Genomic DNA, 144179 nt, shown 5'->3' with positions numbered 1-144179 from the left:
TGAAGATTTCATAAAACCTTTCTCTGAAATTCATCCTCCATTGAGTTTGGGGACATAAGGTCGATAAAATATAAACTATACCCTGGAATCCTTGAAAGAAGTATCTTGCTAAAGCATTTGAAAGTTTCAAGGCAAATAGAAATTTCAAATAAGAAAAGGTCTCTCATTCTTATGTGTAAATTATGTCACTTAACCCTCTCTGGCCGTGGGCAGTCCCATTTCATAGATGAGAAAACCATGCACGATGTAAACTCAGAAGGTGCCACAGATCACTGCATTATTCTCCTACGGCTGCCACAACAAAGCGCCACAAATTTAGTGGCTTAAAACAACAGAAATATGGGCCGGCGCCGCGGCTCACTAGGCTAATCCTCCGCCTTGCGGCGCCGGCACACCGGGTTCTAGTCCCGGTCGGGGCTCCAATCCTGTCCCGGTTGCCCCTCTTCCAGGCCAGCTCTCTGCTGTGGCCCGGGAGTGCAGTGGAGGATGGCCCAAGTGCTTGGGCCCTGCACCCCATGGGAGACCAGGAGAAGCACCTGGCTCCTGCCATCGGATCAGCGCGGTGCGCCGGCCGCAGCGCGCTACCGCGGCGGCCATTGGAGGGTGAACCAACGGCAAAGGAAGACCTTTCTCTCTGTTTCTCTCTCACTGTCCACTCTGCCTGTCAAAAATAAAAACAAAACAAAACAACAGAAATATGGCCTCTGACAGTTCTGGAAACCAGAATCTGAAATCAAGGTGTCAGCAAGGTTATTCCTAGAAGCCTGAAGGGAGGACCCTTCTCTGCATCTCTGCTGGTTTCCTGTGACTGTTGGTGATCTTTGGTGTTCCTTGGCTCATGGACATATCAGCCCATTCTCTTCACATGGCCCTCCTCCTTGTGTACCCACATCAGAGCCAGCACAAGCCACTCTGGACCTACAGATGGCTTGAGGACAAGTGCCTCTTCTGTTGTTGTCTTTTCCTGAGAGGAGAGTTTATTTCTAACTTTCCCATCATTTATCTGTTGTCAAGTGGAATGTAGCGGGCATTTGGGAACTCCGAGTCCCTCTGAGTGTTCTGCAGAGAGTGTGTGGGAGGCTGCTCTAGTGCTGTTTGTTTTGCACCATCCCTTTCCCTTTGAGGAGCTGAAACCCTCCTGCGAGTCAGCCACCATCCACTCTCCACAGAGCTTCTGGGACCAGCACCCGGGTGAACACTGCCCTTATAAAGATGCTGCTGATATGGGGAGTGGTGCTCCAGACCCACCTATGGAGAGTGTCTGAATGTTTTTAACATGAAGATTGGGGGACTGCATGGTAAAGAAGTATCTTGGTAAGTCTGGATTGTCCAAACACTGTACATCACAAAGAAAGATTTGGCCCTGGTAGCATAGCAAGTTAAGCCGCTGCCTGGGACACTCAGTCCTGTAGGTGAGTGCTGGTTTGAATCCCAGTTACCCCTCTTCCTATCCAGCTCTCTGCTAATGTGCCCTGGAAGGCACCAGGTAATAACTTAAGTACTTGAGTTCCTGACACCCATGTGGGAAGCTGGGAGGAGTTCCTGGCTCCTGGCTGCATCCTGACCTAGCTCTGGTTGTTACAGCCATTTAGAGAGTCAATCAGTACTGGTGTGTTTCTCTCTCTCTCTCTCTCTCTCTCTCTCTCTCTCTCTCTCTCCCCTTCCAATAAATGAAAGAAAGAAATAAAGGTTGGTTGGTTTGGCTCTTGCTCAGCTCCAGGGAAATAGCAGAAGCCCTTGGACCATCCTTTCTGGTAAGAGTGTCATTGTTCACTGGGAGCCTTGGGCCATCTGGTTCAATCTCATCTCTGGACAGGTTGGAGTAAGGTCAGCCACACTGACAGAAAGTCATGTCTGGGTGACAAACACCTAGGCAAAAACACCCAAAAAATATCCCTGTCACCAAAGCCCAAGTGAGCTTCCCTGTTGGCAATGCTTTGTGTGGATTAATCATTAAACAGTGTCTGTGTATCCCCGCTGGGCGAAAATGACTGGATTGTCCCTTCTGTCCACATTAACCTACATCCTTCCACAATAACAAAGAGTAACTATGACTGTAACAGCTCTGTTGAATTCACTGAGTCCTCCTCATGAATCTCTGAACCTGAGGGTGACCCTGGGGACCCCTGAACACCGGAACTATTATCTAATAACAGCCCATCATTCTGTTGTCCCAACGCACGTTTCCTTCAACATTCAGTTCTGGCCAAAGTTCTGCTGAGCTATCAAATCCATTAGAGTGAATTTGGTGCCTTTCTATGCTCATCCTTGCACTCCCTTGTCCCCTCAATACACTCGCTGGGTGCCGCACATCCTACGTGTTCAATGAGGAACAGATACCACTTGGAAACAGAGCTGCTCCCCCCTGCTCCCTCAGGGCATCAGTGAGCATGGCTGCAAAACCTACAGTGAACCTGGGCTCTCCATCAGCACACAGTGCAGTCTCCTGAGGCTGAGGACAGTATATTCTGCTAGGGTGGCTCCTGCTACAGCCTGCCCCACACTCCTGTGTCTGAGTCGATCTAAACCATTGCGGAGACAGGCATTCCCTCCTCTCTCTCCCCTTTGAAAGATTTATATGTGTGAAAAGCAGAGTGGTGGTGGGGGCGGGGAGATTGTTCATCTGCTGGTTTCCTCCTCAGGTGGCCACAGTGGCCAGCGCTGGTCCAGGCTCCGCAGTTTAGGGGTTTCAAGTCTGAAGAAGGTGCAGAGCCCTCCTGTTAAGGCAGAGAACGCTTTTATCATAGAAAGGACAGCATAGTAGGGGGAAGTAAAGTTTCAGCCCACTTGGACAGCACTTGGTGGGCGGGGTCCCGAAGTGAGGCTTCAGCCTGCCAGGCAGCAGGCAGAGGTCCCATTGAAGCTGCTTGATGGGAGAGGGCTGCAGTAAGGTGGGTGTGAGCCTGTAGAAAGCCTGCTGGCTGTTGTTTATTGAAACTGTTTGTCTACAGTGTGTGGTTTTGTCAGTTTATTGTGGCACTCCTAAAAGTCAGTGTTACAACAGTGGAATACTGGGCGGTGAAATCCCACCAAACTCTAGGGTTAGATATCTGTGCCCAATTTTACCAGGGTTTTGGATTTAACTATCTGTGCACCAGTGGCCTACTAGATCCTAACACAGGCCAAAAGTGGGAAGCCAGAATTCCATCAGGACCTCCCACGGTGGCAGAGGCCCAAGTACTTAAACCATCCTCCACTGCTTCATGGCCAGGATTCAAACCAGCCTTCTGATATAGGATGCCAGTGTTGCAAGCAGTGGCTTGATCAATTGCTCCATAATGCTGGCCCCTTCTTCTCTTCCCTATCTACAACAGATCCCTGACAGCTGATAATGGACAGTATTTGTGTTGGAGCTTCTGCAACCTCTGACACACGTAGTAAAGCTGGGTCATTATAAAAGGACAATCTCCCTGAGCTGAGAGGCTCAGTGGAAGGCAACCCTGGGACTGAGCAACTCCCTGGAAAACAGAAGCTATGACCCTGGAAGACAAGCAGCAGTGACCTCAACAGGGGATTTATTTTACAACTAGAATTTTAATGCACTCCTTCAGGTTGATCAAAAGTCTTAGTCTCAGCAAAAATAAAGCTGGTTGAGTGGTTGAATGGTGGTGAGTATTAGTTTCTCTCCAGTTGTCCAGAGCTAGCACACTCGCAGGGGTTTTTATTTTGTTTGCTTTGAGATAGAATTCAATCTTTTCAGCACATAGTGCCAAGCGGTAATCTCAAAGACAAAATGGCCATTGTGCTCTAAGACAGACAGTGCACACCCTGAACACACAGCGGGGATGGTGCTCTGTCACCAGCAGAAACAGGCTGCTGGCTTTTGATCATACGTCTGTTCATCTGTTTGGGTCATTTCACCCTTGTCAACATCTTCATCAGCAAACTTGTTCAGGGGTTAAAAAAATGGGTAAGTCACTTGATTTCCAACACGCATACCAAGATATGATAATAATTAGTAAATAATAAAGTAATAGCTGATTTCTGGTTTCTCAGCACCAAATAGATGAGAAGAAGATGCAAATTAGACTGGGACGTAGTGATGACAGCACTCAGGAGTCGTCACTGATGACCAAAGTGAGAAGAAACCTATGGAAAGAAGGCAAAGGAGCAAAGCAGGCTTTGGGGCTGGGCCAAGACACTGCCACCTCCCGGGCCCCTGGGGGCAATTCTCGATCAGCCCTTGTCCAACATGAGGGAGCACCAGAATCCCCCTTTGTTAAAGCACAGGGTGCTGGGCCCCATCCCCAGAGTTTTCAGGCTCAGGTCTGGGGTGGGGCCTGGGAATAAGCATTTATAATAAATTCCCATGGAATGATGCTGTTGGTGCTGGTCCAGTGGTGACACTTTGGGAACCACTGGCGTATAGAGATTGTATAGCCCAGAGCACTAGTAGATATTATCAATAATGACCCTGACACTAAGAAAATGTGAAATTTTTCTGGGCTCCTATGTTATGAGGCAGAAGCATACAATGCATTTAAAATAATTGGGTGGGGGGAGTTGGCAGGCATTTGGCCTATCAGTCAGGATGCCAGTGAAGACATCCGTGTCTCATATAGGAGTTCCTGGGTTCAGTTCTCAGCCTGGTTCCCGATTCCAGCTTCCTGCCAATGCAGAGGTGAGAGAGGCAGCAGGTGATGGCTCCAGTAGTTGGCCTTCTAATGCTGTGGGCCTCGTGCTTTAACTTAACTTTCAATCCAGGTTCTTGCCCCTCACAGAGAAAAGAATTACAAGCACATAGGTGCACACAGTGAGTGCAGAGGTTTTATGGTGAGCAAGAAAACACGCACTCATATGCAAGTGAAGGCAACCCTGCCATGAGTGGGCCAGAGGATTTCTCACACAAGAGAGAAAAAGCCTGAATAGCTTTCCCAACCATGGCCACGGGCAAAATGACAGCTCTTCCTCATTCTCAGCCTCTTTGACAAAGTAAGAGGTGGTGCCTTAGCATGTGAGGAGCCATCACGGCATCTTATGGTGCCTCCATGTGGAGTTTAATTTCTGTATAGTCACCATGGTGTCTCCCCCCTTCCTGTTCCCAGATGAGACACAAGTTCATCCTGGGAAGTTTTAGACCGACAGGTGCACAGACACATTGTATTGCAAGGCTAGCAAGAATTCTGGCTCCCTTAGGCCTAACTAGCTGCCTGCCTATTCTCACCATATCATTCCGCATCAGAGATTTCCATCCTTTACTCTAAAGGGAGGCTGAAGGAGAAAGGTCACTCTTCTGAAACTTCTTCACACTGATCATGGTCATAGGCCCTGCCTATCCCAGGAGTGGAAATCCCTGCCCATCTGCTCCAGTGGGTACATCTCAAGAGCTGCGAGATTTCCATCAGTTGCTGCCAGTGGCCATGGTTCCTCTGTAGTCACCAATGCTTTGAAAAGCTGCTGGAATCTCAAATTTGTCAACCAGGATGAGCATAATTGTAAAAGACAGATTGCAGGTGGGATCTCTTAGGAAAGGGAGACCATATTGTTTTTCAAATATCTGTGGGCACTGATACACTTTCCTTGCCCGAATGATAGAACCATTTAGCATGGGCATACAGCCTTGTCATGTTTCTTTCAGTGAGCCTGCTATTGCTAAAGTAAATGTAAAAGATTCCATTAATTACCATGCATGCTCCACCTTGTTCTACCACTGTGTACTCTAGGGCTAGTCCATTGTCCACAACTACTTTAGCTAGTATGTCCACAGATTTGAGTGCTTCCTTTAAAATCTGGCCTGTAGTCGGAGCTAATCTGTCCCAGGCAGTAGATTTTTTTTAAGTGACTTTATGAGGATTAAGAGAATCTTTTTGTTTTATGGTGGAAGAGCTCACCAGGGAGTTTTCCTGCCAATAGCAGCTTCCTGAGTGAATCAGGAGAAAAGGTAGATAACATACATCTACCATAAAGTACAATAGCCTTGTTATGACAAAAGCAAAGATTTTCCTTATCTTCTTGCTTTTTGAAGAAGTATTGGAGGGCTTTAATTGGTTCACAAGAGTAGGCAGACTTGCTCTCTGCATGCATCTATGAAGACTCAACAGTAAAGATTTAATGTTTGACAGATGTACAAAGCTTAAAAGTCCATGTGATTTCATTGAAGTAGGAGTGCTAAGTAGCATCCGGGAATGTCCTTGCCTTTCAGGCTATAATTGGTCAGAAGAGGATCTTTCCTTCCAAATACCTGAGGAACTATTTGTATTAGGGTTCTTCTCCTGAGATGGGTATGGACATGTATTTCATTAATAATTTTCCACTGGGAGGTCTTTGGGAGCATGACTTTATGATTTGAAGTCCATCACAAAATAACATCTTTACTGCAACCTTGTTGCTTAGCCCATGCTATCTCAGGCATGGTGTGGAAAGATTTTTAGTTGCTTCTTCATGCTGAGATATGAGAGCCATGTTAACAACCTCCTCACTCCCTCCCCGCCCCCCCAAAGTAGCAGCCTTTTTTTTTTTTTTTTTTTTTTTTGATGTTCTCTCTGCTAGTGCATTTCCTTGTTGACATGGCCATTTTCCTTTCGGTGTCTCCTGCAGTACGTGGCAGCCTCTTCCAGAGATTTCAATACCACTCAAGGAGAGCTAATATCTCCTTGCCATGTTTAATGGGAGAGGTCTTCGTGGTCAGTAGGCCTCCTTCTCTCCAAATTGCAGCATGTGCGTGTAACACAAGGAAAGCATATTTGGAGCTTGGCTAAATATTAATTCTTTGGCCTTTCGCTCATTCTAAGGATCTAGTTCAAGCAATAAGTTTGGTCTTTTGAGCTGCCTGCACTTCTATCACCTGAGTAGGATCTACTACAGAATAATCTGCCTTTTTAATTCCTTCCTTCATGAAACAGCTGCCATCAATGAAGCACTTGACACCTGGATTTTCCAGAAGTTCATCTTGTAGATCAGGCCTGCTGGACTAGACCTGCTCTGTGGTCTCTGCATGAGAGTGGGGTGACCTATCAATGTCTTTAGATGGCAGGAGAGCAGCTGCTCTGGGGGCTTAGCCTACCTTGACAGTGACCTCAGGTGAATCTAAAGAAGAGCCTGGAATTTAGCAAGTCATCCTCCTGTTACCCACTGCTGTCCTTTATTTCTAGAACTCCTTGCACCTGGTGCAGAGTTTGAACTTCAAGTGGCTGGCCAGAAGTTAGCGTGGTGGTTTCTCCCACCAAGAGCACGCAGGCCCTCCTGCGGCTGCTGAATCTAGTTCTTTAGAAAAGTAGGCCACTGGTTGTGAAAGTGGACCCAATTTCTGAGTGAGCGCCCCCAGAGCTAATCCCTGCTACTCCACTCACAACAGAGTGAGAGCAAGGTTGGCCATCAAGTCCCATATTAATGCAACTCTTTGAAGATGGGGTCCAACATGGGAAGTTAGTAACTGATGAAGTGCCTCCTGCGTGAAGTGAGACACATAGCACCCTTATCTGTGACACCAACAAGCATCTGGAACTCTAGATGTAAGATGCCTGAGCCGTAGAAGCTCCTGAGGCCCTGGGTCCTGTCAGTCCTGGGACAAGGCTCTGAGTGACATGGGACCCATTCCTCCCTCTTCCACTGACTGTCTCTGGTGGAGGCATGGATTGGAGGGCCACTCCTTGCACCATGTCCTGGCTTTGCACACCTGAAACACCCTCCTGTGGGATTTTCAGCCAGACCAGAATGCCTTCTGGGTTGACTCTGAGTTTACCAGGCAAGGTTTAAGCAGCTGTTACCCCACAAGCCTTCTGCTGGACCACTTCCCATGCTTGGATGCCCATTCCTCCTTAGCCCCAAGTCTTTCACTTAACTCCTGAAAATGCTTCTTCTGCCATCCAGCTCAGGGTGTCTGGGTGTCCTATGGCCAATTTCTGAAGGGACTCACTTTGGAGTGAGTTCCTAGAGCATCAGTAGATGACCCAAGTCCTTGGGCCCCTGCCACCCACTCACACAGGAGAGCGGATGAATCTCCTGGCTCCTGGCTTTGACCTGGCCCAGTCCTGGCCATTGCAGCCATTTGAGGGGTGAATCAGTGGATGGAAGACCTCTCTCTCTCTTTCTGTCTCTGCCACTCTCTCTATAACTATGCCTTAATAAATATTTAATAATAATATGATGTTAAACACCAGCAAAGGGGTCAGCATTTGGCCTAGCAGTCCAGACACGGGCTAAGATGCCTGCATCCTCTATCGGAGCAGCTGGTTCCAGTCTCAGCTTCAGTTTCTGACTCCAGCTTCCTGCTGCTTCAGACCCTGGACCAAGAGAGGCAGCAGTGATGTCTCTGCCTCCAGCGAGAGAGACCTGGATTGTGTTCCTGGCTCCTGGCTTCCCTCCCCCCCCCTGCCTTTCAGGAATAATAAAAATGAAATGTTTCTAAAACATGAGAGAAAAGCAAGCAGAAGTCTGTTGACATGTATTCCTGGTGTATACATGGGAGATACCAGAGAATGAGTAACTCTTTAAAGAGGTGGCTTTGACTTCAGATTTAAACACCAGGATATTGAAGAAAGGCCATAGGTGGAGAAGGCCAGGGATATCACCCCCAATAAAGGTGCAGATCCTTATGTAGATTGAAGTCAGTGCCTTCTCCTTTTATAAGAGTGTCTGAGGATTTAGGGTCATTCTTCCCTTTCCTGGTGCAGACTTTAGAGAAAGAATTTTTCTTACAAATGGTAACGTCTGCTCTTGTTCTTAGAGTTTCTCCTACATCTGCAGTTTCTTAAAATAGCAGCTGAAAATAGCACTAATACCAACAAGGCCTAGCTGGAGGTGGCAGGCTCCTGGTCTCACACAGCCACATCCTGGGATACCACATCTTCTGCCTGAAGCTGAGCCCCCACACAAGGCTCTGAGTGCAGGCGGTGGATGCCACCAAGACCCAGTGCCCCGGCCTCCCCGCCTTGCCTTACGGTGTCCTTGCCCTTCACTTATGAGCGCCAATCAACTACTAAAATTACCTCCCTGAATTGAGGAAGTGGTGTAACTGGGTCAGTGTGGACTCAAGGGGCTTCTTTTCAGGGAATGCCAGGCCCAGGGCAGGAAGTAGCTACCACCTGCATGGAGCCCCCAGATTTGCTGAAGTCCATTTTTCCATCATAAAGAATGCAATATTGCTGAACAATCGAGGAAGGCCAGGAGCATTGCCAGCCAACCAGGAGCCTGGACACACAGCCCTCATCCCCCCCAACTTTGAACTGTAGGAGCCACTGCCTTGATTCCCTCCCGGAGCCCAGGAACTGAGCCGTGGCTACCTCCTTGCTTTGTGCATTGCAATGAATGCCTACTTCTCCTACTGTCTGCTGGACAAGGAGACCCGATTAGGTAACTCCTCCAGCTAGTTTTGGGGTTATTCTATATCAAACCCATCATTTATGTTGCTTTTTAAAATATTATTAGACTGAATTATATATATATTTATATATATGTACACATAGAATGGTTACGTCAAAATATTCTTAGAAAATAGAATCAAAAGATAGTTTATTTTAGTGCAAAGAAGTTTTGAAATCCACACACAGTGAGGTCTTCAAAAAATTTGTGGAAAAGGCCTATTATGAAACAATTGAGCATGAATTTACATTTTTTACACCAAAAGAAACAACCTCTTATTCCATGTTCTGCAAAATTTTAAAACATCTTCACACAAATGTATCTGCGTGTAAGCATACATATGTGCAGCATATACGTGTCTGCACGGTCATTTGGTGGAAGTTAGAAATGCAGATCATGCTAGAGAGTGCAGGGCACTATAAGGAGATTTTTGGAAGTGGAAAAGGGGAGGTTCCTTTTCCTGCCCATCACAAAGGGTCATGGCTGACACCTCTGTAATGAAAGGCAAGTCAGCAGGTGTTGCCGTTGAATTCTCTACAATGTTGCAGTGGGTTCCTTTCTGAGAGGAGCAGCGTGGTGGGGGCAAGAGGCGCAGAGTCAACACACAGACCCCGGGAGTCCGGTGAGAGCAGGCTTGAGGCGAACAGCCGGCAAACTCGTTTATTACAGTTGATACAACAGCTTATATAGCCAAGACCAGCCAATCTGGTCAAGGGGTGGTCTATGCTCCAACCAATCACAGCCTGTTGCCAGGCAGTTTCTACAGCCATCCAATCACAGCCTGTCGCCAGGCAGTTTCAAAGCCATTCCTGACTAACTGACGCTCGCTTGCCAGTGGCCACCTTGGCATGGCCTTCTCATTCCACTACAAGCAGGAGGAAAGCATGGCACATTATTTAATCAGTTTTATGTGGCACAGCAGGCATCTGAACGAAGACCCAGAGACACGAGGGCAGCTTTCTGGTTTTCTGCTTAGGGTCAGCTGGTACTGGACAGCAACCACCGCGGGGTAGCCAGCTTCTTGGCTTTGCCACAAGAAACAATCTGGGAGTGAGTGGGAAAATTGTGACTAGCAAGCAGCAAGCGTCTTCTTGAGAAAGTACACACAGCACAGCCCCACGTGGGCTCAGCAGGAGACAAGTGGCCCCATCTCCAAACCGTGTTTACCATTATGTGGGTTGGGGCTGGCGCTGTGGTGTAGTGGGTTAAGCCACCACCTGCAGTGCCAGCATCCCATATGGGTGCCAGTTCAAGACCAGGCTGCTCCACTTCTGATCCAGCTCTCTTCTATGGCCTGGGAAAACAGTGGAAGATGACCCAAGTCCTTGGGCCCCAGCACCCATGTGGGAGATCTGGAAGAAGCTCCTGGCTCCTGGCTTCAGATTCAGCACAGCTCTGGCTGTTGCAGCCATCTGGGGAGTGAACCAGCAGATGGAAGACCTCTCTCTTTCTCTGCTTCTCCTCCTTTCTCTGTGTAACTCTTTCAATAAAATAAATAAATCTTGAAAAAAAAAATCGTGGGTCATTTAATGAAAGGGAGGGTATGTTCCAATAAGGGGGAGGGTTATCCGTGGTTTTCCTGGGAAGTAGGTGATTTCCAGAAATCTGCCCATCCCTTTTTGTTCTTTCAATGGCCCGACATTTCCTGTCGCAGTGGCTGGTGGGGGTGTCTTCAGCATGCTAACGTGTTACCATGAGTGTATTCTGAGCTGTGGATCAGTCTGGATCAGCCTTGCTCCCCTAAACTGGTGTGAGCGAGGGGAACCACGCCCATATCCTATAGGCCCTGAGAGGATAGGAGCCCTAGGTGGCTTAGCTGCACCCTCATCCTCCCCGTCTCACAATGAAGCAAGGGACAGCGGACAGCGGCGTAGAATTGTGCAATTGGACAAAACGGTAAGAGCCGATGACCATGGAGTGAGTGGGCAAACCCAGCAAGGGATTCTTCTTGACCCCTCAGCTCTAGCACCGCCCCCCGACACAGCTGTGGGTGGGGCACGACCCTCTTTCTGGCCAGCTCCCGGACAGACAAGCAGGGGCAGCCTCTCTGATGACTTCCATTTCCATTGAAAAGAGCCCAGAGCGCAGTGGACGGTCAGAAGGAATTTTGCTTGCGAGCCGACTTAAGAGGCCTGCACTTTGGGGTATCTGAGCCCCAACAGGACTTCTGATGTAAGCTTCAGCCCTTTGAAAAATTTCCGGGAGCTGGCATTGTAGCACGGCAGGTTAAACTGCTGCTTGCAATGCCAGCATCCCATATTGGCATGCTGGATGGAGCTACTCTGCTTCCCAGCTGGCTCCCTGCTAATGCATCTGGGAGAGCAGCGGAACATGGTCCAGGTGCTTAGGCCCCTGGAAGCCATAGGTGAGGCCTGGATGGAGTTCCTGGCTCCTGGTTCAGCCTGGCCCAGCTCTGGCTGTTATGGCCATTTGGAGAGTGAACCAATGGATATAAGATCTCTCTCTCTCTCTCTCTCTCTCTCTCTCTCTCTCTCTCTCCCCCTATCTGTCTGCCTTTCAAATAAATACATTTTTAGGAAAGGAAAAAAAGAGAGATGTCCTTACATGACCCCTGCCACGCCCTGCGCCCTGGCATCAGCACTGCTCACCACATTCCCCAGAGGCCCTTCAGGCGCCACCTGTCCTGTCACCTGAGCCCAGGCCGCCAGGCTGACTCTTGTGGGTTCATATTTTAAAAAGTTTTATTAATTATTTATTTGGAGGGAGAGTGGCAGAGAACAAAAGAGAGAAAGGGGGGGGGATATTTCCATCATTTCCATCCAGTTCACTCCCCAAATAGCTGCAACAGCCAGGCTGAAACCAGGAGCCAGAAACTCCATTTGGGTCCCCCACATGGGTGGCAGGGACCTAAGACTGGAGCCATCACCTGCTGCCTTCCTAGGTGCATTAGCAGGGAGCTGGATGAGAGGCCACATGGCCAGGACTCGAACCCTTGCTCTGATATGGGAGGCCAGCGTTGTAAGCTATGGCTTCAGCCCCTGGCCCCTGTTCAAGGCACTTATGCCTTTGTGGCCTCTTCCTTCACAAGAACATATTTAAAATTGTACTTGAATTAAAAATAATTACAGTAACTGTAATGGTATAAAGGTTCATATGATACGAGCTAGATTCATTATTATGTATTCATTGATATTCTATTTCTTGTCTCCTGATTTTAAAATAAATTAAAACTGTTTTGTGACACTAAGAGTCTGAGAATCCTGTACAGCGTGCCTGCAGCTGGAAATGTGCTTTGGGAATCTGAGCAAAGAGCTCTGCTACCCTCTGCAGGCCCTGAGACGCATGTGTCAAACCCAGGGGGCAAAGCCTGCGGTAGAATACTAGCTGATGTCTGTTAAGCATTCCTCATGTGCACCATGCTACACAGTCTGCAAACACATCTCAACGACTTTCTGTCTCCTTTCTGTGAGCTGGGTCTCACGCCCATGGACATCAAGTGAGCAAGAGGTTAGGTCTCATTACCAAGTCTGCCCAAGCCTGCAGAGGCAGCCCAGAGATCTGTGACTGCTGAGCCTGCCCGTCAGTGCAGCCAGGACTGTCACCCTTCTGGGGTGGCTGAGGGCTGCATCTGTTCCTGTCAGCCCCTGAATCCCACTGCCATACCCACACCCTGCCATGCATGGAAAATAAACATCAGTGATCGATACGGGAGTGGTCAGAGAGGATTAGCCTATTGAGCCATGGCGCTGGCAGTACTTTTCTTATTTTAAAGCTGTATGGTATTTACTTGTAAGGCAGAGTTTCAGAGATAGGAGGAGACACAGAGATCTTTCATCCATTGGTTCACTCCTCAAATGGCCATGAGGCTGGGGATGGGCCAGGCCAAAACCAGGAGCCTAGAACTCTGAGTCTCTCACATGGGTTGCAGGGACTCAGGGACTTGGGCCATCTTCCACCGCTTTCCCAGGTGCATTAGCAGGGAGCGGAGCAGCTGGCACGTGAGGGGGCACTCATATGCTGGTATTGAAGGAGGTGGCGTAACCCACTGTGCACAACGCTGGCTCCTGCCCTGTGCATTTAAGCTCCATGAACAGGTGCTCCTTTGTGTCTACAAAGATCCGAGTTTTGTGACATTTCCCCCTTGTGCTTTAGCCTGTTCAGGCTGCCATAACAAAAATCCTATAAACTGGGTGGCCTACAAACACCAAGAGTGGGTTTCTCGCAGCTCTGAGGCCAGCAAGTTGAAGATCAAGGTGCCAGCAGAAGTTGGTGTCTGCTGAGGGCCCAGTGTCTGGTTCATAGGTGGTGCCTTCTTGTGTCCTCACACAGAGAGGGGCCGCTGGGGCTCTCCGGGGTCTCTCTTCCAAGGGCACTCATCCCGTTTAGGAGGGCTCTGCCCTGGTGACCTAATCACCTCCCAGAGGCGCCCCCTCCAGGTACTGTCACCTCACCTCGATGGCAGAATATTTCAATATCTGAATTCAGCGCACAGCACCCCCCACCCAGTGTTCCTATCCATTAGTACTGTGCTGCCACCTGGTGGCAAGGCTGGATCCCCACCTCAGGGGCTCCTTTTTTTTTTTTTTTATATCTTTTATTCTTTTTTTTTTTTATTAAACTTTTATTTAATGAATATAAATTTCCAAAGTACAGCTTATGGGTTACAATGGCTTCCCCCTCCCAAAACTTCCCTCCCACCCGCAACCCTCCCCTTTCCCACTCCCTCTCCCCTTCCATTCACATCACGATTAATTTTCAATTCTCTTTATATACAGAAGATCAGTTTAGTATATATTAGGTAAAGATTTCAACAGTTTGCCCCCATATAGCAACACAAAGTGAAAAAACTACCATTGGAGTACTAGTTATAGCATTAAATAAGAGTGTACAGCACATTAAAGACAGAGATCCTACATAATATTTTTTTTAAAAATTAATTAATTTTCTATGCCATTTCCAATTTAACACCAGGTTTTTTTTTCATTTCCAATTATCTTTATATACAGAAGATCGATTCAGTATATAATTAGTAAAGATCTCATCAGTTTGTACCCACACAGAAACACAAAGTGTAAAAATACTGTTTCAGTACTAGTTATAGCATCACTGCACATTAGACAACATGTTAAGGACAGATCCCACATGGGATGTAAGTACACAGTGACTTCTGTTGCTGACTTAACAATTTGACACTCCTGTTCATGGCATCAGTAATCTCCCTAGGCTCTAGTCATGAGTTGCCAGGGCTATGGAAGCCTTTAGAGTTCGCTGACTTTGATCTTATTCCGATAGGGTCATAGTCAAAGCGGAAGTTCTCTCCTCCCTTCAGAGAAAGGTACCTCCTTCTTTGATGGCCCCGTTCTTTCCATTGGTATCTCACTCACAGAGATCTTTCATTTAGGTCTTCTTCTTCTTTTTTTTTTTTTTTTCTTTTCCATGGTATCTTGGCTTTCCATGCCTACAATACTCTCATGGGCTCTTCAGCCAGATCTGAATGCCTTAAGGACTGATTCTGAGGCCAGAGTGTTGTTTAGGACGTCTGCCATTCTATGAATCTGCTGTGTATCCCACTTCCCATGTTGGATCTTTCTCTCCCTTTTTGATTCTATCAGTTAGTATTAGTAGACACTTGTCTTGTTTGTGTGATCCCTTTGACTCTTAGACCTATCAGAGCCATCAATTGTGAGCTGAAATTGATCACTTGGACTAGTGAGATGGCATTGGTACATGCCACCTTGATGGGATTGTGTTGGAATCCCCTGGTACATTTCTAACTCCACCATTTGCGGCAAGTCCGATTGAGCATGTCCCAAATTGTAATCTCCTCCCTCTCTTTTTCCACTCTTAAATTTAACAGGGATCACTTTTCAGTTAAAATTTAAACACCTAAGAATAATTGTGTGTTAATTACAGAGTTCAACCACTAGTACTAGAACAACAACAACAACAACGACAACAACAAATACTAAAAAGGATAAAGTATTACATTGTACATCTAGAGTCAGGACAAGAGCTGATCAGGGGCTCCTTTTTGCAAATGCTGTGCTGTGAATGTGGCATTCGCTCCTCAAGCCGTGCCCCCACCCAGAGGAAATCCAGATGAAGCCGCAGCCAGCCAGGAAATTCCAACTGCTCAGCTCAGTTCTTTCCCATTTCTGCACCTGGAAGGGACTCTGGGTGGGGGCAGGTGATGATTTGCATTTATATAGAATCCTAGCTTTAAGTTAATTAATCAAAAGGCTAAGCTAGCCTGACCAATCCCTTAGGGAAAGCTGAAAAGCTAAACCCCAGTGAACCTTGTTTGAAATAATGATTTAAGGTTTGTTTACATAATGATTTAAAGGGCGGCAGCATTGCATAAGCACCCCCGTAAGCCTCACAACCTTTCACCTGCGGAAACAGTGTTCCTAAGGGAGAAGGCTCCATTTATTTATTCCAAGGACAGAGTTTTTCTTTCGACTTCTCCTACCTTCCTATTAAAAATGTTCCATGATTAAAAAAGAAAAAAAAAGTCTCCAGTGAAAGAGAAGTATTTTCTGAGGTCGGTGAAGAGACTAGAACCATCCATGAAAGGAAGGGTTGATTGCCCGCCCCACAGGCAGGTGCACCAGGGTGCTGTCAGAGACAGTGGACTCACACCAGGCTGCTGTTGCACCAGCAATCACACTCTGTAGGCACCCTCAGGACACACAAAGTCATCCAGCGGAGAAAAGGCAGAAATTTGATGAAAGGTAGAAAGCAAGACGGTAATGTGTATGGTAAACATTAGGGTTCAGCCTCAACTGTCCATTGAGTAATCAGCTCGGAGCAAGGGCAGAGATGGGGCGGGCAGGGTGTCGAGTTTTCCTATATCTTCTGCAGGTTTGCAATCTTTGTTCAACAAAGATGGTGGATTGATTTTGCCACCCAAAAAAGGATTATAAAAATAAATTCTGACTTTCAGTGACCACATGAAAGCAATTATAGCCAATGAACACCCCAGGAAAAATAAGAGTGGAGAAGCCAGACCCAAAGGCTGGCATTTCCTGCTCAGCTTTGAGTCTTGGATTCTTCGAGGGGAAAGCGGAGATTTTAACACTTACCTGCCACGGTCGCCTGTTATGGGGTGCAGTGGGGGCGGTGTCCCCAGCTGGCTTTGTTCCGAGTTCTTGTTTCAGCATGACAGACACAGCCAAGTGCAAGAATGGGCACAGGTCTTATTTAAAGAGATAATATACAGGGTGCTGGCACTGTGGCACAGCAGGTTAACGCCCTGGCCTGAAGTGCCAGCATCCCATATGGGCGCCGGTTGGAGACTCGGCTGCTCCAATTCCTGTCCAGCTCTCTGCTATGGCCAGGGAAAGCAGTAGAAGATGGCCCAAGTCCTTGGGCCCCTGCACCCATGTGGGAGACTAGGAAGAAGCTCCTGGCTTCTGGCTTTGGATTGGCACAGCTCTGGCCATTGCAGCCATCTGGGGAGTGACCCATCAATGGAAGACCTCTTTCTCTCTCTGCCTCTCCTGTCTCTGTGTAACTCTGACTTTCAAATAAATAAATAAATCTTTTTTTTTTAAAAGAGAGATAATATACATTCAGAAGTGAATGCGGGAACCCTCAAGAGGAAGAAGCACCCTCCACCCCCCCGCCAGGTTCAGTGACCTAATGGAGTGGAACTTGGGTGGGTCAGTATGCGCGAAGCTTTCATGGAGTCTCCAAGTAAAACTCAGCAGACACATGGTCATTATGGTGTCTTGTGCATGCTAGAGGTGGCTCAGGGGCATCATGAGAAAGTGGCCGTGTCCAATCGGCCTGGAAAGAGTGGAGTTTGTTTGCATGAGGGCCACCAACTTTGAGGAGCTGCCCCAGCAGACAGGAATCTCTTCCCTGATGACCTGTCGGCCAGGTGGCTGGGACAATGCTGTCAGCGTCGTGGACAGGACACACACCCAGCTGTGTGCACTCACACAGAGGTGAAGGCACATATGGAAACCACGACCCTTCCTGTTGCCCAGTGCCGACAAAGAGGCAAGTGAGAGGCCAAAGCAGCCTCACAAGGCTGTCCAGAGAAGAGGTGGGAGGGAAAGGGTGCTCCCCCAAAGCAATACTCAGTCCTGGCAACACCCTGCTGAGGAACTGGGTCTTTGAATTCCGGGGGTCAAATGGAGCAGCCATGAGACCCCAGTGCTGCCTCGGCTGTCGTCATACCCCACGCCGTCAGCGCACACTCCAGCGCTCTCACCAAGTGGGAAAAAAGAGAAGGACTTCTATAGTTGGGTGAGGTGGGGGTGTGTCTTTATTAATTTGGCTGCTATAGCAAAAATACTATAGACTAGGTGGCTTCACTCACAAGCATTTATTTCCTCACAGTTCTGGAGCTGGGAGCCCCAGATCAGAGTACCAGCATGGTCGAGTTCCTGGGGAGGGCTCTCTTCCCAGTTTACAGACTTCTCGTCCTCCAGTAGCACACGAGAGACAGGGAAGCAAGGGCTCTCCCATGTCTTCCTATGAGGACCCTGATTCCTTAAGATCTCCTTGTTCCCACTGGTCCTATCTCTTGATACCATCCAGGGAGATCAAGGTTTCAACCTGTGAGTGGGAATGGGGGTACAAGCATGCAGTCTGTAACAGGAAACCCCCGGGGCTGGAATCAGCACTGTGCAGGAAACAAGCTGACCATGCAGAAGCCATTTACACTATCCCTTGCACTCCAAGAAATGTCATCACAGAAACTAGGTTTTGAAGATAATTTCTGCTGGGATTGCCATTGTGGCATAGCAGGTGAAGCTGCTGCCTACAACACCAGCATTCCCTGTGGGCCCTGGTTCAAGTCCCAGCTGCTCCTCTTCTAATCCAGCCACATTCCTCTGCTTTCCCAGGCTATAGTAGAGGGTTCAATCAGAAGTAGAGCACCCAGGACTCAAACTAGCACCCATATGGGATGCAGTACTGTAGGTGGAGGCTTTACCCACTATGCCACGGCGCCAGCCCCTACCGAGTCTTTTAAAATCTCCTTTTATGGAATTAATGACATCCAAGATTGATAAAACATCTGTTTGCATAGATGACAAGTCCACCAGAGGCTAGATGTGTAATAAGACCGCAGTGTGGTGCAGCAGATTAAGTCGCCTCTTGCAATGCTGGTATCCCATACTGGAGTGTTGGTTTGAGTCCTGGCTGCTCCACTTTTGCTCCGACTCCCTGCTGATTACCTGGGAAGGCAGCAGAAAATGGTCCAGTAGCTTGATCATCTGCTGCCTACATGACCTGGATGGAGTTCCTGTTTCCTGCCTTCAGCCTGGACCAGCCCTGGCCATCGCAGCCATTTGGGAAGAGAACTAGGGATGGAATATGTGCCTCTCTCTCTTTCTCTCTCTCTCTCTCCCTCTCTGGCAGGGCTTTAACTCACTGCACCACAGCACTCTCAACTTTCCAATAAATGAATCTTTATTAAACCCAATAATAAAATACTGTGTTTTTAAGGATGAAGTTGATGTTTTTGGCTAAACAATATCCTGATAACTATAAAAACTGCTTTGCCAAGTAGTATGCATATGTAAAGGGTACAGAAATCTTGAGAAACTTACACAAAAATTATCTAATGTTTCTTTTCCAGTATGAACAAAGTGTTTCAAAGGACAAAACTGTACAATTTAGTAAGAGCCACTTTTCAGGAGTAGTATGAAGTTTCTCTATTTGAGGGACTTTGCTCATGTAATGAATCAAAGATTATTGATTGTTTATATCCAGACACAAACGGATAAAAATTCTGCATGAAATCCAATATTTGCCTTCAAAATCCATTAAATGTGCTTGCATCACAGGAGTGTGTGCACAGTGTTCCTTCTGCTCTCTTCTTATAGGACTTGGGATGCCACTCGAGCCAGTACAGATTTGCAGCAGAGTAGGGTTGGATGTGATGAATATCAATTCATGCCACATGCAATTGTGACCACCTCAACTCTAAACTGAATAATTTTCAAAATATTTTTTTCCTGGGAATAGGAAGGGAGCACACTGATAGTCCGGGAAGACACAGTTTAATAAAAGTAGAGATACTGCAGGGTCAAGGAAGAGTAGGGGAAGAAACAGCAGAGGAAATTCTTCCGGAACTAATGATTCACAGTGGACCTGCGTGGAGAGCGTGGGAGCCCAAGTTTGGGACATCAGCGGCAGAATCAACACACCAGCGCTGGAACGCGAGGTGAGCCGAACTTCAATAGCCCACGACACTGGCGGGCAAGCAGAAAGAGGAGACTAGAGGGAACGAGGCTTGAAACTCCATGGGGAAAAGTTCACCAGGCTAACTAGAAGAGAGAGAGAGAAAAAAAAGTGACTGATACGGACACGAGTTTCTCTCTCTCTGCTCACCCCTCAAAGGCTAGCAAGACAAAGAGCAGGCCATTTTGGACATACGTCATAAGCAGGGTGACCTCAGGTCTGCACCGGCCCTGAGCCTAGCAGAAAAACCTGACTCTGGGGGTGTGAAATAACAGGAGATTAGGATCTAACTTGGCAACCCAGTGGGAGACTGCAGGAGAATTGGAGCCCACACCAAGGGCAGCAGAGATTCCCTGTGTGGTCCTTGGGAAAGAGCTTCTGATCTCTGGCTCCTGTGGGTATATCATTCGCCTGCTAACTACCTCCAATTATGTTCAGCTGTGCGGAATTACTTCCCTTTTGAATAAAAAAAATTGAAAGAAAGAAAGAAAGAGAGCGATTTACCACGCCTAACCTGGGAGTGTCACCTTTGACACACCCTCAACCCTGGGGAACCAAACAGAGCTCTCAGGCCACACTCATCTCAAGCCTCTAAGGCTCCACTGAAAGCAGACAGTCAACTTAATATAGAGCCATAGTGTAACAAGAAATAACACCACAGTGAAGAAACCAAATATCTCCAACATGCCAAACAACAAACGCAAAAACCGAGGTAACAAGAACAAGGAAGACATTATGATGCCCCCAAATGAAAAAGACACCCCAACTCAAGATTATGAAGAGGATGAGATGGAAGAAATGCAAAAAGTGGATCTCAAAAAATTGATAAGAATATTAAGAAGTTGGCCGGCGCCGCGGCTCAATAGGCTAATCCTCCGCCTTGCGGCGCCGGCACGCCGGGTTCTGGTCCCGGTCGGGGCACCGATCCTGTCCCGGTTGCCCCTCTTCCTGGCCGGCTCTCTGCTGTGGCCAGGGAGTGCAGTGGAGGATGGCCCAGGTGCTTGGGCCCTGCGCCCGCATGGGAGACCAGGAGAGGCACCTGGCTCCTGGCTTCAGATCAGTGCGGTGCGCTGGCTGCAGCGTGCCTTCTGCGGCGGCCATTGGAGGATGAACCAACGGCAAAAGGAAGACCTTTCTCTCTGTCTCTCTCTCACTGTCCACTCTGCCTGTCAAAAAAAATAAATAAATAAATAATAAAAAAAGAATATTAAGAAGTTCTCAAAAACAAATTCTTGAACTACAGAAATCCTTAATGGACAAGATAGAAAATCTCTCTCGTGAAAATGAAATATTAAGGAGGAATCAAAATGAAATGAAACAACTAGTGGAACAAGAAACTGTGATAGTGACAAGAAATCATAATGAAATGAAGAACTCAACAGATCAAATGACAAACACATTAGAGAGCCTTAAAAACAGAATGGGCGAAGCAGAAGAGAGAATATCAGACTTAGAAGACAGAGAACAGGAAAGGAAACAGGCAAACCAAAGAAAAGAAGAAGAAATTAGAAATCTAAAAAATATTGTCAGGAATCTACAGGATACTATTAAAAAACCCAACATTTGGGTTCTAGGAGTTCCTGAAGGCATGGAGAGGGAGAAAAGATTAGAAGGCATTTTCAGTGAGATACTAGCAGAAAATTTCCCGGTTTGGAGAAGGAAAGAGACATCTTAGTACAGGAAGCTTATAGAACCCCTAATAAACATGACCAAAAGAGATCCTCACCACGACATGTTGTAATCAAACTCACCACAGTGAAACATAAAGAAAAGATCCTAAAATGTGCAAGAGAGTAATGTCAGATTACTCTCAGAGGATCTGCAATTAGACTCACAGCAGACTTCTCATCAGAAACCCTATAAGCTAGAAGGGAATGGTGAGAAATAGCCCAGGTACTAAGAGAGAAAAACTGCCAGCCCAGAATATTATATCCTGCAAAGCTCTCATTTGTGAGTGAAGGTGAAATTAAGACTTTTCATAGCAAACAGAAACTGAAAGAATTTGTTGCCACTCGTCCTGCCCTGCAAAAGATACTTAAAGATGTGTTTCACACAGAAACACAGAAACATGGTGATCAATATGAAAGAAGGTAAAGGAAGGAAACCTCACAGCATAAGATCACAGGAAGCTCAATTTCTCTTTGACATAGAATTAAAATCTGATTCTCTGTTAAATCAATGTGTTAAAGTAATCTATTATGTTCTCTTGATGTCTGGTAAATTCTAATTGTTCAAAAACAGCTGAATTTTTATTAAGAGCTATGGGTTATTTAAATATGTGCTTATTTTCAAAGATTTGAATAATCACCTTGTAACAATGATCAAATTTGGTCTATGTTATGTCATGATTTTAAGGAATCTTATTTCAACCAGATATTTTGGATTTTGATCCTTCTTGGCATTCTTGACAGGCATTCAAAAAATCAAAGTTTCAAACAATCTGGACTCTAAAATTTCCAGTAAATTTTGCACTTTGGTTTTTCCAGTTTGGGCCCAACTGAAAAAATCGAAGGACCTATGTCTCTCATCTTATAGAGACACCAACTAATCAGGCTATTTGGATTATATTAGAAGGACTGTCAAGATGTGACGTGGTACCAAATTTTAAGTTTCTATAATGGAAAATGCTATTAATACAAATGTTTGAGAATTAAAAAGTCTAATGATCTTGTGTTACTAGACATGATAGTTATCTTAATGAGAAAGCCCCAGAGGCCTAAAGGGTTAAATACTTGTAAAATCCTACAGGTGCTTTCAAAAATACTGTGAAGTAAGCAAGTGCCTCTTGTTGGTTGATGAGTTTATAATTTTAAACATGGCGACTTAAAGTTTTTTGTCATCCACAGTTATGTATGATGTGCTGCTCATAAAACTAAAGCGTTGTTGGTTCTGTGTTTAGGTGTCCTCCTATAGGTTCCTATGGACTTTTTCCAGCCACTTCTGTTGTATTCAGTACTTTGGGATGGCTCTGCAAACAGATGAAGCCAATAATGTATTAACAGTACCAACTGAGAGAAAGTATGGTTAACTGAGGTTACTAAAAACAAAAAGCCATTCAAATCAATTGGCAATCTACAAAAAGAGTTAAAGATTTTAAAAGTTATTATTAAAGTTGCTATATTGGTCTATTATGCTATGTTATATGTGTGTACATATTGTATGTCCACATGGGAAAATTTTATTAAGAGTTTTATTTTAAATGGCTTATAGATAAGATTGTCCATAAATTTAAGCTGCTAAAATTAATCAAAGATACATTTTAATTTGTGTGACCTGAATCTGTGTATCATATGTTTTAAACTTGTTGGTAGAAAGAAACTAAAAACATTTTATATGGTTGTGCTTAAGTTTACTGGTTAAACAAACTACACCGTGTTAGATATTTAAGAGGTGTTTCCAAATACATGATTCTTACAATTTATAGAAGGCATTGGACCTTCTGGTAGATGGTTTTTTTTTAAGTTGTTATCTAATGGTTGAAACTATTTGCTAAGTATTCATGTCATATTGCTATTGTCAGCAAGCATTCTAGGACTTGCTCCCTCATTTCTCTATTCTAAGCCCAACTTCTTCTTTCATTTCTCTATTCTCCTCAAGGTAGGAAACTAATTCTATTATAAAGGAATCTGTAGGATGCACAATTTAATCTTTAGACCTTATAAAAGAGATGGCTAACAATTTTCTGTAATAGCGTAGCCAAAATAAGAGCTTAAATAGTGACCTCATAGCTAGATTTACATCGCCATCAGCGAAGTATACAGTAAGTAGAAAAAACCTCCCTTTCAGACCAAAGTGAAAGAAAGTTTTAAAGTGAGAATATAATTTTCCTCATGGGCATTTCCTCATGTCTACCTTAGAAAAACTACTACAGAACATGCCTGTGACTATAGACTTGTAGTTCAGGCCACCGAAGATTAGAGATGGGACTTGGGCACTCCCTTGACTTGCATCCTCTGGTCTGCTTTAATACAAACCAGGAGGAAAAGAAAGCTAGGCATCAGAAGCAATGGGTGGCAGGCCTATTAATGGCTGATCTGTACAGTGATCTGTCCTCAAGGAGACCCAACAGGCCAGTCCACTGCAGTGGCTTTTAATGTGGTAAGCCTGGGCTTCAGCAGAAGTCAGCTTGTGAAGAGCCCTGGCAGCTCTGCCAAGAGCTGGATCACTGGAAATGGACCTGCCCTGGAGTCGAAGGATGCCCAGGTCAGAGCCACAGATCTTATTGGCTCTAAGCTGAAAAGCCCTTCACTCAGCCCAACTTCCAAAGTGACCACTGCAGCTGAGGGGATGGTCAAGTAGGGTCAGCAACATTGCAGGCAGAACTGTAAATTTCTTGTTAGAGATGCCCCCTGCCTTTACCTGGCCAGCTCTCCTCCCAGGCCAGTCAAGTAATGAAAGTCAACAGAGTGCCTTCCCCTAGGAGGTTCACACCTCCCTTAGGATATACCCCATGTGAAGAGATAGATAGGTCTGGGCCTCTTAACTTACAAGGCCTAAAGCCCACCAGATGATTATCAAGCCCCTTCTATCAGGTTCTGTTTGCCTCTCAGTCAGAAAACTTAATTGTAGCTAAGACAGCACCTTTCTTAGCTCCTCTAATAATGACTCTGTCCTTTGTTCTAGGCCCTGTCTAGCACACTTGGGCCTCATTCCTTCGTAATCATAACTTCTACTCTACCACCAATGGCTCTACTCCCAACCTGTGTGTACTGATGGTCCTCTTCCCCACTTAATGCTGTATAATTGTGCAAACCTGGTAAATGCCACTCTTAGGATCATTGGTTACTATCCTCACTCTGTCTTTTATGAACTTGTCTAAATATGATCAGAGTCGGCAAACTTGGAAGGCTTCCATAGCCTTGGCAACTCATGATGAGAGCCTAGGGTGGTAACTGGCGCCATAAACTAGAGTGTCAATATGTTGGGTCAACAACAGGAGTCACTGTGCACTTGCTCCTCATGTGGGATCTCTGTCCTTAATGTGCTGTACATTGTGATGTAATGCTATAACTAGTACTCAAACAGTATGTTTCAGTTTGTGTTTCTATGCGGGTGCAAACTGTTGAAATGTTTATACTAAATTGATCTTCTGTATATAAAGAGAATTGAAAATGAATCTTGATGTGAATGGAAGGGGAGAGGGAGCAGGAGAGGGGATGGTTGCGGGTGGGAGGGAAGTTGTGGGAGGGGGAAGCCATTGTAATCCATAAGCTGTACACTGGAAATTTATATTCATTAAATAAAAGTTAAAAAAAAACAAAATATTTTTTCCTTTTGGGTTGTAGCTGTGTTGGTATCATTTTTTTCATCCTCATAGAACAAAACTCCAAAGTAGAGCACTTCTAGATTCAGGAATGAGTTCCACATACAGGTAAAGGTTCTTTGGAATAATAACCTTCAAATACAATTAATAAATGCTTTTTCATAAAAGATGTCTTGACTGAGTTAGAGGCATGTGTAAATGGGAGTCAAGTTATTCTTAGCTGTCTTCATTAACATTTACTGAATCTGATTGCTTCTCAGCCTTTTGGCTATGATCTAGTGCATTAACATTTACTGAATCTTACAACTTCTGTCCTACATATAGCTGTGTCAATCAATTTTAAAGTAGCTGAGCCTCCAGAAATTGTGTCTTAGATTGGCACAGGTTGATGGTTGTTCCTAAGTAGATCAGTACTTATTAATGGCCTTCCATATCTTGATTCAAGGTACTGAGCATACTCATATTAAACTTCACAGGGAGTACATTATCACCACTGTTTGGATCTGTTTTTAATTCTTTGTAACTTAGAATACGGTCCTCTGGCATGAACCTTGAGAATCATACAATAGTTGAGTTTCATGTAGTTTTAAAATAATCACATTGAGTAAATACAATGAAGAATGGTGACTTAGGATTTTCCAGTTTATTATAAATTGAGTTTATAACAGTTGGCAAAAGAATTGCCATTATACCTTACATACAGGTATTGAAAGTTAAGGTGTTTTTATTGGATTTATATTATATCTATACCTGATATTTTGTATGAAAGCTGTATTGAACCAGAAGAAAAATGCATATTTGTCATAGTATTTGGGGGAGATTTTAAAAAGACATGGTTAAAGGAAAAATGGTTATTTTCATGGTATAATTGATACCAGAAAGTAATTTCAGAGGATAATCCCTGTGGATTCTTTCCTTTATTCCTCTATATGATGCTCTAGGAACTGTACCCTTTAAATAGGCAGCACTCTACCCCTGATAATACACTTAGAGGCACAAGGAGGAGACTTTAGTAGAATTTTTTTTTATCTTTTTGTTTCTATCAGGAATTTCAAGGACAGCATGGGCTTTGGGCACAGCAGTTACGATGCCACTTGGGACACCCACATCCTAAAAGAGCACCTGGATTCAAGTCCCAGCTCAGCTCCTGATTCCAGCCTCCTATTTGTGCACAGCCTGGAGGCAGCAGGTGATGGGTCCCTGCAACCCACTTGGGAAATCAGATCTGAATCAGGCTCCCAGCTTCAGCTTTCCCCAGCCATGTCTGTGTTAAAGAGTAGAGGCATGGACTAGCAGATGGGCAATCTCTTGTCTCTCTGCCTTTAAATAAATAATTTTTAAAAATTTTAGGGCATGCTGTTGTGGTACAGCACATTAAGCCACAGCTTGAAGTGCCACCATCTCATATTGGAGTGCTGGTTCAAGTTCTTGCTATACCTCTTCCTATCCAGCTTCCTACTAATGTGCCTGAGAAGGCAGCAGAAGATGTTTCAAGGATCTGGGGCCCTGCCACCCATGTTGTTAAAGATATAAAACAAAAAAGTTATCACTGCTATGTAGTAAAACATCTTTTTTTTTAACACCATGGTTTTTGTGAGTTTTTTGAAGATTAATATATACATATAAAAACCATGTAGAATTTAGTAAAACACAAATCAGCTTAATACATGTGAGTTATATAGAACTTAAAAAAAAAACAGGAAAAAAAGCTGAGATTACATATGCTGTTCTTTTTTCCAAAATGTGTTATGGATGTGATGTTTTCTTCCCATCTCTGGTTAAGGATTGACATCTCTCATCTCCCCTCTAGGGACCTGTAGCAACAGAGTTCCTAAACCAGAATCAATCAAAAGAGCAAACAAGTACAACAGCAGAAGTAATTTCTTGATCACTTACTCGAGGGAGAAATCTCACTTTTACCTAATCATATACAATTGGACAGTTGAGCAAATCAATAAAAACTCTGTCTCAATATCATGAAATATTTGTGATGAACGCATAAAATTCAGAGATAAAAATCTAGCTGCTGAAAAGATCTGTAAAACTGAAATTGATTTTCACTTATCCATCCTTTCTATATTTATTAAGTTCTCTTAGTCTCATAGCCCACTAACTATATGTGTTAATAAACATAAACTGGCTGGCGCCATGGCTCATTTGGTTAATCCTGCACCTGTAGTGCTGGCATCTCATATGGGCACCAGGTTCTAATCCCAGTTGCTCCTCTTCCAGTCCAGCTCTCTGCTGTGCCCAGGAAGGCAGTGGAGGATGGCCCATGTGCTTGGGCACCTGCACCCGCTTGGGAGGCCATGAGGAAGCACCTGGCTCCTGGCTTCAGATCGGTGTAGCACTGGCCGTGGTGGCCATTTAGGGGGTGAACCAATGGAAGGAAGACATTTCTCTGTCTCTCTCTCACTGTCTAACTCTACCTGTCAAATAAAAAAATATATATATATATATATATATATAAACTGTCTTTTCTGTAAAGTTGCAATTCTACATATTTCTGTAGCCTTTCAAAATTATAGTGGGACACTTTTGAAAAGCAAAGTGTTAACACTCTGGCCTCAGAATCAGCCCTTAAGGCATTTGGATCTGGCTAAAAAGCCCATGAGAGTATTTCAGGCATGGAAAGCCAAGACACTCTGGCAAAAAAATGACCTAAATGAAAGATCTTTGTGAGTGAGATCCCAGTGGAAAGAACAGGTCATCAAAAAAAAAAAAAAAGATACTTTTCTCTGAAGGGAGGAGAGAACTTCCCCTTTGACTATGACCTTGTCTAAATAAGATCAGAGTCAGCGAATTCAAAAGGCCTCCATAGCCTTGGCAACTCATGACGACAGCCTAGGGGGATTACTGATGCCATAAACAAGAGTGTCAATTTGTTAAGTCAACAACAGGAGTCACTGTGCACTTACTCCTCATGTAGGATCTCTGTCCTTAATGGGTTGTACATTGTGAATTAATACTATAACTAGAACTGAAACAGTATTTTACATTTTGTATTTCTGTGTGGGTGCAAACTGTTGAAAGCTTTACTTAATATATGCTAAATTGATCTTCTGTATATAAAGATAATTGAAAATGAATCTTGATGTGAATGGAAGGGGAGAGGGAGCAGGAGATGGGAGAGTTGCAGGCGGGAGGGAAGTTATGGGGGAAAGCCATTGTAAACCATAAGCTGTACTTTGGAAATTTATATTCATTAAATAAAAGTTAAAAAAAAAGATTTTGTTGCACTCACCTATGGAGTTAAGGAGAAATAATACTTTAGTATTTCAAATTTGAGTAAATATTCCTTAAATATTAAGTAATATATGTTAGGGCTTCAAAATTTCTGCAAAAATGTATATTGAGAGGGATGGAGGGAATGAGAAGAACTGAATATGTTCCTAAATCTGTATATATGAAATACATGAAACTTGTATAACTTAAATAAAAAGTTTTTCAAAAATGCAAAAAAAATTATTTTTACATGTTTGAAAGACAGAGTGACAAAAGGGAGAGACAGATGCAGAGAGATCTTCTATCCACTGGTTCATTCCCCAAATGCCCATAACACACAGAGCTGCCCCTGGCTGAAGCCAAGGGCCAGGACCACATCTGAATCTCCTTGGTCTCCCTGGTGGGTGGCAGGGATCTCAAGTACATGAGCCACTATCTGCTGCATCCCAGGTGTATTACAGGAAGCTGGATTGGAAGCAGAATAGTCAGGATGTAATGGGGCACCCTGATGAGATGCTTGTGTCCCAAGCAATGACTTAATCTGCTATGCCAGAACTCCTGTCCCCATACATACAAACAAATTTAACAGATAAAAACACAACGTATTATCAAACTTTTGATGCAAGACCAAGGCATTGACTTCACGGACCTAGAGTTCTGAATATTCTTTCTTATGTGATCTCTGCCTCTTATTTAGAATTTTGTTTCCTTTCTTTAGCGTAGAATAAGAATTTCTGAATATTCTGTGTTCACAATCCTCTTACAGCTTTTCTAACTATATTTTATTTGTCTCATCCAACATTTAGCTAAATGGCATTTTTTTCTTTAGTCAGTTTTCCTGAGTCCTCCAAAACATTCAATGCAGTCTTCTATAGAGATAATCCTCCTTCTTTTTCTATTCTTACTATATCAATCTATATAATAGTTACAATGACAAGCATAAGTGGCATAAGAAGATTTGGGGAAAACACAAGGGTCTCAGTAAGCATCAGTGTAGTTGGTGGGAACAGAAGTGTGTAGAAAAATGGAGAGGCCAGAAGCCACTAGTGATGACCTTGAGTGGGCAACACTACAGGAAAGCATCCAGGAATCTACTGAGTAGGTTAGGAGAAGTCCACCAGTAAGAACAGTTGCTATTGTACTCAACAACATGTTTGAATAAATGTATATGTTTATACCCCAACATAAGAAAGGGCTCTAAATTCTTAGGGTACTAGGAGAGATTCATAGCTGCTACTTTTCCAGTAGGTTTCTAATCCTTATTGTAACATATTAATCATAATAGTTCTCACTACACTCTCATATATAGGTGTTATTCTATGCATTTGACATGGATGAACTCATTTGATCTTTCCAGCCATCCTAGTAGGATATTTCTGAATTATTTGCATTTTACAGATGAGGTACTGAGACACAAAGAAAGTGACTTGCCCAGAGTTACAGAGCCAAGAAATGTTCAGTGGTCAAGTGGGCGTAGAATGCAGCCCATCTTGACTCCACAGCCAGAGTTGTGAACTATTTTATATGGTATTTTTTCTGTTATATCCTCCACCTTCTGGAACTTAGCAAACAAATGATTGATAAATATCTGAATCCCTCCAGCACCAAATGATGCCTTTTCTTACAGAAAAAGGTCGGCTGTTTATTGTCATGGAATATTGTGATGGAGGGGATCTCATGAGAAGGATCAGCAGACAGCGGGGAGTGTTATTTAGTGAAGATCAGGTAAAATCATTTCTAATTTGCTGTTTAATCTATATGTGGAGAGGAAGGATTACATTTAAAATGTCATAAATTTGAAACATGAAACAGTGGATCAATATTCTTGGTAAATTCAGACCAAAACATGTTTGCAGCTGAACTTGAATTCTACCTTTTCTGAGCAATGAGATCTTCTTGAGAAAAGATAGTCTCTTTGGACAGTCTCACTTAGGATGCGTCTGAGATAAATCTTGCTGGCTTAAAAAGCATCTGACTATGGATGCTCCTTAGCCATTTGAAATGTGACATATTTATAGCTTCACTGTTTCCTTTTATCATTTGGCACTCTGTTTTAAAATAGCTATCTTACTCTGCTAGAGAAGATGGAAGATCTTAGCAATGTCTATTTAATTTTAGTGGCTGTTAAGAGAGGAGAAAGGGTGAAGATGGATGGCTTTAGTATCCATTTGCTCTTTGCACAAACACATTTTTCTTCTATACTTCAAGCCTCCTTTGGGACCCATTTGGGCATTGTATTCATGAAGGAGATGTGTGTATGTATGTGTGTGTGTGGTGAGGAATCTGAATTAAGTCCCATGCCGTTGATAGGTGAGGCCATTGCCTCAAGTAGTAGCACAGGTGAGGTGAATAGTTACCATTTTCTCTTGGCAATTTGTGTCTTTTTTCTACTTTACCATCTAAGAGTTTCAGGCCCATATAATTCCTTCATAGAGTTTAAATTGAGTAATTCAGATGTATGAATGATTATAAAGTCAATATCTCTAATCTCCACAAATTTAATTATTATCTTTATGCTCATATACATTATATATTAAATTGTTTACCTGTAGAAACCTTCCTTTTTTCTTTCTAGGTATTCTTTTGCTACATTTTGTAAAAATGCTTTTTAAAATTTATTTACTTTTAAAAAATTTTTTAAAAAGTATTTATTTATTTGAAAGACAGAGTTATAAGGGGAGGTAGAATGAGAGAGGGAGAAAGGTCTTCCATTTGCTAGTTCCCTCCCCAAATGACAGCAACAGCCAGAGCTGGGCCAATCTGAAGCCAGGAGCCAGGAGCTTCTTCTGGGTCTCCCATGCAGGTGCAGGGGTGCAAGGACTTGGGCCATCTTTTACTGCTTTCCCAGGCCATAGCAGACAGCAGGATTGGAAGTGGAGCAGCTGGGACTTGAACTGGCACCCATATGAGATACTGGGCACTGCGGGCAGGGGTTTTAACCTACTGCACCACAGCTCTGACCCCTAAAAATGCTTTTGCGAGGGCTCCAAGATGGTGGAATAGGAAGGGAGTTCACTGATAGTCCAAGAAAAGATAGTTTAGTAAAAGTGGAGATAGTGAATTCTCAGGGAAGAGTTAGGGAAAAAACTGCAGAGGGAACTCTTCTGGAATTAGAGGGACACAGTGGATCTACGTGGAGGACACAGGCACCCATGGCTCAGGAGCCCATCTGCTGAGAATCTTCTCCTTTGCACCAGCGCTGAAAAGAGAGGTGAGGTGAAACCACAGTAGCCTGAGCCACTGACAGAAGGGGCAGTAAGAGCTTAGAGGGAACGAGGCTTGAAACCCCATGGAGGAAAGTACACCAGCCTAACTAGAGGAGAGAAAAAAAAAGGGATGGTACAGACACAATTCTCTCTCCACACGCCTTACAGAGGCACGTGAGGCAATAGAGCAGGCACCATTTTGGAGATACGTAACATCTGCGCCAGCTCTGGGCTGTGCTCGAGTTCAACCAGGCAGAAGAACCTGACTCTGGTTGGGAGTAATAACAGGAGACTAAGACCTAGTGAATGTGTGGAGATTGTGAACTGAGACTGTAAAAAAAAATTGAGGGTGTGTGCGAGAACTCATGGTATGGCAGAGATGTGAGTAGTCTTGGTGTGAGATATCACAAACTTGGTAGCCTTGGCTACCCAGAGAGAAAGATCCTTTGTGTGGTCCTTGGGACAGAGCAGAAGAATATTATAACCACTGGGGCTAGTGCTCAGGCACTGATTGCCATCAAGGAGAAGAGCTCAGCTGAGTGGAATTACTTCCCTTCTGAATAATTAAAAAAAAGTGGGAGAGGAGATTTACAATGCCAAACCTGGGTGTGTCACTTTTGGCACACCCTTTATCATGAAGAACTGAACAGAGCTCTCTGGCCACACCCACCACAAGCCTCTAGAGATTCACCAAAAGCAGACAGTCCGCTTAATCAAGAGTCATAATATAATGAGCCACCACAGGGGAAAAATAAAAGAAGAAACCAAAGAATATCTCCATAATGCCAAACAACAAATGCAAAAACCGAAGAAACAAGAACAAGGAAGACATCAAGATGCTCCCAAATGAACATGACACTCCAATAAAAGATTATGAAGATGATGAGATAGAAGAAATGCAAGATACGGAATTCAAAAAATTTATTCTGAGAACATTTAGAAATTCTCAAAAAAAAAATGCATGAACTACAGAAATCCTTACTGGACAGGATCGAAAATCTCTCTCGTGAAAATGAAATATTAAGGAGGAATCAAAATGAAATGAGGAATTTAGTAGAATATGAAATTGAGATATTGCAGAGAAATCAAAATGAAATGAAGAATTCAATAGAACAAATGACAAACACATTTGAGAGCCTTAAAAACAGAATCAGTGAGGTAGAAGAGAGAATATTGGACTTAGAAGACAGAGCACAGGAAGTAGACAGTCAAACCAAAGAAAAGAAGAAGAAATTAGAAATCTAAAAAAATATTGTTGGGAATCTACAGCATACTATTAAGAAACCCAACATTCGGGTTCTAGAAGTTCCTGAAGGCATGGAGAGAGAAAAAGGATTAGAAGGCCTTTTTAGTGAGATACTAGCAGAAAACTTCCAGGGTTTGGAGAAGGACAGACATCTAAGTACAGGAAGCACATAGAACCCCCAATAAACATGACCAAAAGAGCTCCTCACCATGATAATCAAACTCACCACAGTGAAACATAAAGATAAGATTATAAAATGTGCAAGCGAGAAACATCAGATTACTCTCAGAGGATCTCCAATTAGACTCACAGCAGACTTATCAGAAACCCTACATGCTAGGAGGGAATGGTGAAATATAGCCCAAGTACTAAGAGGAAAAAACTTCCAGCCCAGAATATTATATCCTGCAGAGCTCTCATTTGTGAATGAAGGTGAAATAAGGACCTTTCTTAGCAAACAGAAATTGAAAGAATTTGTCACCACTTGTCCAACCCTGCAAAAGATGCTTAAAGATGTGTTACATACAGAAATACAGCCATCAATACAAAAGAAGGTAAAGTAAGAAAACCTCCCAGTAAAAGATCACAGGAAGTTCAAAACATATATTAGAAATATCTTTAGAAAAATGGCAGGGAAAAGTCACTACTTACCAATAGTCATATTGAATGTAAATGGCCTCAACTCTCCAGTTAGAAGACACAGACTGGCTGAATGGATTAAGAAGCAAAACCCATCTATTTGCTGCTTACAAGAAACACATCTTTCCAACAAAGATGGCTGCAGACTGAAAGTGAAAGGTTGGAAAAAGATATTCCATGCCAAAGAAACCAAAAAAAGCTGGCGTAGCCATCTTAATATCAGACAAAATAAACTTTAACACAAAAACTGTTAAAAGAGACAATGAGGGGCACTATATAATGATTAAGGGATCAATTCTACAGGAAGATGCAACTATTTTAAACGTTTATACACCTAATTATAGGGCACAGGTTTATTTAAAAGATATGTTAAGGAACTTAAAGGGAGACTTAGACTACAATAGTATTGGGGGACTTCAATACTTGATTTTCATCAATAGATCAATAGGATGGGAGATCAACAAGGAAACAGCAGATTTAATGGCCACTATAGACCAAATGGATCTAACAGATATCTAAGGAACTTTTCATCCTACACTTAAAGAATACACATTCTTCTCAGCAGTACATGGAAGCTACTCTAGGATTGATTACATACTAGGCCATAAAGCAACTCTCAACAAATTCAAAAGAATCAAAATCATATCATGCATCTTCTCAGACCACCATGGAATGAAGCTGGAAATTAGCAACTCAGGAATCCATAGGGCATGTGCAAACACATGCAGACTGAACAACATGCTGCTGAATGAACAGTGGGTCATAAGAGAAATCAAAAACTTTCTGGAGGTAAATGAAGATAACACAACATATCAAAACTTATGGGATACAGCAAAAGCAGTGTTAAGAGGAAAGTTTATAGCAATAAGTGCCTATATCAAGAAATTGGAAAGGCACCAAATAAATGAGCTATAAATGCATCACAAGAATCTAGAATAATCTAGACCCAAAACTAGTAGGAGAAGAGAAATAATTAAAATTAGAGAAAAAAATAAACAGAATTGAATTAAAAAAATACAAAATGAAGAGGTTGTTTTTTGAAAAAATGAACAAAATTGATACACCATTGGCCCAACTAACGGGGGCGGGGGGGCACCTGGCTCCTGGCTTTGGATCGGTGTAGCTCCAGCTGTAGTTGCCATTTGGGGGCTGAACCAACGGAAGGAAGACCTTTCTCTCTATCTCTCTCCCTCACTATCTAACTCTATCTGTTAAATAAAAAAATTAAAAAAGTTGCGTTCTATTTTATTAGTTGCTCAAATTATCACTCTGAGAACTTATTTTACTCCACTAAAGTAAGTTCAGACTAGATTTAACACTCCAGAAGTCTTTACTAAGTATTATTTTCATAAAATTGCCATTGCTTCTAATTTAGATTAGAATAAAATTCTAAAGAATTTGCTTTCTCTAATGCCATTACTGCATCTTAAGAAAAGTCAGTGACACCTTCATAAATAGATCACTGAGGCAGTGTTCAAGAAACATCCTTCAGTCAGTGAATGCAAGGAGGTCTACAGTGTGACAGTGCCATGGATGATTAGCAGAGCAGTACATAGCCTGACTTCATTCAGAGTGGCTGTAATCAATTTTGAGATGATGTTGTGGACAAATACGCAATACACAAAATAAAAATCGAAGAATCACAGCATATATTATCCTTAAATTTTATAACCTGTGTTTTATGGGTAACTTTGGTTTTCTGAAAGGCTAGCAGTATTTCAGTTATTTTGATACATTAGTGTGAACTTTGAGTTGGCAGAGGTACCCTAACTAAATACCATTATGTTTGGTACTAAGTGATATACCTTTCAATAAAGTTATTGAAATGCAAAAAAATACGGGTATATGAGAACTCAAACAACTCAAGAGTAAAATGCCTAGCATTTAAGCCACTGGTTAGGATACTGTCTTGCCATATCACCATGCCTGGTGTCAAGTCACAGCTTTGTTCCTAAATCCAGCTTTTTGCTGATGCGTACCCTAGGAGGCAGCAGGTGATAGTTTAAGTAATTGAGTCCCTGCTGCTGATGTGGGAAGTCCGAATGGAGTTCCTGGCTCAGCCTGGCTCAGCCATGGTCACTGTAGGCATTTGGGGAGTTGGTCAGCAGATGGAGGTTTTCTCTGATTCTGTGTCACCTGCTGATTTCCCAATTAAAAAAATAAAGCAAATAATCTAATTTAAAAATAGACAAAAAACCTGAATACACATTTCTTGAAAGAAGACATGAATGACCAACCAGTACACTGAAAAAATTCAGCTTTACTACTAATAATTGAGAAATTCAAATCAAGAAAACAGTGAGTTATCAGTACCCTAGATGAAATGGTTCTTATTAAAAAGGCAAAAGGTAACAAGTGATGGCAAGGATGTGGAAAAAAGGCATCCATAAACACTATTTGCGGGAATGTAAATTAATATAGCCATTTGGAAATCAGATTTTAGGTTCCTGAAAACATCAAAAATAGAACTACAATAGGAGTTTCGTTTCCCACCGGCGTCTCCACCTCGCGGGAGCAGCCCGGGCCACTGGCGGCGCTTCAGCACGCGCGGCTCAATGGCTCGGGGCCCAGCAGCCCGACGCCCTCAACGCCCTCGATGCCCTCGACGCCCTCGACGCCCTCGACGCCCTCACGGCAGCGGCCACTGCGCAGGCCGCCGCGGTCGCCGAGGTGACCCAGGTGCTGTGCGCTGCCGGGGGCACCTTGGAGCAGACAGAGCTGAGATGCCGCTTGCGCCTGGACGCCAACGCCCTGGAGCGGCTGCTGCGGGTGCCTGGGCGCTTCACGGTGTTGGTGCGGCCGGTGCAGACGGCGGGGCGGCGGCAGCTGAGCCAGTGGCGCTGTCAGTGTCCCCGTAGCGCCAAAAAAACGACAAAACAACAAACAAAAAAACGGCGGCTCCTCGGCTCAATAGGCTAATCCTCCACCTGTGGCACCGGCACCCCGGGGTTCTAGTCCCGGCCGCCCCTCTTCCAGTCCAGCTCTCTGCTGTTGCCTGGGAGTGCAGTGGAGGATGGCCCAAGTCTTTGGGCCCTGTGCCTGCATGGGAGACCAGGAGAAGCACCTGGCTCCTGGCTTCGGATCAGTGCTGTGTGCTGGCCCCAGCGGCCACTGGAGGGTGAACCAACGGTAAAGAAAGACCTTTCTCTCTGTCTCTCTCTCACTGTCCACTCTGCCTGTCAAAACAAACAAACAAACAAAAACAACTACCATAGGATCAGCAATCCTAGGTATCTGTTTATACTCAACAAAGTGACATCATTGAGATTTTCACGTCCATATATTGCAGGACTATAGCCAAGATAAGGAATCCAACTAAATGTCTAACAATAGATGGATAAGGGAAATGTATTGGGGGCCCACACTGTGGCATAGCAGATAAAGACTCTGCCTGTGGTGCCAGCATCTCATATGGGTGCTGATTCGAATCCTGGCTGTTCCACTTCTGATCCAGATCTCTGCTATGGCCTGGGAAAGCAGTGGAGGATAGCCCAAGTCTTTGGGCCTCTGCACCTGCATGGGAGACCTGGAAGAAGCTCTTGACTCCTGGTTCAGATCAGTTGAGTTCTGGCCATTATGGCCATTTAGGGAGAGAACCCACAGATGCAAGATCTCTCTCTCTCTCTCTGTCTCTTTCTCTCTCCCCCTCTACCTTTCTGTAACTTTGCCTTCCAAACAAACAAATCTTAAAAAAAAGAAAGAAAATGTGGTGTTTATATACACAATGGACTACTATTCAGCAATTAAAAAAATAAAGCCTTGTTATTTGCAACAACATGATCAGAATTGGAAAATACGTTAAGAGAAAGGCCAGGCCAGAAAGACAAATGAATATAGTAGAACCTCATTAATACATAGAATCTAAAATGTTTAGCTCATAGAAATAAAGAATAGAGTAATGGTTACCAGAGACCTGAGAGAGTAGGTGGAAATGGGAAAGATTATGGTCAGCAAATTAAAATTTAAAGTCAAAGGTTCTGATCATTATGGCATAATGGGGTTAAGCCTCTGCTTGTGACACCCACAGTGGAGTCCAAGCTGCTTGACTTCCAGTCCAGCACCCTTCCATGTGCTTATGAAAGCAATGTAACATGGCCCAAGTACTTGGGCTCCTGCCAACTATGTGAGAGATTTGAAGTTCCTGGTTTTTGGCTTCAGCCTGGCCCAGATCTGGCTGTTGTGGACATTTAGGGAGGGAACAAGGATAGAATATTCTCTCTCTCTCATGCTCTCTCAAATGAATAAGTACATCAGTCTTTTTAAAAATAGTTACAATTAGGAGGAATAAGTTTTAGTGTTCTATTGCCTAGCTGGGTTATTATTGTCAATAATAATATACCATATATTTCAAACTAGCTAGAAGAGAGGACTTTAAATGTTTCACTGCAAAGAAATAATGCTGGTGTCAATGAATGTTTCTTTTTAAAGATTAATTTATTTATTTGAAAGTCAAAGTTACACAGAGAGAGATGAGGCAGAAAGAGATAGAGAGGTCTTCCATCCAATGGTTCACTCTCCAATTGGCCACAACAGCCGGAGCTGTGCTGATCTGAAGCCTGGAGCCAGGAGCTTCTTCCAGGTCTCCCACACGGGTACAGGGGCCCAAGGAGTTGGGCCATCTTCTACTGCTTTCTCAGGCTGTAGCAGAGAGCTGGATCGGAAGTGGAACAGGCGGGTCTCGAACTTGCACCCATATGAGATCCTGGCACTTCAGGCCAGGGTGTTAACCCGCTGCACCACATCGCTGGCCCCAGAGAATGTTATTTACCGTGATGTGATCATTACGTGATATATACATGTATTGAAATATCACATTGTACCCCATGACTCTGTACAACTTTAAAAATATTTCTAGAAGGGCTGGCACTGTGGCATAGCAGGTAAATCTGCCACCTGTCATGCCAGCATTCCATATGGGTGCTGGTTCGAATCCTTGCTGCTCTACTTCCAATCTGGCTCTCTACTATGGTCTAGGAAAGCAAAAGATGGCCCAAATCCTTGGGGCCCAACAATCCATGTGGGAGTCCTAGAATAAGCTCCTAGGTTTGGATCAGCCCAGTTCCTGTCATTGCGACCATCTGGACAGTGAACCAGCATAGGGAAGACCTCTCTCTCTCTCCCTCTCTCTCTCTCTCTGCCTCTCCATAACTCTACCTTTCAAATAAAAAATAAATATATCAAAAAAATATTTTAGGGGCCAGCATGTGAGACTTATTGCTCTCTCTCTCCTTGGAACTTTTCCTTTCAAATAAATATTTTTATATAACTTGAAAAAGCAAAAACATTGAGGCCGGCGCTGTGGCTCACTCAGTTGATTCTCTGCCTGTGGTGCTGGCATCCCATATGGGTGCCAGGTTCTAATCCTGGTTGCTCCTCTTCCAGTTCAGCTCTCTGCTGTGGCCCAGGAGGGAAGTGGAGGATGGCCCAAGTGCTTGGGTTCCTGCACCTGCATGGGAGACCAGGAGGAACCGCCTGGCTCCTGGCTTCAAATCAGCACAGCACCAGCCGTGGTGGCCATTTGGGGAGTGAACCATCAGAGGGAAGACCTTTCTCTCTGTCTCTCTCTCACACTGTCTGTGACTCTACTTGTCAAAATAAAAAAGAAATTAAAAAAAAGAAAAAAACCAAAAACATTTAAAAATATATTTGTACTTATTTGAGAGAGAGGGAGAGGGAGGTCTCCCATTTGCTGGCTTAATCCTCAAAGTTTGCAACAGCCTAGGCTGGGACAGGTAAACTCAGAAGCTCACAACTCATTCTAGGTCACCCACATGGGTGGCAGAGAACTCAATACTTGAGCCATCATCTGCTGCCACCATACTGAGGCTGTGCATTAGCAGAAAGGTAGAATTGAGAGCAGAGCAAGGGCTGAAACCCACGCACCCTGATATGGGAAGTAAACATCTCAATCAGCATAACTGTTCCACCAAATGTCAGCCTCTGCAGCCTCTGAACATTTTTTTAAAAGACACTGATTACCATAGATGCTCCTGAAAGAAAATCTCAGAAATCTCAATCTCTCTCTGTCATTGTCTTAGAGTTTTCTTGTGTGAGTATGTGTACCTGTGTCTTCGTGTATGTGGACAAAAACATGTACTCACATTTTATTGGTTACTCTGTCATGGGTTACTTTTGTTGGGGCATTCAGATTTGAGATAACGGTTTAAAATGGTACATGTTCAATATGCTATGTAATTTTAAGCTTACATTTTGTGTCTTTGAATTTTGACTTAGTTTATCTTTACATATTCATGTGCATATCACCAATTTGGACTGGCATGTCCTTTTTGAAATTAGAAATGAGGTTTATACATCAATGCTGAATATCCCAGACTCATAAAATACTAATACAGCAAGATTAAATAACTAGAATTTTTAAATTTTTATTTATGTATTTTATTTGATAGGCTCCATCCAGTGGTTCACTTTTCCAAATGTCCACAAGAGCCAGAGGTAGGCCAGGCTGAAGCCAGGAAGTTGAAACTCCATCTGGGTTTCTTATGTTGGTTGAGGTACTCAAGTACTTGAGCCATTATTGGCTGCCTTCCAGGATGTGCATTAGTAGGAAGCAGGGTTGGAAGCAGAGGAGCCAACTCTAACCAGGCACTCCAATATGTGATGTGAGCTCTCCACTATGAGATGAGAGTGTCCCAATTGATCTCTTAGCTTTTGTGCAAAATGCTCACCCCATGTAAGTGGATCTTAATGCCAAAGCATAACATCCTTTTCCTATGAAATCCATTTCAAGTTCAATTTCCATTTTTAGTCCTTATATTTTTGTTCTCTCAAAATTCCTGATTCCCAATTCCCTCCATCACATCTTTAATTTCACCCATTGTGGTTGTATTTCTTGCCCAAAGGATAGGTTTGAGAAGCTGAAGCCTTGAGGCAGGGACGCTATCTAATGTGATGATGTGTGTGTGTTTGGAGCATCAGGTTTGTATGGTGGCCAAGTTGTAGAGGGTAATGGATAGACCAGAGTCTAATTAGATGAGGTCTCTTCTGCTTTCTGTCATTGCTACTTCCATGTTGCTTCAAACAGGATCCTCTCTTTACTTTCACACTAGTATAGTCTCTGCACAATAACTAGGGGTAATAAACAGTAGGAATAATAAGTTCCCCTCAATAAGTTTTTCTTCCTCTTCCTACCTTAACCCCCCCAAAAAAACAAAAAATATTCCATACTGAAGCTTACTGTGAGAGGAGGGTAAAAGCTACATTAAGGAAACACTATTATATAGATGCTCTTGACAGTGAATAAGCAAAATCCTAGTCTTTCTGTATGCTGTTTGTGTGCATTCTTATATTTCATGAACACGTGTATGTCTAGAGAGAAACAGATGGAAATGTGTACTTATTCATTTATATCTTATATTGGTTTGTCTACCTGAGGGTTTCAATTCATACAGGACAGTGCTAAAGGATTAAAAAGGTACACACTAAGACACCATATGAGATTCTTAATTTTTTTTATAAATTTTTTTTTGACAGGCAGAGTGGATAGTGAGAGAGAGAGAGAGAGAGAGAAAGGTCTTCCCTTTTACCATTGGTTCACCCTCCAATGGCCGCTGCGGCTGGCGCATTGCGCTGATCCGAAGCCAGGAGCCAGGTGCTTCTCCTGGTCTCCCATGCGGGTGCAGGGCCCAAGCACTTGGGCCATCCTCCACTGCACTCCCGGGCCATAGCAGAGAGCTGGCCTGGAAGAGGGGCAACCGGGATAGAATCCAGCACCCCGACCAGGACTAGAACCCGGTGTGCCAGCGCTGCAAGGCGGAGGATTAGCCTGTTAAGCCACGGCGCCGGCCAATTTTTTTAAAAAAAGATTTATTTATTTATTTGAAAGTCAGAGTTACACAGAGAAGGAGAGGGAGAGGTAGAGAGAGAGATAGAGAAAGGGAGAGGGAGAGGGAGAGAGGTTTTCCATCCGCTGGTTCACTCTCCAATTGTCTGCAACAGCTGGAGCTGCACAGGTCTGGCTGGAGCTTCGCAGATCCGAATCCAGGAGCCAAGAGCTTTTTCTGAGTCTCCCATGTTGGTGGAGGGGCCCAAGGACTTGAGCCATCTTTTACTGCTTTCCCAGGCCACAGCAGAGAGCTGTATCAGACGAGGAGCAGCCGGAACTTGAACTGGTGCCCTTTCATATGGGATGCCGGCACTGGAGGTGGTGGCTTAACCCGCTATACCACAACATTGGTCCCCTTGACTTAGTTTTTAAGCTTAGAACATTTACAGTTACTTTTCAATTTATAAACTTAGATGTCCTCTAAACAGTGCACCTGTAAATCAATTATTAGCTATTTGGAATCTGATGTGTCACCTTCCCTAGAAATGACACTTTCTGTGATCAAAATGTATATTTATGTCTAAAAAGCAATTCACAATTTAAGTACAGCTCCTTACTACTGAAACTGATAAAACAAAAAACAGCCTTTTTGGTTTATATTATTTCAAATACCTGTAGGGTTTGTAGTTGCTCAACTCTAATTGCATCTAATATCCTGCCCCCTATTCCCTCTATCACCTCTCCTCACATTCACCCATCAACAGTTGTTTTTCTTGCCCATGAGGTATAATCAAGTATCTGCACACCTGGGACTGGGGTTCCATCCAGTGTAATGGTGAGTTTGGATTTTGGCACCAGCCTCACATGGTCACAGAGATTCAGAGAGTGAGGAACTCCCACAGGTCTCTTCCTTTATGCTGGGGTCTCTGCTGTCTACCCACTGCTACCTCCTCCTTATTTCAAAAAGTAGTCTCTCCTCTCTTGACTCACTCCAATAGAGTCTCATACACAAGAAATCTGACAGTTTTCCAAGAGGTTGGCTACAACAAAGAATGACAAATATGCCAACAGGAAAAAGCATCCCTCTTACAATACACTCCTCTATAACCAACTCTATCTAAAAGAACTGGAAAGATACTGACAGATGTTACAGTGAAAAGATTTCAAAAGTATCAAAAGATATGCTGTATTGCCATGGAGGCACCTAAGAGTACTTTCACAAATGTTTATCTCTTTCTTGTTCACCTTTTCTGTAGTGTATGTTTGTAAATGTGTGTTTCCAGAAGGATATATGGATATATATTAATTTGTGTGTGTGTGCGTGTGTTTGAACTAAGGGATTTTAGGAGTATATATTTGAGAAGCCAGCGCTGTGGCATAATGGGTAAAGCTGCCACCTAAAGTGCTGGCATCCCATATGGACACTGATTCCAGTCCCAGCTGCTGCACTTCCAATCCAGCTCTCTGCTATGGCCTGGGAAAGCAGTAGAAGATGGTTCAAGTCCTTGGGTCCCTGCACCCACATGGGAGACCCAGAGGAGGCTCCTGGCTTCAGATCAGTGCAGCTCTGGCCATTGCAGCCAATTGAGGAGTGAACCAGAGGATGGAAGACCTCTCTCTCTCTCTCTCTTTCTCTCTTTCTTCTGTCTGTCTGTCTCTGTCTTTCCTTCTCTCTGGGTGTAACTATGACTTTCAAATACATAAACCTTTTTTTAAAAAAAGAGTGTATATGGTTGAACTTGAGGTGTAATTCTGAACTTAATTTTCTTGGGTAAAAAACCTAAAAGTACTCCAGACATAACTGATTGATATTTAAATATTCATGTATATATCACCGTTTGAATTCATTGTGCCATTTTTGTTAGAAATGAGATTTTCTATGTTAGTAATCAATATTTTAGTTTTGAGAGAATTTTTTTCAATCTTATATTTTTCTTGAGTCAAAAGCCTATAGACATAAACTGAATGATCTTTAAATTCCATGAACGTATCACTGTTTGAACTCAATGTTTCATTGTAATTAGAATGAGGTTTTTGGGTCAGTGCCATGGTTCACTTGGTTAATCCCCCACCTGTGGTGCCAGCATCCCATATGGGTGCTGGGTTCTAGTCCTAGTTGCTCCTCATCCAGTCCAGCTCTCTGCTTTGGCCTGGGACAGCAGTGGAAGATGGTCAAAGTGCTTGGGACCCTGCACCCACATGGGAGACCAGGAAAAAGCCCGTGGCTCCTGGCTTCGGATTGGCACAGCACTGGCCATAGCAGCCATTTGGGGGGTGAACCAATGGAAGGAAGACCTTTCTCTTTGACTCTCTCTCTCACTGTCTATAGCTCTACCTGTCAAATAATTAAAAAAAAAAAGAATGAGGCTTTCTACACCAGTAGTTAATATCTTAATCCTGAGAAAATGTGCCTCAAGATTTATGTAAAACTCTTTATTATTACTCTAGTAGCTGATATTTCAATGCACTTGTGTAAATCACTTATTTGAACTTGGAAGGTCTTTTTAAAAATTAATAGTAAGGCTTTATATACCAGTTGTAAACATTTCAGGTCTATGAAAATGGAAGTTTATCCAGAGTGAAGTAAGTTATATTTAATCCCAAGATGTAAAAGTATTTTAGGGTTACATTTATGTCAAATTTAACTATAAGTTATAGGAAACATCCCTTTTATCCTAACTATATTTCATATTCTGAAGTCCCTCCACCACGTCCTTATTTCCATGCATCATTGACTTTTTTGCCCATGGTATATGGTCAAGTAGCTACAGGCCTGAGTCAGGGACTCTCTCCTAAATGATGCTGAGAGGAGGTCCCCAGCCATAGATGTTGGCAGAGCTCTGGATGGAGAGGCACAAATCCAGGTTCCATTAGCCCTGATCACTTCTGCGGAGGGCATAGTGGTTCCCTGACTACTTCTTCCTCCTCTTTGCTCCAAATAGAAATCTCTCCTTTTTCATCCCATTTTAGCAGAGATCCACAAATGAGAAAAATGAGAAACCTGAGTTTCCTGAGGGATTGGTGGCTATCACCTATAAGTGCCAAAGATACTGACTGGAAGAGGCATGCCTTTCACGACTTTTGCTCCACTTCCAATCCAGCTCTCTGATAATATATCTGGGAAAGCAGCAGAAGATGGCTCAAGTGCTTGGGTCCCTGTACCCACATGGAAGACCCGGAAGAAGTCCTGGTTTACTGGGTCAGCCCAGCACCATCCCAGTTGTTGTGGCAATCTGGGTAGTGAACCAGTGACTGGAAAAAAAAATGCCCCTCTTCTCTGTACCTCTGCCTTTTAAATGAAGACAAAAATTCTTTTTTTTTTTTAAAGGAAATAAAACTTTTATCTTCCACTAAGGAGTAGCAAATGCCTGTGAAATCAGCAATGCTTCCAGATGATGTGAACTCTTGGTTATTACCTAAGTCCCTACCAGTGAATGAGGTCTTAAATCTTTTTTAAAAAAGATTATTTTGGCCGGCGCCGCGGCTCACTAGGTAATCTTCCGCCTTGCGGTGCCGGCACACCAGGTTCTAGTCCCGGTCAGGGCGCCGGATTCTGTCCCGGTTGCCCCTCTTCCAGGCCAGCTCTCTGCTGTGGCCAGGGAGTGCAGTGGAGGATGGCCCAAGTGCTTGGGCCCTGCACCCGCATGGGAGACCAGGAGAAGCACCTGGCTCCTGCCATCGGATCAGCGCGGTGCGCTGTGGCCAGCGCGGCCATTGGAGGGTGAACCAATGGTAAAAGGGAAGACCTTTCTCTCTGTCTCTCTCTCGCACTGTCCACTCTGCCTGTCAAAAAATTTAAAAAAAATAAAAAAGAGATTATTTTGTTTATTTGAAAGAGTCATAGAGAGGAGAGACAGTGAGATATTCCAGCTACTCATTCACTCCCCAAATGCCTGCAATGGCTAGGGCTATTCCAGGCAGAAGCCAGAAGCCAGTAACTTCATCTGGATCTGCCATGTGGGTGGCAAAAACTCAAGTAATTTGGCCATCATCTACTTCTTTCTCAGGTGTATTATGAGGAAGCTGTATTGGAATAGGAATAGCTGAGGCTCAAACTGTAAGTCTGATACCAGTGCTGCAACTGGCAGCTCCATCCATTGCACCACAACACCAGTCCCAATGGCTTTTCTACTTTTCAGCATTTTCTTTGAATTCAAATTTACTTTAGGCATGCATCACTCCACTCCACCTAGATTTCCAATTCTCAAGTCTCTCCATCACCTTCCTACCTTCATACAGATTTCACTTTCCTTCATATAACATATAGTCAAACAGCTTCAGGCTGGAGCCATGGGAAACCTCCAAAAGGAGGTTGGGTTTGGGCCACCAGTCTCACATAGTGACGGAGTTCTGGAGGATGAGACACCACCAGATTCCATTAGCTGTGATAGCTCCCCATAGATTTCTTTCTTTCTATGGCTTACTGTAGTATAGACCATAATGAAAAACTTTAGATAGTTTTGTAAGGAATTGGATGCTACTAACAATAACAAACACACTAAGCAGTAAACATCCCATTCGTGATTTCTGCCTGTTTTACTCAATTAGATCTAATAAATATACTTGAATTTATTTACAGATCCTATAGTGAAAAGGTTTAGATAGTGTCAAATAGAGTCTATGTTGCTAAGGATACTCCTCACAGTGAATATTACATATCCTGACCTCTCTTTCTTTTCATGGGTTTTGTCTACATTGTGTGTGTGTCTGTGTGTGTGTTTGCATGTGTGCATGCTGTGAACAGAAGTTTGTGTAAAAATGTGTATCTATTGATGTGTGTACATAAAAGATTTGTACAGATCACTTAAAAAATTTCATGAAGAACGTACATTATATTTTAATTCTATTTTCCGTTAACCATTTCAAGGCCTCAAATATGCATGTCTATATTTACATATATGTACATATGTATACACAAACAAAGGAGGGCATGTCAAAGGTCTGTAGAAGGGGCCAGCACTGTGGCTGACTGGGTTAAAGTCCTGGCCTGAAGTGCTGACATCCCATATGGGCTCTGGTTCTAGTTCTGGCTGCTCCTCTTCCCATACAGCTCTCTGCTATGGCCTGGGAAAGCAGTAGAAGACGGCCCAAGTCCTTGGGCCCCTCCACCCACGTGGGAGACCTGGAAGAAACTTCTGGCTACTTTCTTCAGATTGGTGCAGCTCTAGCCATTATGGCCATCTGGGGAGTGAACCAGTGGATGGAAAACCTCTCTGTCTCTCCCTCTCTCTGTAACTCTGTCTTTCAAATAAATAAAATAAATCTTTTAAAAAAGAGTCTGTAGAAGACATATCCATGATGACTGTATCAAGATGCTCCACTGACTTCTGCCCTACAAGCAACTAAAGGAACTGGTAGATAGCTACATCTTGTGGTGATTGTTCAAAGAACACTAGAATTCAGCAAGGTGGGATCAGAATCCTATAAAGACAGGAAAAATTAATGAAAGAATATGTTGCTGTGGATTCATTCTGAGAGGAGAAGTGTAGTGGGGGCAAGAGGCATGGAATCACCACACAGACCCCGAGAATCGGGACAAAGCAGGCCAGAGGCAAGCAGCCTGCAGACTAGTTTATTTCAGTTGGTACAGCTGCTTATATAGCCAAGGCAGCCAATCCGGTCAAGGGGTGGTTTATGCCATAACCAATCACAACTGTTGCCAGGCAGTATCCAAAGCCATCCAATCACAGCCTGTTGCCAGGCAGGCTCTTCTGCCAGTGGCCATCTTGGCATGGCCTTTTCATTCCATCACATTTCCCCCTATTCGTTTATTTTTGAGCAACGGGAGGCATGATTCTTGGCCATATCATTGTTGACCCTGTTTCCTTGGGGTCTCCGTACGTGGCTGTGCCTATCTTAGGTTATCCCCCAGGGGATCTTACCTGTCTTTGACTAACCAACCCTCAAAATGGGAGACCACAGGAGTGCTTGCTCAGATGGGGTAGAAATGAGGAGCAATGGTAATCAGGAATGGCATGACTGCACGCTGGCTGTGGGCCATTTGAGAGGCTGACGAGAGCTAGTGGAGTATAAAACAGTGGCTAAGGGCAGTTCCTCATGGCAAGATGATAGGATAGGTTTGCCTGCTAAAAAGGAGGACTCTCAGTCTTGTTCAGCTGGTTCTGGTTGACAGTTGCAGGCTTGATGTTTCTGGCTGGTACCCAAATGGGCATGTCCCACATGGTAAATGTCTCATCATTCTCTCCTAGCCTGTAGGGTTTCTGATAAGTCAGCTGTGAGTCTAATTGGAGATCCTGTGAAAGTAATCTGGCATTTCTCTCATGCACATTTTAGAATATTTTCTTTGTGTTACTTCAAAAGTTTGACTACAGTGTTTCCTGGTGAAAGTCTTTTCTGGTCACATCTATTAGGAGTTTTATGTGCTTTCTGTACTTGGCCATCCCTTCATTCTCCAAATTGGGGAAGTTGTATGTAATTTGTTCAATAAAAAGGTCTTCTAATCCATTCTCTCTTTCCACACCTTCCAAAACTGTTAACACCCATATGTTGAGTCCTTTGATAGTATCCCATAAATATCCAACATTGTTTTTATTTTTCTGATTTCTTATTTTTTTTGTCTGACTGTAAAATTTCCAGAGACTTATCTTCTAACTCAGATATTCTTTCTTCTGCTCCACCAAGTCTGGTTAAAGTTTTCCACATTTTTTATTTTATCTATTGAATTCTTAATTTTTAAAATTTCATTTTGATTCCCCTTTAATTTCATGGGAAAATTTTCATTCATACCACATACAGATTACTGTAATTCCTGAATTTGCCTCTGGTGACTTCTAAGTAATCCTATAATCAATTTCTTGAAATTAGTTACTGGCATTTCATTAAACTTTTCATCTTCAGATTCTGGTATTGAAGTGTTTTTTTTTTTGTGTTCCTTTGGGGGGGGGTCATGTAGTCTATTTTTGTTTCTTGAATTTCTGCAATTGTTTTTAAGATTTTTGGAGATATCCAGAGTTTTTTTTCCTCTTGATGGGTTTTATCTTTGGACTATGCCTCTATGGCTTAGTGAAGTCTTTTCTCTTTCAGAGGTGTATGAAGGGTATTACCAGAGAGCTCTGTTCAGTGTTGCAAGGTGAGGGGAATGTCCAAGGTCACAACCAAGTTGGACATGCTAAAAGTTCTCTTTTTTATTATTATAGGTGAGGGCATGATCAGCTCTACTGGTATAGTCTCAGACTGAACTCCTCTCCTCCAAGGCAGCTAATTCCTGGGCGCTATCCCTAGTGGGTGCAGTATTCATCCATGCTGCCACAAGAACCACACAAAGTATCCATGCCATCTTCAATGTGAGCACAGATCTCTCAGCAATGGCCTTCCCAAGGCAATCAGGGAGCCTGGAGTGTGTGGAGCTTCCCACAGCGACTGCCCAGAGACCCAGCCATACCCTGTGCCCTCCTACACAGCCACAGTTTTTCACTCTCCCTGAACACAAGGCTCCCACAGTCATGGGCACCCAGCCCCTTGTCAATTCTCCCAGTCAGACTCAGGACATCTCCTCTCGGGTGGCTACTGGTTGAGTGGACACAAGCTGGTGCAGCAGTTACCTATGTCAAAATGGCACCTACCCTCTCTCAGCTAGTTACAGGATGCCATTGTAAGATGGCCAGAAGGAGAGGGAAACAGGTCCCTTTGTTTTTCTTTGGAATGGTAGGTACACTGTCCCTCACAGGGCTCCAAGCCAGACTCATGCCAGGCTCTACCCACAGCTTTATGGCTCTCACCTCACTGTCCAAAGATGTTGTTGAGGCTCTTGGCTGCTGGGGTTCTGTGTTGTGTCTGTGTGCTGTATGTCCACATCCTCTACTTAGATCTACAGCATCCTTCTAACTTATGTGGAGTTCCCACTGCAGTTTTCTTCTTAACTGTTCCCTGAGATTGCACTCTCTCCACTTTTTTTTTTTTAACTATATTCCCCTTGACTAGAGCAGTAATCTCCATTCCCATTCTACCATCTTGGAATCCCTTGGATGTCTCTTTTAAAATATATGCTTTGGAATGATTTTCTCTCAGGCTATGAAATCCCTTCTCTTTCTCCTAACTGTCTTTTGGAGAGAAGTTAAAAAAATTTGATGAAGTCTAATTTGCCAATTTTTATTTTGCAGATAGTGTTTTTGGGGTTGTGTCCAGAAAACTTTGCTTAATACAGGCCATAGAGTGTTCTCCTGAAATTTAATTGAATTTTAGTTTTACATTTATTTCTCTGTGTTTTGGTATGATGAAATTTACATATTGAAGTTAATTTTCCAATCAACAAACCTCCATTTTTTGAAAATACTACTCTGCATGGCTGATTTCTCTTTTCATCTCTGTTGTCTATTTGTGTAGGTATATACCTTGATTTTTGATTCTTTATTATTCTTTCGATTTTTAATTGATTTTTTTACTTAAGTCTGTCCTATACTGTTTTGCTTATACAAAACTTGTGTTTTGAAAATCAACTCATGTTTGCCCTCCAACTTTGTTCTTTTTTCAAAGTTGTTTGGCTTATGCTAATTCCTTTGTATTTCCACATTAATTTTAGAAACACTTGCCAATTTCTACCAAAATTTTCTTAAAGCCTAATGGAATTTTTGATTGAGATTGCATTGAATTTGTACACTCTTTTGAGGAAGAACTGACATGTTAACTGTATTGACTCTCCCAAACCACGAAGAAGATAAAGCTAGTTTTTGAAGTGTCTATGTATATAAGAATCCCCTCCATTATATACAAGAGAAAAAAACAGATTGAATAATCTCTGCTTTGAATTATTCTTCTGGAGTATTTGATGTTGGTATACTCTGTCATCCAACTGTAAAACAAAGAGCATGTCTCTTTAAAAAATCTTTTCAGTCTGGGACCAAGTTCATTCCATTCTTTCCTCACAATGGTCTCAGGACCACCAGAATCTGTGGTTGCCATGGACATGGAATTTTTGTTCCTTCATTGGCATGTTCGCAGCCAAAGGCATAGGACATGGTGGTAAGGATCTCTGAGCAAGGTCCCCCTATCCTATCCCCTGCCCTCTCATTCTCATGAAAAGAGTGGAGGTGTATAGCTGGAGAAAAGGGAGGGAAGAGAGTGGGGATGGGCTGTGAGTCTTTAGGGCTCATAGATGGGAAGATAGCTTTGAGCCTAGTGGTGAGAAGAGCACTGATTAACATTCTCTCCACTCTGGAGGACCTCCCAAGTCTCCCTTACCCTCTGGGACCAATGAACAACTAAGTCAATATTGGTTAAGTAGCAGTGACCTTGTTGCTGGCAAGGAATTGAGTGAAGATTTGACTTAACAAACTTGGATTTGGGGAAATTAAAACAAGAAAAAATATATATATACATATACATATATATGTATATATATATATATATATATATATATACACACACAAACACACACAAGAAAATATGAAAAAAGGGAAACAGGTATTCCGAAGGATAGTAGGAGAAGAAACTTGAATCAAGGTCTAAAAAAAGTTAGCTTTCTTTTAGGGGAATCTGCAGGAGTACACAAGACTGAGACCTATTGTATCCTGTTGTTTCTAGCCTCTTCTGAGCCTTAGTAAGAAAGAGAAGATTCTTAGAAATCCCACTTTGCCTTGGCTGACCCTAGTTCACATCTAAAGATGTGACTCTACCACATCTCTGTATCACCAGGTTGTAGATTGGGAGCTTGGGGATTTCTACCTCCTTTAGCGATGAGTTGGTATCCACTCAAAGGTATGAAAGTTACAGGTGGCTGTGGCATAGGTCCAAAACTCAAAATCGACATTTATGCCCAAATTAGACTATTATTTAAAAAAAATTTTCTATTACATTTTATTTTTCTCTCCTTGCCAAGAGTTTAGGGGCTTATGGCAAATTGGCTGCCTAAGTATAGTCATCAGTTGTTTTTCCCTGGCAATGTGATTGGAAATGTCTTGTTTTCCAGTGACTTCCACTTTTCTTACATGACACAAAGCCACTGGGTGTAATGTTGAGGGACACATCTCTTTTCTCACACTTCTTTGATTTATTCTGCAGAATATTTCAGGATGGAAATATCACAAGTCACTATGATGATACAGATATTGAGATATAATAGATTTTGTTTCACTTTCTGCATTCTGTGTAGCAACTGGGTGATCTTAAAAATGTCTATTCTGGGGCCAGTGCTGTGGCATAGCAGGTAAAGCTGCTGCTCTGGCATAGCAGGTAAAGACAATGTCTGCAGTGCCAGCATCTCATTTGGGTGCATTTTGAATCCCAGCTGCTCCACTTCCAATCCAGATCCCTGCTAATGGCCTGAGAAAGCAGCCAAGGATGGCCCAAATGCTTGGGCTCCTGAATCCATGTGGGTGATCCAGAAGGTCTTGACTCCTGGCTTCAGATCAGCCCAGCTCCAGCCATTGCAGCTATCTGGGGAGTGAACCAGCAGATGGAAGATCTAACTTGCTCTGTCTCTCTGTTTCTCTCTATAACTGCCTTTCTATGAAATAAAAAAAAAACTTTTAAAAACAACCAATAAGTTTCAAAAATAAATATACTGTAGGTAAACTTACATGTTGTCGAATGTTCAAAAATTTTGTTTTCTTCTTTTGGAACTACAATATCAAGAGCAAATACAGAATGCATGTTCCACATGAGTGATCAAATTACATGGTACTGTAGATTTCCTATCTTTATGGATTCAGTACCTTAGAAATGCTGATCCATACCTAATAAGTTCTATGTAAGATTTTCTAAGTTGAAGGATATGAAAGGTGTCTAAAGACATTGGATATAAAATTCACAAGTGCTTTTACTTTTCTTAGATTTTGGATTGAATTTAACCACATGGCGATATGAAGAGATTCAAAAAGAATCGTCAGTATCGCTGGTTCTCTCAAAAGAAAAATACTAATACGTAAGTGATATTATTCGAATGTACTGAATCTTAAACATAACTTTCAACTTTAGTTAATGTGATAGGCAATCTGTACATTCTTCCCTGCTAAATATAAACTGTATGGAGATGAAATTTGTCAAGCTCACAGAATAAAGACCTTGTTAATCTATGTCTGAAATGTCCTTAAAAACACTAGTTTTGATGGTGTGATAACATGCATGTACCAATCACTTTATGCTTTTCTTATGGGAAATCTGGTTGCCCTACCAGAGGATGATGTATTCTGGAATGATAAGCTAAGTCCAACTCAGGAAATCATTCCACATAGAGGCCACCACAAGGGCTTCAGCTGTCTTGTCTTGATTAACACCTGAAATGTTGTTAATTACTACAGTAAAGGTCATGAATGTGTTTTTATTAGTGACACTGGGGCTTACAACTTAGCATGAAAATGCTAAAACTGTATGAATATTAAAATCTGTGGATCAGATGAATGCTTATACAGATAGCCCCGCCTTTTATAAGCACAATTTAAGAATCTGAATGAGATCTGTAAGTGTATACCAGAGACTTGTCCCTTAGGTGTTCCTATCTGAAGCCAATTGTTTAAGAGAGTTTTTGCCTCCTGAATATTGGAAATATATCCCATTTATTGTATGGATGTTTCATGCCCAAGTATATTGGTGTCCCAAGAAAAAATGATTGGCTGTCCTAGTCTGTCAGCTGGATCTGAGGGGTAACTTGAATATTGACCAGTTCTCTTCCTCTATAGAACCCATCAGGAGATTATATCCAAAAGCTGTACTTTGGAAATTTATATTTATTAAATAAAAGTTAAAAAAAACAACCATTAGGAAAATCTGGTAATCATTCAATGAGGCTGCCTGCATCAAAAACTCATATTGCCCTTTTTGTCAGTATGAACTTTTTCCCTAAGGTGATTTATTGCTGTATCCCCAGCACATCCCTTTGGTATTCTTTTTGAGAGATAGCAGATACCTATAGATATCTTTCTTTTTATAAAGGTCATTTTTTTCCTAAAGACCTATCAGCCATGCTTCAAGGACATCAGAAGATCAGATGAGAACTTGAAAGACTCCTTTCATGGACCCTCAGCCCAGGCAAAAATGATTGGAAAATCCACTATAGTCCTTATTTCTAAACAGTCAAAGAATAACATAATAATCATGTCTGTCTGGTCTTAGAGTTTTGATCTATTGTTCAGAGTCAAAAACTGGTTTGCTAAAGGGACAGATAAATAGCATTTAATATGCTGTTTCTGTAATGTGTTTCTTACATTTTTGTCAGAAAGAGGTTTGTGTTCAAATAAGTCAGGAACCACAGCATATTCTGGTCACCTTCTAGAGATCCAAAGTATTTATAAGAGAAATGTTGTGGGGCTGGTGCTGCTGCACAGTGGGTTAAGTCCACCACCTGCAGCACTAGCATTGCATATGGGTGCCAGTTCAAGTCCCAGCTGCCCCTCTTCTGATCCAGCATTCTTGCTAATGTGCCTGTGAAAGCAGCAGATGGTCCAAGTACTTGGGCCCCTGCATCCATGTGAAGGACCTAGATGAAGCACCTCGCTCCTGGCTTCAGCCCGGCCCAAGCCTGGTTGTTGGGGCCATTTGAGGAGTGAACCAGCACAACTAAGATCTCTCTCTCTCTCTTTTTTAAGTTTGCCTTTCAAATACATAAATAAATCCTTAAAGACAAATGAAATGTGTGCAATCAATTTCTCGAACTTACATAAACGTTGGAAAAGTCAGGTAAAGTATTATGGATAAGAGAATTCAAATCTCATGTCTACTACTTCTAGCTGTGATGGTAGGCAAGTTAGTCACCCTCTCTGAGGCTAATTGCTTTCATATATCAAATGGAGATAATAATACTGTAGACTTCATAAGACTGTGAGAATTGAGGAATTATGATATGTAAAGTATTTGAATAGCACCTGAAATATAAGTGCTCTTATTTTATTTTGTATTAATAATTTCCAAACTACTGTTTCATTATAAACCTTTGGGGGAATGTTGGCTTAATCATAACTGAGTATGACTGAAGGATAGTCACAGGAATAGATGCTGATGTGTTCATTTGAGGCAAGCGTTGCCAAAGGAATTTCCTGTGGAATTTATGAACCATTAATTTCATTTTTGAAATTTGTTAGGCACATGTGCTAGCTGAAAGTTAGTCTGAAGAAAACTTTTCAATGTAAAAAAAGGTTGAAAAGTGAGGTCTCCCACATGGGTTCAGGGGTTCAGGGGCCTTTATACAATGAACTCAGAGAAAAGTAAAAAAGTTATTAATATCATTGTATTAAAGTCACGTTAAATGTAAATGATCTAATACAACAATTAAAGGATAGGGTTAGACAGAAATAATAACAACATTCAACCATATAGTTTCAGCAAAAAACCTACTTCAACTGTAAAGATACTAGTAGAATAACATGAGAGAATGGAGGAAGATATTTCATACTAACACTAACTTTGAAAAAGCAAGAATAGCTGTATTAATTTCAGAAAATGCAGAGTTCACACTAAGGAACTTGTCAACTGTTAACAAGGGACAATAAGTAATGATAAAGCAATGTTTTTTTTTTGCAAGAAAACATAACGATCCTTTTACCCGACACCTCACCCAGAAGATATACAGACAGCCCATAAGCATATCAACAGATGCTCATAGTCATACATTGGTAGAGAACTGCAAATTAACACAATGATAAGATACTAATACGTGTCTATTAGAAGGGCTAAAATCTCAAACACTGAAAATACTAAATACTGGCAAGGATGAGGAGCAGTAGGAACTTTCATTCATTGCTAGGGGGAATGCAAAATTATGCAGCCACTTTTCAGAAGAATTTGACAGTTTCTTGCAAAACCAAAAAATAGTCTTACCATACAACCCAGCAACTACACTCTTAAATATTTACCCAATTGGGTTGAAAGTTATGTCCACATGAAAACATACATACAGATATTTTTAGCGGCTTTTTTCATAATTGCTAAGAATTGGAAGCAACTAACATATCCTTCGATAGAGGAGTGTATAAACAAACCAGTATGTACATAAAATGGCACATTTATCAGCACTAAAAATAAATGAATTGTGTAGCCATGAAAAAAATGTCAACACTATGAATGCATGTGGCTAAGTTAAAGAGGCCAATATGAAAAGGCTACTTACTATATGATTCTAACTATATGACATTCTAGAAAGGTATAGAAACAGGAAAAGTGATCAGTGGGTTGCCAGGCATTGGTGGTGGATGATTAAACAAATGAATCAGTAGGAGACAGGAATCTTTAGGGTAGGGAAATTTATTCTGTTTGATGCTGTAATGATGGACAATGACACCATGCATTTAGCAAAATCCACTGAACTGTGCAAAACAATGAATGAACCCCAAGTATGGGCTTTAGTTAATACATTAATATTAGTTGTAGCAAGTGTATCATAAGAATAATAAAGTGTTAGGAATAGAAGGAACTGTCTGAGACAGAATGAGTATAATTGTATATAAGAACTTTCAGTACTTTAATTTTTCCACAAATTTCCTCTAAAAAATAAGATGCACTAGAAAAAAAGTGCAATAAAAATAATCATTCTGATCTCATGCTCTATTTTCAGTTTATAAAATCTTATAGTTTAGGTAGATGCTGACCTATATTACTGGTTTCAGGCTAACCAAATAGCCACCAGGGACTAATTTTTGCCATTCAAACTGTAATTGTTCCAGCATTTCCCCCACCACTTTATTTGTAACCTACATGAACTTATATCCAGATGGATTCCCCCATCCCTACAGTGTCATATTCCTCTCATTTCCCAAATTTATCTGACATTGACCAGAACAAGACAGAGAATAGAACATAAGGAAGAATGCTTCATCATCACATTGGTGCTTCCCCTTGCTTCCTTCTATTTCTAGTAAATAATTACATTCACAAGGACACACACACACACACACATACACAAGCACATATGGACACACACACCCTCACATACACACACAAGCATATCTGGAGGCAGGCTTACAGGTCTCACTGCCATGATCCTAAACTGTGGCTTTAGTTCCCATCATGTGTCCCTAGGCTTTCTCATGTATGACTTATTCTTTGTTCCCTGAAACTCCTTTCAGGAAAGAGCATCATTTCTCCCAAATCATCCAGTGATATTCATTGTGATATTTTTTCTTTTCACAGGGATGATAATCCATTGACAGACATTTTGGTGGTCCCTAGCCAGAATGTCAATAATAGGTGAGTTTGTTTTCTGTTATCTGCATGGGAAACCATTTTGGAGTCGTTATGACAACACACAACACACAGTTAATTTACAGCCTGTCAGAGTCTGTATGTAACCTGTTTGTGTTTTCTACCTAGATAAAAGAGTTGACCAGGTCAAACAATATGTACTCATGGTGTGATTCTGAACTTTAGAAACAAGAAACCAGAGCCTATCACAATTCAGAACCTAGGCAACTGTCAAAATACCTGTTTGTGAGATGGACAGTGACACAAGGGAGAAGAGAACCCATTTTGGAAGCAAAGACTTGGTAGATGTAGGCAGGGAGCACAGGAGGCCTCAGTGCAAAGAAGAGAGCTAATGTTCCCAGGATTAATCCCTCATGCTCCTGGGCACTGCCACCATGTGAGGCTAATCCACTCAGCCCAAACCCACTATCACATTGGGTGGAACTCTTGCTTCTAGCCTGCAGTGATTCAACCCTATCTATGGGGGCAGGAAAGGTAACCATGATGAGTTTAATCAAGGAGATGGTGAGAGGGGGGCTGATAAAGCAGGAAATCAGATGGGACAAGAGGTATAGGTACTTAGAACTTGAAGAGGTCTAGTAGTAGTTACAGAGAGTGGCTGCACAACAGGTATCAAAAGGAAGTTAGAAGGAGAAAGTCCTTGATTTCCACAGCACAGTGGGATGACAATAGTTTACAATAGCCTATTACATATTTTACAAAGAACTGGAAGAATCTCAACATCTCCAAATATAATGGAATAATAATGAGATGAAAATGCTAATTATCCTGCTTTTGTCAGTTTATGCTATATACATTTTAATTATTACAGTTAGTAAACTTTTTAAAATCTTGATGTATTAAGGTTTATTTTATAGGCCTAGGAATTTAATTTCCAACATATAAAACTTTTTTTCTTTACACAAAAAGGAGATACCTGTTTCCAAATAAATAAATAATTGTGAATTTTTTAGGTTTAAGTAAATTAAAGTTGTTGGTCAATTACAGCTAATTTGAATAAAAAATGAAGTTCATGAATTCATGTGGTATTTGATTATGTGCAGTTTAATCCTTAGCCCTGCTCCAAATGAAGCAGTATCCACTTATGGCGGAGTCAAAAATGAAAGGTTAGATACCTACTTGTACACAGATATATACATATATGTCTAAATTCATATTAAATGTCATTTCCTTCAAAACACTTTCTAAAGTATTGGCAGTGCCAACTTTTGTATGTAACATTTTTTTCTTTTTTTGCTTCAAGTTCTATAAAAGAGGAACAGGTCAGAAGAAACAGACTTGCTCCCATCTTGATGACTAGTAGCCAACATTCTTGGAAAACTATCAGATCACTTGTGCTTGCAACTCTAGTAGAGTATTCATTTGCTAGAGCTACTGTAACATCATATGACAAATTGAGTGTCTTAAACAAATTTATTATGTAACAGATCTAGCGGTTAGAACTCGAAAATGAATTTGTGTGGGTTGCCTTCTTTTGAGGTCTGTAACAATGAATCTGTTCTATGCCTCTCTCCTAGCTATTGCTGGTTGCTTGGTAGTTAGATTCCTTACCCAGGTCTCTGCTCACATCTGTATATGACAGGCTTTCTGTGTGTGCCTGCATTCACATTTTTTTCTTTTTATCGGGACACCAGTCATATTGGAGTAGGAGCTCACTCAATGCCAATAGAACCTCGTCTTAACTGCTTAGTTTCCAGTGAGCCTATTAGCACATCAGCTCACATTGTGAGTTACAAGGCTTAGGATATAATCAATCAAATTTAGGGGACAATATTCATTCTATAACATAAAGCAATTGAGGAGAAATCCTATTTGCAATAAGGAAAAGGTAAAATTGAGCACGGAGAAGAAGAGTCCTTAGCACAGAAAATAAAACTTATAAACCCTAGAAATGTCCCAAATCCTCACCATACCCATAACCCATGCCAGACCCACTATTGGATGAATGAACCTCTGGCTCAGATCTGCAGCTACCTGACCATATCTTATGGACAAGAACCACAAACATGTGTGAAAGCAAGGAGGTGAAGGTGAGACTTGAGTATCCAGAATTTAGGTGAGGTGAGAGTGATGTGTCCCTACAAATTAAAGTTAAGTTGATGTAAATGCCACCACAATGGGCTGTCACTCACTGGGACTAAGTTAATAATAGTTTTAGTTATATCTAGAGCAAGTCTAAGTGCATATAACTAAGAGTTTTATACTTGAAATATGAAGTCTTGTTCCTAATACCATCAACACTGGGTTTAAGTAGTAACTAAAGACTCCCTAGTTTTTCAGTACCTATAACTCTCTGGCCCCAAAACTAAGTTTATGATCTACTAGGTCATACATGAATGAATCAACATCATTAATAAATAAAGATATATTATTTTGCACTAAAGTAACTTGCCTTTTTATTTCATTTCCACAAACTTTAGGAAGGACCCTCAAACCTAAGAGTAAAAATCCATTTGTACCTACAATAACTGTACAGATTTCATCTAAAAACTTAGCTTGAAATCAGCATCCTTTCTGACTGTGTACTTTTGCTTTATAATCTCTTAGCCCAAACCAGGGTACACTGGACTCTGTCACTGTGGAAGACCCTAATGAATGGTAAGTTCAAATTTTTTTTAAAGATTTATTTTCATTCATTTGAAAGACAGAGTTATAAAGAGGTAGAGGCAGAGAGAGAGAGAAGTCTTCCATTCACTGGTCCAACTTTCCAAATGGCTGCAGTGACTGGAACTAGGCCAATCTGAACTAAGGTGCCAGAAGCTTTCTCCAGGTATCCCACATGAGTTCAGGGGTTCTCTGCTGCCTTCTTAAGGTGCACCAGCAAAAAAGCTGGATTGGAAGTGGAGCAGCCAAGACTTCACCCAGCACCTATGTGGGATGCCCAGCACTGCAGACCAGGGTTTTAACCCGCTACACCACAGGTACAGCCCCTGGATGTTCAAATAAATTTTAATATATATATATATATATATATATATATATATATACAAATAAATATATATGTATATGTAATCACACATAGATATTTCTGTCATCACCTGCTGAAACAGTACAATAAAGGATTAAGGATGGGATTAGTAAAATTTACTCTCAGGAATATTCTTAGGAATACAGGGTGTCCTGATACTTTCTAAATCTCACTGTAGGATCTGTGGAGAACTTTCTATTTTCCTGAGATCAAATTATACATAAGATACACTGGTTATGGAAAGCATACCTCTTCCAGTCAGTAGGTTTCTCACTCTTAATTAGTAGTAGACAGTCACTTAGGAAAATGTAAAGTGTCTCCACTTGAATAGTCCAGTGAAGAAAAGCATCCTATTTGGAGCGAAGATGAGAAAGTAGCAGAAAGGCAGCCGTGGGGCCCTCCTAGAAATGATCTGATCTACTGGAACCTGGATGTGTGCCTCACTGTCCATGCTCTGCCATGTGAGCCTGCCTCCCCAAACCCTGCTCAAGGCTGCAGCCATTCAACCCTATCTCATGGACAGAAGACAATGATGGGCGAAATAAGGAGATGATGAAAGAACTTGAGAATCAGGACGTTAGAGAGGGTAAGAGGGTTGTTTCCTGTAACCTACAGAAAATCTGAAATAAATGCAACTCTAGAAGGCTTTTATACCTTGGGGTTCAAATAAGTTACTTCATTATGGAAACATTTCTATTTTCACAGACCTGTGGTATTCATTACCAACATATAAAGTCTCATTTTCATTAAAAAGGGTCAACAAGTTCAAGTTAATGGTATACACAAGTGCATTTACATATCAGTAGTTCATAGGTTGTAGCATAATTTTTAACTGTTTGCTCAAAAAGTAATTTTGAGTTACATTTTGTGTTTGTATTTAAATTCTTAATAGCCAGTATGATTTTACATCTGGTGCCTGGGATCTAGCTCCCAGCGATAGCTATGACATAAATAAATCAACTATAATATATGGACAAGTATGCATTGCCAGATAAATATAGATATATGCTAATGATATGTACAAATATAGAGAGGATACATATATAGACACTCACAAAAGCAAATATACCAGAAGAAGGAGAAGACAGAAGTGTGGCAAACTTCTTGAGTGGAGCATGGCAAGAGAGTCTTTGACACTTTTAATGTTCTCACTGTGGCATATGTAGATACTTTCCCCAAGTTCTGCACAGATTTGGATAAAAGATGAGCATGTCATAAGAGGAATACTTCTTCCTCCTGGTAATATTCACATTGAGTAACCCCTAGACAAAGCTCTAAGGAAACTTTCAAAACGCCTGTGTGTTAGACTTTACTGTACTGGCGGATGAAAGGAAAGAGTCTTATTTGGAGCCAGGAGGAGGTGCCAGTGGATAGAAAGAAGAGGAGCCTGTAGCAGAGAAGAAGGGAGCTAATGGAACCTGGGTGTGTTCCTCATCCTCCAGGTCTCTGCCACCATATGAGGCTGGTGCCTGAAAACAAACTCACCATCACACTAATAGAGCCACTCACACATAAATTTACTTGACCTTCTCTGAGGGGCAGGAATGACAGCCATTTGGAATGAAATAAGGAGGTGATAGGTGTACTTAGGAAGCACAGCACTTGTTGAAGTAAGAGTGATGTATAATCATAAAGTGAAGTTGAATTTGAAATAAATTCTACCACAAAAGCCTTTTACACATCAATATTAAGATAATCAGAACATAAAACTGGACCAGCCTAAGGAAATCATTAGCACCATATAAACTCATCCCTGATTTTTTTTTTTTTGACAGGCAGAGTGGACAGTGAGAGAGAGATAGAGAGAAAGGTCTTCCTTTTACCGTTGGTTCACCCTCCAATGGCTGCCGCGGTAGGTGCGCTGCGGCCGGCGCACCGCACTGATCCGATGGCAGGAGCCAGGTGCTTATCCTGGTCTCCCATGGGGTGCAGGGCCCAAGCACTTGGGCCATCCTCCACTGCACTCCCTGGCCACAGCAGAGAGCTGGCCTGGAAGAGGAGCAACTGGGACAGGATCGGTGCCCCGACTGGGACTAGAACCCAGTGTGCCGGCACCAAAAGCCAGATTCATGTGGGTATAGGAGGAAGAACAGCTATAATCCAAAAGTTGTACTTGCAAAATGTACATTTATTAAATAAAAGCTCTCTATAAAAAAGCCAGTTTCAAATGAGTAACAAAGAGATACATATTAAAGCATCAAGTTTTAGAATAATGTGTGTCAGACGCACTATTTAATCTTTAGACCTTATAAAAGAGATGGCTAACATTTTTCTGTAATAGCATAGACAAAATAAGAACTTAAATAATAATCTCACAGCTAGATTTACTTCGTCATCAGTGAAGTAAACAGTAAGTAGAAAAAACCTCCCTTTCAGAGCAAAGGGAAAGAAAGTTTTTAAGTGAGAATATAATTTTCCTCATGGGCATTGTCTACCTTAGAAAAACTACTACAGAAAATGCCTGTGAGTATAGACTTGTAGTTCAGGCCACCGAAGATTAGAAATGGGACTTGGGCACTCCCTTGACTTGCATCCTCTGGTCTGCTTTAACAAAAACCAGGAGGAAAAGAAAGCTAAGCATCAGAAGCAATGGGTGGCAGGCCTATTAATGGCTGATCTGTACAGTGATCTGCCCTCAAGGAGACCCAACAGGCCAGTCCACTGCAGTGGCTTTCAATGTGGTAAGCCTGGGCTTCAGCAGAAGTCAGCTTGTGAAGAGCCCTGGCAGCTCTGCCAAGAGTTGGATCACTGGAAATGGACCTGCCCTGGAGTTGAAGGATGCCAAGGTCAGAGCCACAGATCTTATTGGCTCTAAGCTGAAAAGCCCTTCACTCAGCCCAACTTCCAAAATGACCACTACAGCTGAGGGTATGGTCAAGTAGGGTCAGCAACATTGCAGGCAGAACTGTAAATTTCTTGTTAGAGAGCCCCCAGCTCTCCTCCCAGGCCAGCCAAGTAATGAAAGTCAACAGAGTGCCTTCCCCTAGGAGGTTCACACCTCCCTTAGGATATACCCCATGTGAAGAGATAGATAGGTCTGGGCCTCTTAACTTACAAGGCCTAAAGCCCACCAGATTATTATCAAGCCCCTTCTATCAGGTTCTGTTTGCCTCTCAGTCAGAAAACTTCATTGTAGCTTAGACAGCACCTTTCTTAGCTCCTCTAATAATGACTCTGTCTTTTGTTCTAGACCCTGTCTATCACACTTGGGCCTCATTCCTTCGTAATCATAACTTCTACTCTACCTCCAATGGCTCTACTCCCAACCTGTGTGTACTGATGGTCCTCTTCCCCACTTCATGCTGTATAATTGTTCAAACCTGGTAAATGCCACTCTTAGGATCATTGGTTACTATCCTCACCCTGTCTTTTATGAACTTGTCTAAATATGATCAGAGTCGGGGAACTTGGAAGGCTTCCATAGCCTTGGCAACTCATGACGACAGCCTAGGGTGGTTACTGGCGCCATAAACTAGAGTGTCAATTTGTTGGGTCAACAACAGGAGCCACTGTGCACTTGCTCCTCATGTGGGATCTCTGTCCTTAATGTGCTGTACATTTTGATTTAATGCTATAACTAGTACTCCAACAGTATGTTTCACTTTGTGTTTCTATGTGGGTGAAAACTGTTGAAATCTTTACTTAATATATACTAAATTGATCTTCTGTATATAAAGAGAATTGAAAATGAATCTTGATGTGAATGGAAGGGGAGAGGGAGCAGGAGAGGGGATGGTTGCGGGTGGGAGGGAAGTTATGGGAGGGGGAAGCCATTGTAATCCATAAGCTGTACACTGGAAATTTATATTCATTAAATAAAAGTTTAAAAAGAAAAGAATAATGTGATCACCTGACCAAAAGTAAGGCATAATCACATGATTTGTGCCTACATTCTATTCTTTAATCCTTTACTCCCCCTTGAATGAATTGACATTAGAAATCTATGAAAAACCCATCATTGAAATGTAAGTTATAAGCAAATGGAAAAAGATACTTCAAAAAGTTTGAGGAAAAAAAAGTTTAATGAAGAGGAACAGTGTTTGGGGCAGCAGAATAAGCTGCCACTTGTAATGCTGCATCCCATATTGGAGTGGCAATTCAAGTCCCAGCTGCTCCACTTCCAATCCAGCTTCTTACTAATGCTCTGGGCACCCATGTGGGAGACCAACATGGAGTTACTGGCTCTTGGTTTCAGCCTTACCAGCCCCAGCTTTTTGTCCATTTGGGGAATAAACCAGCATCCTCTGCCACTTTTCCCAGGCCATTAGCAAGCACTTAGGACACAAACTAGCATCCATATGGCATGCCAGCATCAGAGGTGTTGGCTTTACCCACTGTGCCACAATGCTGGCCCCTGACTATATATTTTATAATCCATTAGTTTACAGTGAATGAACTGATATCAGTGAAATATGTGGAGCCTGTTAATAAAATATGTTAAACACTAACACATGCAGGAGACTTCAAAAAGTTCACAGGAAAGGATCAGATTTTGGTGCAGTGATTGTCACCACTTGGGACACTCACATCCCTTAACAGAGTGCCTAGTTTTCCTCCTGGCTTCTCACTTTCATGTCAGCTTCCTGCTAATACACACCCTGGAGGTAGCAAGTAATGGCTGAAGTGCTTCTTTCTTGTTGTTCAAGTGGAGACCTGGATTGAGTTCAGGTTATTGGCTTCAGCCTGGCCCCAATTGTGTGTGTTGCAGGGATCTGGAGAGTGAACCAACCAAGAGAAGATCCTTCTATTTGTTTCTCAGTCTTTTTGCCTTCAAATAAAGTGAAGAAAAAAGGGGTCTTGGAGAGTTGGGCATTTGACACAGTGGGTACTATGTCATTTGAGATCCAACTTCCTGTGTCAAAGCATCTGCATTTTAGTGCGGGCCCCATCCCTGATGCCAGCTTCCTCCTAATGTGCATGCTAGAAGGCAGTCAGGTATTTGGATCCTTGCCAAGGATCTGGAAGACCAGATTGAGTTCCTGGTTCCAGGCTTTGGCACAGGCCAGTTCTGGCTGTTGCAGGCACAGGTGAAGTAAACTGATAGGTAGGAGGCTGTCACTTTGCAGAAAAACTGAACATGAATCTTGAGTCATTTTATTCCACAGAACAGATACTCATTACAAATATACAATGTGCAATTTTAATGCAAAAGTGTATTTTCACAAAGATAGTTATATTCCTTTGTTTATATCTATAGAGCTTTTAAAGCATTGTTTGTAAAGCTGATCTGATATAGATAACTTTCTTCAATTTGTTTGTCTTAGAATATCTTTCCCTTCATTTATGAAATATAGCTAATGTGGTTAAAGTATTCTGTAAGACTTTTTCAGAATTTTGAATATATTATTCTATTTTCCAAATGATTTTTATTCAAATTCAGATGTTTTTTCTTCCATTTGATCAAGTCTGTGGTTGAGGTTTTTTTTTTAATTAAACTTTTATTTAATGAATATAAATTTCCAAAGTACAGCTTATGGGTTACAATGGCTTCCCCCTCCAAAAACTTCCCTCCCACCTCAACCCTCCCCTTTCCCGCTCCCTCTCCCCTTCCAATCACGTCATGATTCATTTTCAATTCTCAGTTTAGTATATATTAGGTAATGATTTCAACAGTTTGCCGCCATATAGCAACACATAGTGAAAAAAAAATACTGTTAGAGTACTAGTTATAGCATTAAATAAGAGTGTACAGCACATTAAAGACAGAGATCCTACATAATATTTTTTTAAAAGAATTAATTAATTTTCTATGCCATTTCCAATTTAACACCAGGGTTTTTTTTTCATTTCCAATTATCTTTATATACAGAAGATCGATTCAGTATATAATTAGTAAAGATCTCATCAGTTTGTACCCACGCAGAAACACAAAGTGGAAAAATACTGTTTCAGTACTAGTTATAGCATCACTGCACATTAGATAACACATTAAGAACAGATCCCACATGGGATGTAAGTACACAGTGACTCCTGTTGCTGACTTAACAATTTGACACTCCTGTTCATGGCGTCAGTAATCTCCCTAGGCTCTAGTCATGAGTTGCCAGGGCTATGGAAGCGTTTAGAGTTCGCTGACTTTGATCTTATTCCGATAGGGTCATAGTCAAAGTGGAAATTCTCTCCTCCCTTCAGAGAAAGGTACTTCCTTTCAACTTTATTTTCTGCTTGATCTGTTGAGTTTGTTTCCAAGATTTGTTTGGTTCTTCTTCAAGATGTCTACCTCCTTCCTGAATGTCTCATTGATATCATGCATTATTTTCTGATTTTATTTAACTATTTGTCTGTGTTCACTTGTATCTCTTTGATAATCCATATAATCCCTCTTCTGAATTCTTCTTCAGTCATTTCATCAATCACTTTTTATTTGAGATTTGATACAAGAATGGTATTCTGTTCCTTTTTAAGCATCATGGCACCTTATTTTTTCATATTACTTGTGAACCTACATTGAGAATTGCATATCTGGTAGATAAGATGTCTCTATGTTCTCTTATTTATTAGCTTTCATGATAATATACTTTTCAGGATTTGACATGGAGTGTCAATTTGGCAGGCAATGTTGGCTTTGGTTTCACTTGGGTACTGTAGCATGGTGTTATCATTTATTTGACTGTAATCAATGCCTACAGTGTTGGAATCAGAGTAACTCACAGTTTCCAGGGGTCATGCCAGAGTGGAGATACTCTAGACCTGTGTAGAACACACAGTAGTGAGGGGAGAGGTCTCCACTGTTAGGCCATTCCTGTAATGGAAGTGGTAGCACCTGAATAAGGATGAATATTTCCTCTGACACCATCAGGATGTACTCTTCAGTTGGAGGAATTAGCTTTAGCTGGCCACCCCACAGAATGTGGGGCACTTGTAGAACCCACACTCAGTTCCAAAAGCAGAATTCACAGATGGGGAAGAGAGAGCTTGATGGGAGGAGAGGGCTGCAAGGGAGCATAGCTCCCATCTTCAGTCCTGTGGCAGGCCCACATTGGCTGATTGCAGAAGTCCAGCACTCTCCTGGTACCTGCTGTTAGTCTCCCTAATTGGCACAATAGCTGGTATGAGGCTGGACCACAGCCAGGAATCCAGGACATTCTTCCAGGTCTCCCATGTGGATGCATGGGCCCGAGAACTTGGGTCATCTTCTGTCACTTTCCCAGGCACATTAGCAGGGAGCTTGATCAGAAGTGGAGCAGCAGGGAAGCAGAGCAGTGCCCAATGGGATGCAAGCATCCTAGGTTCAGCTTAACCTATGCCACTACATCAGCCTCCATAATGTTACATATCTAATAAAAATACCTACCAAGTTCAAACAGTGATATAACATGACCATCTGAAGATCAGCCAGTTCACGTCCAGAGTGACTGTAGTCATTTGAACAAAAGTAATAAGATAAAATCCTGTGTGATTTCTGACTATATATCTTTATATTCCCTTAGCTCAAACCCAAATGAGACAACATCCATTACTTTTGTGGAATCCATCAATGAAAAGTGAGTGAAAAACCAATTCAATGTGTGTATATGTATATATGAATCCCCCAAATGACACAGGTAAGTATATACAATCCTTAAAATTATGCTACTAACTATGCACTGATTGATAGTTAAATACACATGTGCATGTCACTAACTTGAACATGGAAGGCATTTCTGAAAATTAAAAATGAAGCTTCATATGACAATAATGAATACCTCAGGACTATTAAAACAAAAGTAAATCCGGAGTGAAATAACTATTCTTTTAATCCCTAGCCTATAAGGGTTGCATTTACGTCAGATGACATATTTTTACCTGTGTATATAGATGTGTTGTGTGTATGTGTATAGGTGTTTGCATGAATAATCATCAAAAGGAGCATGGAATATCTTTTCTCTCCTTTCACTTTCAGTCTGCATGCATCTTCGTTGGTGAGATGTGTTTCTTGTAGGCAACAAATACATGGGTTTTGTTTTTTAATCCATTCAGACAGTCTCTGTCCTTTAACTTGAGAGTTGAGGCCATTTACATTCAAGGTGACTATTGATAAGAAATGACTTTGGCCTGCAATTTTTCCTTTACTATTCCTATTTTTTTTTACTTTGGATTCCTTTGTGTTTTTACTGGGGGATTTTCTGCCTTTATCTTCTCTTTGGTAGGGATGGCCATTTTTCTGTGTTTCTGTGTGCAGCACATCCTGAAGCATCTTTTGCAAGGCTGGATGGGTGATGACAAATTCTTTGAATTTCTCTTTGTTATGGAAGGTCTTTATTTCACCTTCATTCAAAAATTATAGCTTTTCCAGATACAGTACTCTGGGTTGACAGTTTTTTTTTTCTCAAGATGGAATGTATCTCACCATTCTCTCATAGCCTGTAATGTTTGTGATGAAAAGTCCACTGTGAGTCTAATTAGAAATACTCTGAAAGTGATCTAGCATTTTGCTCATGCCATTTTACAATCTTCTCTTTATGGTTTTCTGTAGAGAGTTTGATTAAAATGTGTTGTCATGGGGAGGATCTTCTCTGGTCATGTGTATTAGGAGTTCTATGTGCTTCCTTTACTTGGTTGTCTCTTTCTTTCTCCAAAATGGGAAGTTTTCTATTATTATTAAATGAAAAAGGCCTTATGGTACTTTCTCTTTTCATGCCTTCAGGAACTTCTAGGACCCATATACTTGATCACTTGATAGTGCCTTGTAGATTTCCAACAGTGTGTTTTAGTTTTCCAATTTCTTCTTGTTCCTTTTGGTCTGACATATAATTTCCTTCAATTTGTCTTCTAAGTTGGATATTCTTTCTTCTAGTTCACAAATTCTCTTGTTAAGGCTTTCCATTGCATTTTTTGTTTGTTCTATTGAATTCTTCATTTCTAAGATTTCATTTTGATTTCTCTTTAAGATCTCAATTTCATGGGATAAATTTTTATTCATTTCATGTATGGATTTCATTAGTTTGTGCATTTGCTTCTGATTACATCTGAGTAATCCTACAATAAATTTTTTGAATTCCAGTTCTAGCGTTTCTTCAATCTCTTCACCTTTATAATCTAGTATTGAAGTGTTGTATTCTTTTGGAAGCCATCATGCTTTTTTCCTTATTCTTGTTTCTTGAATTGGTGCATTTATTATTTAGCATTTCTTGAGATACTCATTGGTTTCTTTGTCTTTTTGCTGTGGTAGCTTTTATCTTTGGATTATGCCTCTGTATTAGCAGAGTGTCAATTTTTTCAGTGAATACCTAGAGGTGTCTGGTGGCTGTGGTCAGCAAGCTCTGTTCAGTACTCCAGGGTGAAGGCAGTGTCTAAGGTGACACATGGGCTGGGCGTGGAAAATCTTTTTTTTAATCAGAGGGGAAATTTTTTCTGCTCTGTTGACATAGCCTCAGCTCACCTCTTCTCCTCAAATGAGACTGGTGCCTGGACGCTAGCCCCAGTGGGTATAATATTTGTTCATTCTGCCACTAGGACCACACCAAGGATCAGTTCACTCTTCAGTGTAAACTCAGATTCCCCAGCAATGTCCCTCACCAGGGAACCTGGGAGCCCTGAGCATGTGGAGCCTCCCACAGTGACTGCCCAAAGTCCCAGCCACACCCCATAAAGATTCATTTCTATTAAAAACACATACCAAGTTCAAACAGTGATATAACATGACCATCTGAAGATCAACCAGTTCACATTCAAAGTAACTGTTGTCATTTGAGCAAAAATAGTAAGATAAAATCCTGTGTAATTTCTGACCATATATCTTTATATTCCCTTAGCTTACAATCAGAAGACTCAAAATCCATTACCGATGTGGAATCCATCAATGACAAGTGAGTGAAAAACAAATTCAATATGTGTGTATGTATACATGAATTCCCCAAGACACTGGTAAGTATATACAATCCTTAAAATTAAGCTACTACCTGTGAACTGATTGATATTTAAATACACATGTGCATATCACTAATTTGAACTTGGTAGGTATTTTTGAAAATTAAAAATGAAGCTTCATATGACAATAATGAATATCTCAGGACTATTAAAACAGAAATATATCCAGAGTGAAATTTTAACTACTCTTTTAATCCCTAATCTATAAGGGTTGCATTTATGTCAGATTACATATATTTGTCTGTGTATGTATATGTGGTATGTGTGTATGTGTTTAGGTGGGTGGATGAATAATCATCAAAAACTCACGGAGCAGCCCACATTGTAGTGCAGCAGGTTAATATTACTTGCAACTAAGGCATCACAGATTACGGTGCTTGTCCCAGTCTTGGCTGCACCCCTTCCAGTCCAACTTCCTGTTAATGTATCTGGGAAGGACGTGGCTGATGATCCAGTGTTGGGCCCTGTTACCTGCAAGGGAAACTGACATAGAGTTTCTGCCTCCTGATGTTGGCCTGGTCCAGCTGCAGTCATTGAAGCCATGTAGGGAGTGAATTAGTAAAGGCCAGGTATCTCTCTCTCCATCACTCTGCCTCTCAACTAAATCTTTTTTAAAACCAAAATGAATGGAAATATAAGTTATGAAATAACTATGCCTGTATTTAAAAATGTTTGCATTATAATAAGCTTATCATTCAATTCCATTTTCATGGACTTTTTTTAAAAGATTTTATTTATTTATTTGAGAGGTAGAGTTACAGACAGTGACAGGGAGAGACAAAGAGAGAGAAAGTTCTTCCTTCCATTGGTTCACTCCCCAAACAATTGCAATGGCTGAAGCTGCACTGATACAAAGCCAGTCACCAGGTGCTTCTTCTCAGTCTCCCATGAGGTTGCAGGGCCTCAAGTACTTGAGCCAACTTCTACTGCTTTTCCAGGCCATAGCAAGGGAGATAGATTGGAAAAGGAGCAGCCGGGACTCAAACCAGCCCCCACATGGGATGCTGGCACCACAGGCAAAGGATTAACCTACTGCACCATGGCGCCAGCCACCATGAACATTTTTAATTGCTCTCATACACACCTAGATATTTCTATCAACACCACACATGTAGAAACATAATACAATGAAAGAAAACAGTTGAGTCTTGTGAAATTTACTGTGAAGGAGGGTCCTTGAGAACATTTCAATATGTGTAGAGAACTTTTTGTCTTTCTTAGGTCAAATTTGGTAACAGAATCAGAAGTCATGAAAGGCATGCCTCTTCCAGTCAGTATCTTTGTCACTTTTAGTTTGGGACAAACAGTCCCTTAGGAAACTCAGGCTTGCCATTTGTGAGTCTCTGCTAGAGTGGGCTGAAGAAGGAGAGATTTACATTTGGAGAAAGAGGAGGAAGTAGTCATCAGGGAACTCTGGTGTTCTCAGCAGAATTGATCAGGGCTAATGGAACCTGGATTTGTGCCTCATCTTCCAAACTCTGCCACCACATAAGGCTGGTGTCTCCACTCAGTATCACTTAGGAGGGAGCCCCTGACTCAGGCCTGCAGCTACTTGACCATATGGCATAGGCAAGAGAAACAATGATGCATGGAAGTAAGGAAGTGAAGGACTTGAGAATCAGAAATATAAGTAGGGTAAAAGGGACATTTCCTGTAACTTACAGTGAAATCTGACAGAAATGGAACCCTAAAGTACTTTTACAGCTTGGCGTTAATATAATAGTTACTTCACTCTGGATATACGTCTATTTTCATAGACCTGAGATACTTATTACTGGTATATAAACCCTTATTGCTAATTTTTAAAAAGACCTACCAATTTCAAATTAATGATTTATACAAGTGCATTTAAATGTCAATCATTTCATGGGTAGTACCATAGTTTTAGCTATGTGACCCTCAAAAGAGTTTAGAATTATGTGTTGTGTATGACTATGTACTCTCATGTTTCTTTAGTCCATCCTCTAATGACTTGATGCCAGTAGCCTCTGATGGAGTCACTAATGAAACGTGAGTTATAAAATAAACACTTAAAGATATATATGTATATGTATATATATGCATATGTGTATGGAAATCCTCCTTTCAACATATACACACAATATTAAAATATACACATATATTGGAATGCACACAAGCATACACACACACACAAAGGAAAGAATGACAGAAGAGTGGAGTTTTTGAGATTCACTGACAAGGATATCAATAGCAACATATGTCACTATTTTTTAATTTTCTCAGTGGAGAATCTGTAGGTAACTCTCTTTTTTTGGTCAAGTTGGATAAAGGAGCTACATGTTATAAGACACATCCTTATTCCTGTTAGGATCTTGTCTACTTTAAGTAGTAGCAATCCAAGGCTCACCAGATTTAACTTTTTATGTCTGATTTAACTTTTTATAAGACTACTGTGAGGCTGGCGCTGTGGCATAGCAAATAAATCCGCCGCCTGCAATGTCGGCATCCCCATATGGGCACCAGTTTGAGTCCTGATTGCTCCACTTCCAATCCAGCTCTCTGCTGATGACCTGGGGAAGCAGTAGAAGATGGCCTGAGTCCTTGGGCCCCTGCACCCAGGTGAGAGACGCAGAAGAAGCTCCTGGCTCCTGGCTTTGGGTTGGCCTAGCTCAACTATTGCAGCAATCTGGGGAGTGAACCAGTGGATAGAAGACCTCTCTCTCTCTCTCTCTCTCTCTCTCTCTCTCTCTCTCTCTGCCTCTCCTTCTCTCTGTATGTAACTCTGACTTTCAAATAAATAAATCTTAAAAAATCATATTAAAAAAAAGACCTTACTGGATTGGACAGAAGGAGGAGAGAATCCTTTTTGGTGCCAGAAGAAGGCAGCAGTGGACAGGGAGCAGAGACATTTTGGGGGGCAGGAGGGACTAAAAGTAGAGCTAACAACCCTGGAAGAGTCCTTCACTCTCCAGAGCTCTGTTAGTTTCAACACTAACAAATTTAACAGGAATCTTTTTATAAAAATAGGATTTATTTTATTTACTCATTTTTATTTTTCAAAAATATTAAATTATTTATTAATTTATTTGAGGGGTAGAGTTATACACAGAGAGAGGGAGAGACAGTGAGAAAAGTCTTCCATCTGCTGGTCCATTCCCCAAATGGATGCAATGGCCTGAACTGAGCCAATTTGAAACCAGGAGGTAAGAATTTCTTCCAAATGTCCCATGGAAATGTAGGGTCCAAAGCACTTATGCCATTTTCTGCTGCTCTCCCAATCCATAGCAGAGAGCTGGATCAGACGTAGAGCAAGAAGGACAAGAACTGGTGCCCATATGGGATGCCAGCACCACAGGCAGAGGCTTAGCCCATAACACCACAGGACTGGCCCCAATTTATTATATTTATTTGAAAGATAGAGTGTGGAGAGAGAGAGGGAGGGAAAGAAAGTTCACTCTCCAAATGGCCACAATGGGCCAGAACTGGGCAGGTCCAAAACCAGGAACCTGGAGCTTCATCTGGGTTGCTGTCATTGACTTGGTCCACCTTTTATGCTGCTTCCCCAGGCACATTAGTGGAGAGTTAGATTGGAAGTGGAGCAGTTGAGACTCAAACTGGCACACATATGAGATGCTGGCACTGCAAGTGGTAACTTAACCCACTACAATACAGCACCAGTCCTGAACAAGAATCTTGAGTCATTTAATGATACGCATTATAAACAAATAATGTTCATTTTCTTGGAAATAACCAACTTACATGTAAATTGATGTCAACTAGTATACAAATTATAGAGTAGATTGAACTGAAAGTGAAGTCCAGGAAGTCACATTGGTATCTAACTATTTGAATTTTATATTCTTTAGCACCACGGTATATGAATTCACGTCAACTTCCTGGGAAGGAGCTATCAGTGAAATGTAAGATATAAATATAATAAGAAGGTATATGTATAAATACACACAAGTGCAAAATAATATATGTTAATTATATATAAAAATAGGTGAATATATGTATATAAACACATGCGCGTGCACACACACACACACATATATATATACAGACACTCACACTCACATATCCACATACAGAAAGGGAGGAAATTGAGATTTGGGAACTTTGTAGTGAGGAGTATGGCAAAACTCTTTTACACTCCAAATGCATAGTCACTTGATTCTATTTGATACTCAAGGAAGACAACTATGATTGGTGAAAATAAAGAGGGGAAAGAGGGACATAAGAGAGAGGAATCTAGACATGGTAAGTGAGATTTATACCTATAAAAAGTAGTGGAGATTGAAATAAATGCCTCTTCAAAAGACTCTTACAAGTTGGTGTTAATAGGTTCTTAAATCTGTATATATTACAGCCTTCACAAGCCTAATATATTCATTTTCACCACAAAGAACTTCATTTCTAATTTTTAAAAAGCCAATTCAAAAACAGTGATATATGTATGTATATCAGTTTTTAGAAGGAATGTAATTAGTTGACACAAAAAGATAAGATCTCATAACCTATGGTATATCACTATTTACTTTTCAATTCTTTAGACTAAATACAGAAGAATGGGCATCAGACACTCATGAGGAGGTACCCAGTACCATGTGAGTTATAAATAAATGTTAAAAGATATATATATATATGTGTAATACCAAGCCCATGTATACACACTCATGACTAGATATAGGAGAGAACTTCAAGAATTTCATGAAAATGGAATTAAAATCAAAATTTATGCTGAAATTCAAGCACAGAGAGATTTTAGAAAGTTCTTAGAATATGGATACTATTATAAAACTATGAATGCATTTCCAAAATTCATAGCTAATTTTAATTCTGTTTTCTGAAAAACTATTAGCAGTACCCTATGTATGTTTATACACAAATGTATTTCTTTCAACACACACACAAATGAGACACAAAAAGGAAAATTAGGTTGAAATTTGTAAGTCTACTCTTGGGAGTATCCTTGAAAACTGATGATAACTTTGGCATCATCTGTTCTCACTGTCAGAAATGTAGTGAATTTTCTATTTTTTTAGATCTAACTGGATGAGAGGACAGTTGTGAGTGGCATGATTCTTGCAGTCTGTATATTTGTCATTCTTAGTAACAGCGAATCCTGCAGGAAAGTCTTCTACCATGTGGGAATGGTGCCCCAAACCCATTCTGAAATGCATTATGATTTTGAATTAGGCCTGGAGTTACTTTACCGTATCCATATTTCATGGATAAGAAAGACACAGATTTGAAAGTAGGGAGGCAATGGAGGGATTTGAGAATCAGAAATTTGGTGAGATTTTAGTTTCTCAAAGTGAAGTGGAATTTGAAATAAATTCTACCACAAAAGGCTGACCCTCACTGGGTCTAGAGTAATAAAAAAGAGCTTTACATAAATATTGAAGCAGATATTTTCAGGACTAAGATATTGATTACTGGCATAGAAAGCCTCTTTCTAACAAAAATGACAGGCTGAGTTCAAACTGTGATGTACACATGAAATTTAAAGATCAACCAGTTTATGTAGAGTAATAATAGGTTTCTGACCAAATAAAAATAAATTTAGAATTACACCTCAGGTTCAACTGCATACTCTTTTTTCTTTTAAATTTTTCTTTTTAAATTAATTAATTTATTTTCAACTATATACTCTTAAAATCCCTTAGCTCACACATAAACACAAAACACACACACAGAGAAAAATAAATATATATCCACACATCCTTCTGGAAACCCACATATACAAACACACACTATAGAAAAGGTGAACAAGAAAAAGAGATAAACATTTGTGAAATTACTGTTAGGTTCCCCTTTGCAACACAGGGTACCTCTTGATACTCTTGAAATGTTTTCACTGTAACATTTGTTGGTAGCTTTCCAGTGTTTCTTAGGTTGAGTTGGTTAAAGAGGAATCTGTCATAAGAGGGGTGCTTCTCTTTGTTGGCATATTTGTCATTCTTAGTTGCAGCCAACCTCTTGGGAAACTGTCAGAGTCCTTGTGTATGAGATGCTATTAGAGTGGGTGAAGAGAAGAGAGACTACTTTTTGAAATAAGTTGGAGGTAGCAGTGGACAGCAAGCAGTATAGCCCTCAGCATAAAAGAACAGAACTAATGGAACCTGGGGGAGTCCTCACCCTCCGAATCTCTGCAACCAACTAAGGCTGGTGCCAAAATCCAAACTCACCATTACATTGGATGTAACTCTGGTCCCAGGCATGCAGATACTTGATTATACCTCACAGGAAGAAAAACAACTGTTGATGGGTGAAAGTAAGGAGAGGTGATGGAGGGAAGAATAACTGATTTACAGGTGACTTGTTCAGGGGACAACTAGTTGATAAATTAAAAAGTAACTGTAAATATTTTAAGCTTAAAAAGTAAGTCTAAGATGTTATATGGTATCTCACTGTGTACCTTTTTAATCCTTTAGCAATGTCCTGTATGAGTCAGAATCCTCAGGGAGAAAAACCAAAGCAATGTAAGATATAAATGAATAAATAAACATTTATGTCTGTCTGTCTGCCTTTCTCTGTTTCTGTCTTTCTATAGACATACATACATGCATGCAAATCCATGCATTCACACAAACACACAGAAATCTTGGATTTTGATTATTCATTGTCGGGAGCATCCATGTATTGGGTTTCCTTGTAATAGGGTCGCTTCTACCCTCCTCTCATGGTAAACTTCAGTGTGGAATATTTTTGTCTTTGGGATTAAGGTAGAAAAAAGAACAATTTACAGAGGGGAACTTCTTATTCCTACTGTTTATTACCTTTGGTTACCAGGCAGAGACTGTACTAGAGTGAAAGGAAGGGGTGAATCCTGTTTGAAGCAAGGTGGAGGTAGCAGTGAGCAGAAAGCAGAGGAATCCTCAGCTAATGAGATGTTGGTCTACCCCTTCTCCTCTACAGCTCTGCCACCATACAAAGCTGATGCTCCAAACCCACACACATCATCACACTGGATAGAGTCCCTGCTTCAGGGCTGCAGCTTCTCAAATCTATCCTTTGGGCAAGAAATACAACCATGATAGGTGAAATTAAAGATGTAATGGAGGGAAGGAGAATAAAGAATTTTGAGGGAGCAAAAGTATAGGGACCTAAAAACAGAAATTGAACTTCAAGTAGATTTCATAGCAAATGGGGATTATATTTTAGCATGAAGACCTACTTACATGAGGTGGGCATTTGTCACAGCTAAGTAATCAATTGAGACACTCTCATCTCATAGTGGGGAGCTCACATTGCATATTGGAGTGCCTAGTTAGAGTCAAAGCCCCTCTGTTTCCAACCCAGCTTCCTGAAAATCTGCATCCTGAGAGGTGGCAGGTGATGGCTCAAATACTTGAGTCCCTGGAACCCACATGAGAAATCCAGATGGACTTCAGGCTCCTGGCTTCAGCCTGGTCCAGCTCTGGCTATTGTGGCCTTTTGGGCAAGTGAACCAGTGGATGGAAGTTCACATTCTCTCTGCTTTTCAAGTGAAATGAAAATAAATTTTTAAAAATGTAAAAGGTCTAGTTACTTAGTCTGGATGTATTAGTATTTCACAAGTCTATGATATTCAATACTGTTCTATAAAGACTCAATCTAATTTTGGAACTGACATGCCAATCCAAATTGGTGATATGTACATGGATATTTAAAGATACATTAGATCAAATCTCATAGACCCAAAAAGAAACATGTACCATTTTAATCCTTTATCCAAAATCTGAGTAAACCAACAAAAGTAACCCATGACAGAGTAACCAATGAAATGTGAGTAGATGTGTTTATTCATATACACAAAGACACATGCACATATACTCACACACTAAAAAACATAAGGCAATGACACAGGGAGACTGAGATTTCCGAGTCTCACTTTCAGGAGCTTCCATGACAAGTAGAGTATTTTTTTTTAATGCACAGAGACTGACAATTGGTGGAGCAGTTAGGATGCTGATTGAGATGCTTGCATCCCAAATCAAGGTGCTTGGGCTTCAGTCCTTGCTCTGCTCCCAATTCTAGCTTCCTGCTAATGTACACCCTGAGTGGCAGCAGGTGATGGCTCACATATTTAAGTCCCTGCAGCCCATGTGAGAGAATTAGAATAAGTTCTGAGCTTCTGGGTTTAGCAGGTCCCAGCCTTGGCTGTTGCAAACATGTGAGGATTAAACAAGCAAATGAAAGATCTCTCTCTCTCTCTCTCTCTCTTTCTCTCCTTCCCTCCCTCAGAAATACAAATGCATTTTAGATGCTTATATTTTTAATATTTTTTAAATTAAAAATTTATCTAGTTAGTTGAAAAGAATTACAGAGAGAGAGGGAGAACCAGTACTGGTATGTGTTGCTAGTGTTGCAGATGATGGCTGAACATATTATGCCACAATGCAGGCCTTTAACACATTTTTAAGTTGTACAGATTCACAGGGTACAATACGATGCTTCAATGCATTATATTTCATATAATCAGCACATCAGAGTCAATAACATTCATTACTATACACATTATTTCCTTATGCTGAACCATTTAAAGTTCTCTCCTCTAACTATCTTGAAATATATGATGTATTATCATTGACAGTAATAAGTTTACTTGCAATAGAATATTAAATCTTATTCCTGGGTTCTAGTCCTGGTTGGGGCACCAGTTCTGTCCCAGTTGCTCCTCTTCCAGTCTAGCTCTCTGCTGAGGCCCAGGCAGGCAGTGGAGGATGGCCCAAGTGCTTGGGCCTTGCATCTGCATGGGAGACCAGGTGATTGGTGATTGGTGATTGGTGAAAATAAAGAGGGGAAAGAGGGACATAAGAGAGAGGAATCTAGACATGGTAAGTGAGATTTATACCTATAAAAAGTAGTGGAGATTGAAATAAATGCCTCTTCAAAAGACTCTTACAAGTTGGTGTTAATAGGTTCTTAAATCTGTATATATTACAGCCTTCACAAGCCTAATATATTCATTTTCACCACAAAGAACTTCATTTCTAATTTTTAAAAAGCCAATTCAAAAACAGTGATATATGTATGTATATCAGTTTTTAGAAGGAATGTAATTAGTTGACACAAAAAGATAAGATCTCATAACCTATGGTATATCACTATTTACTTTTCAATTCTTTAGACTAAATACAGAAGAATGGGCATCAGACACTCATGAGGAGGTACCCAGTACCATGTGAGTTATAAATAAATGTTAAAAGATATATATATATATGTGTAATACCAAGCCCATGTATACACACTCATGACTAGATATAGGAGAGAACTTCAAGAATTTCATGAAAATGGAATTAAAATCAAAATTTATGCTGAAATTCAAGCACAGAGAGATTTTAGAAAGTTCTTAGAATATGGATACTATTATAAAACTATGAATGCATTTCCAAAATTCATAGCTAATTTTAATTCTGTTTTCTGAAAAACTATTAGCAGTACCCTATGTATGTTTATACACAAATGTATTTCTTTCAACACACACACAAATGAGACACAAAAAGGAAAATTAGGTTGAAATTTGTAAGTCTACTCTTGGGAGTATCCTTGAAAACTGATGATAACTTTGGCATCATCTGTTCTCACTGTCAGAAATGTAGTGAATTTTCTATTTTTTTAGATCTAACTGGATGAGAGGACAGTTGTGAGTGGCATGATTCTTGCAGTCTGTATATTTGTCATTCTTAGTAACAGCGAATCCTGCAGGAAAGTCTTCTACCATGTGGCAGTGGAGGATGGCCCAAGTGCTTGGGCCTTGCATCTGCATGGGAGACCAGGTGGAAGCATCTGCCTCCTGGCTTTAGATCGGCACAGTGCGCTGGCTGTGGCAGCCATTTAGGGGGTGACCAACAGAAGGCAGACCTTTCTCTCTGTCTCTCTCTCTCACTGTCTAACTTTGCCTGTCAAAAAAACAAAAAACAAAAAAAACAAAAACCCCCAAAAAACAAAATACATATTCCTGCTAATTGTAACCTTTTAAAAATGATTTATTTATTCATATGAAAGAGCACGAGACAGAGAGAGAGAGAGAGAGAGAGAGAGAGAGAGAGAAAATCTTCCATCCATGTTCACTCTCCAAACATCCACAAAAGCCAGGTCTGGGCCAGTCTGAGGTAAAAAACCTGGAACCCTTTCACTCCTACATAGGTGGCAGGAGACCAAACACTTCAGTCATCTTACGTTGCTTTCATAGGCACATTAGCAGGAAGCTGGATTGGAAGTCAAGTAGCTTGGACTCAGCTGTGCTCCAATATGCCATGTGGGTGTCACAAGCAGCGGCTTAACCTCACTGTGCCACAATACCACACCCTCTGTAACTTTTAACTTGCTGAGATGCTCTTCCCCATTCCCACCTACCTTCTCAGTTCTCTGATAAGCACTATTCTACTCTTTACCTCCATGAACTAGACGTCTTTAGATTCTATGTATTAATGAGGTTTTACTGTATTTGTCTCTATGGCCCAGCTTTTTCATTTAATATATTTCTAGTTCCATTAATGTCATTGCAAATGACAAGATTTATCTTTTTGATTGCTAAGTAGCCATCTTTTGTGTATATACCTATATACCACATTTACTTTATTCATTTATTGATATTTAGTTTGATTCTGTATATTGACTCTTGTGCTGCAATTAGCAGAAGGATTATGAATTATATATAAATTATATCTAATTTGAGCCAAAAAGTTAAGCCTAGGAAGTTAAGTGGTGTCTGATTATATGTATTTTAAATTCTTTAGCTCTCCTTCATGTGGACCAGCACCTTTTGGTGAAGTTATCAATGAAATGTGAGACATAAATGAATACATAAAGATACATTAACAAACAATTACAGAAGGAACAGGTTTTTTCAACTATTTGTTGAACTCTTAACATAGAGTTAATCATATGTGTGTAAAGCTAATTGAATAGATCTTAGTTAAAAAAATATGAGAGGGAGGAGAAAGAGGGGTGGGAGATTGGGTGGGAGGGTGGGTACATAGGGAAGAATTATCTTATCTATGAAGCTGTAATTATGAAATATATGGTTAGTATTTCTTAAATAAAAGGTTTCTGAGAAAAAAATAAATACAAATAGATGAATAAGATATATAACTTCTACATACATACACACACACACGCACACATACACACATGCATTCATTATGGACTCACACATACACACAGAAAGGTGGAGATTGAGATATAGGAACTGGGGATGGCACTGCAGTGCAGTGGGTTAACGTCCTGGCCTGAGCGCTGCCATCCCATATGGGCACCAGTTCGAGACCCAGCTGCTCCACTTCCTGTCCAGCTCTCTGCTATGGCCTGGGATAGCAGTAGAGGATGGCTTGAGTCCTTGGACCCCTGCACCCAAGTGAGAGACTGGGAAGAGGCTTCTGGCTCCTGGCTTCAGATCGGCACAGCTCTGGCCATTGCAGCCATCTGGAGAGTAAAACATTGGATGGAGGACCTTTCTCTCTCTGCCTCTCCTCTCTCTGTGTAACTGTGACTTTCAAATAAATAAATAAATCTTAAAAAAATAGATATAGGAACTTCACAGTCAGGAGAAATCATGGCAATAGAGAGTGAGACCTTCACACTACCATCTGTAGGTAAATTTCCATGTTTCAAAGATTGTACTGGATAAAAGAAAAATAGATCATGGAAGATGCTTCTTTCTGTTAGTGTATTATCACCATTAGTTACAGGAAAACACTTAGGAAACTCAAATGTTTTGTGTATGAGATTTTAGTAAAGTGGGCCAAGCATAGGGGTTTGGGACACTCAGTATTATTTGGAGCAAAGAGTAGTAAAGAGGGAGCAAAGGAACGTTAAGCAAAAAAGAGGAACAAAAAGCTAACAGCCCTGGAAAAGTCACCTCTCGAGTGCTCTGGAAACATGTTATGGCTGGTACCATGTCTACCATCTTTTCATCTGGCATCACAGCTTAAGTGCTTATATTTCAAAAAAGAAGAATATCAAATAAAGAATCTAATGTGAAATCTTAAGGACTTAGAAAAATAAGAACAAACCAAATCCCAAATTAAAAGGAGCTAAGAAATATTAAGATTCAGAGCAGAAATAAGTGAAATGCAAAAAAAAAAAAAAAGAAAGAAATGATATGGAACCTAAAGATGGGGCCGGCGCCATGGTGCACTAGGTTAATCCTCCACCTGCAATGCTGGCATCCCATATGGGTGCCAGTTCTAGTCCTGGTTGCTCCTCTTCCAGTCCAGCTCTCTGCTTTGGCCTGGGAGACCGGGAAGAAGCATCTGCCTCCTGGCTTTGGATTGGCACAGCTCTGGCTGTTGCGGTCACTTGGAGAGTGAACCAATGGAAGGAAGACCTTTCTCTCTGTCTCTCTCTCTCACACTGTTTGTAACTCTGCCTGTCAAATAAATAAATAAAATCTTAAAAAAAAAAGAAAATACAAAAGATCAACAAAAAGAAAAGCTGATTTTTGGAAACAATACACAAAATATATAAACCTTTAAGACCAAAAGTTAAACCTAGAAAGTCATAAAGAGTTCTGACTATATGTGTTAAAATCCAACAGGACTTTATATATATGAACATGAAGCACTACATGGTTATGGAGCTACAAGTGAAGCGATATATATATATATATATATATATATATATATATATATATATAAAATAAAATATATCAACATACATATACATATAAATATATACATTTATACATATATGCAAGCATTCATATATATACATAGATAAAGAAAGAGATGGAGATTTGGGAAGTTCATAGTCAGAAACGTATATGGTATACAGCATCTTTGACAGTGTTTCTAACTAGTCTCTCTGTAGCCTATGTAGGCACCTTTCTTTTGGGGTGGATTGGATAAGAGAGAAAAATGTTACAAGATGAATGCTTCCTCTTCCGCATGTTATTCATACCCTGGGCATCACTAGCCAAACTCTCAGGATATCTTCAGAATCCTCTGTATGAGACCTTATTGGATTGGCTGAAAGTAGCAAGAAGTCATATTTGGAGAAAAGGGGAGGAAGCAGTAGACAGGGAGCAGATAAATCTTTAGCAGAAAGGGGAGGTGGTAATGGATGTGTCTCTCATCCTCCAGTTCTCTGCTACCTAGTAAGGCAGGTACCCTGAAGCTAAAAATAACAGCATACTGGAGGGAACCCTGATTCATGCTACCAGCTACTAGACCCTGTCTAAAGGGAAGCAAGGTCACCCTGATGAATTAAAGTAAGGAGTGAAGGAAAGGCTTAGGAAGCAGGGCTTTAGGTGCAATAAGAGTCCTAAAGTTGAATTTCAAATAAATTCCATCACAAAAGGTTTTTACACATTGCTTCAGATTCAGTAGTAAGAAACTGCACTTTAGGCCGACGCCGAGGCTTAACAGGCTAATCCTCTGCCTTGCGGCGCCGGCACACCGGGTTCTAGTCCCAGTTGGGGTGCCAGATTCTATCCCAGTTGTCCCTCTTCCAGGCCAGCTCTCTGCTATGGCCCGGGGAAGGCAGTGAAGGATGGCCCAAGTGCTTGGGCCCTGCACCCCATGGGAGACCAGGAGAAGCACCTGGCTCCTGGCTTTGGATCTGCGAGATGTGCCGGCCTCAGCGGCCATTGGAGGGTGAATCAACGGCAAAAAGGAAGACCTTTCTCTCTGTCTCTCTCTCTCTCTCACTATCCACTCTGCCTGTCAAAAAAAAAAAGAAAGAAAGAAAGAAACTGCACTTTAATACTGAACCATTACATTTTTGACAGGACTAAAGTACTTAACACAGTGATATAAATCATCATTTTTAAGGAACATGGTATATTCTACTCCAAATAATTAATTTATATATGAAGTTTTTAAGGGTCAGCCAGTTGAAGAGTTATTGTAACCATTATAAGTAAAACAGCAAATTATGCAAGACACACAGCATCTTACTATGTACCTTTTTAATCCTCTAGTACTGTCCAGTCAGACTTGAAAACATCCCCAAGTGAATTTACAAGGTAATAATATATAAATGAATTGGTGTGTGTGTGTGAGAGAGAGAGAATTTGGGATAGTCACTGTCAGGAGCATCCATGGGAATACAGAGTTCCTTCCATGCCATTCCTAATGTTCTTTTCATGGGAAGCTTCTGTATGTAATACTCTTTGTTTTGAATCTTCATATAAAAATAATAATAATAGTTTGAGAAGGGAGTCTTCTTGCTTCTTACTTCACCTCCTTCTCTTGTTACTGCTTACTTCACCCTTAGTTTGTAGCAGCCAAAACCCCTAGGAAAGTATCAGAATGTACGACACTCTACCAGAGCAGGCCAAGGCTGCAGAGAAAGCCATCGGGATGGAACGAGGAAGTGGCAATGACAGCAGCTGAGGTGCCCTCAGCAGAAAAGAATAAAGCTAATGCATCCTGGATGTATCCTTCACCCTCCAGAGCTGTGCCACATGTGAGGCTGGTGCCTACCCACAAACACACCATCACGTTAAAAGCAGCTGCCACCTCAGGTCTGCTTGACCTTACCTGAGGGACTGTAGAGATGTTATGATCATGGAGATTGAGATGGTGACTGTACTTGAGAATCATGAAATTGGATGGAGCAAGAGAAATTGGTACCTGCAAACTCAGGGTGAATTTTGAAATAAATACTGTTACAAATTGTGGTTAGGTTCAACTGTAAACAACTATACTTAAATCTGTAGTTGTTAACTTTTTGCCACGTCTATGGTTTAAATTTTTTAATTGTTTTTTTTTAAAGATAAACCAGTTTATAAGTTAATGAGTAATTGTAACTAATTGAACTAAGATAAAATCTAGAAAATTATGTGTATCTGATACACACATTTTTAATCCTCCAGCACCACATTAAGTGAGTCAACAGCAGTATCTGTTGATGAAGGCGTCGATGAAACGTGAGCTCTCTATAAATGAATACATATTTGTATATGTAAGCCAACACACATGTAAATAGACACACAGACACACTCACACACACACACATACCCAGAGAGATGGAGATTTGAGAAGTTTTGATTAGCAGCATCAGTGACAATCAGCATGTCTTTGACATAGTTTTCTAAAGTCTCCTTTTATCTGTAGGTAGCTTTCTATTTTATAAGTTTATTATTTTTTTCAGCTTGAAAATTTATTAATTGTTAACATTTTGCCACATTCATTTCATATGTGGAGATTATATACACATACATATATACTATTTGTTCTTTTAAAAGTCTTATTTTATTTCTTTCAAAGACAGAGTCACAGAGAGAGGTAGAGACAGAGAGAGAGGCCTTTCCACATGGTTGCAGGCATCCTCAGCTACTTTCCTAGGCACATTGGCAGTGAGCCAGATCAGAATTCAAGCAGCTGGGCCTTTAACTGGCCCCCATATGAGATCCTGGTGCTACAGTCAGGGGCTTTAACCTGCTGTGCCAAAGCCCAGCTCCTACTATTTTTTCTTGAAAACAGATTAATATGACAAAGTGAGGTATTTATGATCATGATCAAAATGTGAAGAAAGAAGGAGATAGAGTCATGTACACGGTATGAATGAGAGAAGCAATATTTATAACTATATGCCAAATGATGACAGCCACAGAATTTTTATACTCTCCCTGTATATTAACTTCCACAAATAAGAGAAAATATGTGATATTTGTCTTTCTTGGTCTGCTTTATTTCACATAATCTAATGATCTCCAGTTCTATCCACTTGTTCCAAATGTCAGGATTTCATTCTTTGTTATGACTGTGTGATATTCCAGTAGGCATATATGCCACATTTTCTTTTTCTAAACATTTTACTAAAAGACAATTATATCACAGTTTCATTATCTGTCACCATTTGATGGATATCTAGGTTGTTCCATGTTTTTGCTATTGTCAATTATTGAGCAGCTATAAACATGGGAGTCCAGCTACCTCTTTCATATACTGATTTCATTTGCCTTGCATATATTCCCAGGAGTGTGATAGCAAGATCATATGGCAGGTCTATTTTTAGTTTCATGAGGAATATTCATCGTATTTTGCATATGGTTGATCCAATTTGCATTCCCTCCAACACTGAAGCTGCATTTAAATTGCATATTTTGATAAGAACAAAATAGTCTGAATTGTATATTTACTCTAGATAGTTTTGAAAAGATGCAGAAAAAGAATAGAGAAGCTAGTGTCATTCCTAGCTACTCCTTTGTACCTCCATGTTTCTGTCAAGCATGGTTCTCTATGGCTGCACTGTTAAGCAATTTCAGGGTTGTAACAATTCTTTGCTTCCTGGAGATCCAGTGCACTGCAGGATTCAGAAAGGGCTTGTAATAAGAGGATGCCTACCTCAAGGTAAATTTTACTTCATTAATCAATCAGTTGCCTATCTACCTAAGTCTTAGCTCCCTAAGCCTGAGTGGAAAAGGTGGGTGCAGGTAGATTAAGGAGATAATAAAAGTATTGGAGCTTTCTTATATTTAAGGTTACCCTAACAACATTCATCCATGTCCTAAGTTCTGCTCAGTATCTGTTCTCTCCATTCTCCAGTTTTGGGCACAGGCTGTCAGAGCTGTGTTGGGGTTGATTCCACTTGGGATGGAATTTGAGTCTTGCATTGGAGGTTTCAGCAGGGTAGGGAATTGGTCCCCAATAGTTACCTTTTCTGCAGCAATGTGGTAAAATGAAGCATCACTAGAGACTACATCAACCAGGCTTTCCCTCCTGTCATGAATGGAAGGCGCTCAGTCTTTAGGACATTTTTCCTTGGAAATATGTGCCTAACTTCCTTACCTCCAAAGTACATTTGCAACTCCAACTGTAGCTCTCATTAATGATTATCTGTTCACTGGGAATCCAGTAGCAACAAATGAACATTATAGGATAAGAATACCATTTATTCCTGATGCCCATCCCTGAAATCTCTTACTGCTGTGGATCCTGAGGTCTATCCCGAATCTGGTGACCTGCCCATGATGCCCTAGCTCATTCATTTAAGAGTTGATGTGAGAAAAATAGTTCTACCTTACCACTCTCTTCTTGTTCATACTATGTGCATTAGTTTATGTCCCTATGCTTAATATTACCATTTAGTTAGAGTCAGGGCTTCATACCTAAGGGGAATGTTACTAACTATCCAAAGCTTAGTGTTCTATTCACACACAAAACCTGATGTTGCATAAAGCTAAACACATTTCAGTTATTAGCAAAATGGACTTTGTTTTAACACTTCTGAAAATCTTTCTTGTAAAATTGAAGTGCCTTCCTGAATTAAAATCATAATGTATTTTAATGGAAATCTGTGATTGATCGTATATTTCCTTCTTTTTGCAGCAGCAGGATAAAGAACATTGCTCGCTTAATTGTATCAGCCTTTGCATTCAGGTGATACTTTTATTTTTTTATTTTTTATTTTTATTTTTATTTTTTTTTTAATTTTTGACAGGCAGAGTGGACAGTGAGAGAGAGACAGAGAGAAAGGTCTTCCTTTTGCCATTGGTTCACCCTCCAATGGCTGCCGCGGTAGCGCGCTGCGGCCGGCGCACCGCGCTGTTCTGATGGCAGGAGCCAGGTGCTTATCCTGGTCTCCCATGGGGTACAGAGCCCAAACACTTGGGCCATCCTCCACTGCACTCCCTGGCCACAGCAGAGAGCTGGCCTGGAAGAGGGGCAACCGGGACAGGATCGGTGCCCCGACTGGGACTAGAACCTGGTGTGCTGGCGCCTTGCTGGCGCTGCAAGGCAGAGGATTAGCCTGTTGAGCCATGGCGCCGGCCTCAGGTGATACTTTTAAAAAGAATGTAATTAAATATGTATGATATTTAATATCATTATTCTAATGGAAAATGATATGTAAACAAAACAAAAATATTTTTACCATTAATATGTTGTTAAATAACTATGCTATTGCAGCATTAAAGCAGTCATAAACTATATGTGTTTTTTTTTTTTTAATGTTGTTAAATATATCATGTGCTTTGCTTTTATACAATCTAATTGGTCTTGGATTTCTGGCTTAAGCTGGACATCAGGACTTGCAAAGAACTAGTATTTGCCTAAATCTAACAGTAATATACTGGTAAGTTTTCTATCTGTACAAGTGAAAATAATGCAAAAACAAGATAAAATTCCATAGAGCATTTTGTTAAATACCATACACCACTAGAATTACTTTTAATTTGGAATCATTTTACTAGTTCCTCTTCTGTACACAGAGGAGAGGAAGACTTCATACAGATTAATACAATATAATTCCTTCCTTTTAAATTAATATTCTCATTTGAGTTGGAATTATCACAAAGTACATTGAAGATTAATTCATCATCACATACTGCTAATAATATAATCAATTTCTAAGGAATGTGTTTAGAATTTATAAGAAAAAGACGTAGGAGGCACTTTAAAGTTCAACAATCAAAATACTGATAGAATTAAATTATTTCTTATGTGAGAATTACTGGGCCAGAAGCACCTATGAATATGTAATCATGTACTGTTGAAACAAATACTGATAAAAAAATTTTACTAGTCAGAGTTGTCTTTGAAGACCTTGATGCTAAATATGCCCTCACTTGGTTTTTATTACCAAATTCTTAAATATTCTCCAGATTAATCAGGTTTAAATTTTATGGGAAATTCATAGCTACTCCTTATGAAATTCTCAAATTACAACCATAATTTACAAACAGAGACATATAATTCTAATGTTGTTTTCCTGCTGTGTCTTGAGGAGTCAGTCTGATATGCATCCTATAAAAAGACAAGATAACATGTTGTAAAATAGGCTAGTGAGAATTTTATTCACCAGCTACTGCTTTGGTTGGGTGAAAACTGAGTAATTTTTTTGAGATTCTGAGGCAACATGGTCCTTCCTTTAATTTGACAGTTTAATTCTAAATAATTACATAGTGCTATCTGATTATTAAACTAAATATAGTCTAACTATAGAGCAAAAATCTCTTTATCTGCATAATCATTATTTACATTTTGTTTATTATAGAGTATTTGGAATTCTACTCATATTTGTGGATATATTTCTCATCATGTCAGATGTACTTTTCCATGAAAACATAATGGTTTTGGAATTTCGTTCAACTTCTTTGGCTATTGCACTCTTTTTTTTCTTTGATGTTTTACTCAGCGTATATGTTGAGGGGTAAGTCTGATTCTTTTTTTTCTTAGGACACAAAATAATTTTATATTATCATAAGACACATTCAAAATAATTAGTAGGTCAGTCCAACCAAATGTGTCCCTCTTTATCAGAATCATTCTCCTGGATGGCACAGTCCATAGAGAAATAGCAACTCCAATCCCAGTTTTTCATTGATTGCATGTTAATAGCATATATTCTCCAACAGTGTATTCTAGATGCTTCTTTGAACAGATAAAGCTTAAAGAGAATGCAAAATAGGACCAGGAAGCTGATGTGTCAATATGTACATTAACAGGGGTAACATGTGTTGAATATAGATAACACTAATCCTCAACAAGATATGAACAAATGATTCCAGCAGCACATCAAAAGGATCATTCATCACGATCAAATGGGATTTATCCTGGGGATGCAAGGATGATGGAAACAATGCCAATCAATTATATACCACATCAAAGTAATGGATAAAATCCTGATCATCTTAATAGATACAGAAAAAACACTCAGGCCAGCGCTGTGGCTCAATACGCTACTCCTCCGCCTTGTGGCGCCGGCACACTGGGTTCTAGTCCTGGTCGGGGCATCAGATTCTGCCCCGGTTGCTCCTCTTCCAGGCCAGCTCTCTGCTGTGGCCAGGGAGTGCAGTGGAGGATGGCCCAAGTGCTTGGGCCACCCCATGGGAGACCAGGATAAGCACCTGGCTCCTGCCTTTGGATCAGCGCGGTGCACCGACCATAGCGCGCCAGCCGCGGTGGCCATTGGAGGGTGAACCAATGGCAAAGGAAGACCTTTCTCTCTCTCTCTCTCTTTCTCTCTCTCTCTCTCACTGTGCACTCTGCCTGTAAAAAAAAAAAACACTCAGTAAAATCCAATCAACTAATAATGAAAACTCTGAACAAATTAGGTTTATGAAGAATGTACCTCAATAATAAAGGCTATAGATGAAAAACTGATAGCCAACATTGCACTGAATGGGGAAAAGCTGAAAGCAAGTCCTCTAAGATCCAGAATGATAAAATGTAATGTCCTCTCTCAGTACTTATATTCACTACCATACTGGAAATTTTGGCCAGATTCATTAGGCAAGAGACAAAACTAAAAGGCATGTAGAAGGTAAAGTCAAATTATACATATTTGTAGATGATATAATTAAATGTACAGAAACACCTAAATATCGCACCAAAAGAATGTTATAAATAATAAACAGATGGGGCTGGTGCTGTGGCATAGAGGTTAAAACCACCGCCTGCAATGCTGGCATCCCATATGGGTGCTGGTTTGAGTTCTGGCTGCTCCACTTCTGATTCAGCTCTCTGCTATGACCTGGGAAAGCAGTAGTAGATGGCCCAAGTCCTTGGGCTCCTGCACCCATGTAGAGACCTGGAAGAAGCTCCTGGCTCCTGGCTTCAGATTGGTGCAGCTCCAGCTTTCAGGGCCAATTGGGAAGTAAACCAGCAGATGGAAGACCTCTCTCTCTCTCTCTGCCCTTCCTTCTCTCTCTGTGTAACTCTGACTTTCAAATAAATAATCTTTTTTAAAAAAGAAATAAACAAAAAAGTTTGTAAAGTTGGAGGACACCAAATCACCAAGAAAAATGAATAGCATTTAAAAAGTTTTATTTATTTAAAAAGTAGAGTGAAAGAGAGCAAAAAGCAGAGACAGAGAGAAAGATCTTCCACCTGCTGGTTCACTCCCCCAATGGCCATGTCTAGGCCAGGTCTAGGCCAGAATGAAGCCAGAATCCAGGAACTCCATCTTGGTCTCCCACATGGGTGATAGGGGCCTAAGTATTTGAGCTATCATCTGCTGCCTTCCCAGGCACATTATTAGGAAGCTGCATCAGAAGCAGAGTAGCTGGGATTCAAACCAGGCACTCCAATATGGAATGTGGGTGTCCCAAGCAGTGGCTTAACCTGCTGCACCACAATGCCTGCTCCACTGGCAGCCTTGTTATATACCTATAATGAACTTTCTGAGAAGGAAATCATAAAAGCGGTCTCATTCAAAAGATCCAATTTTTAAAAAGCATCATGGAATAAATTTAACCAAAGATGAGAAAGACATCTACAATGAAAATCACAAAACATTGGTAAAAGAAATTGAAGAATACATACACATACAGATGGAATGAGGTCCCATGTTTGTGGATTGGAAGAATTAAGATTGTTAAAACATCCACATTACTCAATGTAATTTACATATTGAATACAATCATGAAAATACCAATGACTATTCTTTACATAACTAGAAAAAAATCCTAAAATTCACATAAAAGCACAAAAGACCACCTATAGCCAAAGTAATCTTGAACAAAAAGAACAAAGCTTGAAGCAACACAAACATGTCATCAAGTGATAGTAACCAAAATGTCACAGTATTGGCATAAGGATACATAGAACAATGAAACAGAATAGAGATCCCAGAAATAAATCCACACATCCATAACCAACTAATTCTTAACTTAGTCACCAAATATATACCATGGATAAAGGACAATGTCCTCTATAATGTTGGTGGGAAAGCTGAATATCCATAGACAGAAGATTAAAACATCACCCTTCCCTACCTCTCACCCTATACAAATATCAACTCAATATAGATCAACCTAAATATAAGGCCTGATACTGTGAAACATCTAGAAGAAAACATAGGAGAAACACATAAAAGCATCAATATAGGCAATGGTTTTTTGGATAAGACCACAAAAGTTCAATCAACAAAAAGCAAAAATAGACAAATGGGATTTTATTGAACTAAAAGGCATCTACATGGCCAAAGAAACAATCAACACAGTGAATAGACAAACTACGAAATGGGAGAAATATTTTTAAACTATAATCTGACAGAGGATTAATATATAAGGAACTAAAAGATGTCTACAGAAAAATTCAATTTCTAAAAAAAGTTTATTTGTTTGAAAGGGTTGCAGAGAGATAGAGGGACAGAGAGAGAGAGAGAGAGAGAGAGAGAGAGAGAGAGAGATAGAGAGATATCTTCTATTCACTGGTTCACTCCCCAAGTGGCCATAATGGCTAAGGCTAGACCAAGCCAAAGCCAGGAGCCAGGAGCCAGGAGCTTGATCTGAATCTCCCACATGGGTTCAGGGGCCAAAGCAGTTGGATCATCCTCCACTTCACATTAACAGGGAGCTAGATTGGAAGTGGAGCAGCCCAGAGGTGAACTGGTGGCCATATGGGATGCCAGCATTGTAGGCAGTGGTTTAACCCATTATACCACAATGCTGGCCTCAAAAAATCTAATTTTAAAATGTGAAAATGATAAATTTAGACATTTCTCAAAAGAAGAAATTCAAATGGCCAAATTTATGAAAAATTTCTCAATCTCAGTAGCCATCAGTTAATACAAATTAAAACTAGTGAGATATTATCTCATCCAGTTAGAAAGGCTATTACCAAAAGGACAAAAAAACCTATAAAGGCTGGTCAGGGTGTGGGAAAAAAGCAATTCATATACCCTGTTGAAGGGAATGTAAATTAGTACAGCAGGTGTAGAGGCTCTTTAAGAAAATAAAACAGATATACCTGGGGGCAAGTCTTGGCACAATGGGTTAAGCCACTGCTTCACATACCTACACACCAGAGTGCCTGTGTTCAAGTCCCAGCTCCACACTTCAAACCAGCTTCCCACTAATGTGCACCCTGGGAGGTAGTAGGTGATTACTCAAGTACTATTGAGCTGGCCCAATCCCAGGTATTGTAGGCATTTTGGGAGTGAATGAATCAGTGGATGGGAGCTCTCTCCCTCTCCCTCTTTAAAATAAATAAGTCTTTAAATTAAATAAGTAAATAAGTAGACATTTAAAATAATAGATGTACTACACCATATGATCCAGTTATCTTACTTCACAAATTCAAAGGGAAGCAATTCAGCATGTCATAAAACACCTGCACTCTCATGTTCATTGCTGCATTATTCACAATACCAAGATGTGAAATCAACTAGGTGTCCATAAACATATGCATAAATAAAGAAAATGTGACATATATACACAATGACAAATTATTTAGCCATAACAAAGAATGATATACCATCAATTTCTTTTTTTAAAAGATTTATTTATTTATTTGAAATTCAGAGTTAAACAGAGAGAGAAGGAGAGGCAGAGAAGATAGAGAGAGAGAGAGAGAGAGAGAGAGAGAGAATGAGAGAGAGAGAGAGAATGAGAGGGAGAGAGAGAGGTCTTCCATCCACTGATTCATTCCTCAATTGGCCACAATGGCCAGAGCTGCACCAATCCAAAGCCAGGAGTTAGAAGCTTCTTCCGAGTCTCTCACGTGGGTGCAGGGGCCCAAGGACATGGGCCATCCTCTACTGCTTTCCCAGGCCATAGCAGAGAGCTGGATCAGTAGTGGAGTAGCTGGAACTCAAACTGGCACCCATATGGGATGCTGGCACTGCAGGCAGCAGTTTTATCCATTACACCACAGTGCCAGCCCGAATATCCTATCATTTTAAATAAAATGCATGGAACTAGAGAATATTATGTTAAGTGAAGTAAATTAGACACAGAGACAAATACTGCATGTTCTTTTTCATATGTGGAAATGAACAAATAAAAAGTTAAAAGTCAACCTATATTTAGAATAGTAATTACTGGAGCCTGGAAAGGTGAGAGGGAAGTTAAAGGTTGAGTAACAGATGCCAAAATACAGTAAGAAGGAATAAATTCTAGTGTTCTACAATACAGTGGGATGACACTAACCTATGAGATATTTTATGAGTAAATTAGAAGAGAGGGGTTTGAAGATCCAAGCATAAGGTAATGGTAAAAAGAGGGGAACATTAAGTATACTGATCTAATCAATAAGATTCATACACACTTATTGACACACCACACTATAGCCTAATTGTGTACAATTAATAAATGTTAAAGATTTTGGGGCCAGTGCCAGGGATCACTTGGTTTATCCTCCCCCTGTGGCACCGGCATCCCATATGGGCACTGCGTTCTAGTGTTGGTGGCTCCTCTTCCAATCCAGCTCTCTGCTGTGGCCTGGGAGGGCAGTGGAGGATGGCCCAAGTGCTTGCGACCCTGCACCCGCATGGAAGACCAGGAAGAAATACCTGGCTCCTGGCTTCAGATCGGTGTAGCTCTGGCTATAGCTGCCATTTAGGGGGTGAACCAACAGAAAAAAGACCTTTATCTCTGTCTCTCTTCCTCACTGTCTAACTCTAACTGTCAAATTAATAATAATAAAAAGAAAAGATTTGGAAAAGATGTTTAAGGAGATATAAATGCTACCTAAGCTGATCTGATAATCACACATTAAAAACATGTATCAACTTATCAAAGTAAATATAAATATGTACCACTAAAATAACAATATTCAAAAAGAAATAGGAACACATATAAGAAGTACAAATATTGATACTTTTATTAAGAGTTGAGTCATGGGACCAGCACTCTGGTGTACAAGGTAAAGCCACCTCTTGCAGTGCTGGCATCCCATATGGGCACCAGTTCTTGTTCTGGCTACTCCACTTCTGATCCAGCTCTCTGCTATGGCCTGGGCAAACAGTGGAAGACCTGTGTGGGAGACCCACAAGAAGCTCCTGTCCCCTGGCTACAGATTGGCTCAGCTCTGGCTATTGTGGCCAACTGGGGAGTTAACCAGTGGATAGAAGACCTCCCCTCCCCTTCTCTGTAACCCTGCCTTTCAAATAAATGAATAAGTCTAAAAAAAAAAGAGTTGACTCATGTTGCTGGCACTGTGACTGAGTGAGCTAGGCTGCCACATTGCAATGCCAGCATCCCATTTCAGAGCAACAGTTCAAGTCCCAGCTGTTCCACTTCTGATCCAGCTCTCTGCTAATACTTCTCTGAAAGCAGTGGAAGATGGTCCAAGTATTTGGACCCTGCCCTTACATGAAAGACTTGGATAGAGTTCCTGGCTACTGTCTTTGGCCTGGCCCACCCCTAGCCATTGCTGTCATTTGGGGAGTGAACCAGAAGATGAAACATTCTCTCTTTCTCTGTTAATGTCTTTGTCTCTCTGTCTCTGTGCCTTTGTCACTCTGCCATTTTAAAAAATGAATATTTAAAAATAATTGAATCATAATTGACATTTAAAAGTATACTAAGTACTAGATAATAAATAGTAAATAACTCTGTGTCTTATCTCAGAATGAAAGTTTTGGAGTCAGCACTGTGGTGCAGTGGGTTAAGCTGCCACCTGTAGTACCAGCATCCCATATGGCAAGCAGTTAGAGTTCCTGCTGCTCTACTTCCAATCCAGTTCCCTGCTAATGTACCTGGGACAGCAGTGAAAGATGGCCCGAGTCCTTAGGCCACTGAACTCATGAGGGAAACCTGAAAAAGCTCCTGGCTCTGGCCTGGCAGAGCCCTAGCCGTTTGGGCCATTTGGGGGAGTGAATCAGCAGATGGAAGATCTCTCTCTCTCTCTCTCTCTCTCTCTCTCTCTCTCTCTCTCTTTGTCTTTCTCTTTTTCTCTATAACTCTCTGCCCTTCAAGTAAATAATCTCTATAAAAAAGATTGCAAATTTGAGTGAGGTGAAGCGGAGACATGAAGCATGCTCTTCCCATTAGAGGGCAGTGAAGCAGCGGTCACTTTTTCTCTGCCAGCTTTCTGAGATGGTGTGTGGTATGAGGCAAGCCTTGGACATGACCAATAGGGGAGTCAAGGACTAAGTTCTCCAGCCTCGTTTCATTCAGAAGATCTCAGAAGGCAGTATGTCTCTTCTCTGTTGACTCCCCATCCTCATGCCATTGAACTAAGCAGAGTCGCCCAAAGTCAGGTTTCTCAGTCCCTGAAAGGGGCCTCCTTGACTCAGAAGGAGCATTCCCTGGAGAACAAGTGCCCATGTCTGAAGGAGCCACAATTGAGGAAGAAGCTGTGGTGTATGGAGTTCATCTTTGCCTAAAGGAGGCTACACAAGCCTGCAGGTATTCCAGTGTCAGTTCAGAGCCAGACCATGAGTTTGCTGGTCTAAATAGTGATGCTTCTTCCTCTCATAAGCTTCTCTGTTATAACTCCTCATGGCTCCAGTTGCTCTAATGCTGTGAAATATTCACCTTCCATTGCCCAACACCCCCCATTTCTTCTGTCACCTACATGAAATCAATGCTTGCCTCTTATTGTGTGGTTCTCCTCTGTTACTACACTGAAACTGCCATATTAAGCCTTAGTTATATATATACAAATCTCATAATGAATATAAATTTTCTGTATGTAAAATTGCCATTCACATTTCATTTTAATCAAAATTGCATCTAGAACTTACATTTTAAATAATTATTGAAAGTAGATTGCTTAATTGGAATGAGTCAAATAATATGCACTTTAAATATATTCTTATCTTCCCTTGTGAGGGACAAACTTCTTTTTTATATTGCAGGAGGAAGCAATATTTTTCTGATCGATTTAACACCTTAGATGCTGTCATTATTGCAATAACTCTCGTGATTGATACCATTTACTTCTTTTTTGACCTAAGAATTCTGAAAGACATACCAAGGTCAGTTTTTAAATTTTTTTTTTGTATTTTCTGTGGCATTTATTCCATATGGTCTTTTTAACTTGGAATATTCTGATTCTGTACTAAATAAGCTACTTAAAAATGAAATCTTAGATAAATTTCCACATATTTCAAACCTTTGATTTTAGCATAGGCAAAATTTGAAAGACTTTAATCCTGAGTCTCAAGGAACAGCAAACAAAACAGAAAACCCAGAAGTGATATGCATAGCGATGCAGAGGTGGTTTTGCAGTACAGTTATCGTAGAAATGAGGAAAGTTGAGCCAAAGTTAGAACTGTTCAGGATTAGGAAATTAATTATTTTTTACTGGAGCAATGAGGAAAAGAAGCAAATATGATTTGGGATGCACATATAGTAGGAGGGAGCTCACCAGGCTTATCCATTAGTCAAATAGCTGACTTTCTTCTATACTCCAGCTTTGATGAGGCTTCAGTTCAGACCCAATTAACTGTGTTATGTGTTAGGCTTTGGAGTTGTTTAAAAATAACAAGCCATGGAAGGAGGGGAGGGAGGAAAGTGCCACCATAGTCCTAAATCCTAAATCTGTATGTATGAAATATATGAACATTTTACAGCTTAAATAGAATTTAATAGAATAAAATAGCATGAGTAAATGTGGTCCTCTATAAGCAACCTGAGCATTACTTGAGGGCTTACTAGAAATGCTAGGAGAAAAACACCTTGGTCCCCATTCCATACCTACTAAATCTGTATCTCTGGGGCCCAAGCAGTCTATCTTTAAATAAGCTCTTCCAGATGATGCATTTATGTGTGCCCAAGTTAGAGAAGTACTAGTCCAGAATATCAGTTCCCAGCTAGCGCACTTGGGAAGGGTGTCAATCTGCTATCTGCCTGATGTTCATTAGCAGTGGTAGTGAGCCTATGTTACTGAGGGGAATAACACTGTTGAATAATAAGTTTGTTTTGATGGGGAAAACTTGAATATTTCTTAAACTGTAAATGTTGAATAAACAAATTCTAAGAACGTATTACTATTTTTCTAGGCTGAATTTCTCAACTTTATCATTATGGGCATTTAAAGTCAGATAATTCTTTGTTATGGGGAAGGGGGCAATTTTATTCATTGTATGGTATTTGGTAACAATCCTGGCTTTTATCCACTAGATGTGAGTAGCACCCCATACCAGCAGCTGTGACAATCCAAAATGTTTCCAGCCAATGCCAGGTTCCCCTGTGTGGGTGGCCAGAAGTAGATGGCATACGTGCCCCTGGTTAAGAACCACTGCTCCAGACTTTGTCCATGCTGATAAAATCCTGTTTCTGAAACAAAAATTGATCTTTTAAATGTTTGTTAGGCTGGCTGTTCTGCTTCGACCTCTACGCCTTGTAATTTTGATAAGAGTTTTCCATCTGGCTTACCAAAAAAGACAACTTGAAAAGCTGACCAGAAGATTGGTGAGTGGGCAAAACATGAGTTTTGGGACATAATGGCAAGGGTTGTAGATACCTATATAATGTTCTCTACTTCTAAGTTGATTTGTGTTTTACAAATAAGTTAATGACTGTTTTGAACTCTCAGGTTTCAGGAAACAAAAGGCGATACAACAGAGATGGATTTGACCTAGATCTCACTTACGTAACTGGTTTGTGAAGCTTAGCTGTTAATTTACTTACATTAATGTCCTATTTTTCTTGTGTGCAGTTAAATTTTTCTTTTTCTTTTACCCATTCTAAGCCATTTTCATCCCAGGTTTTCTTTCCCCACAAACACATATGCCAGTGGGGTGGTATGACATATCTGTAGTTCAACCCTCACAATAGAAGATCACCATGTCATACCAAATCAGGAATACTTGCCTGCTGTACAGAAAGTTGAATGATTTCTTCTGATGCCATTTGAGTTTCTTGAGAATTTATTAAGTTCTGATAGTTCTCTCTGGTCATACAGATTCCAGAGAGCCCTCTTTCCTTCCTAGAACTCCAGAGATGGAGGCCACTGCTTTGTAGGTCTTAAGTCTTCTGAGTCAGGAGTGTTGAAACCCTGGAAGTTCCCACCATCACTGAAACCCAGACCTCTCAGTTTTCCTCTGGTGCTTCACAGGGTGCTCTGGAATGAGCCCAACACAACTCTGGCATATTATTAGAATCAACTGAGTCTTAGATCGCCATGACAGTTTATTGGTCATTATCTTGGATGATTTAGTATATTCTCTTGATTATCCAGAGTCTGGGTTAGCTTTTTTCTGTGAACCTCAATCTTGAAAGTTTTTTTCAAAGTTTCCGTTACTGTATTTGAAAGGCAGAGTTACAGAGAGAGGGAGAGGGAAAGAGAGAGGAGGAGAATGAGGGAGAGAAAGAGAAATATCTTCCATTCCCAAGTTGGCTGCATTGGCTGGGGCTTGGCCAGGCCCAAGCCAGGAGCCAGGAGCTACATCTGGGTCTCCCACATGGGTGGCAAAAGATCATGTACTTGTGCTATCTTCTGCTGCTTTCCCAGGTGCATTACTAGGGAGCTGGATCAGCAGTGGGGCAGCTGGGATTCAAACTGACACCCATATGGGATGTCAGTCTCACAGGAAGCCGCTACACCCAATATACCACTAGGCCAACCCCTTGAAGGTTCTTTTCAGGACCGGCACCCTGGCTCACTTGGTTAATCCTTTGCCTGCAGAGCCGGCATCCCATATGGGTGCTGGGTTCTAGTCCCAGTTGCTCCTCTTTCAATCCAGCTCTCTGCTGTGGCCCGGGAGGGTAGTGGAGGATGGCCCAAGTGTTTGGGCCCCTGCAGCCACTTGGGAGACCAGGAGGAAGCACCTGGCTCCTGGCTTTGGTCGGTGTAGCTCCAGCTGTAGTGGCCATTTGGGGGGTGAACCAATAGAAGAAAGACCTTTCTCTCTGTCTCTCCCTCTTGCTGTCTGTCACATTAATAAATAACTGTCAAGTAAATAAATAAAAAAGAAATTGACTTAAAAAACAAAGTTCTTTTCTATTAAAAAAGTATCTAAACATACTTAAAATAAATTTTCATATATTATTTCATATCCTTAATCACATTCATAACAGTGACTATTTTGACTTTCAGATCGCATAATCGCCATGTCATTTCCATCTTCTGGCAAACAGTCTTTCTACAGGAATCCAATTAAGGTAAGGGTATTTATCTACTAAATACTCATTTCTCAGTGAACACAGATGTGGAGTCATAGTTTACTGTTGACCCAGGTTTGTTAGTATTCCTCTGAAATCTTACTCTCTAAGGTAAAACACCATAATGGATTGATATCATGTATTTTTTGCTGTATTTTAAGTAACAGCTATTATTTATTTTTTAAAATTACATATACACAAATATATATTCATTTTTAAAATAAATGAATCAAAATATCTCTATATTGCCATGCCTTATCTAAAATTTGATAGAATTTATCTTTTTCTTTCATGTATACACACAATAATACTATGTACTTTTGCATTTTTATATAATTCTTAGTTATACCATAATAATCAGAATGTTATTTAAAAGATATCTATTCAGAATTAGAATTAAATAAGAACTATATGTTAACTGGAAATTAATTATTTGGACAATACATAAAATAAAGCTGGCTAATCAGCTAATTTCCTCCTCTGGTGGCAGTAAACAATGCACATTTATTTATTTTTTTTGACAGGCAGAGTGGACAGTGAGAGAGAGAGACAGAGAAAGGTCTTCCTTTTTCTGTTGGTTCATCCTCCAATGGCCGCCGCGGCCGGCGCACTGCACTGATCCGAAGGCAGGAGCCAGGTGCTTATCCTGGTCTCCCATGGGGTGCAGGGCCCAAGCACTTGGGCCATCCTCCACTGCACTCCTGGGCCATAGCAGAGAGCTGGCCTGGAAGAGGGGCAGCCGGGACAGTATCCGGTGTCCTGACTGGAACTAGAACCCGGTGTGCCGGTGCTGCAAGGCGGAGGATCAGCCTGTTGAGCCATGGCGCCGGCCTAACAATGCACATTTAGAGTAGAGAATAATTTCAGTAGCCAGGCACACTTGGTGAACTGTCTAAAAACCATCCATGGCTTAGACATGACATGTACCTTCATATTCTGTGAATCTCCCCTAGAAAGCATGAATGAGAGACAAACAGAAGTAACAGACATTGTGTTCCTGCAACTAACTCCTAGGTCATTCCTAGGTTATGCTGGATAGTAAGATATGTGTCTGTCTCTTTTAGGAAGTTGTGAGGTTCCTGGATACCAAACATCCAAACCACTACCGTGTCTACAATCTATGCAGTATGTACATGACTTGATACTTTTCTACTATAGATAAAAAACAATTCTGTATATAAGAAGACAATTTCATTTCACATGTGATTTAATCATAAGCATTTGGTGGCAGTGAGGAGAGTGAGTTCAAAAGTATTGATCTTGCTCAGGTACATTTAATAGGAAGATCGAGCTCAGCAGCACAAAGTGCCCTTGAACAGAAGTAGGCCTGTTAGAACCTAGGAGGCAGAATTTGAGGTGAACCATTTTAGGGATGGTCCACTCCAGTGGTTTCAGGGTTAAGAAGACTTCCTATTTTCCTATTTTCCCTGACACATTGCATAGAGGACACAGACCAAAAAAAAAAGAAGAAAGAAAAAAAAAAAAAGAAAGAATTCTCTAAAAACAACTAAGTAGATGGGGGTGGGGAAGATGGTCATTTTTAGCCTTTGTTTATACTCCTGTGGGAACTGTGGTCTCACTTTTTACTTGTTGAATATTATGGTTAGCAGTGAATTACACCTGTGGTTATAGAATGGATAAAAATTATAAAAAAAAGGAAACTAAAACATTTACAGAAAATTAACAAATTATATCCCTAGGTTTTTGCTCTTGTCTCTCCTGGTTTTTTCCTCTATTTGTTTATTAAATGGACATTTTCAGAGGGAAAGCATTTTGGCCAGTTACATTGCCTTTGCTCCATTTTTTCCTGAATACCCTATAATAGTATAATGAATAGTCTGCTATAAAGCTAAAGTAAAGCCTATTGAACAAAAATCAGTTGGATTTAGATCACCTGAAATGGATAAGTCACTAATAATCTTACGTTTTTGAACTCTTAAGTTAGTTTTAGAGCAGTTAGAGCCACTCAGGATAGCTCCATTTGAGAGTGGATAAGGAACTTCCAAAAGAAAATTAATTTATTTGTAACTTCATAATTTATTATGTTATTAGGTATGAAAGTATGACATCTGTATGATTTACCTTAGGTGAAAAAGCTTACGATCCTGAACATTTTCATAACAGAGTCCAAAGAATCATGATTGATGATCATAATGTCCCTACTCTCAGGTAAGTTTTATGCCACACTGGCTGTCAGAAGAGGGCTAAATGCATTGGGCTTTATTCTTTTGGAAATATTTTAATTCAGCTAAAAGTCTTACTTTTAAAATCAGTGAGATGGTGGTGTTTGCCAAAGAAGTAAATATGTGGCTGGCTCAAGACAAGGAAAATGTCGTAGTGATTCACTGCAAAGGCGGCAAAGGTAATAGCACTTTTTCTTTTTTTCTAAATAAATTTAAAAGATATATTAAAGTATAAAACAAATTCATCTTACTATCAAACAATATGAGTAAGTTTTAAAATTTAGAATTTTTTTGAGATTTATTTATTTGAGAGGCAGAGTTACAGATAGAGGGAGAGACAGAGAGGTCTTCTATCCACTGGTTCACTCTCCATTTAGTTGAAATGGCCAGAGCTGGGCAGTTTGAAAGCCAGGAGGTAGGGCTTCTTCTGAGTTTCCCACATGGATGCAAGGGTCCTGGCTCATTATCAGAGAGCTAGATCAAAGTAAAGCAGCTGGTACTCGAACCCCTATAACATGTCAACACCAGCAGGCAGTGGCTTTACCGACTGCACCACAGCACCAGCCCCTTATATTGGAATTTTAAAAATTAAAATGGGGAAACTTAAAGATGGTGGCATAGCAACAGGACGATCCAAGTCACTGGGGGTAAAAAGAGATAGTAAACAAGGAGAGAAGATAAAAGCCGGACATAGAGCAGCAGGAAGTTCAAGACACAAAGCCCAGGAGACCAGCATGGACTCGGCAGGTCCATGCTGAAAGAGCGAATAAGAAAGGGAAGCAGCGATGGTACATTGGAGGTGTGGGTTCCGGTGGCTGGCCTCAGCCCCCAGTGGTCTAGGTTAGTTGGGAAATTGGGATCCCACAGAGCAGTGAATAGTAGTGGGAGGGGGAGATTGGCTAACTGCTTTTCAAGTTCCACACGGGGTAGGGGGGTGGGAGGTGTACCCCTCACCCACTCCACCCCACCTGGACCTGTAGCTGGCTCAGGGAAGCCATTTTGACTGTATACATATCCAAACATAAGCCTTAGCCTCCAGAGCACACACCCCTCGACAGCGGAGGCCACTCCACTATACCCCCTATCCAGGAATGAGGACCACAATATTTCAGAAGAATTTCTTCTCCACCACGCAAGCCGAACAATAAGTAAAAGCCCTGAATATTGAAAACTAGAGCCCATTCCATCAACTATTGAGAAGTGAGGCTGATCCCTGTAGGCGGGGCTAAGTAAACTGGAGCTCCTACAGCTTCCATCATGATTGACAAGTAAGCAGGGCTCCAGTAGATTGCTCTTTGTGCTTCCATGTGAAACGCACAAACACAGCAGCTCAAAACCAACAGAAGCCTTACAAGATAATTCCCCCCCCAAAAAGAAATTATATATATATATATATATATATATACACACACACACACACACACACAAATGCTGAAAAGCAAAGGATACATCCTAAATAGGAATAAGGAGTAAACTATGAGCCTCCCAAAGGAGCACTACAACTCCTCAATAACAGAAAGTAAAGATGAAGAGATCAAGCATATGCCAGAAATGGAATTTAGAACATTAATTGTCAGATTACTTAAATGATATCAGGAGCAAATTCACAATCTAAATGATCTACGTGGGTGCTTGGGCCATGGGTACTTGGGCCATCCTCTCCTGCCTTCCCAGTCCATAGCAGAGAGCTGGATCAGAAGTGGAGCAATTGGGACTCCAATCATTGCCCATATGGGATGCCAGCACTGCAGGCCATGGCTTTATCCCCTAAGCCACAGCACCAGCCCCTTGATTGCCTCTTCTTTCCACTGGGGGTCTCACTCACAGAGATCCTTCATGTAGGACACCCCCCCACACACACACACAGTGTCTTGGCATTCTATGCCTGAAATGTTATCATAGGCTTTTCAGCCAGACCAAACTGCCTTAAGGGCTGATTCTGAGGTCCAGAGTGCTTTTAAAGAGATTGGCATTCTATCAGTCTGCTTTGTGGACTGCTACCCATGTTGGAACATTCTCTCCTTTTAAATTCTATCTGTTATTACCAGACACATGATCTTATTTCTATGAGCCCTTTAACACTTAATCCTATCTATTTGATCATTTTAACAGTTAATATGATTACTTTGACAGTTAAGGTGGGATTTTTACCACCCAGGTTAATGGAATTGGGGTCCCATGGGAAGTTTTTATATGGTACACTTAGTAGTAAGTCTGTAGAATTGTGTACATAATTATGCAATTTTATAGCTACGGGCTTCCTCCTCCCTCTATTATTTCCACTTTTATTTTTAACTGAGATCTATTTTTACATTTGACTTTATACACATATAATTAATTCTGTGTTAGGTAAAGAGTTCAACCAATGGTATTAAGAAAGAAAACAAAATAATAAAACTGGTCCTCAACAGACAGAACAAGGGGTGTTCCTAGGATTGCTTTTCAAAGTGTCAGTTTCACTTTTATATGTTTCCTTTTAGGTGCTCTGTTAGTTATCACAGATCAGGGAGAACATATGTAATTTGTCCCTTTTGGACTGGTTTATTTCACTAAGCATGATGTTTTCTAGATTCACCCATATTGTTGCAAATAACTGGATTTCACCTTTTTATTTTTTTTCCCACTGTGTAGTATCCCTTGGAGTACATATCCCATAATTTCTTTATCCAGTCTTCAGTTGATGGGCATTTAGTTGATTCCATGTCTTAGCTATTGTGAATTGAGCTGCAGATAACATGGGGGTGCAGATAGCCCTTTTATTTGCTGATTTCATTTCCATTGGGTAAATTCCCAGGAGTGGGATCTCTAGGTCTTATGATAGGACTATATTGATTTCTAAGGCATCTCTAAACTGTCTTCCCTAATGGTTGATCAATAGCCTCCTTTTCAGGAAACTTCCTGCAAGAGCTGAAAAAATTCCTCTTTGGAAGTATGTGATTTAGAACAGTATTTGCAATGACAGGTTGAGAAAGCAGTTTAGTAGTTCATTCAACATTTTTTAAATGAGAGAAAATTTTGTGCATCTCAGGTAAAATGAGTAAGTTTGGAATTACGTAAAATAATTCAGTTCAGTATTTTTTTTGTTTGTTTTTTTATTAAACATTTATTTAATGAATATAAATTTCCAACGTACAACTTTTGGGTTACAATGGCTTCCCTCCTCCCATAACTTCCCTCCCGCCTGCAACCCTCCCCTTTCCCACTCCCTCTCTCCTTCCATTCACATAAAGATTCATTTTCAATTCTCTTTATATACAGAAGATCAGAATAGTACATATTAGGTAAAGATTTCAACAGTTTGCCCCATATAACAACATAAAGTGAAAAAACTACCATTGGAGTACTAGTTATAGCATTAAATAACAGTGTACAGCACATTAAAGACAGAGATCCTACATAATATTTTTTTAAAATTAATTAATTTTCTATGCCATTTCCAATTTAACACCAGGTTTTTTTTTTTTTCATTTCCAATTATCTTTATATACAGAAGATCAATTCAGTATATAATTAGTAAAGACCTCATCAGTTTGTACCCACACAGAAACACAAAGTATAAAAATACTGTTTCAGTACTAGTTATAGCATCACTTCACATTAGACAACACATTAAGGACAGATCCCAATGGGGTGTAAGTACACAGTGACTCCTGTTGCTGACTTAACAATTTGACACTCCTGTTCATGGCGTCAGTAATCTCCCTAGGCTCTAGCCATGAGTTGCCAGGGCTATGGAAGCCTTTAGAGTTCACTGACGTTGATCTTATTCCGATAGGGTCATAGTCAAAGTGGAAGTTCTCTCCTCCCTTCAGAGAAAGGTACCTCCTTCTTTGATGACCCTGTTCTTTCCACTGGGATCTCACTCACAGAGATCTTTCATTTAGGTCTTTTTTTTTTTTCATTTAGGTCTTTTTTTGTTCCATGATATCTTGGCTTTCCATGCCTACTATACTCTCATGGGCTCTTCAGCCAGATCCGAATGCCTTAAGGGCTGATTCTGAGGCCAGAGTGTTGTTTAGGACATCTGCCATTCTATGAGTCTGCTGTGTATCCTGCTTCCCATGTTGGATCCTTCTCTCCCTTTTTGAATCTATCAGTTAGTATTAGCAGACACTTGTCTTGTTTGTGTGATCCCTTTGTTTCTTAGACCTATCAGAGCCATCAATTGTGAGCTGAAATTGATCACTTGGACTAGTGAGATGGCATTGGTACATGCCACCATGATGGGATTGTGTTGGAATCCTCTGGCACATTTCTAACTCCACCATTTGCGGCAAGTCCGATTGAACATGTTCCAAATTGTACATCTCCTCCCTCTCTTTTTCCACTCTTAAATTTAACAGGGATCACTTTTCAGTTAAAATTTAAACACCTAAGAATAATTGTGTGTTAATTACAGAGTTCAACCACTAGTACTAGAACAACAACAACAACAAATACTAAAAAGGATAAAGTATTACATTGTTTATCTAGAGTCAGGACAAGAGCTGATCAGTTCATTGTTTCTTATAGTGTCCATTTCACTTCAACAGGTTTCCCATATGGTGCTCAGTTGTCACCGATCAGGGAAAACAAATGATATTTGTCTCTTTGGGACTGGCTTAATTCACTCAGCATGATGTTTTCCAGATTGCTCCATCTTGTTGCAAATGACCGGGTTTCGTTGTTTCTTACTGCTGTATAGTATTCTATGGAGTACATGTCCCATAATTTCTTTATGCAGTCTACTGTTGATGGGCATTTGGGTTGGTTCCAGGTCTTAGCTATTGTGAATTGAGCTGCAATAAACATTAATGTGCAGATGGCTTTTTTATTAGCCAAATTAATTTCCTTTGGGTAAATTCCAAGGAGTGGGATGGCTGGGTTGTATGGTAGGGTTATGTTCAGGTTTCTGAGGAAACTCCAGACAGACTTCCATAGTGGCTTAACCAGTTTGCATTCCCACCAACAGTGGGTTAGTGTCCCTTTTTCCCCACATCCTCTCCAGCATCTGCTGTTGGTAGATTTCTGAATGTGAGCCATTCTCACCGGGGTGAGATGGAACCTCATTGTGGTTTTGATTTGCATTTCTCTGATTGCTAGTGATCTTGAACATTTTTTCATGTGTCTGTTGGCCATTTGGATTTCTTCTTTCGAAAAATGTCTCTTGAGGTCCTTGGCCCATCTCTTAAGTGGGTTGTTTGTTTTGTTGTTGTGGATTTTCTTGATTTCTTTGTGGATTCTGGTTATCAACCCTTTATCTGTAGTATAGTTTGCAAATATTTTTTCCCATTCTGTTGGTTGCCTCTTCACTTTCCTGACTGTTTCTTTTGAAGTACAGAAACTTCTCAATTTGATGAAATCCCAAATGTTAATTTTGGTTTTGACTGCCTGTGCTCCTGGGGTCTTTTCCAAGAAGTCTTTGCCTGTGCCTATATATTGCAGGGTTTTTCCAATGCTCTCTAATAATTTGATGGTTTCAGGTCGTAGATTTAAGTCTTTAATCCATGTTGAGTGAATTTTTGTGTAAGGTGATAGGTATGGGTCTTGCTTCAAGCTTCTGCACGTGGAAATCCAATTTTCCCAGCACCATTTATTGAATAGACTTTCCTTATTCCAGGGATTAGATTTGGATCTTTGGTCAAATATAAGTTGGCTGTAGGTGTTTGGATTGATTTCTGGTGTTTCTATTCTGTTCCATTGGTCTATCCATCTGTTTCTGTACCAGTACCATGCTGTTTTGATAACAACTGCCCTGTAGTATGTCCTGAACTCTGGTATTGGGATGCCTCCGGCTTTGTTTTTGTTGTACAAGATTGCTTTGGCTATTCGAGGTCTTCTGTGTCTCCATATGAATTTCAGCACCATTTTTTCCAGATCTGAGAAGAATGTCTTTGTTATCTTCATTGGTATCGCATTGAATGTATAAACTGCTTTTGGGAGAGTAGACATTTTGATGATATTGATTCTTCCAATCCATGAGCATGGAAGATTTCCTCATTTTTTGGTATCCTCTTCTATTTCCTTCTGTAAGGTTTTGTAGTTTTCATCGTAGAGATCTTTAACGTCTTTGGTTAAGTTTATTCCAAGGTATTTGATTGTTTTTGTAGCTATTGAGAATGGGATTGATTTTAGAAGTTCTTCCTCAGCTGTGGCATTGCCTGTGTATACAAAGGCTGTTGATTTTTGTGCATTGATTTTATATCCTGCTACTTTGCCAAACTCTTCTATGAGTTCCAATAGTCTCTTAGTAGAGTTCTTTGGGTCCCCTAAATAAAGAATCATATCATCTGCAAAGAGGGATAGTTTGAGTTCTTCCTTCCCAATTTGTATCCCTTTAATTTCTTTTTCTTGCCTAATAGCTCTGGCTAAAACTTCCAGAACTATATTGAAGAGCAGTGGTGATAGTGGGCATCCCTGTCTGGTACCAGATCTCAGCGGAAATGCTTCCAACTTTTCCCCATTCTATAGGATGTTGGCCGTGGGCTTTTCGTATATTGCTTTGATTGTATTGAGGAATGTTCCTTCCATACCCAGTTTGCTTAGAGTTTTCATCATGAAAGGGTGTTGTATTTTGTCAAATGCTTTCTCTGCATCTATTGAGATAATCATATGGTTTTTCTTCTGCAGTCTGTTAATGTAGTGTATTACGTTGATTGTTTTGCGAATGTTGAACCATCCCTGCATACCAGGGATAAATCCCACTTGGTCTGGGTGGATGATCCCTCTGATGTGTTGTTGCCTTCTATTGGCCAGAATTTTATTGAGTATTTTTGCATCTATGTTCATCAGGGATATTGGTCTGTAGTTCTCTTTCAATGTTGCATCTTTTTCTGGCTTAGGAATTAAGGTGATGGTGGCTTCATAGAAAGAATTTGGGAGTTTTCCCTCTTTTTCAATTGCTTTGAATAGTTTGAGAAGAATTGGAGTTAGTTCTTCTCTAAATGTCTGGTAGAACTCAGCAGTGAATCCATCTGGCGCTGGGCTTTTCTTTGTTGGGAGGGCCTTTATTACTGTTTCAATTTCTGTGTCAGTTATTGGTCTGTTTAGGTTTTCTATGTCTTCCTGGCTCAATTTAGGTAGGTTGTATGTGTCCAAGAATCTGTCCATTTCTGATAGATTTCCCTGTTTGCTGGCATACAAGTCCTTGTAGTAATTTCTGATGATTCTTTTTATTTCTGTGGCGTCTGTTGTTACGTTTCCCTTTTCATCTCTGATCCTATTGATTTGGGTCTTTTCTCTTCTTTTTTTAGTTAGTTGGGCCAATGGGTCGTCAATTTTGTTTATTTTTTCAAAAAACCAGCTCCTCGTTTGGCTGATTTTTTGTAATTTTTTTTTGGATTCAATCCTGTTGATTTCTTCTTTGATTTTAATTATTTCTCTTCTCCTACTGGGTTTGGGTTTGGTTTGCTGCAGATTTTCTAGATCCTTGAGATGACTTGAAAGCTCATCTATTTGGTGCCTTTCCAATTTCTTGATGTAGGCAGCTATTGATATAAACTTTCCTCTTAACACTGCTTTTGTTGTATCCCATAGGTTTTGGTATGTTGTGCTGTTATCCTCATTTACTTCCAGAAAATTTTTGATTTCTCTTTTAATTTCTTCTATGACCCATTGTTCATTCAGGAGCATGTTGTTCAATCTCCATGTGTTTGCACGTGTTCTAGGGATTCCCGAGTTGCTAATTTCCAGTTTCATTCCTTTGTGGTCTGAGAAGCTGCATGGTATGATTCTAATTCTTTTGAATTTGCTGAGACTTGCTTTATGGCCTACTATGTGGTCAATCCTAGAGAAGGTTCCATGTACTGCTGAGAAGAATGTAAAGTCCTTAGATGTAGGATGAAATATTCTGTAGATATCTGTTAGATCCATTTGGGCTATAGTGTCATTTAAATCTATTGTCTCCTTGTTGATCTTCTGTCCTGTTGATCTGTCTATCTCTGAGAGTGGAGTATTGAAGTCCCCCAGTACTATTGTATTGGGGTCTAAGTCTCCCTTTAAGTCCCTTAACAAGTCTTTTAAATAAGCTGGTGCCCTGTAATTAGGTGCATATACATTGATAATCGTTATATCTTCCTGTTGAATGGATCCCTTAATCATTATATAGTGCCCCTCTCTGTCTCTCCTAACAGTTTTTGTGGTAAAGTTTATGTTGTCCGATATTAAGATGGCTATGCCCGCTCTTTTTTCATTTCTGTTGGCATGGTATATCTTTTTCCAGCCTTTCACTTCCAGCCTGTATGGATCGTTGTTGGATAGATGGGTTTCTTGTAAGCAGCAAAAAGATGGGTTTCGTTCCTTAACCCAATCAGCCAATCGGTGTCTTTTAACTGGACAGTTCAAGCCATTAACATTCAATGTGATTATTGAGAAGGAGTAACTTTGCCCTGCCATTTGCCAAAGATTTTTTCTAATATCTGGTTTGAGATTCCTGTGATCTTTTGCTGTGAGGTTTCCTTCCTTTACCTTCTTTCATATTGGTGACCGTGTTTCTGTGTTTCTGTATGTAACACATCTTTAAGCATCTTTTGCAGGGCTGGACTAGTGGCGACAAATTCTTTCAATTTCTGTTTGCTGTGAAAGGTCTTTATTTCACCTTCATTCACAAATGAGAGCTCTGCAGGATATAATATTCTGGGCTGGCAGTTTTTCTCTCTTAGTACCTGGGCTATATCTCGCCATTCTCTCCTAGCTTGTAGGGTTTCTGAAGAGAAGTCAGCTGTGAGTCTAATTGGAGATCCTCTGAGAGTAATCTGGCGTTTCTCTCTTGCACATTTTAGGATCTTTTCTTTATGTTTCACTGTGGTGAGTTTGATTACGACGTGTCGTCGTGAGGATCTCTTTTGGTCATGTTTATTAGGGGTTCTATGAGCTTCCTGTACTAGGATGTCTCTGTCCTTCTCCAAACCTGGGAAATTTTCTGATAGTATCTCACTAAAAAGGCCTTCTAATCCTTTCTCCCTCTCCATGCCTTCAGGAACTCCTAGAACCTGAATGTTGGGTTTTTTAATAGTATCCTGTAGATTCCTGACAGTATTTTTTAGATTTCTGATTTCTTCTTTTCTTTGATTTGATTGTTTCCTTTCCTGGTCTCTGTCCTCTAATTCTGATATTCTCTCTTCCGCCTCGCCCATTCTGTTTTTAAGGCTCTCTAATGTGTTTGTCATTTGATCTATTGAGTTCTTCATTTCATTATGGTTTCTTGTCACTATCACAGTTTCATGTTCTACTAGTTGTTTCATTTCATTTTGATTCCTTCTTAATATTTCGTTTTCACGAGAGAGATTTTCTATCTTGTCCATTAAAGATTTCTGTAGTTCAAGAATTTGTTTTTGAGAGCTTCTTAATGATCTTACCAATTTTTTGAGATCCGCTTCTTGCATTTCCTCTATCTCTTCATCTTCATAATCTTGGATTGGGGTGTCTTGATCATTTGGAGGCATCATAGTGTCTCCCTTGCTCTTGTTGCCTCAGCTTCTACATTTGTTATTTGGCATGTTGGAGATAATTTATGCTTTTTTTTTTTGCTGTGGTGATTTTTTCTCGTTATACTATGCTTCTAAGTGGGCTGTCTGCTTTGATGGATCCTTAGAGGCTGTGATGGGTGTGGCCAGAGATCTCTGCTTGATTCTTCAGGTTTAAGGCTGTGCAAAAAGTGACTCACCTTGCTCCTTGCTGGATCTCTCTCTCTCTCTCTCTCTGTCTTTTTTTTTTTTTTTTTTGACTCAGTTGGGAAGTAATTCTGAATGGCTGAGTGGAATTGAGGGTAGTTGAAATCTGGCCCTTGTGAGTATACTTTCGAACTACCCCTGGGACCACACACAGAGTTTATGCAGCCCTCAATGTTTCACATTAGACCCAAAGTTACTGAGTTTGTGTACTCATTGCCGCTTTACATATGTAAAATGGTGCCTGCTCTTTGTTTTGCTCAAGTGGAGGGAGGGGCCTCTGCCTTTCCCCACTAATGTCTCGCATTTCTGAGGCTTTTGTCTTACCTCCTGTTCGTTCCTGCGCTGGGGAGATTCTGCGGCTCGGTTCCCGCGGTTGGGTTTCCACGCGGTGGGCTCCTTGTAGGTCCTCTGTGTCACATCCACTAGATCCAGAAGCATTTCCTCTGCAGTTTTTTTCTTGAATCTTTTCCTGAGGCTACAGTAATTCCACTTTTATGAAACTTTATTTTCCAGACTATCGGCGCATGTCCTCACTATCCGCCATCTTGGCTCCTCCTCAGTTCAGTATTAACTGGCTCAATTAAAAGCTATTGTAATAAAAGAAGCAACATATTTTTAAATTCAAATTTTTGGGGGTGGAGCTGTGGTGTAGCAGGTTAACAACCTGGCCTGACCAGTCCACTGCAGTGGCTTTCAATGTGGTAAGCCTGGGCTTCAGCAGAAGTCAACTTGTGAAGAGCCCTGGCAGCACTGCCAAGAGTTGGATCACTGGAAATGGACCTGCCCTGGAGTCAAAGGATGCCCAGGTCAGAGCCACAGATCTTATAGGCTCTAAGCTGAAAAGCCCTTCACTCAGCCCAGCTTCCAAAGTGACCACTGCAGCTGAGGGGATGGTCAAGTAGGGTCAGCAACATTGCAGGCAGAACTGTGAATTTCTTGTTAGAGATGCCCCCTGCCTTTACCTGGCCAGCTCTCCTCCCAGGCCAGCCAAGTAATGAAAGTCAACAGAGTGCCTTCCCCTAGGAGGTTCACACCTCCCTTAGGATGTACCCCTTGTGAAGAGATAGATAGGTCTGGGTCTCTTAACTTACAAGGCCTAAAGCCCACCAGATTATTATCAAGCCCCTTCTATCAGGTTCTATTTGCCTCTCAATCAGAAAACTTAATTGTAGCTTAGACAGCACCTTTCTTAGCTCCTCTAATAATGACTCTGTTCTTTGTTCTAGACACTGTCTAGTGCACTTGGGCCTCATTCCTTTGTAATCATAACCTCTACTCTACCACCAATGGCTCTACTCCCAATATGTGTGTACTGATGGTCCTCTTCCCCACTTAATGCTGTATAATTGTTCAGACCTGGTTAATGCCACTCTTAGGATCATTGGTTACTATCCTCACTCTGTCTTTTATGACCTTGTCTAAATATGATCAGAGTCGGCAAACTTGGAAGGCTTCCATAGCCTTGGCAACTCATGACGACAGCCTAGGGTGGTTACTGGCGCCATAAACTAGAGTGTCAATTTGTTGGTTCAACAACAGGAGCCACTGTGCACTTGCTCCTCATGTGGGATCTCTGTCCTTAATGTGCTGTACATTGTGATTTAATGCTATAACTAGTACTCCAACAGTATGTTTCACTTTGTGTTTCTATGTGGGTGAAAACTGTTGAAATCTTTACTTAATATATACTAAATTGATCTGTATATAAAGAGAATTGAAAATGAATCTTGATGCAAGTGGAAGGGGAGAGGGAGCGGGGAGGGGAGTGTTGTGGGTGGGAGGGAAGTAATGGAAGGGGAAGCCATTATAATCCATAAGCTGTACATTGGAAATTTATATCCATTAAATAAAAGTTAAAAAAAAAAAACCTGGCCTGAAGTGCTGGCATCTCATATGGGTGCTGGTTCATGACTCAGCTTCTCCACTTTGATCCAACTCTCTCGTATGGCCTGGGAAATCAGTAGAAGATGGCCCAGGTCCTTAGGCCCATGAAAGCACATGAGAGACCTGGGAAAAGCTGCTGGCTTTGGATCAGTGCAGCTCCAGCCATTGCACCAATTAGGGAGTGAACCATCAGATGGAAGACCTCTCTCTCTGCCTCTCCTCTCTATGTAACTCTGAATTTCAAATAAATAAATAAATAAATAAATCTTTAAAAAAATAAAGTCAATTTTTCTATGGAAGAACAAAAATAGAAATTTAAATAAAATCCAAGAAATTTTGAGGATGAAATGACATGAAGCATAAGGTCAAGGATTTGTTTTAGAACGTAACAGTGGAAAAGACAGGAAAGGGCAAAGAGGAAGTGAGGATAGAAAAGAGAGGAGGGGAGCAGGTACTGTGGCACAGTGGGTTAATGCTGTGATCTGAAGTGCCAGCATCCCATATGGCTACTGGTTCAAGACTCTGCTGCTCCACTTCCTGTCCAGCTCTTTGCTATGTCCTGGGATAGCAGTAGAAGATGGTCCAAGTCTTTGGACGCCTGCACCCACATGGGAGACCCAGAAGAAGCTCCTGGCTTCTGGCTTTGGATTGGCACAGCTCTGGCCATTTCGGCCATCTGGGGATTGAACCATCGGATGGAAGGCCTCTCTCTCTCTCTCTCTCTCTCTCTCTCTCTGTGTGTGTGTGTTTGTGTAACTCTTTCTTTCAAATAAATAAATAAATCTCTAAAAAAAAAAAAAAGAAGAGAGGGGATGTTTAGTAGAGCAAAATACCAGTAATTACAGAATCAGGAAAAGTACATGAGGGTTCACTATACTGCTCTGTGTACTTTCATATTTTTGAAAGCTTTTGTACTACAATGAAATACTCTATGGAAGGAACAATGAGTATTGCAAATGCTAGAAGCCATTTTGAGCTGTGGCCCTGGTTTTATTATTTTTCTAAAAGAATGTTTTATTTATTTGAAAGGCAGTGGTACACAAAGGAGGGAGAGGCAGAGAGATCGTGTATCAACTGGCTCATTCTCTAAATGACCACAATGACTGGGGCTGGGGCTGGCTGAAGCCAGGAGCCTGGAACACTTTCTGGGTCTCCACCATGAGTGGCAGGGGCCGAAGTACTTTGGTCATCTGCTGCTGCTTCCCCAGACTCATTAGGAAAGAGCTGGATCTGAAATGGAGCAGTTCAACCTGATGTGCCACAACTCTGACCCCTGTTTTAACTTTTACAGGTACTTTCATTTATGTTATATAATTCATAGAATGTTGAATTAGTTCCTAATCAGCAAATGGAGCTTTATCCCTGGAGTCCTAGGCAGAACTGATTGCCTCTAGAGTGATTCCCATCATCTATGATACAAGAAAAGTAAATGTGAGCTCATGTGTATCATGGCTAGTTACAGCACCAAATTCCAGATACAACCACAAAACAGTGAAATACCATGGCTATTACTGAACTTAAATATTTTGGTTGGACAAGCACATTCAGGGTGTATAAAAGTCAAACAAAAACACACTCTGGAAACTTCTGAGTGTATTTTCATACTAAGTTCTATCATGAACTGGCTTCTTTAACTTCTTTTCTTTTTTAGGGAGAACTGGGACCATGGTCTGTGTTTGCCTCATTGCTAATCAGCTCTTTGGTACTGCAGAGGTATGAAGGATGTTGCTACACTCTGTCTTGTGCTATTGCTAGTTCTGAAACATCACTGTAGGATGTTACAGTGACTCTCTGAGTCATATGGTTAAGTGAAACTGTAATTGAGAGGTTGTCATTAGAAAGTATATTTTGGCTCCTCCTTTGTTTCATATCCACTATGAAATTAATAAATGACTACTTCTTACTCTGGACCAGGACTAGGGGGAAATTTGTGAGGCATAAAATTTAAGGGAATATCAACAAATCTCAGTAGTTAAGGTAATTTTAATGCAATATTTTAAAAATAAAAACTAATTTAAAAAAGCCATGATGTTTATACTATTAACCTTTTAAATACAGGTGGGTCCCAGTAGGGGCAGGATTAGTGAGGTAAGAAAAGCCATACTATACAAATGCAGAGCACTGCAGGAAGAGATGCATCCTTGCCACTAGGGAGACTTCTTCCTTCCTCATGGGGATAATATCAAGATTAATTAGATGAGTTTTCTGGAGGACCTTGGCTACCCTTGAATATGCTAAAAATAGATAATAGGTCTCGCTTTACCACTGAGTCTCTAATGGTTAATTATTATTTTTGCATAGTCAATAGACATTATATCTAACATGTAGAAACTGCTGAGAAAACAAGGTGAGTTGTTCCCATGTCTTAAGCAGGGTTCATTTTCTGCCATGATATTGTTGAGAAGCTGCCACTTAAGCACATACTTCCAGCAGCTCTGGTCTGCTGGTCTGCAGTAGAAAGAAGACAAGCTGAGGGTTATGTACAACAGCCAGCTCTCTAATCTAGCCACTTTTGTCTGTATAAGATACACATGTTTTAAAGTAAGTGTCTGAGGACACTAAGTCAAACATCATTATTTCCGTGAGTTGTAAAAACAACTTAATGTGTAGCGTTTCCTTACTAAAATGGAGATAGAAAATATCAGTTTGATGTGTGTGTTTGTGTGTGTGTGTCTATGTGTGTGCTTGTCTATCTCCTGGGTTTATTAATGTGGATTATAGTTTCAATTTTTTTCTATTGGACAAACTATTTTCCTTTATTTTAATAATTTTTGAAACTTTTATTTAATAAATATAAATTTTGAAAGTACAACTTTTGGATTATAGCAGCTTTTTCTTTTTTTCAATTCTTTTATTTTTCCCCCCACAGACAGTGTAAGACAGTGAGAGAAAGAGAGAGACAGTGGGAAAGGTCTTCCTTTTTTCCATTGGTTCACCCCCCAAGTGACATGCTATGGTTGGCGTGTTGTGGCCAGCACGCTGTGCTGATCTAAAGCCAGGAGCCAGGTGCTTCTTTTTGGTCTCCCATGTGGGTGCAGGGCCCAAGTACCTGGGCCATCCTCCACTGTACTCCTGGGCCACAGCAGAGAGCTGGACTGGAATAGGAGCAACCGGGACAGAATCTGGCGCCCTGACTGGGACTAGAACCCATGGTGCTAGCACTGCAGGTGGAGATTAGCCTAGTGAGCCAGGGCGCCGGCCAGTTTAAGCAGCTTTTTCCCCCATAACCTGCCTCCCACCTGCAACCATTCCATCTCCCACTCCCTCTCCCATCCCATTCACATCAAGATTAATTTTCAATTATCTTCATATACAGAAGATCAACTTAGTATATACTAAGTAAAGATTTCAACAGTTTGCACCCACACAGAAACACAAGGTATAAAGTACTGTTTGAAGACCAGTTTTATCATTAATTTGCATAGTACAACACATTAAGGACAGAGATGCTACAAGGGGAGTTAATGCTCAGTGACTCCCATTGTTGATTTAACAATTGACACTCTTATTTATGGCATCAGTAATCACCCTAGGCTCTTGTCATGAGTTGCCAAGGCTATGGAAGCCTGTTGAGTTCACAAACTCTGACTTTATTTAGATAAGGCCATAATCAAAGTGGAAATTCTCTCTTCCCTTCTGAGAAAAGTACCTCCTTCTTTGATGTCCTGTTCTTTCTGCTGGGATCTCATAGAGTTTTAAAATTTTTTTAAAAATTAATATTATAGTCCAGGGCCCTACGCTGAGGGCCATGGACTAGTGCTACATCCAACTGACCACATTGTCTCCAGAGCAAGTTGTTTGTTTTTCTTTTGGTCTCAGTCTTCTCATTTGTATATTGGAAGTGTAGGAAGAAGAGTTGGACCAAATGGTTTCCAAGAGTTTTCCAGTTCTGAAATTCCATGCATGCAGGAATAATCAAAGAAGACATATCTTTGATGTGGCCTTTTTAATACTGTTATTTTGAGCAACCTCTCCTCAAAGAATGCACCCTTAAGGAAACAATTTCTCCTTAGAAACTTAAAAAACATCTACTATGGGAAAGGGAAGGTGGAGGATGAACCATTGTTATGTTGTTCCTTTTTCTATAGGATAGTCTTTCATTCTTCGGACATCGACGAACAGATCAAACCACCAGCACCAAATATCATGGAGTGGAAACTCCCTCTCAAGCAAGTTTTCATTTTAAAGGGGGCACTTCTTTGGGGGGAGTGGGTTAAGATTAGCCCCTGACACATGGTTTCACTTTAGACTCTTCTCTGCTGGATATCAGGCAGTGGCCCTTGAGTGCCCTGCAGCAGGCTTTAACTCCTCCTCAGGTCCAAAAGCTGCACCTCAGTTGCTGCCCAGGCTTGAGGAGCAGTGGGTCCTCTCTAAAGCATTGAATATTTGTGGTTGTGTACAGAGTTCAGGAGTTGATTACTTTCCTGTAATAGGCAAGTCTAATACCTAAGATTCCAGACTCCTAAAGGTTATCTAAAAGTCAGTTGCTTTTGATTTTGCTGTCGAGGAGGAACTGAGTTTTTCCACAAGCCCCTCCCAGAGCAATTCTGCCCTCAAAGAACATCACAAGAACTACTTCTGGATGATTTCCATGTGGGAGTGGAGGGGGAGGGAAAGGGAGAAACCATATTTTGAAGGTGAAAGAAAAAGGAAAATAAACATTTCTCAAACCCTCTATTGTGGGACTGGTGCTGTGGCCTAGCAGGTGGGGCTGCTGCCTGTGGTGACATCATCCCTTATGGGCACCAGTTTGGGTCCTGACATTTCTTCTCATCTGGCTCTCTGCTGTGGCCTAGGAAAGCAGCAGCACATGGCCCAAGTGTTTGGGCCTCTGCACTCCTATGGGAGACCTGGAAAGAGGATCCTGGCTCCTGGTCACCCAACGGCCCAGCTCCAGCCATTTGGAGTGGATAAGCCAATGGAAGACCTCTCTCTCTGTGCCTTTGCCTCTCTGTGACACTGCTTTTCAAATAAATAATACATAAATCTAAAAAAAAAAAAAACCTACCGAACAATTCTCTACTTACAAGTATCTCATTTAATAATCGTAACATTCATGTGGAGATTAATAGATTTTTTTGCTTTAAGAGGATTATGAAAATTTTCAAACATATACAAAAAAGAGAATTATACAATAAATCCCTTTATACTCATTATGCAACTTCATTGATCACTTTATCCCATAACCAACCAATCATGTTTCATTCATGCCCTCCTCTCTCTATTCAAACTCCTCAACCCTACTCCATGCTGTCTTTCCCAAAACCTGGATTATTCTGAAGCAAATTACAGACATCAGATCATTTTGTCCCACAAATAGTTTGATATGACATCTAACAAGGTCCAAGAAGAACCCAAAACTCTTACTACCATTTATCATATCTAAAAATGGTATGCCTTAAAAAATCTTAGTTAACAATTTCAAATTTCTAGTTCATTTTTAAATTTTCATAATTGCCTAAGTAACTTAGAAAACTCTGTTTCAGTTAGGATAAAAGAAGGCCCAGACACTTCATTTGAACACTACTTCTCTTAGGTCTCTTTCTATTTCTGTTTCCCAACTCATTTTTATTCCTTGTGATTTGTTTATTGCAGAAATCAAAGCATTTAACTGATGGAGTTTACAACAGTCTAGATTTTGTTGACACACGCTAAGGACTTTATATTTATTTCCTCATTTAATATTCTCAATAACTCCACGAGTAGGTGCTATTATGAATCCCATTTTACAGATTATGAAATTGAAGTTCAGAGAAATTAACCACTGGAACCAAGCACTCAAGTCTGGATCTTTCAAACTCTGAAGCCCAGTTTAGTCCATGCTGTGGACAGCTTCTCTTCTGTATTGTTCCCCTAAAACTGCAATGAGAGCTGGTTGAGAATTCTTAGGGAGGTGTGAATGTAGCTGTGAATGAGAGATATTCTTTGACTAAAGTGATGGCAACTGAATAGCTACCTTGGGCTTTGAAAGCAGCACATGTTAACTGCCTGTCCTAGGTCTTTGGTTAGGATAAAAGAATTCAGCCTTACCCACTAATAATTTTCTCCCATACCTAAGCAAAACAAACAAACAAACAAACAAACAAGATACAAACACACCATAGGCTGAAAGTAATGTACCAACTCACGGAAGTCCATCTTTAATCACACCATTTCCATGCCCCAAATCCATGGTGGCTCTCTGTTGCCATGGGAACTATATATTCTAATCTAGCATTCAAGATCTACAATTGGATATTTCAAATGTTCTCCTCCACTAAGTGCTGTCACATATCCCATACTCTAACATAGTTAGACCCTTTGCATTTCCCAGCTTTTCACCACTGTGTCATGCCATGAATCTGGTGGCAAGAGTCAAGGATATGTGAAATTTAGCTCCTTCACTGACTCTCTCCATACATCTCCTTTTCTCCATTTCTCCTGTAGTCATGCACAGTTTCCCAGACTTTAGTCCAGAACTAGCACACCATATGCTACACTTGAATATCTTCTGATACACTGGGATAGCCATGAAGGACTCAGTTGCAGACTTCAGATCTGAGAGCTTTGTTGGCAAGGCCCCAGGGCAGAGGTTCCTTTATGTCAAGTCATAATTCCTCACCCAATCACAAAGCTTCCTGTAACTCAATCACAACCTTGCTTCTATCCACACATCAATATGTTGTACAATCATAATTATAATCAACCTATAAGCCAGACCTGACTCCTTTCTGGTTTCCTCCCATAGCACTTAGTTCAATATTGTTTCTTAAGGCAGTTATAATGCCACAAACATAAAATATACCCTGTTTCATAACATAATCCAGCAAGTGTTTCTTTAATATCTTGCTGCCCTGATGAAGCTCTATGCCCTGCCCTCACAATAGGAATTTCTGACTTTCAGCTTTTCATCTCCATCTAACTTGAAGCTTCTGTTGCTTTGCAGCATAGATATGTAGGCTACTTTGAAAAGGTGAAGCGTCTCCACCACTGGACTCTCCCACCCAGAAAAATCCTCCGGCCAAACAAAATCATCATTCATTCAATTCATAGTAAGTGTTTTATGTTTAATTGAAAAACTGGGTAGAAGTGACAATGTTCCCATTATTTGGGAAGACTTGCTTGTGGCTATACACAGATGAGCTTTACTCTAGGGTATCTAAAGAAATCTTGGTGAGTATTAAACAATTTCAGGGAAGTCAATGGGCATTTTAGCCTAATGAAGTTATCTCTCATAGGAACAACGAGAATGGTTTCTCAAAACTCAAAGCCTAAATAGCACTCTGGCCTCAGAATCAGACCTTTAGGCTTTCAGATCTGGCTAAAAAGCCCATGAGAGCATTTCAGGCATGGAAAGCCAAGACACTGTGGCAAAAAATGGCCCACATGAAAGATCTCTGTGATTGATCCCAGTGGAAAGAAGGGACCATCAAAGAAGGAGTTACCTTTCTCTGAAGAGAGGAGAGAACTTCCACTTTGATTATGGCCTTGTCTAAATAAGGTCAGAGTTTGTGGACTCAAAAGGCTTCCATAGCCTTGGCAGCTCATGACAAGAGCCTTGAGTGATCACTGACATCATAAATAAGAGTGTCAATTGTTAAATCAACCACAGGAATCACTGTGCACTTGCTCTCCATGTAGGACCTCTGTACTTAATGAGTTGTACTGTGAGAATTAATGATAAAACTGGTATTCAAACAGTACTTTATACCTTGTGTGTCTGTGTGGGTGCAAACTGTTGAAATATTCACTTAGTATAGAGTTGATCTTCTGTATATAAAGAGAGTTAAAAATGAATCTTAATGAAGAATGAGATGGGAGAGGGAGTAGGAGCTGGGATGGGAGTGAGGGTAGGAGGGCAGGTATGGGGGAAGAACTGCTATACAAAAAAAGTTGTAGCTATGAAATTTATATTTATTAAATAAAAGCTTTCAAAAATACTATTTTGGATTTTATTTAAATCCTGTAGAGACATTGCTTACAAGTGTAAGGTGGAGATCTGGAAACAGAAGAACTAGACCAGATTTATAATAGTAGTTAGTGGATGTGAAGTCATGTGGAATTTTATGGGAATAATTTCCTTCTTTCAGACTAATATAGAGGATTTAAAAACCTCAATCTCAGGGGCCAGCATTATGGCACAGAAAGTTAAGGTATTGCCGACAATGTCAACAATCCATGTAAGTGCTTGTCCAAATCCAGCTCCCTGTGAGAGCACCTGGGAGGAAGCAGAGGTTGGTCTGAGTGCCTGGGTCCCTGGCAGCTAAGTGGGAGACTCAGATGGATATCTGGGTGCATGCCTTAGCATGGCCCACCCATGGATATTGTGGCATTTTGAAGAAGTGAACCAGTAGATGGAAGATCTTTCTCTGTCTCTCGCTCTTTCTCTGTAACTCTGCCTTTACAATAAATAAATAGATAATTTTTTTAAAAAAAAGGAAACTGAGGTTTCATGACCCTAGGTTTCAGCTTTCCATGCATCTTACTTATAGACCCACTCAGGGAGGCCAGTTGGGCAAGTTAAAATCGTCCTGCAATAGGCCACACCTACTGGGGTTGGCCTGATTTTGGAATAAAAATAGTCTTTCAAATGGTTGTGACAACAAGAGAGAGGAGCTGGGGAGAGTGAGAGGAAAAAGAATGAGAGCCTTTGAAATGGGTGATGTCTTTTCTGTTACTACATGCTTTCTAGGCTTATCTTCCTCTTTTATTGTCTTTGAGCTCTCCAACTACTTTGTAAGTTGTAGAAAAGTGATAATGCAAACAACTTTTGTACAAGAAATGAAACCTGGATATGCTCAGTGGATTGCAATTGGTTACTGACCCATTTGCATCTAGCTATTTGCATCTGCATCATTTACTGTCTGCCTGTCAGTGTGTGGTACTTTGAACCAGCTAGAATATTTTACTGTTTCCTCACTAGTGTGCCTATCTTTTTAATTTTATAAAGGTGTTGGGAAAGGTGATGGAAGTGACCTAAAAATTCAAATTATAACAATGCAGCAGACAGTCTTTTCATGTTCATCTTCTAAAAACTGTAAGGTAAGAGAAAGCATATGAAGTAAAAATTCTGAAGTTTGTTTTAAAGCTCAAATTTAAATCAGCATGTTGGCCTTCCCAAACCATTGCTCACCACAAAGGAGATGTTATGTTGCTTTGTAGTTATTACTTAACATGGAAACCAGGATTTTGGATGTAAACCAGAGCTAAAATAATCAAATTGCTTTAAAAAAAGGTTTTTAAAGGGTACTTTCTAAAATATATGTCATTTTAAATTGTGGCTTTGCCATTCAGGTTCCCACAAATGTTGAGCATATAACCAGGAATCTATCAATATTTTAATTTCAGATTGTAGTTATTTTTTTCCTCTTGGTCATTTTATCTTTTAATGTCCAGCACTGAAATTTCAAATTGTAGTGTACAAGAAAATCTCCCAGGAGCTTGTAAAGATGCAAATTCATCATCTGTGCCTCCAAGGTATGATTCAGGAAATCTAGAATAGGTCTCAGCTATCTGTAGTTTTAGCAATGCTCCAGATGATTCTAACTCAACGGTTCTGTGGGTTAGCACTATGAGAAACTATGCAAGCATATGGATGAAAGAGGAGTCTTTTTACCCAAAGCAATGGGACCCTAGTAGTCAATGGTTTGTAAAATGTTTAAGCGATGCCTAAGACTATATAAGGACTTTTGTGGAACAATAAGAAAGCTTCTTTCATGAGCCTAGGAACTGTAAATGCCAACCTGTGGCAATCTGAAGCCAGGAGCCAAGAGCTTTATAGGGGTCTTCCCAGAGACCCTGCCATCCAAAGACTGCTTTTCAGGCCATTGCAGATTGCTGGATTGGAAGTGGAGAACCAGGACTTGAACCGGCACCCATATGGGATGCTGGCACCATAGGTGGTGGATTTACCCACTATGCCATAGTGTCAGCCCCAACAGTTTTTATTTATTAATATATATAGTGAGTTTGCTATAAGGATAAGAGTACTTGATAAATACAGAAAGGCTGGATAAGTGAAAACCACTTCAGTTTTACAGATCCCATCAGCAGCTAGATTTTTAGCTCTGAATTTCATGTGTTCATTCACAGATATTTCATGATATCGAAACTGACAGAGTCATTATTGAATTGTTGAACTGTCCCATCTTATATGACGACGTTAAAGTCAGATTTCTCTCTCGGGTGAGTAATCAAGAAATTACTTCAGCTGTTGTACTTGTTTGCCCTTTTGATTGATTTTGGTTTAGGATGTCTGTTGCTACAAATCCCAAGAGCAGAGATGAGAGACGTCAATCCTTAATGAGGGATGAGAAGAAAGCATCATATCATTAACATACTTTCAAAAAAGAAAAACATATGTAATATCAGATTTTTTGCTTTTTTTAAAAAAAAACATTCTATATAATTCACATGTATTAAGCCCATTTGTGTTTTTAAATTCTACTTGATATATATATATATGATATATATGTATATATACATATATATACATATATATATGTGTGTGTATATATATATTACTATTCAAAAAACAAAATACAAGGTGCTAAAAAAGATATGATTTTACTACATAAAAGCAGTGACAACTTCTTTGTTTTATACCTTTAAAATACATTGCCATAAAGTGAATGGAACTTTGGTTTTCTCTAAATTGATGCTTATTACAAAGAGTATGCATTAAGCCTATATTTAAATTATAAGAAATAAGAATGTCTTTCATTTTCTTTACTTGAACATATCTGCATAACTTCTGCTGACCAGCCATAAATTGTTCTGTTTGCATATCATTCTGCATTAACAAATTTATAATCTTCAATACTTTCAATTCATATTTCTATGAAATCATCAATCAGAACTGCCAACAAGTAAGTATGTTGGGCCACTTAAAATTTATTTCTTGAACCTTCCTTCATTCCCTGCTTGCTACCTGTTGGAAAAGAATCTCGTAAGTATTTAGATGGTCACTGAGTTGAAACAAGTCACCTGGATATTTGTCACACTGGTTGGCAGCCTCCTACCTAATGGAGCTGCTCTAAATTCTCACTCAAACAGTGGTTTCTAAGTAGAAGCAATGGTGTAAAGGTCATTGGCCCAGGGCACTTGGGTAACATGCAGCCTTTGATTATGAAAGCACTCAAAATGTCAGATATTTCTATCATCATCAACACTGTATCATCTTCAATAAGTAGGGCTAACTAGTTAGTGCAGCTGTTCCTTATAGAAATGGTTGATATTTGTTGAATATGCCAGTAATTTGCTCTTGAGGGCTCTCTGGAGTGTGGCTGTAAACTGTAGCCTGCCCTGACAGGTCTGCAGGTGAGGTGGTCATGGAGGTTTACACTGTGCTTTTCACAGGATGCTTCATTATCCTGGCAGATGCCTGATGCCTAAGTGCCTGCTTGTGAGTAGCAGCTGTGGCTCTCCCAGGAAACCAGTTTTTCTTCCCAGAATCTTTTATTTAAAGGATATAAACTTTATGAATTTCATAAGTCCAACTTCAGGAACAAAGTGATTTAGGTCACCATACCCACTCTACCACCCACACTCCTACCACTCTTCCCCCTCCCTCTCAGTCCCATTCCTAATTTTTTACTAAGGTCTATTTTACTAAGGTCTATTCATTTAACTTTATACCCATCTGATTAACTCTATACTAAGTAAAACATTCAACAAATAGTATGGAAAATAAAAGTGTTCCTCAACAGTCAAGACAAGGGCTGTTCAAAGTTATTGCATCTCAAAGTGTCAGTTTCACTATTATAGCTTACCTTTAGGTGCTCTGTTAGTTATCACAGATGAGGGAGAACATAAGGAATTTGTAAATTGGGTACTGGCTTATTTCATTAAGTATGATGTTTTCCAGTTTCATCCATTTTTTGCATACAATAGGAATTCAATTTTTTAAAACTCTTGAGTAGCATTCCATGGTGTACACTGACAATTGCCCTTGTGGCCCTTGTTGGACTTTGTCCAATTTGTCCTACCAAGATAAAAACCCGCTAGGAGAAAACCAACTGAAAGTAAAGTCCAGAGCTATTGATCAGGAGAGAACAGAGGAAGCATACACACACACAAAGCAGGTTTAAAAAAAATAAACTATTTGAGAAGCAGAGACGTATGAAAGACAGATAGGTCCCATTTGCTGGTTCATGCTCCCAGTGCCCACAATGGCTATGATGAGGCTGAGTGGAAGCCTGGAACCTGGAAGTCAGTCCAGGTCTCCTGTTCTTTGACAGGAACAGAATCACTTTGGCTTCAAGGGTCTACCCTAGCTGTAATCAGGAGCTAGAGATGGATATCAAACTCCACTATGGGATGAAGCTATTTTAAACACTAAGCTAAATGCCCACCCCAAAAGTTGTTTTATTTACAGATCCATTGAGGTGAAAGCAGCACACCTTACAGAGTCAAAAGGAAAGGGGTTGGGCATCTGGGAGATATGCAGTCAACCAGCTGGTGGCAGAGCATCAGAGCAAAAGGCAGAAATAGCCTTAACAGCCAGGTTGGGGACCAGATAAAAATAAAAGCCAGGAATTCCCTCTGGGTCAACCACATGGATGGCAGGATCACAGATCCTTGGACCATCTTCTGCTGCCTTTCTAGGCACATTAGATGGAAGCTGAATAGGAGGAGGAGCAGCAAGAACTTGAAACAACACTCCAACATGGTGTGGTGGCACTGAAAGCAGTGTTTAATCTGCTGCACCACAACACCATTCCCCTAAAATTTTTAAAAGTTCTATATTTAAAGGCAGAGAGTGAAGAGTCCCAAGATGGTGTAGAATGGAAGGAGCTTACTGCTCTAGTCCAGGAGAAGAAAGTTTAAAAAAAGTGGAGAGAGTTCAGCCTCATGGAAGAGTTAGAGAAAAAAAGGGCAGAGGAAACAAAAATTTGAGGTACATGGTGGACCATCATGGAGGTTGTGGAGGCCCACAACTCAGGACTCCAGAAGCTGAGAGCCTACACACCAGTCTTGGAAAGTGAGGTGATACCAGACTGCAGCAAACCAATCCACTGGTGATAGAGTTTCAGGAAGAGCCTAGAAGGAATCTGGCTTGGAGTCCCAGGGGTGATAGTGTACCTGCCAAACTAGAAGAGAAAAAAGAAAAAGGAGGGACACATTTTTCCCAATCACTTTAGAATGCCATCCTGTAACAAGCAGATAGATCTGGCACCAATTTGGACATACATTCAGATGCACCAGTTTGTGTCCACCCCCAGCAACCAGCCAAGTAGAGACTCCTGACTCTGGTGGGGAGAACTAACAGGGGCTAGGAGCTTGTGACTGTGGGAAGCCTCTGTGCAACGACTATGGAAAAAAAACTGAGTATGTGTGGGAGGAATTATAGTGTGGTTAGGACTTTGGGCAATTACAGTAGGAGACTTCACAAGCTCAGGGCTCCATGGTTACCTGGTGTACAATGCAGGGGTATCTGAAATTACACTGAGGAATGCACAGATCCTTTGTGTTCTTAGGAGCAGAGCAGATGAATATTATACCCACTGGGGCTAGAACTCAGGCACTGGTCTCCTTTGAGGAGAGGATCTCATCTGAGCAGAATAAACCTCCCCTATTTAATAATTGGGAGAGATTTACCAGGCAAAACCTGGGTATGTACCTTAGATGTGCCCTTTTACCTGGAGAACTTAAAAGAGCTCCCTGACCACACCCACTACAAGCCTCTAGATAGTCACTGAAAGCAGACATTCCACTTATCTAAAGAGTCATAGTACACAGATAAAAGCCACCACAGCAAAAAAACACAAAAAAACAAAAAAGCAACCAAGGACTATCTTCACAAATGTCGAAAAACAAATGCACTAATTGAAGAAACAAGAATAAGGAAGATAACATGACACACCTAAAAGAACACAACAATACAATACTATATTGTGAAGATAATGAGATGGAAGGAATGCAAGAAATGGAATTCAAAAATGATGATAAGATTACATAGAAATAATCAGAAGCAAATGCATGAACTACTGAAATCCATACAGGATATGAAAGAAAATTGCTCCCATAAAATTGAGATCTTAAAGAAAAATAAAATGAAATGAAGAATTAAATACAACAAATAAAAATGCAGTGGAAAGCCTGAAAGCACAGATTCAGTGAAGCAGAAGAAAGAATATCGGACTTAGAAGACAAAGCACAGAAAATTATACAAACCAAAAACAAGATGAGGAAATAAAAAAATTTAAAAAAACACTATTGAGAATCTATAGGATACTCTCAAATGACTGAACATATGGATTCTAGGAGTTCATGAAGGTGTGGAAATAGAGAAAGGATTAATAAAATAATAACAGAAGACTTCCCTAATTTGGAGAAAAAAAAAGGACATTCAAGTACAGGAAGTACATGGAACACCAAATAGAATGATCAGAAAAGATCTTCACCACAACATATTGTAAATCAAACTCACCACAGTAAAGCATAAAGAAAAGATTCTAAAATGTGCACAAGAGAAAAACCAGATTACTTTAAGAGTATTTCCAGTTAGACTCACAGCGGACTTCTCATCAGAAACCCTACAGGCTAGGAAAGAATTGCGAGATAAATTCTAAGCATTAGGAGAAAACTACTGACAACCCAGAAGACTATACCCTCCAAAGCTCTCATTTATGAATGAAGGTGAAATAAAGACCTTTCCTAACAATCAGGCATTAATAGAATTTGTCACCACCCTTCCAGCGCTACAAAAGATGTTTAAGAATGTGCTGCACACAGAAACACAGAAACATGCTCATCACTACGAAAGAACGTAATGAAAGAAAATCTCTCCTTAAGAGTTCATGGGGAATTAAAAGTAAAAAATAGGAATATTTTTGGAAAAATGGCAGGGCAAAGTTGTTTTTTTTTTCATTTTTTTTAACTTTTATTTAATGAATATAAATTTCCAGTGTACAGCTTATGGATTACAATGGCTTCCCCCTCCCATAACTTCCCTCCCACCCGCAACCATCCCCTCTCCTGCTCCCTCTCCCCTTCCATTCACATCAAGATTCATTTTCAATTCTCTTTATATACAGAAGATCAATTTAGTATAAAGATTTCAACAGTTTGCACCCACATAGAAACACAAAGTGAAACATACTGTTGGAGTACTAGTTATAGCATTAAATCACAATGTACAGCACATTAAGGACAGAGATCCCACATGAGGAGCAAGTGCACAGTGGCTCCTGTTGTTGACCCAACAAATTGACACTCTAGTTTATGGCGCCAGTAACCATCCTAGGCTGTCGTCATGAGTTGCCAAGGCTATGGAAGCCTTCCAAGTTTGCCAACTCTGATCATATTTAGACAAGGTCATAAAAGACAGAGTGAGGATAGTAACCAATGATCCTAAGAGTGGCATTTACCAGGTTTGAACAATTATACAGCATTAAGTGGGGAAGAGGACCATCAGTACACACAGATTGGGAGTAGAGCCATTGGTGGTAGAGTAGAGGTTATGATTACAAAGGAATGAGGCCCAAGTGCACTAGACAGGGCCTAGAACAAAGGACAGAGTCATTATTAGAGGAGCTAAGAAAGGTGCTGTCTAAGCTACAATTAAGTTTTCTGATTGAGATTGTTACTTACCAATAGTCCCCTTGAATGTAAATGCTCTCAACTATCCAGATAAGAAACACAGACTGGTTGAACCATTTAAGAAAAAAACTTATCTATTTACTGCATATAAGAAACACATCTCATCAAACAAGATGCATGCTGATTGAAATCGAAAGGATGGAAAAAGATATTCCCTACCAAAAGAAACCAAAAAACAGATGGTATAAGCCATCCTAATATCAGACAAAATAGACTTTAACACAAAAACTTTTAAAAGAGATAAAGAAGGCCACTATGTAATGATTAAGGGATCAATTTAACAGGAAGCTGTGATTATTATAAATGTATATGCACCTAATTACAGGGCACCTGGCTATGGAAAAGAATGTTATGAGATCTAAAGAGAGACATAGACTCCAATACAGTAGTATTGGGGGAATTCAATACTTCACTTTTAGCATTGGACAGATCAACCAGACAGAAACTCAGCAAGGAAAAAGCAGATTTATTGGACACTATAGACCAACTGGACCTAACAGATATCAACAGACTTTTTCATCCTACAGTTGCAGAACACACATTTTTCTCAGCAGTGCATGGATCTTTCTCTAGGATTCACCATATATAAGCTATAAAGCAAGTATCAGCAAATTAAAAAAAATCATACCATGCATCTTCTCAGACAACAATGCAATGAAACTGGAAATCAGCAATCCAGGCACCTCTAGAACATATGCAAACTCATAGAGACTGAACAACATGCTCCTGAATGAACAATGGATTATAGAATAATCAACAGAGAATTAAAAAAAATTCTGGAAACTAATGAAGATGACAAAACAATATATCAAAATCTATGGGATACAGCCAAAGCAATGTTGAGAGGACAGTTTATAGCAATAGGTGCCTATATCAAGAAATTGGAAAGGCACCAAATAAATGAGCTATCAATGCATCTCAAGGATCCAGAAAAACTACAGTGAACCAAATTCAAAACTAGTAGGAAAAATTAATTAAAATTACAGAAGAAATCTCTCTATTATCAAGATAATTCATTTTAGGTAAACTTGGCTAGTAGGGAGTATAATTCTGTGAGCAGTGTTTCCTATTAAATATCAACTACTGTCTCAGTTACACATAGCAACAGCAGCTCTGCCTTGTTCAGGAAAAGTAAATGCACAAAGTTAAAAAGTTAAAGACAAGCTGCAAATAACTAGTCATTATTCTGTGTATAAAAGAAGAACAGAAATTAAACTGAGGATTTCTGTAAATTCTTTGTCCTCTGTAGTAGATTGCTGTTTATACTCCCAGCATGTGTGTACTGATAATCCTCTCCCACACTAATGAGTGACTTTTCTCCTGATCTTGGCTGGAATTTGCTTTATTCTCACCCTGTCTCTATAGTACAGTGTCTGGTTAAGTGTTTACAGCTGGTGACAGAGCGAACCAAGGCCTTGAGCAACCAGGTGGTCAACCGAATGCTACTACAGGAATGTGCTCGGCTCCCCACCCAGGAGACAGTGGCCTAAGACATCACCCCATGCCAGAGAAGCATGCCTTGTTGCCCCATGTCAGCAGGGGTGGCTCTGAAGATGAATTGTCATCCCTCTGCCCCTCCTGGACTTTTGGGACTGATGTGGTGGGCTGACTCCACTCTGGAAAAGAATGCTGCTCTTATGCCGATTACTCGGGTCTAATAAAAGATAACATGACTGGCTAAGATCAGAAAAGGTCTGGAAAAGTGCCAAAGAGACTGGGAGGCCTCCCAGGGATGGTTCAACTCTTGGTTTAATTCCTCTCCTTGGCTCACCACCCTCCTATCAGGAGTCATAGGGCCCATTATCCTTCTGATTTTAATTTTAACCTTTGGCCTTTACATTATTGACAAACTTGTACAGTTTATGAAACAGAGACTGGGCACCATTGAATTAATGGTCCAACGGTCCCAGTATAGAGCCGTAAATGTTTGTGAAACCTATAAACTGTCAGTCCAAAACCCATGATTGGGTTTTTCAAACATGTACAAAAACAGAGGGGGAACGAACAGCCAAAGTGACTCCATTTTAAAACAATAAAAAAAGCAGCCTCTGTTTCCCATAGCAGATCTGAGTCCTTGTAAAAGCAGGCATTAAGGCATTCTGGAGATATCAAATCTTACCAGGGACAGCTAGCTTGGTAGACCAAAGACAGCACAGTAGAGATTGCTAAACAAAGTAACTCCCTGTACACAAAGCTCCTGTGCTGTAATCCCCTGCTGTAACTCTCTGTACCCAAAGCTCCTGTTCTATAAACTCCCGCTGATGTAACTCTTTTTTCCTGCTGGTGTAGCCCTTTTTTCCTTAAAAACTCTCCTAAACAAAGACCGGGGCCTACTCCTTCCTCCGCTGTGCCGATTGGTTGGATGGGGTCCCTATCATGGCTTGTACTCCTGAATAAAACTTGCTTTTCAAAAAAATAAAATTAATTCAAAAAACAATAAACATCAGGAAACTGAAGAGCTGTTTTTGAAAAAATAAACAAAATTGACCTACCATTGGCCCAGCTAACCAAACAAAAAAGGATAGAGTAGACCCAAATCAACAAAATCAGAGATGAAAAAAGAAATGCAACAAAAGACACCATAGAAATAAAAAGAATCATCCGAAATTACTACAAAGAGCTATATGCCAACAAACTGGGAAACCTAGAAGAAATGGATAGATTCCTGGACACATACAAGCTACCTAAATGAAGCCATGAAAATGAACAGACCCATAACCAAGATGGAAATTGAATCAGTAATAAAGGCCCTCTCAATAGAGAAAAGCTCAGAACCACATGGCTTCACTACCAAATTCTACCAGACATTTAAAGAAGAACTAACTCCAATTCTTCTCAAGGTATTCAAAAGAATTGAAAGGGAGGGAATCCTTCCACATTATTTCCATGAAGCCAGCATCACCTTAATTCCTAAACCTGAAAAAGATGCAACAGAGAATTACAGATCAATTTCACTAATGAACATAGATGCAAAAATCCTTGACAAAATTCTAGCCAATAGAATCCAACAGCACATTAGAAAGATCATCCACCCAGACCAGGTTGGATTCATCCCTGGTATGCAGGGATGGTTCAACATTCACAAATCAATTAATGTGATACATCACATCAACAAAAGCATGAATAGAAACCCTATATTATCTCCATAGATGCAGAGAAAACATTTGATGATATACAATATCCTTTCATGGTGAAAACTCTAAGCAAATTGGTTTAGAGGTAACATTCCTCAACACAATCAAAGCAATTTCTGACAACAACACTTAAGAAACTGGGAACAGAAGAAACAGTTGAGAAACACAATTGAGTCAATTTATGAATAAACTATGACAAGTGTCCTACTGAATGGGGAAATTTGGAAGCATTCCTACTGAGATTGGTTACCAGAGAAGGATGCCCGCTGGCACCATTGCTATTCAATATAGCCCTAGAAGGTAAGCCAGAACAATTAGGCAAGAAAAAGGAATAAAAGTGATACAAATTGGGAAGGAGGAAGTCAAACAATCCCTATTTGCAGGTGACATGATTCTACATCTAGGGGATCCAAAAGACTCCACTAAAAGACTACTGGAACTTATAGAAAGTAGCAGAATATAAAGTCAATACACAAAAATCAACAGATTTTGTAGACACAGACAATGCCACAGCTGATATTCAACGTCTAAGATCAAACCCATTCACAATAGCACAGGCGAAGACTTCTTGGAAAAGACCCCAGAGGCACAGGCAAAGTCAAAATTAACAAAAGGGATTACACCAAATTGAAATGCTTCTGTACGGCAAAGAGGCAACTGATAGAATGGGAGAAATTACTTGCAGACTATGCAACTGATAAAGGAGTAACAACCAGAATCTACAAAGTGATCAAGAAACTCCACAACAGCAAAACAGACAACCCACTTAAGAGATGGAAAAAGGACTTAAACAGTCATTTTGGAAAACAGAAAATCCAAAGGGCCAACAGACACATGAAAAATTTTAAGGAACACTAGCTGTCAGGGAAATGCAAATTAAATCCACAATGAGGTTTCACCTCAGTCCCACTAGAAGGGCTTTCAAACAGAAATCAACAAAATACAAATGCTGGCAAGGATGTGGGGGAAAAGGTACTCTAATCTCTTGTTGGTGGGAATGTCAACTGGTAAAGCCACTCTGTAAGACAGTACAGAGATACCTCAAAAATCTGAATGTAGACCTACCAGCCATCCCACTCCTGGGAAATACCCAAGGGAGATGAAATCAGTAAACAAAAGAGTTATCTGCACCTCCATGCTTATTGCAGCTTGATTCACAATGCTAAGGCATGCAATCAAAATAAATACCCATCAACCAAAACTGGACAAAGAAATAATGGGAGGCTGGCGCCATAGCTTACTTGGTTAATCCTCCACCTGCAGCACCAGTATCCCACATGGGCACCAGGTTCTAGAACCAGTTGCTCCTCTTCCAGTCCAGGTCTCTGCTGTGGCCTGGGAAGGCAGTGGAGGATGGCCCAAGTGCATGGGCTCCTGCACCCGCATGGGAGACCAGGAGGAAGCACCTGGCTCCTGGCTTCGGATTGCCATAGCTCTGGCCATAGTGGCCATTTGGGGGGTGAACTAATGGAAGGAAGACCTTTCTCTCTGTCTCACACTCTAACTCTGTCAAATAAATTTAAAAAAAAATAATGGGATACATACATTATGGAATACTGCACAGCAGTAAAGAAAAAATGAAATCAGTTCATTTGCAACTAAATGGATGGATCTTGAAAACATCATACTTAGTGAAATAAGCCAGTCCCAAAAGGATAAATACCATATATTCTCTCTGATCTGTGAGAAATAATAGAGCACCAAAAACAAAATCTATAGAAGTGAAATCAACATTCACTTCAAGAGAGGATGACTTGAACTCTCGTTATCTTGACTGTCAAGGAATAGTTTTTTTTTGAACTCTTAACAGTTAAAAAAAAATATATATATACTTGTATATATATATATGAAGGAAATTAAAATATATATCAATAAAAACAAGAGTGGGAATAAGAGAGGGAAGAGGAAGTTTGTAATTGTAAAGCTCTATAATTCTGTATACATTCCTGTGGACTTAATTCTAAGGATGCAGTTTAAAACTTTGTCATGGGACTCCAAATCCCATTAAGCTTGATGGTAAAAATGCCATCTTAGTTGTTAAAGTGATCATATTAAGTGTTAAAATAATTTATATATATATATATATATATATATATATACACACACAGGATCAAATGCCTGGTAATAATAATAGATAGAATTTGAAAAGAGAGGATTTTCCAACATGGGAAGCAGTCCACTCAGTAGAATAACAGAATGACAACTGCTTTAATAACACTCTGACATCAGATTACGCCCTTAAGGTTCCTGGTCTGGCTTAAAAGCACATGAGAGCATTTCAGGCATGGAAAGCCAAGACACTGTGGCAAAAAATGTTCTACATGAAGGAACTCTGTGAGACTCCAGCAGAAAGAAGTGGCCATCAAAGAAGGATGCACTTTTCTCTAAAGGAAGGAGAAAACTTCCACTTTGCTTATGCCCTTGTCCAAATGCTGACAGTTAATGCACTTAAAATGTTTCCAAGCCGGCGCCGTGGCTTAACAGGCTAATCCTCCACCTTGCGGTGCTGGCACACCAGGTTCTAGTCTCGGTCGGGGCGCCGGATTCTATCCCGGTTGCCCCTCTTCCAGGCCAGCTCTCTGCTATGGCCCGGGAAGGCAGTGGAGGATGGCCCAAGTGCTTGGGCCCTGCACCCGCATGGGAGACCAGGAGAAGCACCTGGCTCCTGGCTTCGGATCAGCATGATGCACCGGCCGCAGCGGCCATTGGAGGGTGAACCAACGGCAAAAAGGAAGACCTTTCTCTCTGTCTCTCTCTCTCACTATCCACTCTGCCTGTCAAAAAAATAAATAGCTGGCGCCGCGGCTCACTAGGCTAATCCTCCACCTTGCAGCGCTGGCACACCGGGTTCTAGTCCTGGTAGGGGCACTGATTCTGTCCCGGTTGCCCCTCTTCCAGGCCAGCTCTCTGCTGTGGCCAGGGAGTGCAGTGGAGGTTGGCCCAAGTCCTTGGGCCCTGTAGCCCATGGGAGACCAGGATAAGCACCTGGCTCCTGCCATCGGATCAGCGCGGTGCGCTGGCCGCAGCGCACCTACCATGGCGGCCATTGGAGGGTGAACCAACGGCAAAAGGAAGACCTTTCTCTCTGTCTCTCTCTCACTGTCCACTCTGCCTGTCAAAAAATAAATGAATAAATAAATAAATAAAATAAAGTTTTCCAAAGCCTAGGCAGTTCATGTCAAGAGCTTCAGGTGCTCACTGATATCATACATAAGAGTGTTAGTAAATTAACAACAGGGGTCATTGTGCACTAACACCCCATGTAGGACCTTTGCCCTCAATGAGTTTCATTATGAGTTAACTATAATATTAGTTCTCAGTTTGTGTGTGTGTGCAAATTGTTGAAATCTACTTAGTATAGGTCATATGGTAGGTCTGTGTACAAAGTTAAATGAAAATGAATCTTAATGGAGAATGAGAATGGCAAGGGGAGAGGGAGGTGGTGGCGGGGTGGGAGTATGGGTGGAAAGGGTGGGTATGGTGAGAAGAATAACTATATTTCTAACATTGTACTTATGAAATTTGTATTCCTTAAAAAATAAATTAAACAACAAAAAAAGGGGCCGGCGCCGTGGCTCCCTTAGCTAATCCTCTGCCTGCAGCACCAGCATCCCATGTGGGCATAGGTTTCTAGTCCTGGCTGCTCCTCTTCCAGTCCAGGTCTCTGCTGTGGCCAGGAAAGGCAGTGGAGGATGGCCCAGGTGTTTGGGCACCTGTACCTGCATGGGAGACCAGGAGGAAGCACCTGGCTCCTGGCTTCGGATCAGCACAGCGCCGGCCATAGTGGCCATTTGAGCGGTGAACCAATGGAAGGAAGAACTTTCTCTCTGTCTTTCTCTCACTGTCTAACTCTACCTGTCAAATACGTAAAAAAAAAAAAAGGCAGAGAGAAGAGACTTCCCATCTGCTAGGTTATGCTTCAACTCCCCTAGAAGAGCTATGGCTGGGGAAAGCTGAAACTGGGAGCCAGAAATTCAAATCTGGTCTCCCATGTGGGTTGCATGGACCCATCACCTGCTGCCTCCAGGCTGTGCACTAGCAGGAGGCTGGAATCAGGAGCTGAGCTGGGACTTGAATCCAGGCACTCTTATATAGGATGTGGGTGTCCCAAGTGGCATCTTAACTGCTATGCCCAAAGCTTATGCCATCCTTGAAATTCCTGATAGAAACAAAAAGACAAAGCAAGAGCATTCTATTAGTCTCCTTCTTGTGTCTCTATGTGTATTATCAGGGGTAAAGTGCTGCCTACTTAATGGGTACAGTTGTTAGAGCAATATATAGAAGAATAAGGAAAGAATCCAAAGGGATTATCCTCTGGAACTAGTTCTTGGTATCAATTTTACTGTGAAAATAACCATTTTTTTCTTTAAACATGTCTTTTTAGAATCTCCCCAAATATTATGACAAATGTGCATTCTTCTTCTGGTTCAATACAGCTTTCATAGAAAACAACAGGTATGGATATAATGTAAATCTGATAGAAACAGCTTAACCTTCAATGCCTGTGTGTAAGGTATAATGGCAATTCTTTTGCCAACTGTTATAATCTCGATATATAATAAACAAGAAAATCCTAAGCCGCCATAATTTATTGCATTTACTCAATGTGATTATTTAAAAACTATGTGAGACTCAACTGTTGCATGATCCTCATAGGCCATGCCAGAGGACTATGTACTAAGTTACAAAGGATTAAAATCAGATACTGAGTGTGGTGATAATGTACTCCCAGTGAAATTCAATATGATTATGCTCAGTACCTTGAATTCAAGATATGGCAGGCCCTCAATAATTGCTGATCCACGTAGGAGCAATCATCAACCTGTGCTAATCTAAGGCACAATTTCTGGAGGCTCTCCCAAAGGGAGAGCAAGGTCAATGTGGGAGGCTGGATCCGAGTCATGGCACTGATGTAAGGCTGCCACAAAACACACAGGAGTTAGAGGAAAGGTTTATTATTGGGTGGGGGAAGCCAAATGGGATGGGGAGAGAGCACAGGAGGGTAAGAAAGGAGGAGAGCATATGAGAGAGAGGGATCAAGAGAAACAAGAACTAATTTAATAATCTCCCAATTACACATTTCTCTAACAACTCAATCATGAAACTTTTTATTAAAAAGCATTTATTAAATGGATTTGAAGGTTATTATTCCAAAGAACATTTTACCCATATCTGGAAACTCATTCCTGAATCTAGAAGTGCTCTACTTTGGGGTTTTGTTCTGTGGGGGTGAAAAGATGATATCAACATACCCTACAATCCAAAGGAAAAAAGATTTTGAAAATTCTTCAGGTTAGAGTTAAGGTGGTTGCAATTGCACGTGGCTTTATTTGTTATTCATCACATCCAACCCTACTCTGCTGGAAACCTGAACTGGCTCTAGTGACATCCAAAGTCCTACAAGAAGACAGCAGAGGGAACATCAGACACACATTCCTGTGATGCACGTACATTTAATGCATTTTGAGGGCGAATGCTGGATTTCATGGAAAATTTTTATCCATTCCTATCTGGATGTAAACAAACAATAAACTTTGATTCATTACATGAGCAAAGTCCCTCAAATAGAGAAACCTGGTGCTACTACTAAAAAAAGGCTGTTACTGCAGTGTACAGTTTTGTCCTTTGAAACAATGTGTTCATACCGGAGAAGCAACATTAGATCATTTTTATGTAAGTTTCTAAATATTTCTGTAAGCTTTACATGTACACACTACTTGGCAAAGCAGATTTTATAGCTATCACGATGTTTTATATTCAGAAACACCAATGTCATTCTTAAAAAACACTGTATTATTGGGTTTTATTATTGTTTAAAGATTCATTTTTTGAAAGGTGAGAGATAGCTCTGTGGCACAGTACGTTAAAGCCTCTGTCAAGGGGAGGGAGAGTGAGAGGGAGAGGGAGAGGAGGGAGAGGAGAGATAGGGAGAAGAGGGAGAGGGAGAGAAGGAGAGGGGGCAAGGAAGAGGGTGGGAGAGGAGGGAGAGGGAGATGGAGACATAGAGGGAGAGTGAGAGGGAGAGGGATAGGGAGAGGGAGAGAGAGACAGAGAAGGAGAGGGAGAGGCATGATGTAGGCAACAGATGCCCAAGCCATTGGGCCATCTTCTGCTGCCTTCCCAGGCCATCAGCAGGGAGTTGGAGCAGAAGCAGAGCAGCCAGGACTCAAATCAGCACTCTAATATGGGATGCCAGCATTGCAAGTGGCAATTTAATCCACTACACCACAATGCTGGCACTGTTACTGGGTCTTATTACACATCAAGCCTCTGGTGGACTTGTCATCTATGCAAACAGATGCTTTATCAATCTTGGATGTCATTAATTCCATAAAAGGAGATGTTAAAAGATTTGGCAGTATGTTGGCACTGAGGTACTTAGTGAAGATGAAGGTATTCTGGGAGAGATGTGGAGGAAGCCAAGGAAGACACAAAAAAAGGCTGAGGTCCTAAATGTGGTGAGCAAGGCTTTTCATGAAGGCCAAGGAGCCCTACTGCAGGGCTTGACTATTAGCCCTAAAATAAAATGTAATGTGTGCTTGCTTTTCCCCTCAGGCTGTATCTAAGACGAAATGAGTTGGACAACCCACACAAACGAAAAGCCTGGAACATATATGGTCCACAATTTGCAGTTGAGATTTATTTCAATACTACATGAGGTAATTCTCCTGTAGCTGGTACCCTTTTAAGTGTACCTCCTCTTATAGCACACATCATATGCTTCCTAATTGGTACCACACATGTTTTCCTAAGCTATCTATTTGTAGGCACACAGACCAACTTTTGTACATGTATATAATTGTATATAGTTGAGAAATTAATTAAACATTAAAGTGCCAATAGTGATTTTTTAAAAATTTATTTATTTGAAACACAGAGCAACAGAGAAAGAGTGAGTATGCAAAAGAGAAAGAGTGAGGGAGCATATCTTCCATCCATGGATTCACTGCTCAAATGGCCACAGGGCCAAGGCCAGGAGCTCAGTACCCCTTCCAGGGCTCCTATATTGATGGCAGGGGTCCAGGCACTTGGGCTATCTTCACTCCCTTGGGCTATCTTCACTCAGAAGTGGAGCAGCTGGGACTTAATCAGCACTCCAATAGGCGACACTAGTTACAAGCAATGGCTTAACCTGCCACACCGCAATGCTGACGTATATTTCTTTGCTTGTTAAGTAATATACCACATGAGAAGTTTCCACCTTATGATGAGATAAATGTGGAACAGAGGGCAAAGGAACATTAGGTTATCATTCTGGATATCTTTGAGATACCAAACTCTTATATCAAATGATTGATTTTATTGTCTCATTAATATGTATTTACTTACATATTTTTGGGAAAGTATTCAGATTTTTTAGAAAGCTAATTTCTATTTTCTCCCTCTACTTGATTTGCAAACTCTCTGTTACCAAACATCAGCTCAGCAGAGAAGACTAAAATTTAAACCCAGGGAAGAGAAATGTTTCACACACCAGTCCCCAGCACTGACATTTTGTTTTCTTTTACAAAGCACTGCACAGGTAGCTTATGTGACAAACTTCAGTTACATACACACACACACAACAGGAGGGTAACAGAATCTTGGTAAACACAGCAAATAAAGATTTATCAGTAACTTCTTTTTGCATACAAAAGACAAAAGAAATACTTAATAATATGTATTGTTTTAAAATCCATCAGCCCTGCGCAGACCAGCTTCATCCATGCCTGAGGAATTCTGTAAAGAAGACAGCCCTGTGGCCACAGGGAGTCACGTTTTCTTGACTACTGTTACTTTAAGTACTTTTATTAAAATTCACTTTTATTAAAAGTTTTTGAGATGACATTTTTAATTTATATTACAGTCAAAGGTTTAACATTCTACTGAATAAAATAGTTTAAAAAAAATAGAAAGACCATAGTGCAGCAGAAAAATAGGCAAGGTCTATAATCAATAACCAAGTGAAAAGATGTCCAACGTCACTCATATAAAGCAAATTTAAAAAGTCACAGAAGCATTAATACTATCGGAGCATATAATTCTTATCAATCTTTTGGTCACGTTTAATAGGAACTTTAACAAAACACTGTATTTGCAACTGAACTGATGCACACAGGTATATTTTTTTTAATCCTGTCCATTTCCCTTTCCTTTCCTTCCTCCTCTATGTTTTTCTTTTTTTAACTTTAGCTCCCATGTATAAGGGCAAACGGGATATTATCTTTCTATGTCCAGCTGATTTTGATGTCTTTCGATGTCTTTCAGTTCAATCCATTTTGCAGCAAATGATAGAATTTCATTTTTTATAGATGAATAATATTCCATTGTGGGTATATGCATGTGTGTTTATCACATTTTCTATATCCAGTCACCTAATACTGGAAACCTTGGTTGACTGCATATTATGGCTACTGTGAACAGTGCTGCCATAAATATGGTGGAACATGTATGTCTGATAAAATGTTTTTGAGGTATATATCCAGGAGTGGGATTGCTGGTTCCTAGGGCAAGTCTATATCTAGTTTCTAAGGAAACCTTCATACATTTTCCACAGTGGCTGCACTAATCACATTCTTACCAACAGTGTAAAAAATTCCCCTCTGTCAACATCACCAACATTGTTGTTTTCTTTCTTTTGGATAACAACCATTATGAAAGAGCTGAGGTGATGTCTCATTGTGGTGCTGATTTGCATTTCCCTAATGACTAGTAATGTTGAGCGTTTTTTCATTTATTTGTTGGCCATTTGTACTTTTTTAAAAAAATGTTTATTCAAATCCTCTGCCCATTTCTTCAATGAATTGGTTGTTTTCTTATTGTTGAGTTTTTAGAGTTGCTGATCTATTTTAGATACTAGCCTTGTTGGATAAGTAGCTTAGAAATATTTCCTCCCCGTCTTTTGGATGTCTCTTTACTTTGTTGTTTCCTTTGCTGGGCAGAAGCTTCTGAGTTTGATATAAGCCCATTTACTTTTGCTTCTGTTGCCTGCATTTCAGGTCTTACTCAAGAAGTTGTCACCTACTCCATTACCTTGAAGCATTTCCCTTGTTTTCTTGTAACAATTTCATAGTCTTAGGTCTTAAATTTAAGTCTTCAATCCAACTGAGTTGAGTTTTGTATCTGGCAACAGACAAGAACCTAACTTTATTCTATATCCAATTTTGCCATTACCATTTATTGAAAAGACTATCCTTTCTATAATGTTATATTCTGGTGTGGGCATTTTTGTCAAAAATCAGCTGGCTGTATTCATGGGGATTAAATTCTGGTCTCTCTATTATGTTTCAGTGATCTATGTGCCTGTTTTTATGCCAGTAGCATGCTGCTTTTATTACTGTAGCTTTGTAGTATGCTTTGAAAAAGTCAGATACTGTGATGCCTGCAACTTAATTTTTTTCCCTCAAATGCTTTGTCTATTCTGGGACTTTTGTAAAATTCCAAATGAGTTTTTAAGATTTTTTTCTTTAAATAATATCATTGGTTTTTTCTTCTTCTTTTTTCTTTTTATTATTTAATAAATGTGAATTTACAAAATGCAACTTTTGTATTGTTGTGGCTTCCCCCCACACACAACCTCCCTCCCTCCTGCAGCCCTCCCCTCTCCCACTCCCTCTCCCATCCCACTCTTCATCGAGTTTCATTTTCAATTACCTTCATATACAGAAGATCAACTTAGTATATACTAAGCAAGGATTTCAACAGGCTGCCCTCACACAACCACACAAGGTATAGGGTATTGTTTGACTAGTAGTGTTGTTTTTAGTTTCATAGTAAAACACATTAAGAACAGAGATCGTACATGGGGAGCCTGTACCAGTGACTCCCATTGTTTTTGATTGGAGTTGTGTGCAATCTGTAGATTGCTTTGAGAAGGACAGATATCTTAATAATATTCTTTCTATCCATGAGCAAGGAACTTGTGTGTGTGTGTGTGTGTGTTCATGATTTCATTCATTTTATAATGCTCATGGAAGAGATTTTTCATTTCTTTGTTAAATTTATGCCTAAATATTTGATTTTTTAAAAACTTTTATTTAATGAATATAAATTTCAAAAGTACAGCTTATGGATTACAATGGCTTCCCCCCCCATAACTTCCCTCCCACCCACAACCCTCCCCTTTCCTGTTCCCTCTTCCCTTCCATTCACATCAAGATTAATTTTCAATTTTCTTTATATACAGAAGATAAGTTTAAAATATATTAAGTAAAGATTTCAACAATTTGCACCCACATAGCAACACAAAGTGAAAAATACTGTTGGAGTACTAGTTATAGCATTAAATCACAATGTATAGAACATTAAGGACAGAGATCCTACATGATATTTCCTAAAAATTGATTAATTTTCTATGCAATGTCCAATTTAAAACCAAGGTTTTTTTTTTTTTCATTTTCAATTCACAATAGTTGAGACCTGGAACCAACCCAAATGCCCATCAACAGTAGACTGCATAAAGAAATTATGGGACATGTACTCCATAGAATACTATACAGCAGTAAGGAACAATGAAACCCAGTCATTTGCAACAAGATGGAGGAATCTGGAAAATATCATGCTGAGTGAATTAAGCCAGTCCCAAAGAGACAAATATCATTTGTTTTCCCTGATCGGCAACAACTAACTGAGCACCAAAGGGGAAACCTGTGGAAATGAATTGGACACTATGAGAAACAGTGACTTGATCAGCTCTTGTCCTGACTGTTGATGTACAGTGCAATACTTTATCCATTATAGTATTATTTTTTGTTCTAGTACAATTGTTTGAACTCTGTAATTAACACACAATTATTCTTAGGTGTTTAAATTTTAACAGAAAAGTGATCCCTGTTTAATATAAGAGTGGGAAAAAGAGAGGGAGGAGATATACAATTTGGGACATGCTCAATTGGACTTGCCCCAAATGGTGGAGTTAGAAACATGCCAGGAAGTTCCAACACAATCCCATCAAGGTGGCATGTACCAATGCCATCTCACTAGTCCAAGTGATCAACTTCAGGTCACAATTGATCACACTGATAGGTTAAGAGTCAAAGGGATCACACAAACAAGACTAGTGTCTGCAAATATTAACTAATAGAATCAAAAAGGGAGAGAATGATCCAACATGGGAAGCAGGATACACAGCAGACTCATAGAATGGCAGATGTCCTAAATAGCACTCTGGCCTCAGAATCAGCACTTAAGGCATTCAGATTTGGCTGAAGAGCCCATGAGAGTATTTTAGGCATGGAAAGCCTAGACACTCTGGAAAAAAAAAAGAAGACCTAAATGAAAGATCTCTGTGAGTGAGATCCAAGTGGAAAGAACGGGCCATCAAAGAAGGAGGTTTCTTTCTCTGAAGGGAGGAGAGGACTTCCACTTTGACTATGATCCTGTCAGAATAAGATCGAAGTCGGTGAACACTAAAGGCTTCCATAGACTTGACAACTCATGACTAGAGCCTAGGGAGATTACTGATGCCATAAACAAGAGTGTAAAATTGTTAAGTCAACAACAGGAGTCACTGTGTACTTATGTCTCATGTGGGATCTGTCCTTTTTTTATTTTTTTAATTAAACTTTTATTTAATGAATATAAATTTCCAAAGTACAGCTTATGGGTTACAATGGCTTCCCCCTCCCAAAACTTCCCTCCAACCCACAACCCTCCCCTTTCCCGCTCCCTCTCCCCTTCCAATCACATCACGATCCATTTTCAATTCTCTTTATATACAGAAGATCAGTTTAGTATATATTACGTAAAGATTTCAACAGTTTGCTCCCATATAGCAACACAAAGTGAAAAAAAATACTGTTGGAGTACTAGTTATAGCATTAAATAAGAGTGTACAGCACATTAAAAACAGAGACCCTACATAATATTTTTTTTAAAAATTAATTAATTTTCTATGCCATTTCCAATTTAACACCAGGTTTTTTTTTTCATTTCCAATTATCTTTATATACAGAAGATCAATTCAGTATATAATTAGTAAAGATCTCATCAGTTTGTACCCACACAGAAACACAAAGTGTAAAAATACTGTTTCAGTACTAGTTTTAGCATCACTGCACTTTAGACAAACATTAAGGACAGATCCCACATGGGATGTAAGTACACAGTGACTCCTGTTGCTGACTTAACAATTTGACACTCCTGTTCATGGCATCAGTAATCTCCCTAGGCTCTAGTCATGAGTTGCCAAGGCTATGGAAGCCTTTAGAGTTCACTGATGTTGATCTTATTCCGATAGGGTCATAGTCAAAGTGGAAGTTCTCTCCTCCCTTCGGAGAAAGGTACCTCCTTCTTTGATGGCCCCGTTCTTTCCACTGGGATCTCACTCACAGAAAATCATTCATTTAGGTCTTCTTTTTTTTTTCTTTTCCATGGTATCTTGGCTTTCCATGCCTGCAATACTCTTATGGACTCTTCAGCCAGATCCGAATGCCTAAAGGGCTGATTCTGAGGCCAGAGTGTTGTTTAGGACGTTTGCCATTCTATGAGTCTGCTGTGTATCCCACTTCCCATGTTGGATGTTTCTCTCCCTTTTTGATTCTATCAGTTAGTATTAGCAGACACTTGTCTTGTTTGTGTGATCCCTTTGACTCTTAACCTATCAGTGTGATCAATTGTGACCTGAAGTTGATCACTTGGACTAGTGAGATGGCATTGGTACATGCCACCTTGATGGGATTGTATTGGAATCCCCTGGCACATTTCTAACTCCATCATTTGGGGCAATTCTGATTGTGCATGTCCCAAATTGTACATCTCCTCCCTCTCTTTTCCACTCTTAAATTTAACAGGGATCACTTTTCAGTTAAAATTTAAACACCTAAGAATAATTGTGTGTTAATTACAGAGTTCAACCACTAGTACTAGAACAACAACAACAACAACAACAAATACTAAAAAGGATAAAGTATTACATTGTACATCTAGAGTCAGGACAAGAGCTGATCAGTTCATTGTTTCTTATAGTGTCCATTTCACTTCAACAGGTTTCCCCTTTGGTGCTCAGTTGTCACTGATCAGGGAAAACAAGTGATATTTGTCTCTTTGGGACTGGCTTAATTCACTCAGCATGATATTTTCCAGATTCCTCCATCTTGTTGCAAATGACTGGGTTTCATTGTTTATTACTGCTGTATAGTATTCTATGGAGTACTTGTCCCATAATTTCTTTATGCAGTCTACTGTTGATGGGCATTTGGGTTGGTTCCAGGTCTTAGCTATTGTGAATTGAGCTGCAATAAACATTAATGTGCAGATGGCTTTTTTATTAGCCAAATTAATTTCCTTTGGGTAAATTCCAAGGAGTGGG

At 40.5% G+C, this 144179-nt stretch overlaps 1 protein-coding gene across 1 annotated transcript; it reads left to right on the top strand.

Moving 5' to 3' along the window:
- The first annotated feature begins 29557 nt into the window (after window positions 1-29557).
- On the top strand, window positions 29558-140307 carry LOC133762097 (phosphatidylinositol 3,4,5-trisphosphate 3-phosphatase TPTE2-like). Its single transcript, XM_062195171.1, has 29 exons — window positions 29558-29671; window positions 35504-35891; window positions 47865-47910; window positions 49671-49799; window positions 55896-55952; window positions 58515-58565; window positions 66366-66419; window positions 68670-68723; window positions 70741-70794; window positions 72612-72665; window positions 73299-73352; window positions 77861-77914; window positions 86010-86060; window positions 87676-87831; window positions 95209-95328; window positions 96667-96766; window positions 96891-96954; window positions 98394-98458; window positions 99523-99583; window positions 100546-100627; window positions 100732-100820; window positions 113827-113888; window positions 116264-116344; window positions 119101-119206; window positions 121105-121196; window positions 122247-122339; window positions 135276-135346; window positions 137447-137550; window positions 138574-140307. Exons 1-28 carry the CDS (start codon window positions 29558-29560, stop codon window positions 137547-137549), a joined length of 2505 nt encoding a protein of 834 aa, XP_062051155.1. The 3' UTR covers window position 137550; window positions 138574-140307.
- The last annotated feature ends 3872 nt before the right edge of the window (window positions 140308-144179 follow it).

This window comes from Lepus europaeus, chromosome 6, assembly GCF_033115175.1.
Source record: "Lepus europaeus isolate LE1 chromosome 6, mLepTim1.pri, whole genome shotgun sequence".
NCBI lineage: Eukaryota > Metazoa > Chordata > Mammalia > Lagomorpha > Leporidae > Lepus > Lepus europaeus.
The sequence above is the reverse complement of the archived record's forward strand: the minus strand, read 5'-3'. Positions and strand labels throughout refer to the sequence as shown.

Coding starts and splice junctions, on each gene's coding strand:
- LOC133762097 (XM_062195171.1), top strand. CDS start 29,558: ATGCCTTTTCTTACAGAAAAAGGTCGGCTGTTTATTGTCATGGAATAT. Junction 95,329..96,666: donor ATTCTGAAAGACATACCAAG/GTCAGTTTTTAA, acceptor AATGTTTGTTAG/GCTGGCTGTTCTGCTTCGAC. Junction 113,889..116,263: donor AGCTCTTTGGTACTGCAGAG/GTATGAAGGATG, acceptor CTTTTTCTATAG/GATAGTCTTTCATTCTTCGG.